Source organism: Ceratosolen solmsi, unplaced genomic scaffold, assembly GCF_000503995.2.
Source record: "Ceratosolen solmsi marchali unplaced genomic scaffold, CerSol_1.0 scaffold6, whole genome shotgun sequence".
In the NCBI taxonomy this organism is placed as follows: Eukaryota; Metazoa; Arthropoda; class Insecta; order Hymenoptera; family Agaonidae; genus Ceratosolen; species Ceratosolen solmsi.
The window spans coordinates 5073932-5218110 of record NW_011948414.1 but is presented as its reverse complement, the minus strand read 5'-3'; the positions used below and the strand labels follow the sequence as shown (position 1 = coordinate 5218110).

General features: G+C 22.5%; 2 protein-coding genes and 1 long non-coding RNA gene across 8 annotated transcripts; all 3 read left to right on the top strand.

The window, feature by feature from the left end:
• The first annotated feature begins 42510 nt into the window (after positions 1-42510).
• Positions 42511-94324, top strand: LOC105367883 (sodium-coupled monocarboxylate transporter 1). Of its 5 annotated transcripts, none has more exons than XM_011506718.1 (6): positions 42511-42776; positions 83834-84221; positions 91427-91601; positions 91721-91875; positions 92023-92163; positions 92783-94324. In XM_011506718.1, the coding sequence occupies exons 1-6, from the start codon at positions 42737-42739 to the stop codon at positions 93885-93887; spliced, it is 2004 nt and encodes a 667-aa protein (XP_011505020.1). In that variant the 5' UTR covers positions 42511-42736; the 3' UTR covers positions 93888-94324. The 5 variants fall into 5 exon arrangements, with proteins under 5 accessions (XP_011505020.1, XP_011505021.1, XP_011505023.1 ...); XM_011506719.1 differs by having other exon boundaries at positions 42722-42786; XM_011506721.1 differs by lacking the exon at positions 42511-42776 and adding an exon at positions 70076-70225.
• LOC105367882 (uncharacterized) lies at positions 80436-80673 on the top strand. Its single transcript, XR_913080.1, has 2 exons — positions 80436-80531; positions 80625-80673. It is a non-coding gene; the product is annotated as an uncharacterized LOC105367882 (long non-coding RNA).
• Positions 94325-105961: 11637 nt separating the features above from the next.
• Dip-B (Dipeptidase B) lies at positions 105962-141702 on the top strand. 2 transcript variants are annotated; one of them, XM_011506715.1, is made up of 9 exons: positions 105962-106167; positions 109161-109538; positions 120757-121038; positions 122105-122213; positions 130860-131007; positions 135900-136252; positions 137073-137351; positions 138149-138391; positions 141440-141702. In XM_011506715.1, the coding sequence occupies exons 2-9, from the start codon at positions 109273-109275 to the stop codon at positions 141599-141601; spliced, it is 1842 nt and encodes a 613-aa protein (XP_011505017.1). In that variant the 5' UTR covers positions 105962-106167; positions 109161-109272; the 3' UTR covers positions 141602-141702. The 2 variants fall into 2 exon arrangements, with proteins under 2 accessions (XP_011505017.1, XP_011505018.1); XM_011506716.1 differs by lacking the exon at positions 109161-109538 and having other exon boundaries at positions 105966-106167.
• The last annotated feature ends 2477 nt before the right edge of the window (positions 141703-144179 follow it).

Sequence of the window (144179 nt, the reverse complement as noted above, 5' to 3'; positions counted from 1 at the left end):
AATGTGTAATGTTTACATATATATATATATATATATATATATATATATATATATATTTAATTAGAAAAATGTATCTGGAATTATACAATCATAAATTCGAAAATTATTTATGAATATGTATTTCTTTTGCGTATAAGATTAAGAAGTCATTACATTACTGCAGAAGAATGGAAATTTGGTATGAGCTGTCTTCGTAAATTCATTTCTACTTTCTTATCAAAATTAAATGCAATGTAAGTGCAAAACGAATATAATTATAATTCTAATACAATTGAATTTTTGTGCATGTGCAATAAGATTTTGTATGATTTCTCGTATTTACTTGCCTCGACTTGCATAATCGTCAATTATAACTCATTGTAGTATTTATATATATATATATATATATATATATCTATTGTAATATTAGGAATTTCACCCTTCATAGAAATTAAATATAATGTTTTGTACTCTCATTAAATATATTTAATGAAAAAAAAAAAATTATCAAAATCTTTTCTGAGATATAATACATATCATATTTTTCAATTGATAATAATAATAATGATGTATTCTGACATAATAAATAATATGGAAAAAAAGATTCGCAAAAATTTTTTTTTTTTATGACCGAATAGTTAAAAGTTTCAAATATAATATTATATGACTTTCAAATATATTTGATTGATAAAATAAAAATATTATGGCAGTTCTGTCCATAAACATCTATTATTATCTATATTACTCGCACTTGTAATATTATTAAATTTAAATGACAATTTAAAATAATTTTCATTAAATGTTGCTTCTAGTTTAATATTTATACAAGTGTCGGATAAATCTATGAATTTAATTATTACTTTAATTATTAATTATTTTTATTAACAAATGAAATGCTATTAATAATAACATTATAAAATTTTATTAATAATTATTGAATTAAATGAATACTCATCATTGTTTTTAATTTAATATTTTAATTTAATGTAATTATTCATATTGGATTACTTACATTTATACTTCAAAATTTATACAATAAATTATATGAAAGAAATAGAAAACACAAATTCATAATATATTTGCTCAAATATTAAATATAAGAAGGTAATTATTTTAATAGAAATTCAAATACCTTCTGCCTTATACTTGTGCAATATACTCGACCCCATAAAACTTTAAACATTTATTAATTGAAATATATTTCATTATAATGTAATTGAGATAATTAAGAGATAATTAATAATAAAAATAATTATCGATAGAAAAATAAGAAAATTCAAATAATTTTATATACCTTTAACAGTGGGATTTGTAATTATTTTTGGATTCATGGAATTTCAATAAACTTCATTGAAGCATACGGTAACTTGTTTGCTCGTGCCAGTAATTGTCGATGCAATATTTATGAGATCTTCTTTAAAAAAATCTTGAATGGTCAATAGTTATTCATCATCTCTTATAACAGAATATTTATTGACAATTCGGAGAACTTCTAAAGATTTTTGTAATATATATACGTGCTAATATTTTTTTCAATTATTTTATTAACTTCAATTTTGAAGCGAAACACCAACATGGTAAATTTCTTATTTCTTTACTGCCTTTACTAATTTTAATATTAATTGAGGTTATTAATAAATAAATATATATATATATATATATATATATATATATATAATGTATTATATGTTAATGTTAACAGCAATTACATTTATTTATTTCTTGTACTGAATATTCAAATATTAATTATAATTAATATTATTACAATACTCATTATTCGTGCAAAATTCAAAGAAGAGAAAAAAAAATCTTGAGTATTTGATGAATACTGGCAAGTATAATAAATATGTATTTAAAATTGCATTATATTACTATTACGTAAAATGAATAGATAATCTAATTATAATGCAATTATAAAGTGATTATCGGTAATTGATTCGTCTTTAGAAGAATCCTATAAATATACATATATTTACGTAAAAACTGCAGAATATTTATTGATGGAGGAGAAAGTAACTTGACATTAATACCATAAGTATCATAATTCATTATTTGAGTTACAAACATGACATCCACTTTGTTCAAAGAACGCATGCATTAATTCCAAATCAATGACTAAATTCTTGCTATTTCTCCTTTATGTCTGCAATTTCACTATCTATTCTTACTCTAAAATATTACATAAACATTTGTATGTAAATTAATTTTTTTATTACATTTATACATTATTAATTATAATTTGATTAGATTAATTAAACATGTATTGTCAAATGTTCAAGATTGATAATAGCCTGCGTACGCTTATAGAACTTACTTAAAAAATAATGTAGTTGAGCACTTTTGCAAATTACAAATTACAAAGTTAAATTTTAAGATGAAAAATTTAGACATAATACATTGCTATAGCTGTTTAATAATATTCACTTTTAGTATATATGTATCTATAATAAAAATAATTATTAAATATTATGAAATGCGTGACGAAATTTTTCCATATTAATATTATAAGTTAATAAATAGAAGAGATAATGTAAAATTCAACTTGATATGTACATATCTACAAAGTTTTAGCAATTATATATTTTCGTATATAATTCATAAAATATTCTCATATAAAACAAAATATTTAGAAATATATTTTTCACATAGATAATTAATGAAATTGTATTTATTTTTTCACTTAAATTATAAAATATTTCTCTATAAAATTATTTTTCACTTATTAAAAATAGTATTATCTGAAATAATTTTATCACCTATCGAAGTAAGTAAATGTTTTAATGGATTAATAAACGTTTTAATTTTTCAAAAAAAAATATATATTTTAAATTCGTTTATTAATTTTCCATTAATGTCACAAATAATAACATATTCACCTTTTCTATATTAAAATTATAATTATATTGCTTTCGTTTTTATAGTTAACAAAAAGTTTTATTTATAAAAACGTAAAATAAAAATGTGTTCAATAATATGTTTTAACAAACTTTTAACTGATAAGCAATTTTGAAATATATAAAGGAAAACTTTTTCATACAGTATATAATGTTAATTTTAATTAAATAGAATATATAAACATAATAAATACTATTGTAACAGATATAATGCTTAATAATGAATATTAATTAAACAGATGAATAATCTTATATTTCAAAATAATATTAACCAATAGAGAGATTGAAACAAAATATTTCTTATATTTAAAATAGAAAGAGAACAACAAATAGCGTCATATGTTAGATTTTATAAGTCCTTAAACAGAGATGAAAATATTAGTCAATATCCTATACGGTACGATTAGATCGATTGTACTTAAACAGTTCCAATAATTGCCTATCAAATAAGTAATCCTACTGATTGTAAATCCTACATAATTCCTAAATTTATTATAAAAAATAAAAGATATATTCGTTTGCTTTGAAAGCATTGACTTTAAATTTATATGGTTCTGTACTATGTTGCTTTTTACTATGTCATTCGATAGTTTTTAAAGGATTATACACGATTAAAGAAAACATTCTTTCGAATCTATCGTGTTAGATTTATTGTTCTACTTTTTTGGTAAAAATGATACAAAAATTTACGAAAAGTGCAAGTTTAATTCATCTTATTATTGCACTGGTCTTCGATTAAAATATATTAAGATGAAAATGCCGACTACGCAAATGAAATATAAATTATTTAATTTTTATTATAGACATAAATTATTACTTATTCTATAATTTATTTTTAACCCTTAATTTTAATAAAACATAAGAATACATTGAAGCGAAATATGTTATTTAATATTATAAGTGTAGTCTAGAAATTTTTGTATTTGCCACAATAAATTTATATGATTTACGTATAAAAGTATCAGATTTATGAAATAGTATTAAATTATGCATATCCATTTTTTTTTACTTTACCGTAGATATAAATTTACTAAAATACATAGCAATTTTGACAATTATATAACTGTAATAGTGTATGTATTTTACATTTAATTTGTGTACGCATGTTAGTTCTAACTTACAATAGTAAGAAGACAAAAATATAATACAACATATAATAATTTCAAGGTGTGCCTGTTTTTATAATTCATTAAAAAAAAATAAAATAAAGCATGAATATCATTATTTAACTTATGAAATACTTATGAAATATTAAGCAATTAAAGTATAAAATTCAATTAAAATATTTATTTTAATTATTTATAATTGATATTATAATTAATAAACTATAATTATAATTTACAATACATCATCGAGAATAATGTATAATATAATTATGTATGTAAAATTACAAAAATTTGACAAATTAATTTTCCTCGATAATAATATACCTTTATTTAGATTACAAAATGAATTTCGGTGTATTATAATTATAATTAGACGAGTAAAGTAAAATTAATCGTATTCTATAATGCATGTTGATGCATTTATAAACCGAAAATTAACACACAGTTCCTTTTAATTGTATGGACGATAATTTATTGACTTGTAGTATAATTGTGATTTGGAATAATAATTAGAATTTTTAATACCGTTCTTAATTTATATTTACACACATTATTTAAATGAATGCGAATAATTGATTTCTTATAGTGATCTAATGAAATATTAATTAATAAATATTTGTATTATGTAGGTTAGGTAAATTTTTGGAATTTTACATACATAATTATATTTATAAAGAAGTTTATAATAAACATTAAAATCTTCCATATTGCAAATTCCAATAGCAAAGTAAATACTATATTCAATATGCAGATTTTAATGAATAAATTGTTTGAAACAAACAACAGATATTAGATTTGGTAAAGAATATATTGATTTTTATGAAAATACCTCGGAAGATATTTCATTTCTACATTTGAACAGGAGCGGAACTATTCATTTGGTATTCTCAAATTATGAATCATTAATATTGTGTGCATAAATTATTGTAATCATTACCAATGACAAATATGTATAATTTATTGCAATCAGACGTGTAAGAATTTAGATTTTTACTTCAAAACTATTAATTTACATTGGCTTCGAATAATACATATAAAATACTCGTGTCCACTTGATACCAAAAAGTAATTTAAACTATTAAATATTTATATTATTTATTCGATTTCTTCAATTATAAATACGAATCATATGAAATTTTATTAAATTACTCAATTATTAATGCCGTATAATAAGATATTTTTAATTAAATTAAAAATTCGTTACATTAAAATTTCCTTAAAATAAAAGTTTCAGCAGATTCAAAGGCTATAAAAAATTCTTTCATGTTAAATAGCCTAATAATCAGATAAAAAATTAAAGAACTTTTAATGAAATGTCTAAAGTTGTTGTTAAGAAAAAGAAAAATGTTAAGAAAAGTATTATATGAAATAATAATACATATTGCTTAAAACATATATTTTGTGCGTCAATTCTTTATATTCTCGCTTACACTGCTTTTAATAAATAGATAAATATATATATATATATATATATATATATATAATTTTACATATTAATGAGGACATACTTATTTAGTAATTATATATTTATTACTAGGGCTTTCAATAAAATAAAAGAGTCAGCTTGTTAAGCTCATATCTTCGTATTGTAATATAACTTGGAAGATGCCCGAAATCTTTGAAGCACAAAGCTCTGGTTACTAGCAGGACAGTTTGAATCAGCCGTAACTGAAAGTTAAAGTCTGATGGAAAATGGATGAGAGGTCAGAGAAGAATAGCTGGTAATCAAGGATTTGTCAAAAGTGTTGACTACCGTGAGAATTAAACTAAACTTACCTAAGAGTTGCCAAACTAATAAGTATTGGAGCAACCGCCTGTAGTGACAAGCGGTTTCATACTATTCCGACCATAACAAGTTGGCTTTCTAGATTCGCTTTGTAGCTTCACTTCCTTCTTATTCCATTTTCGTTGTATGTCCGTTAAAATGGCTCGTATATTGTTTACTTTCTTAAGTAATTCGTGAGTTATTTAGTTAAAATTTGTTCAGTGTGTTACGGAATCTTACTCGCTACATTATTAAGATATTCATTGCTGTATCTTCTTCTATTTTACTTGTTGTTTAATATCTTTTAACGCAACACTAAATTCCTTCAACTATAAGGTATTTCTTATTTTCTTAGTGTTGAAATATGATATATTAACGGTTATAGAGTATTTTATGTACGTGAAAATATTCTTTAATCATGTAACTGAGAACTGTATTTTGTGAGAAAATGTAGTTTACTAGGAATCACACAGTTTATTGAAAAAATTATACGAGTACGAAAAATATTACCGCAGCTTAAGTTAGGTAATAAAATTTTCATTTAGTTTAATATATAGTTCAATGTTTAATGTATACTTCCAATAAAATATATGCTTATTTTACATAAAAGAAAAATTATATTTTCTAAAGTAAACCACTTATAATTGAAATTAAAACTGGTTAAAAATATTAATAAAATTACTAGTTATTACTTTTACAATAAAATAAACATAATAACAAAATAACTAAAATTCCTATGTTAAGTTTTTCTTGTATAATATGTGTGTTCAATATACAACAGCACATGTCGATTGTAATGCTACTCAATAATTATTATAGTACTAAAGGTTTTCTAGAAGGACTGTAAGCCTTTAAATAAACTGCAAAATATTATTTTATAAAAATCTACTTCCGTATACATACAAATATACCTTCACTTACGTGAATGTAAATAAATTTGATATTCAATGGTTTAAAATATGTCAAATTAAAAGAATTATTTTTCTAACGCGATAACGGTTTATTATATGTTATGTTAATTTATTAATTATTTGACGATGATTTCTTAAAACGTATTCAAATCAAATGTAAAAATTAAAAAAAATAATTTTGATTGAATCAATATTAAAAATAAGTCTTAAGTACAAAACATATTATTGTAATGTATAAAACAAAAATTTTAATAAAACATATTTTACTCCAAAAGTAAAAAATCTTCTGGTACTGAAAAAATATAAAGCTAAATTAGGAAAATAATTTGCATGCAGAATTCAAGAATAACATGAATAAAATATATATTTTAAGAGGAAATTTAAGTAATTTTGGAATTTAATTGGAAACAACAAATGCTTGAATAGTTTTTTTTTTTTATAATAAATATTATATATTACGTATATTTATATATTATCAAAAAAGTGCAGGAATTATTTATGGTTCATTTAAATAAAGCAAAATTTATTAATATGTATTATAATGAAAATTGCAAATGTTAACAAAATTAACCAAGAGCTAAGGACATTTCAAACTTTACTAAACTAAGTTTTTTTTTAATATATAATAGAATTCATTACACCATTTATTAGAACATAAATTCAATGAATGCTTATAGTTGTGTAGTGAAGCAGGGAAATTTAAAGGACCATTTTGATTTAAATAACTAAAAGTATTTTTATAATTGTTTTAATAACATATGAATTAAACATTCGAAAATAATTTAAAACAAAAATATATTTCCTTATAAAAATTTAAATCTACTTTAATAAAGACTTTTTTCAAATAATAATATGGATAATATTATTCAAATTTATATCGATTGAAATATAAAAACATATATTAGTATATACCACGTTTACAGTCACTCAGACTTGGTTAAAAAATGTGATGAATAAAAGTTATTTTGTTAGATTTTAATCCTGAAGTATTTGAAATTAAAGGAAAGTTTTATTGTAAAATAAAATGTATACCATTATACACAAAAACCTTTCCGTATAAGATCAGATTTTTGTATTCAAAAGAAAAATTGAATATTTTATAAAAATCAATATTATAATATCAACGTGAAAATCGTAATATTATGAAAAATACGTTAAAAATAAAGAAAATCATATATAGTTTAAAATAGTATTTTAATGTATTGTATAATGTAATCGTTAAATTTCATAAGAATTATATATGATCAATATATATAATGAAATATAATATTAATTGAAAATTACATCAAGAAATATACGATTTTGTAGAGATAATAAGTGCTTTATAAATAAAAATTTGATATAATAAAAACAGCAAAACTTTTTATATAACCTTTTTATACAAAAATGATTCTAAATATATAACTCATAATATTAAAAATTTTTTTTAGACGCACTCCCATCTGCTTGTATTTATTGTTACAACTTTAACAGTGTTTAATAAACAAACAAAAAAAAAATATATATATATATATGTATACTCTGATATTGAACTTCTTATATAATTGAAATTTATATAAAGCAAATTCTATATAATTTATATAGAAAATTAACATTCTATAATAAATATATTTAGAGGTATTGTGTACTGATCGTACTTTTAATATGAATAAGCTTTAAATAAATAAAATTCCACATCAATATAATGAACATTTAATATATCACAGTTAAATATATTTAAAAACTAAAATACTACTTATAATTATAAATATAATTTATGAACTTGCATAACGTGGATTAAAACAGGATTTATTTTATTCTTATACACTAAGATATATTAAAATATACTTGAAATTAATGTTTACTGAAATAAATCAATCATAAGTATATCGTGTTTATGTCAATTTATACATATTAAGAGACATTACGGTAAATTTAAACATAAGATAAATTTTCCATAAATATTGAAATGACATATTATTCATATTAATTAGAGATAGAATTAAAAAGAGGGGTCAAAAGTTTAAGCCCATTAATAAAAATTATTTATATCCGATAAAAATATTGGATATCGATGAGATTAAATTTACTGTAGGTTAACAATAAAAGATTATACGATTAAAATGTTGGATACATAAGTTATCTTTAATTGCATGTGAGACTACGATAAATATGTATCACAAATTATAACGTATTTATAGTTTGAAAATAGAATTAAATTTAAATTCATCCTAAATTTGTTCATATATAGTATAATACTTAAATATAAATATTATTCTACATTATAAAGATATAGTTATAAGAATTGCAATATTGAATTTTAGTATACAAGTCCTAAGAGCATTGATAAAGATATTTTTATAATTTCAACTTATAATTTATAACAAGATTTATATAATTAAACAATCACCGACATTTGATTTAAAAATTTATATTTATTTCAGAAAAATGTTTTTTGTCCAATTTAGGATTCATTCTAAGTGTCACGTGTCTGAATCATTAATTGCAATTAACATTAAGCAATTATTATTACTTCCATTTATCAATGTTTATTTTGAGTGCAATTACATTTTTATTAAGCATGTGTTAAAAGATGAGAACTTTAAATCAAATGAAAGGAATTTTTGTGCATACTAAGCTTTATATAAACATTATTAAAATTCTACCTTTTTTAATTATGAAACCTTGTATACTTTGTATATATATATATATATATATATATATATATATTGCCCTTTAAAAATTATACAATCTAAGATTTCAATACAAATTGTAAAATCGATAAACATATAAGGATATATTAGATATTTTATTTAACATTCTCTATAAAATTGAAAATAGGATTTAAATATTTTATGTATTATAAAATAACTATTATATTATATTATTTCTAATAATTTCTATTTAGATAATTTCAATAATTTATAATTCTTTATCACTATTGTTCTATTAAACAATTCTATAGTAATTATTTACCATCATTATGACAGTATACATTACCTATGAATCATCTTCGTGAATCTAATATAATAATTTACAATTACGAAATATCTCTTGATAAGGTATTCACAGCCATCTTCAAACTTGACTAGACTTCATGTTTACGTAATAAGTAATTCAAATGATACAATAAAATGGTGTAATAAATTAATTTCAATAATGATAAAAGATTAAAGATAAATATATTTTGCGATTGAGTAATTATGTAATTTCGTATATATTTGAAGAATATAATGACTATTTAATGGATTAAAATAATATTCTGAATATATTTAAGCAGTATTATATTATTTTAGACATTTTTTCAACTGCTGCATGCAGTTCTGGTAATTAATGTATTAGTATGGTAATATAGAAGAGTTGAAATATTCATTTATTATCAATATAAAATATCATTAACTAAAAATAAAGATTTCATCATTTGTTTTTATAAATGGTTAACATGCGATTGAAATAATATTAGATCCACACAAGATGAATAATTTATCTTAAAAATAAGAAATTTTATATAAAAATTTATAAATTATTTGAAAGAAATGAAATTACAGAATTTATAAAAAATTTATAGAAAAAATTATAAAAACGAGCTAAAAAACAAATAATTCACTAAAAACGATTATTATTATACTATTGCATTACAATTGGAATAGAGTTTGGAAATTATTATTTACAGATATGTAAAGATCAAAAACAATATTTTTCTTACCTGCAAAAATATTTATTAAAATAATAATTATTAATTTTTTAAATTATAATTTATTAAAAAAATATAGTGAATAATTTTAACTGTTTTAGCCACTGTTGGATATACTGATTAAAAATTAAAAAAAAAAACCTTACAAATTTTAGACATTTTTTCTTCTTTTGCACTGAATTATTATTGACTTTGTAGATAATACGAACTATTCATTAGCAATAATTAATAAGTTATATAATTTTGTAGTAAAATTTTTAGACATTCAATAATTATTTAAGTACTAAATTTGTAAAGATGTATTTCTAAAGCCACATTATATACGTTTACGTGAAATATTTATTTAATAGTCTTGAATAATTGTATTTATACATATTAAATTATATATTTCAAATCTATTCCGCAAAATTTAAATATTGTTATTCGCATTTAAAAATATTATCTTGTTTATTTAGGTAATAAAAACAGTCAATACACCACTAGGTAAATAAGAAATGAGAGGATTTAACGTATTTCGTAAAAGAAAAATAAACATTGAGTTGCTAATTGATTAATGTAATTTGTTAGTTTAAGCTTAACTATTTCAGAAATGTAATATTAAAGGAGCATTATTGACAATATTTAGTTTTCTTTGCGTCCTTATCAAATGTTTCTATAGCCACATATTATTTGCTATAAAATTAATCAGGTCTTTCTCAGAGCTTAAAGTAGAGTATATATTATCAACATGATTCATTCTAAATCATGTGACATTCCATTGAAGAATGGCAAAAATATTGAGATATATATATATATATATATATATATATATATATATATATATACATACATATACTAAATAATAATATATATATTCAACAAAAACGTAAGCACTATACGTAAATGGTAATATATGTATATGTACATTTATATGCATATACACTATTGTTATTGCCATTTTTCAATGGAATGTCACATGATTTAGGATGAATCACGTTGATAATATTTACTGAACATTAAGCTTTGAAACATATGTGATTAATTTTATAGCAAAAGACATGTGGCTATAGAAACATTTGATAAGTGTGCAAAGAAAAAATACATATATGTGTGCGTATGTGTGTGTATGCATATATACTTTAATAAATTTAATACAGACATATACCCATGATATATATATGTATATATATTATATCTAATAGAAATAGGAAACGAGATTAATCTAACTAATTCTAAGTTTGTTAATGATAATTATTTTTGTGCGATAATATTTATTATTATTGTAAAGAAAAGAATTTCTTTCATGGCTAATAATTTCATTATTTTATTGATAAATTATCCAAATTTAATAAAACAATCTTCATAAAATTAAATTGAAAACTGTTTGCACTGAAATTTATGAAGTTATTCATAGTATAAATATTATCAAAATATAAAACAAAGCAAAATGCTCTTAATCATTTTATTGGTTTTCTTTATCAATCTATTTGTATAAATTTAATATCTTTTATAAAATATTTATGATCATCTTTATTCATCTATAAAAAAAAATATATATATATATATATATATATATATATATATATTATACATTTTCATAAATAATAGCTATCTTTTACAAATAATTAGATTTTTAAATTTCAAAATATTCTTGTATTTACTATTCTTGTATAACTAAACATATATATATATATATATATATATATATATATATTATTTTTCTAAATGTTTACATGGTTATAAAACTTATAATTTATTACAAAAGAGAGCATTGTAAATTTATAATTATATTTTTACGGAATAATTATTTAAACCTATAAAAAAAAAATAGCGATATAAAAATTATTAACATTAGCTTTAATTGTATAATTCAATTTTCATTGTAATGACTTATACAAGATTTATAAAATCAAAAATAAATATCGATGAAATAAATTTTAATAAAAATTTAAAAAGAAAAATATTAGTTGTAACTTTACATGAGAAAACTTAAGAAAACAATAATTTTGTAACATTGTTCTATACGTAATGTTAAATTTCTTATTAATAAATATATCATTATATATCAATATTTCAATATTCAGACATGAAAGTTTTTCTACTTATTGTTTTTAATTTTCTTTATATTTAAGACGATAGATAACGTACATAATATTTTACATTAATTAGTTTTATCGCTCCTATGTAATTAAATTTGTAAAACACACGCGCGCACGTACTTTCGCACATATATAAATTTATACAATGAATACTAAATAATCTTGATAATAATGATATGAATTTTATATATTATAAAATATATAATGAAAATCAAACAATGATTACTTAAGGATTATATTTTATTTATAAACATACATTACTTATCATTCTTGTAGTATAATGAAATGATTATAAATGAACTAAATTTTCTTTAGTAATCAAAGCTATAAAATTCTGATTATTTATTTATGAACTTTAAGTTAAATATTTTCCCATGACTCCTTTCAATAATTAGAAAAATACAAAAATCAAGTCATTTATATTTATTAATGATTATTCAACATTTATTTATATATTGTTTTATTTCATTCATATAAATGTAATCAATTCATTACATACAAGCATACAATCTGTTTATATAATTTTAGTGAACTATTAATATATTAGATCTAAATTATGTTATATTAACAATTGAGTTTAATAGTTTTATTAATTTATTGTACTCATTACATTTTTTGCGGAATAGAATTTTTATGAAAAATTTGAATCCTAATAATTGTTAAATAATACTTGGACTAACTTTCACATTAATTGTTCCGAAGTTCGTATTATAGTAGCTTGACATAAAATTCTAATTATTTCGAATTGAAAAGTTTCCGAATTAGGAAATAACTACAATGATCTTAAGATTTTATCCCTCCAAACCCTTGATTTAGTTAAATGCCTTATATATCTTTCAAGAATTTAAATTAGTATTAGATCCACCGAACAAAATTAATTTAATTTGAGGCTTTTAAACAACATTTAAAGAAAAATATAATAATTATTGAGTAACCCAAGCAGTAATATTAGCAAAATAACATAGTAATTATAGAATAACAAAGTAATGTTGAAATTTTATTTTTGAGATATATATTGTTGAGATAAAATTACCACCACATCGAACGTTAATAATAGTATGTATTATAGTATACATTTGAATGCGCATAAGAATTAAAATTAATATTTCGACTTATATATAAATTTTTTAATAATCCTTCAGGCAATATCTTGTATACGGACTGAGTACGAAGATGTTATAAATAAAAGAATGTATTTTTCATTAGTAATTTACCATAAATGTATATATAAAATTTATCAATGTATTAAATAAAAATTTAATATATTTACAAGACATTTATAATCAATATCAATTAGAATCATAATAAGAGTGTGTACGTATTTATATCTATATTCTACTATAAATTTTATATTATATCTTTTGTTACGATAAATATACCACTATAACAATATTTGCAACAATGCGATTTCTAATAATATATATTTGTATTAATTATTTCTAACTTTAATTCAAGTTAAGTTCTTTTATATATAAAGTTATAAATTACAATATACTTCGAATTATAATATTTTGCCAAAAATTTAATAAAAACTGCGATATTAATATTAATCATTAAATACTTATCATGAAATAGTTTATAACTTGGTGCTATATGTTAATAAACCTACATATGTTAATAAACTTAATATATTCAAAAACTTTACGAAAACGTCTCTATATAAAATAAGATTTTATTATATTATTCATAACCTAAATTAATTTTATATTTAGATTTTACATATCTAATGCTTCTCAAAATTCGTAAATGAATAGAAATAAAAATAATAAATTACTTTTCACTTGCCACTTTTTCTTATCTAATATATATTTAATATATATTTTCATACACCCATTCAATTAATAAATTAAAAATTCATATGAAACAATAAAATAGAATTGGATTTGTGTTGTTTCCGTGGTACAGCTAACCTTTTCCGAAGGGTAGGAGAAATTCTGCCGAGATTTTAATTCTAAGTTGCAACAAGTCATAGCGTATTGTACGAAACTACCACAAGTAACAATAAAAGTACTGCAATTAATTTATAAAGGAGTCCTCTGTATTAGCATGAACTGTAGGGTTTGAATGTAAAAGCCTAATTGACCAGTCCAGTTAACAGTCATCTTATTCAAAACTCTTTGTTTATTCATTAACACTGTATATAGTCTATAATAATTTAGAACAAACTTATAAATATAGTCTTTTTAAAAAGTTAATTATTTAATTGTAGAATTGTAATTTCACCTTATAGGAACGAGAACACGTAATAAAATTAATTAAAAATATTTTACAATATAAAATGTGTGTACGTGTGGGTGTGCGTGTGTGTACGGGAGGGGGGAGGGGGTGTATGAATTAAAAAAATATAAAAATTTAATTTAAATGGTTTGAACACAATAAATGCTATGAATATTCAAATATTATATATAAGAATTTTTACAACTGCTTTTAGATTACTTATTAGAAAATAATATCAATATTTTTAATAAAAGATAAGCAAAATTTAAATAAAGTCCGTCGACGTAAAGGAATAAATGGATTAGAAGACCAAATATTAACCAATACATTTTAAATAAATTTAAGCAATATTATGGAAAATAATTGCTTCAACTGATTATGACATTGAATTCATAAAATACTATAACTTATGTTAAGAACTATAATCATATGTTTGATATTTAATTTGAATCATCAATTTCAAAATATATTTTCGCTATTAAATTATTATATTAGTTAGATATTAGATCAAAATAGGTCAAATTATTATTATTTATTTTTTCAAAAAAACTACTTACCAATCCATTTCACCAAAGCAACAGAGCTAATATTCAACAAAGGATTTAAGAAATCCAATATTTGGAGAATAAATTTATCTGAGAAGCTTATCATATCATACATCAAGTGAATTTTAATTTATTTTTATCGATATATTTCAACTGATAGAAATTTTTTAAATACTATACATTTTCAATAACTCAATAATCCAGAATAAAGTATTATTTTGTATAACTATATTAGAATGTAATGTTTAGTAAATATGTAAAAAGTATAAAAACAATGAAAATAATTAGATATATGTTTAATAGATAATGCATATAATGCACATAATGTTTAATAGATAAATTTTTATATATATAATTTGAAGTATTTTTGAAATTTTTATATATAATTTGAAATATTTTTGAAATTTTTATACAAAAAACTGTATTTTTAAATTCCAAATTAAATTGGAATTATATTTTTATATTAGTGTGAAGAATACACATCATTTTTCTTTAAGAAATACTATTTTTGAAAAAAAAACAATATTAAAATTGCATAAAATAATTAATATTGCAAATTTTTAAATATATGTCTAAATGTATATAAATTTACAATATTACTGAATTGAAAGAAATTATTTTGAAAGAAATTTAAATCACATAAATTTTTCTTTTCTAAACATATATGAAAATGTTTTGACGCATGCGCATGTATAAAGATTTTCTGAATATATTTAAAAATTTTTTTAGTATTTTATTATAAACTTTAATCTCGGAGTGTTTTTTATGTTTTCAGAAAATTTTTAATTAGTTTTAAGGAATTATATAGAAATTTAACTATTTAAAAATTATTTTGTTATTAGTAAATAAAATAAAAGATATATATATATATATATATATATATCATTATATATATATATATACATATATATTATATATATATATATATATATATATATATATAATACTTATTAATTTAATTGATTAGTTTCATTGGATGCTAATATCAACAATATTTCAAATATAAAAAGTACTCAAATCTAATAAACTCAATTTCATATAAAATTTATTTTAAAATAAGACATATATTAATCTAAAGATTTTGATGTTAGTTCAAATTTATACTAATATACTTACAGAAAATACAGATTTTTGGACGATAGGTTAACTTGCATGATATCACTTAAAAGTGATTGAATTTTGACTATTTTAATTTATTCTTTCTATATATTCTTGTTAAAAATAATTAATATGCTTAATAAAAAAATTTAAATTATTAATGTTGAAAATAAGTAATAAGAATTTTATACTAATGATGGTTTAGCTTTTTCAATCATTTAATTTATTAAATTATCCGACTTGTATAAAAAAATGGACTGTTTATCCAATAGTTATTCGATACATATTTTTTTTACCAAGACTTCAACTGGTAAAAATAAAAATAAAAAAATATATAAATATTTTAGAAGGAAAATTTTACTATTATCAAATTGTATTAAATTTTTAATTTTAGGAAATAGTATATTTTTGATAATTTGGTAATTATAATTTAAAAGATTTAGACAATTTAGAATAAAATTAAAATTAATTAAATTCAGTCATATTTTTATACTAGGAAAGAGCAAAAAATTATACAAAATTTTTTTAATTAATATTCCTAGATTTTAATCATAAACTCACCATTACACATTCTTTTTACTAATATTCCTTAAACTATAATTCATTGATTTTAATTTCAATAGATATAATTACATATAAGCACTGACAGAAAAAAAGTATATACAATGATTTATATTTGAATATTTTTTAAGGACCTTCTATTTTTATAGTAATTATCTGCATAAATTTGATCACTACCGACAACATTTCAATGACATAAGTCTTGGAAATAAATGATTGTTACTTTCCTTCGTATTTTTTATAAAAGAAGTTATTACAAAACAGATTATTAAAGCATAAATACATCAAAGTAATTAACAAAATTAAAAGAAATTTAATTTTAGTATTAGAAAAAATAATAATTTAGAAAAAGAATTTCTAAATAAATTTTTATATTATTTTCTGTGGTAATGATTTTGTGACAATAAACAAGCTTAAAACCTTATATTTAACTACATAATATAAAAATATTAAAAATTGTAGCAAGAATTTTAAAATACAATTAAATTATTCATATTTCTCAAAATTTAATTTAGAACTGATAAAAAAGGAAATTATATACTACACTTCTAGTATATAATATTATTAATATTAATAAATGAATAAATATATTAATTCAACAATATGAAGTCGATCCATGTATATTATTTAATTGTCTTTTGGTATACGAAACATGTATACATTACGAGAATATTGTATGCATATGTTTCATTTTTTAATAAAATAGACAATTATCTACTATTTCAATATTTTAATTATTTTACTAACAACTAGTAATGTATATTTATGGTAATTACGCGAATTACAATTTGATTTCAGGAACCATGCGTTTTTATATCTAAAAGTTTCAGTTAACTATAATTGTATTATTTATTTATTCAGTTAAATAGAATATTTAGCTTTTAAAATATAATAAAAGTGTTTTGATAAAATATATAAAATATAGATTTTATATATTAACCAATTCAAAATTTAAATAATAATGTTACTTTATCAATATATTTTTAAATATTTATATATGTACTAAGATATGTATATATATATATATGTATTAATATATATAATTAGTGCGCTCTTAGAATACTTTTTAATTGTATAAACATATTTGTATTTTGTTTTTTTTTATTTCCTGAACCATAGTCGATACGAGGAATTATACATCATACGACAAGCTATTGGGATTTGAATAATAATATAAATTATATGAGTTTTATTTATAAATTAAGCTTATTGTGTTTGATTTTCTTGTTTATTTTATTAAAAACTAAAAAAAAAAAGTTATATTATAGATTCGTACAACTGCTTATTTTTCAAAAATTCCGGGAAATATAAGAAATTATAGAGTATAATAAAATTATTTTAACTCGGGAAATATAAGAAATTATAGAGTATAATAAAATTATTTTATTAAGTAAAAAATTTTGGTTTCTATATCGTACAAAATTATTTTTATTAACGTTATTAGAAACACATATAGATCAAATGTTATTACAGTGTAAATTTTAATCGTTTAAAACACAGTAAACAAAATATAATGTAATGTAAGTAATTATAATGATAAATTTTTTATTATTAAATAAATAATTATAATGATAAACTTCATTTAATATTTGATAGCGATAAACAAAGAGTTTCGGTTTCTCAATTTAATATTAAATTCTAATGAATATTCTAAATAAAAGAATTATTAAAATACTCATTTAACTTAAATCATTGTTCTTGAATAACGAAACTTTATGGTATATATCAATGATACTAACGTATTTAGGTATAGATTTTACCATAACTATTAATTATATATTATTGATATGGAATATAAATAATCAATTAGTTACATAAGTTACATATTTCTATAGTACATAAAATATATAAAATGCATAAAATTATTTATCTAGACATATTAGGGAGGAATGTTTAAAATCTATAAGCATAGTTTTTCTGAAAAATGTTTTATTTTATTATTTAAAAATATGTGTGAATAAATAAATATGTTGAAAGAAGGAATAAATGTGGTAAAAGAATTTAAATCCAATTCGATAAATTGAGCAGGTAACTACTGAATCACCAGTCGATAATTGAAGAATCAATTTCCACGCAAAGACTTTTAAAAGGAATTATTAGTTTCAGCTGAGAACGGAATTTTTAAACGGAATTCACAGTAAAATTTGCATTAAGTATTTGGCTCGTGCGAAAGCAGTTGTAATTATTTCAGACCGGAAAAATCATCATACAGCGAAAAATATCGACCTTGTGCCACAACAAATACATCAGCGTATTCATGAGTGAATGCATACGCATATATATATATATATATATATATATATATATATATATATATATATATGTATGTATATATGTATATATATGTAGACTGCCTTCATCTTTGTTTAGATTTGTTTTTAAATAAATCAACTAAGCATTAAGTCACTACCCAGTAACGTGTATTCTGTTCGTGAGAATAGATGCGATTTCTCGTCCTACATGAGCTATCCTTTTACTTGAAGCGATTTCTCCTTTTTTCGCGAAGTTTTAAAAGGAAGATTATCAGATATTTCACTTCTTACTTAGCTTCTTGTTCTATATTAAAGATATATGGATATCTAATGACTAACGAAAAAAGAAGATTAAAATAGAATTACAACAAGAAAGAACATTCTACACTGATTTCTACAAATAACTGGTGAGAATTAATTTAAATAGCTATAGAGTCAAGATAAATAAATGTACTTAACATGTATTTCATATTTATTTTTTGTGTAAATACTTATTGGTTTTCATTAGAAAAAAAAACTTTTTTTTAAAAAGAATCGTAAAATACTTGAGAGAGAAATGAAAGATTGTTTATCCATTTTTTTTATTATGACATATAGATGTTTAACATTAAAACATTTTCATAATTATTTTATTACTTGTATTAGAATTAATAAAATATACTAAAACATTTATTCATAAATATAATAATTTAAAGATCTTTTTTAAGTAACTTTGTGAATTTATGCACGTAAATTTTCTTTTGTCTAACAATATTGGAATTTTTTTTAATGAAACAAATTTGTATTCATCGTATAATTATTTATGACAAGCTTATTGGTTAGATATTGATGATCCCGGACTTCAAAAATTCCCTAAAAACTAATATTAAATAAGAAATACTTATTATATATTTATTATAATATATATTATATATATATATATATATATATATTATATATATACTTATTATATATTATATACTTATTATAAATTAGTTTATTGTAGGGAATTATATTTCATTATTTCTATTATATATAATTATAAATTTTTCAAACAAATAGATGAAAAAAATTTTTAAAAATAATTTAATTGTATGAGGCGGATTAGAATGATTTCAAAAATTTTTTATTAATATCTAGATTATCTAATATATTCATATGTTCCTATATTTCTAATAAATTAAACGAATAAATGAATAAAATATGCTTAATTAATAAACAGACAATTCATTAAACTATAACATTCAATTTTTATTGAATTAAAAAAAAAAAGTAATTTAAGATATATTAAATATGTGAAATATGAATATAATTAAGTAGATATTAAATTTTTATAATTCTGTATTTTGTCTTTTTAGAACTAAAAAGTAATATACACTAAATAAACTTCTATAAGCCAAAATATAATACATGAAATAATTAATATCATATTTATTACATTTTTACAATCTGATATAATATTTTTTAACTCGCATAATTGATTAATAATATTTTTAAATAAAATATAAAAAAATGTTTTTAATTTATTACAATTGCATTTAATAATATTCTGTATGATCCAATTTTTTAAATTTTTATTATCTTTTATATTCTCTCCATTAAACGTAAAAATATTTGACATATTTTAGCTATAAATAATATATAATGGTTTAATTTTTATAAAGAGTTTTTTATAAAATTATTTTAAATACAAATAAGTTTTGACTTTTATAAAATAATAATTACTTGTATATCGTACAAGTATCATTTTTTCAAATGATGACACTTGTATTTTCACATTAAAAGAATGTTTAAATTAAGAAAATACATTACGTTCTAATATTTTTACCGAAATAATCGAAATATCTTTTTTTTACGTAAGAAATTATTCGTAAAAGAGGTTTTCATTCAATCGTACATTGTTAGTTTGTTTATGTTGTCGTCCCCATATTATCTTATTTATTAGTCAAGAGCAGAACAATAATGAATAGAGAAACATCAAATTATTTGTTAATCGAGGCGTATTACAGAGAGTGATAAACAAAGAGAATGAACGAAAGAAAGAGAAAGAGAGTGTGTGTGAGAGAGAGAGAGAGAGAGACAGACAGACAGACACAGAGTGAGAGAGAGAGGATAAAATAGAACGTTTATTAACTAGACGAACGGTGAATTCTATTTATAATCTTGGAAGAAACTTGGCCGTCAAAGAGCTTAGTGGAAACGTTGAAGACACGAATATATATAAACATTAATAAAAATATAGATTGCGTTATAAATATTTAAACATGAACTAAAATATTTATCTATATCAATACAACTACTTTTCTATATAATTGATTAATGTATGCATATGAAAATGTGTATATGTATATATAGAAAAAATTTAGGATATAAATCGATAGATTGATTAATTTTATTTATGATATTAAAATTAAGTTATAGTCAAAATAAATCATTGTTATTAAATAAGTTATTGTTTATTTAAATACATTGATATAAATTATATGGAGTTTTCATAAATCAAATTGTATTTCATGCTTTAGTAATATCAATCTAAGGAGTCAAATTTACGATATAATCATGACAATTTCTACCTGCATATTCATATTCACGATAAGTAAAGGATTCAATTTATGATAATTTAATTTTTTCATTACTGTGAGAACTAACATTTCTATGATTATTTGTAAAAAAGATCTAAATATGTATTATTTGTATAAGTATATTCTATTGCTCGTTGTTTTCCTACAATATTTCGATTGCATTTAAAAGAACTTTTTATTTAAAATAATTAAAAGAATAATTTATATTTATGAATTTGTAAAAAACAACAACAAAATGGTTATGCTTTATATAGTACAAAATCTTAATGAATATAATTTCAATGTATCTATAAAATATTTATATTTCTATAAAAAATTTCAAGTAGAAAAATTTTTCATAATATTATTACTCTCTGAATTTTTATTTTAAGCATTTTTCATTGTATCTCATAATAGATGCAGTATATATAAGTTTCGCGTTTATCTTAAAATTATAAATTTAAAACTATTGTACTATTTTAATTTTATTTAAAATTTGAAACTTAATCAAGAAAAATATGAAAGATTGATATTTTACAATACATGAATATGACATATATATATATATACATGTACGAGTGCTTTAAAAAATAAGTACGCGATTGAACGAAAAAATCGCAAGCGATTTTTCTTGGTCACAAATGCGGAAAAGAAACGAGCGAGCGAGCCAGAGAGAGAGAGAGAGAGAGAGAAAGTGGAAGTAAATTGTACTATTTACAGAGTTTATGACCATGCGAGAGTTAGAGACAACATGATGTGCGACTGCTTATTGCAATGCGCATGCTCTAGGTCGCTGGCTGAACAAGTCAAATGGGAAATTTTTTCAGAGGGACAAAGTAAGACCGAAAAGTATGGGGACATGCGCTTCACTCACGTCATATGATTACACGAGACTAAGAAAGACAATGTGAGATATTGCAAGGCAAGTTGTGCTCTTATACCATATGGGATTGAGCATGAACGCACGACGTAACGAGACATGCTTTACTCTCGCTATGTTATGACGTAAGAGTAAGAGAGACAAGACCGCGCAAATATCTTGACGCAGCTCATGTATTCTTGTTTGCTACGTAAGCAACGAAAGAGGGAGAGAGAAAGAGAGAGAGAGAGAGAGAGAAACTACAGAAGGAGAATGCAAAAACTAAATATAGTGTGCAGAGTAGACTCGCTGTATCTCATCTATTAAGAGAAACGAATAAGAAAGAGAGAGAGAGAGAGAGAGAGAGAGAGAGAGAGAGAGAAACAATTAAAAAAAAACTGATGCACGCGTTAGCTAGCATAGTAAGCAAGTTTCTAGTAATACTCAGAAAGAAGTAAAATATCCGTTACCAATGAGTAACATGCGATAACTTTAGAACATAAAATCAAGAAACCAATAACAGAGGAAGTTTGAAGAATGAAATGGAGATCTGTTAGAAGCCTAATAGTTTTGCAGTAATTAATACAGTAGAAAAAAACGGTAGTACTGGGTAATGAGGATCGCCGGACTATAAAGAATTATTAAATACCTTCGTCAAAATGAATTAAGCTCATCTTTTTCCCAACTCCGTTATCAAAAAATAGATCTAGTTCGATGAGATAAAAGGGTTCGCTGAGATCCTCTTGCAATTGCATTTACGTTTATTACGAATGTGAAATGAAGTGGGCAAAAATTCTGAACAAATATACTTCGACCATTACAATTTATAGATAAGTCTGCTACATAAATGTAAAATTCAAATTAATAAAAATAAAAATTCATAAAAATGAAAAATATTCTTTTAGTATTAAATAGTATTAAATTGAACATATTCATGTAATAAAACTAATTTACCAGATGGAAAAAATTTTATTCTTATCACTATTTTTATTGCATATTTTGCCTTTATGTAACGAAGATATTTACTTAAATATATTTGAAGGTTAATGATGAGTAAAACTTTCTAGCTTTATAAATATACAAAAATTGTAATACGATATTATTACTCATTTTGTATTTTCGCAAATAAAATTGACGATCAAGATAATATAAAATAATTAATTCTATTTAAAATCTGAATTAATCATAAAAGATAATATTGATCAAATGTATAAAATATGTATCTCATAGACAAATTTTTTTTGGTAGACAATAATTAATAAATTTAAATTTAATATTGGAAATTGCACTGTATAATTTTATTTTATAAATATTTTTGCACACAAATAACAACTCATTAGAATTCAGAATTTCTCGATAAAAAAGAAAAATTTGGAAATAATAAAGCTGGATACAATAAAATCTTTTTTACTCGTTTATTGCTTTCACTCTTTCTATTCTTCGAATTTGATTTCATATATTTTTATTAAAAAGTGAATACTATCGATAATACAGTTTGGATTATTTTAAGACAAAAACAATGACTAGAATTTTTTATTTAATAATGTATCAACATCGTCATATAGTTAATTCTAGCAATTATCTTTGATTAATGATGAGTAGAACATTTTATACAATTTTACTAGCAAATTCTAAAATTAATATTTTATAAATCTATAAAATAATTAATACAAGTAACCATACATACTAATTGAAAATAAAAATTATTTTAAATATTATTCTTTCGTTTCTTATGATGTATTAAAAGTATCTATAACTCAATCATTAATAAGTTCTAACTAACAAAAAATAAACTTCGATCGAATTAAAATAAGACCTTTTTCATTGTTGTTCATTTTTTTATTCTGTTTTAAACCATTTTATGTTCAATCATATCATATTCAATAAAATTTAAGCATCGTTGATAATCATCTTAATTTATAAATAAATTACGTATATTTTCTGTTTAAAATCTAGACATAAATAATTTTTTCAGCAATGAGAATACAGGAGAATATAAGAAATTTTTAAAAAACATTTACAATTGTTTTTCAAAATGTTATACTAGTGCGTTAAAATAAATACAAAAAAAAATTATGTATATAAAGAAACTATTATTTTAAAAAATCAAAAATCCTAAACAATTTTGTAAAACATTAACTTTGATAAGTTTTTTTTTCAAAGACATCATCAACATTCTCTAATGGAAATTTATGGAAATCTTTAGTTAAATAAATTAATTATCCTATTGTTAATTCTATTATTTTAATTGACTTAGTGATAGAATTTTTTAGAAACGAAAGTAAAATTAATGTAAAGATCGAACTTACCGTACCTTTTAAATTTAAGAAAAGAGGAGAAGCTTACGATAAATAGTTAAATAGTATTGTGATTAAGTATACACTCGATTAGCTAATGTTTATAAGAAAGAATAAATATGACAATAATTAATCTGTTGCGTAGAATATTAGCATTGCGTTATTGATAATGACAAACTTACTGTGAATGATAATTTAAAATAAGATACAGACATTAAGTGTTTTACAATCAATTTTTATAAAAACAAACAATTAAAATACATAAAATACTAAAAATAAAATAATTTAGAATTGAATTTTAATTAATATAGATAAATTATAGAATAGATGAGATGCCGATTAATAAAATATAATATTACGTGAATATACAAGAATTATAATAATAAAATAAAATATTTTTATAGATACTGAATATTTCAACCAAATATGAATCCAGAATATTTTTAATGATTTTCTGAGACCGATAAATAATATAACAAAAAATTATATTTTAATTTGCAAAAATGGACAATAATTATTATTCCTTATTTATGTCTATCAAATTTAATAAACACTCTTACTTATAGTATTGCAAATCATTGTTAGTAGCACTTCGTTTATTATTCGTTTTAAAAAACTTTTATTTAAAACGAACTTACAAAATATTGATAATAAATTTTATGTATACAATTCTAAATATTATTCCTATTATATTTTTAAATATTAATTTAAAAAAAAAGAAAATGTTAACTCAATGATCTGAAATATTAATTTGAAATATTAATAATATGAAATATTTTTATTTGTGAAAAATACATTAAAAAATGTTTTCGTTTAAGATTCATTAAAATCAATAGTTAATTTCGGTCGATTGGTATAAAATAATTTTGATTATTTATTTGAAAAAAAAAAAAAAAAAAAAATTATAAAATCTAAAAGAATATCTTCATATTTTACACAAAAGAACATTGTTATCAACCCATAATAATCCTCTTCGTAGTTGGGTGTATATCTTTTTTGATGACTCGTGTAGAAGTTTCAGCATTTTAATTGTATCCTTTAATTTGTAATGGAAAATTTGTCGCATTTGCCAAGAATAAAAAAATTAATACGTTGTATAGAGGCTTTAATGATAAATATCTTCTTTAATGTACACGTAAGATTACAATACAATACAATCATAAAATCTGCTATTCCCTTAAATTATGAAATACTCTGAAGGTCCACGCTGAGCTAACTAAATTCTTTATCTCATCACCTTAACTACTGATAAGACTGAATTGATGAATGAGATTCATGATTATAGTAACCGATTTGAACGGATCTGTTTATTTAAAGAATTTTTTTAAATATCTATTATTCCTGTGCGTGGGTAATATAAAACTTTGATGTATATTAATCTCACCTTAAGAATTCTCTCGTATTCATCGCCAATGTGCGGAGCATATAATAGGAACACTAAGCTCAAATTGCGCAACATGATTGGAATAGAGAACTTTTTCCAAGAATCCTTAAAAGAGGAATACTTGGAGCAGTTGGAAACCTCAGGAAAAGTCTATGGTCGTCGATAAAGGACGACACAATGACAACACAGATAGAGAAGACTCGAACGTCCCCTTCGGCAGTTGCCGGGAGGATGCCCTTGCAACACAATGCTACTTTTTTCCGAGGATGAAAAAAAAAACCGTGAACGTAGTTACAAATGAAACTGCGCCATCCGTATTTTAAAGAATAATCTATAATGACCGTAGATGGTGCGATGGTTTGCATTAAGAAGAAGTTTTCTTTTTACTATCAAAATACAAAATGGCAATTTTTAATGGCATAATTAATCAAGAGAAGGTACAAAAATTTTGAAAATAATTTATTAACTACTTATAAGCTAATCTTTTCATTTAGAGTTAAGCAGGAGTAGAGTAATGAAAAAATTGCATCAAATCCAATAATTTGTCTACGAAGAACAGCCTTCCATTAATAATTTATTCCTATTTGAATTAATTTGGATATATTAAATATTGAAAATTTCATTACTCTAGAAAACTGCATATTTTAAAAAAGAGCAATTATTATCTATTTACATACATTTCTTATGAAATTATTATTACTATTCATAAGAAATGACATAAGAAGCACAAACTCCACTAAGTGCAAAAAATTATAATATTTACGCACACTCGAAACAACGTCACACACGAAATTAAATACAGAACTACTTAATTTTTATATATTGTTACTATAAAGTAAACTCATCGAGAATAATACACGATTTCAGAAATTTTAAATTTGTAATTGAGCATACACGTATTAAGCACAAGATAATGTAAATGACAATAGAAGGATAAAATTTCATAATCATATAAGGAACTTTGCAAACTTTGTTGTTCATGCCCTGTCTTTTAGAGATTATGTTCTCTAACTAACTAAAGATCATAACAAGAGAAGTCTGACTAGTGTAATAGAGTAAAAAGTATGTTCATCAGCAAATTTAATACAGATTATTACACAAGTATAGTAAATTATTATACAAAAAGTAAATTATTGTCACAAATAATAAATTAAATTGTTACCGAATAAATTTCTAAAAGGAGAAACGTTTTTTAATTAAATTAGATATGAAGGGAATACGCGTGAAAAAACATTTATGGAATATACAACTTACATTGTTAATGTATATATTATAAATATATAGTGTGGTAGGGAGCATTTTCATTTGCATATATTTTTAAAAAAGCATGACGGTTTGTTTCGGCTCGTGAGTCATGTTTGATAATAATCATCAATAATTTATAATGTGAATGAGTAAGTAGTACGAGAACAAATCTTAAATCGAAAAAATATAAACATTTTTTTTCCGTAATATGACAGAATGCATAAAAATAATGCTTATGTTATATTCTATTGTGCACGTATTGAATAATTTCACTGTACGCGCTGCGGTCTCCCAGTAATTTTCGCCTACAATAATCTTAATACTTAACCATTTTAATGTTCATCCTAATATAATATAAATGAAAAATTAAAAAAAAAAATTGATTTATATATAGCGTGCCTCCTACTCATTAAAATTCTATGAAGTAGCATTTGAGAAACTTCACGATTTGTTAAAAAAAAAATTCAATTGCATTAATTAGATTGATTTTGATTTGAAATTTAGTAAAGCCTCATACAAGTCGATGAATCAATTGATATTAATATCCAGGGCTTATAAATTGAATTTGGGCTTTTCGGATTATTTTATTTCAATTTAAAACCACATGATAAACATATACATTTGCTTATATTAAAATTATCTTTATTTATTACAATCCCAAGTTGTATTCTCTTTTTCAAATTTTTCAAATTTTATTTATATACTACTACTATCACGAATACCGTATATTTTAGTGGATATCTGAAAAGCAAGTCTTACGCTGACAGAAAAGACGTGAGTAGGATTAACAAGAAACTTATTTCCTTATGCGAAGAAAAAGTAAGGCTTTGGAGTAGCTTGTAATGAGTAGCTTTACCTTGTAACAAATATATAAGAATTTCTTTTCTTTTAAAATTGTTCAAGAAACTCGCTAAATGCAATTTACATGAATTATTTTAAGTGAATATTTTAAGGCAAATTGATATATTAATACAATTATTCTGTTTGAAAAGGTTACGGTCTTTCTTACAGATAACGATGAAAAAAAAATATTATTATTTACATAGAATAATTTCTATTAATCTTACTAGATTAGAGATATTTACTTTTATATGAATATAAATTTTTATAATATAGAAAGATTAGAAGTGTGTGTGTGTGTGTGTGTGTGTGTGTGTGTGTGTGTGTGTTTTTTAAATACATTCGAATCGTTTTATGAAAATTTAAAGAAAATACAAAATGAATAATATTCACTATTTGTTTTCTAATCTACATGTGGATAAATTCTAATTTTATCACTACAATAATTACTATCAACATATTAAAAGATGAATTTAACCATAGTCGTTATTAAAGCAATAAAGAAACACAAATAGGCTTATTCTAACAGAAAAATAGTTTACATGATGAAATAAAAATTTTTCTTTATACTAATAAATAGTTAATTAAAAATATTACTCACTACTACACGAAGTCTTAATAAATTTAACATTATGATCGAAATATTATTCATATTATTTTTATTTATCAATATTTCATTATAATGAATTTGAAAAATTATTTCAATAATTAACTACCTTATTACATTAATATTTCATTTATATCATATTTTAATTAATTAGAATATATTTTATTAATTAAATTATTTCTATTATACATTTTTAATGATTTTTTAAAAATGAAATTATATTTAACACACAATATAATGTAATATAATGTATTTCAATTATATTAATTATTAGCTTTATTATTTTGATAATAAAAAACTACCTCGGTCCATTTAGCTTCAAAGTTATTTAACCTTGATAAATAAAAATATAATAAAAATGAAATTCATAATTGATATTCATCATTTTGAAACAACAAAAAAATGTTAACCGTATACTTGTAATTTTAAATGCCTTAGTGTATTTGCAATAATACGATATTTGATCAGATTTATTTGAGTAAATCTTTATTCCAATTTAAATCTATATTCAGTTCAAATATTAAAAACAACAAGTAATTATTTAAAATATAATAATAATTAAAATAATATTTAAAGCTTTGGCTTTTATATGATAGTCTATTTCATTGTTATAATTACAAATAAACTGCAAAGATCATCATTGTGTAATAATTTTATAGTTGTATAATTAAATTAAAAGTATAAAACACTTGGAATGCAATTTATTTCAAATTAAATTATAATTAATCCCAATATTTATTTAATTAATATTAGGATCTTGGAAATTGATTATGTACTCAATGTAAAAACAATATTTTCTCTATACTCATTCTCAATTTACTTTTCCTTGTTTCACTTATCTCAAAGTTAATTTAATATTATGTTTTATCTTCATCTTTATTTGTGTAAATCTCATTTCGTTCATTTCTTCCAAAAATTTCTTTCAATTTTGATTACGGCTACATTGACAATACTTTTTAATCTACATTTTGAAAATAAAATACTTTGCAAATATAATTCTTTGCCTATATATAAAAATTCATCAAACCGTTGATTTAGTAACAAAATAATAAAGCGTTAAAAATAAAAACTCCAAACGTCTTTTTGTTCGCTTCATTTCTTTGTTTTTAAATCTAACTAGCTGGGTTGAGATTGACAAAGAAAAATTTAATGATTTATATATGATGCAATCATTGAAGGAAATTAAATCTGTAAATCAGCATTTTGATAAAATATTCATAAATCACAAATGGTTACGACGATATCGTTGCAATGTTATATTTATAAATGCAAATAGTTTTATTACACGAACTAAAATTTTTTACTATTTTCAATGTCGCTATGAGATTATATATTTAAATTAAAGTTTTCGGATAAATATATATGGTAATTTTTACTTTCTAGAAAATTTGTTAATCAATGAAATATATTTTTATATTTATAAAGGAATAACTTGGCTAACATTAATATGTAAGCCTATAATGCTTTAAATTTATTCTAGCATATTATAAGAATGAACATTAGGTAAAAATATATCTTTGTATATACGTTCTTATGATATAATTTAATTATTAAATTTATGTAACAACAACCATCGGCTAATTCCTATAACTACACTTTTTTAAATTTAATACTGCTAATTGTAAGTTACACAATATTTTTACACATAGGTCGTGTTCATGTATTTTTTATTTATTATTATTTAATTTCGTAAATTATTTAACTTGCTGTTATAAAATTAGAATTTCATGAAAACTAAATATTTATGTAATATAAAACTATCTCGTACAGTTACAATTTTTTATTTAAAATTTTTTTCTATTTTGTCATTTTTGTTTCTATGAGGTATAAAATCAATGCAATCGTTGTTCAATACAATATTATTTATTATCGTAAAATTGTCATTAAATGTTTTGATGCGAACATTTCAGATTAAATTACACTCATCGTCAATCACTCGTTATATATTTATTTTTTGCATAGTGCTTATCTTAGGTGATTTCCTTACACGAAAAAGATTTTAATACTAAAAGTACAACAGTGATATTATTTTATAATAAATGTAGATCATTACTGTACATAGGTACTTGATTTATATGAATAAGGAAATTTTTTCATACTTTATATGGATAATAAGTTATTGCAAGATTGAACATAACATAATTGCCAAATATAATAAAACCATTAAAAACGTATACTCTTTTTAAATAGTCATGGTTGACATAAGGTACATTAAGTTCATAATACATTATGATTATTATTTACATCTATTCAAAATAATATCATTGAATTTTTGTATTTTAACTTTAAATTATATTTGCCGTATTTTCATTTATTCAATTAAATTGTATGATAAACAGTTATTTACTAATATGTCAGACTTTTAGGCGATAAATTATCTTCTATTATAATTTATAAATGCTTACTAATTAAATTACAGATACATTAATCTTTAACAATAAGATACTGAAATACATAAAGAATATATAATAAAAAAAAGTTTTATATTATTTTCTACTTTAAAGTATTTATCGCGATGGAGCATTAAAAACAATGCTTTTTTGCAAAGTGAAAGAAAATTTTATTACATTTCGAATAGTATTTCATTATATGAAACATAAATTTTCGAATTTAAAAAAATAATTCTCAATTATATTTATTACTACGTTCAATTACCACTCCATCAATCATAAAGACCCACCTCTCCATCATAATAATTACTTTTGTAAAATCAATTATTTATATAAAATTTAGTATATACTATTGTAGTACAATGTTAATGTGTACTGAATATCTTATCAAAGTAGTTTTTTCAACCGTTATAATAATTGTAGATCATAATGTTTTCACCTCGTATAAGAATTGACCTAGTTTTAGAATCTTTCCTTATTGATTTTTCCATTTTCTTTGTTTATTTAAAACCATAAATAATACGTGGGTGAAAATAAAATAATTTTGTTAATGATGAAATTGATAATATATTAACATTTTCACGTTAATACTACTAAGCAAATATTATTACCAATATATTATCTAAAAACTGATTGTTTTTTTGTTTATTGTGAACTTTTAAATTGGTTTTATTTCTATTAATGAAAAATATATAAAATAGTATTAAAAAATAAAGAACTAAGAATAGCTTCCTGTTCTATGTATTAATATTCATTTTAGAAATGTAATTTAACAAGCGAAATTTAAAGTAGACTATTTTATCAAACAATCGTTGATAAAGTATGACATTATTCTACTTGGAGATTTTCATTTTAAAATAGATTTTATATAAATAATAATTTATAAAGAACTTGTATATTATTAGTCCATTAGGGTATAATTCTGTAGTAATCTAATTTAGAGATATTATTCAATTTTTAATTTTTAATATTAACTTTTTTTTTTAATAACAAAATTAATAAATTAAAACATATTACATTATTAGAAGCATTATAATAAATTATCGGTAACTAGTAATTAGCATTAAAAGTAATAAATATACTGCAGATACTCTGATATCTAATACAAGGAAATGTTTGTTTCATTATTAATGTTTAAACTAAATTAAAGCAACAGTAATTTACATTTTAATATTTTTATACTACTTTATGAAATATAATTGAATTCAAATTTTTTTAACATTGTACCAATTTTAACCTGTTATCTATGATTCATCTGAATATCAGACAAATAATAATAATTCAATTATTTTGTAGGACTAGAACAGATTTTTTATAATTTAACTAACTATATGCTATATTTACGGTCAATGTTAATCTTTGAACTCTAAACTTTCAATTTAATAATGCAATAGCCGAAAATAAGAAGAAAAATTCTCTCCACTACACATAGTTCGAACTTGAGTTACCTGAATTCAAACGTCGACTACGGTAGATTATCATGCTAAACGTACGATTTCTTGCTGAGAAATCGTCTTTTCTTACTCTCTATAGTGGACATGCCGATTCAGCTTCTCCACTGTAGACCGACAATGATATTTTAGTTATAAATGGCATCGTTTGCACATTACATATTCCCAATTGCGCTGCCTCTGTTACAAATTTCTGCTTTAATACGATAGATAGTTGTGAAAAAAGAGCCAAAGTGATAATATAATATATATCATTTTTTAAATTAAATGTTTAAAATGAAACCATGTTATAATATAATTTCTTACTCATATTTTTCTATAACAGGGAAAACTAAGTATATATCAAGATATAAGAACTTAACAAAAATTTATTTTAACGTAACATAATAATCTAAATTTGTATAACCAACCATTAACAAGTAATATCTCGCTGCGTAAGCGGTAATTTTCCACTTCAGATTTGTCTCCTTACATCCAAAAACAAGTCATTAAGTCTTATACAATGTATACATAAAGTATGTTTTTTAAATAAGAATTTTACAAACGTTATATATCTTTACACGAGATAAAGATTAAAATCACGACTGGAAAATCGTAAATAAATAGTATTTATCTTATGTCAAGTTTATGAAACTTAAAATTATTGTTACTATTAATTATTATGCGCAGAAAAAATTATGAGTATTATCGATAGAATTTAATTTATAGAATTTTATAGTCAAAATACAAAATTTATTTTTAAACAATGAAAACTTATATCTTGTACACCTTTGTTGCATATATATATATATATATATATATATATATATATATATATATATATATATATATATATATATATATAAATACATATATTGAAATGTACATTATATCATGTAATGCAATTAATAAAATCTATTTTATATACATCAAATATAAAAACTATATATTATAAAAACATTCAAAAAATATAATAACAGGTCAATTCAAAATTATTAAAGATAAAATTATTGCTATTACAAATTATTAATAAACGTTTAAAAATTAAATTCTTATAATTATGAATTCATCTATAATTAATTTCTATAAAATAATTTGATTTATTTATACTCTAAAAAAATTATAAATTATATACTACATTGAAATTAAATTATATAAAATAAGAATTATTTTATTTTATTAAAATTATTTTTTATTAATTATTCTTTATCTATTTACAATAATTATAATTTATTTCAAATTAAAACATTCATAAATATTGTTATATTGTAATTCACGAGGAAAATGTTCATAATATAAATAAACTAGATTGTTATTTATACTTTAAATATAAATTGTTTTTTAATTAATAAATTATACATCGAAGTTAATATATTAGTTAATGAAATTTTATATATAATTATATGCAATTATAATAGATTAATAATAATCTTGTAATATTATATCAATTTCAGATGGTAACAATTTGTATCAATAAGGTCTGAAGGATTAAATCTGAAATCATTCTAATGCACAATATATAAATTTAGCATGCTTAATATCAAACTTAAACCATTTAAATTTGTAATTTAAAAATTTAGTGTAATTTATATAACTCTTTAATAATATAATCTACACGATGATATTCACAACTATCCCTTAATTTTTTATAATCTCTTTAGATTATTTAAATTTTAGTTTTGTATCATTTAATTTCATCATATATCTTCCTTTAGTTAAAGTTCTTTTATGTATAAGACTCTCATTTTTCATTTTTATAAATGTTTCTTTTTAATGTCTTATTTAAAGTCTCACGAGCTACAAAATGTACATAAAATACTCTTGATTAAAAAGTATATTTAACTAAAATAACCACATTTAATGAAACACAAGGCAAACACTTTAATCTTTAATTAAGCAATTCATTATACGCCAAAGACAAACAAAAAATTATTCTTTCCCAATGAAAAAAAAAAAAAATAATAATAAAATTTTCAATTAAAAGAATTTATAAGCAAAACAGAAATTTTTTTATGTAATGAATGATTATTTACTGGTATTATTCGACTTCTTATTTATTCATTTTTTTCTAATTTTCCCATTAGATTTTTGTTTTGTATAAGATTGTATCTACATACCTTGTATTCCGCATTTTGGAAAATGGAAATGGTCTGAAATAAAATAAATATTTCGAACATTAATTATTAAATATATGTACAATTTCTAAAAAGAAAAAATGTTTGCTTATTGTGAAATAATTATTTACTTTCTTATTCAAAAAATACTTTTTTACACAGTAAATTTATTATGATAGCTAAACAAATTTAAAAAATATATTTATACATTTTGTATTAAATAAACTATAATATTAATATAACTATAATTAATAACTTTTATGTACGAATAAAAATGTAAAATGTTGAAAATCATTTATTTATTTAGTTTTTCTATTTTTTTTTTTTTTTTTTTTTTTTTTTTTTTTTACTAAAGCATTCTTATATAAATTAAGATTAACAAGTATTATTCTCTTACAGTATTATATTATGTATAATATGCATAAGTAAAATATTGCAACAGCAATGATTTTAATCTCTCAAATTCCAAATGATACCTTATAATTTTCATGTAATGCATTAAATTTATATTGAGATATCTTTATTATATTAAAAGATAATTTTAATTATTTACATTAAGCTTGCTAATAATGAACATAAAACAAAAAGAAAAATATTATTTACGGTAGTTTAAAATTGTTCACAAATTTCCAAACTAATTATTTAATAACTTAAGTGTTCTTTGATGTACTGATGAACAAAATGTTGTATGTATATATTTTTTATATGTATTTTTAAGTGTAATGTATACAATATATTCGTATATATGTAAGTATAAATAATCGACATTGTGTAAGATATGTATAAATTACTTCCTACATTCTTATTATAATATACTAAATATTAATAATTTAAGTGTGGGTTAAATTATTAAAAACCTTAAGTATGTATGAAAATCTTAAAACCTATTTCAAAATGTAATCATATTCTAAGATATCTTGAAAAAAATTTGAATAAGCGTTATGTTACCATTCATATATATAATAATTGTAATACTTATATAAAATATTGTCGATGACAATATAATCCCTCTGTATTTTGTAACTATTTTGCTTGTTGTGCAATGATTATTTTATTAGCGTTAAAATATTCTTAAAATAATTATTTTTCCAAAGTGAAGAAAAATAATTAAAGTTTAAAAATTACTAATTTAATTATAGAAAGTTAATACTATAAACATAAAATACGCTAAATTTTTTGTAAATTTTAATATTTAATAATAATTTACATCACTTTATTTTTAAAGCATTTTCTTTTAATCGAGTAGCTTCGTTAAACTTTAGCAAAATATGTAAGAATGATCTTTCCAGATAAGATATACGTAATTACATAAAACGTTATGAAATTGGTAATAAATAAACTAATTTAATTTCTGTATTAAAGTAAACGTAGAAAGCGCATGCTTTTCTGTTGCCTTAAGATCCATTATTAAAATTGTAATAAGCTTCATCAATGACGTAACTTTCTCGTAGGAAGATACAATCTGATGAAGAAGAACAATGTCAATATAATACTGTATATAACTTCAACTTGCTAACCCATGCAAGAATTTTAACATCAAAAGAAGATTATTACAAAACTTTAACAGTTCTAATCAATAATGTAACGAGCTTTAAGACATAATCATATATCAGCTATAAATTTTCCAATAATTGCAAGCCTGAAAAAATTTACAACAAAAAAATTGTGAAGTTTTTTCCCAACATAATTTATTAGACAATCATGAATTTATTATTGTAATTAAAAATTAATGAAACTAATTAGGAACAATTAAAAAAAATAGCCAACAAAAATAATGAACATTCTAATAGCTGGAATAAATTCAGTAAAATATATTAATATTGAAATATTTAGTTTTTTCATTCATTCTTACTGTATAAATTATAAATAGTATGAATCATAACAAATATAAACTACATCGCTTAATAAGAAGGGCTATATAGTTCATCAATTTAATAGATAATAATTTCTTTAATATTAATTCTGAAATATATAATATTAAAAGTATAATAATTTTTATAAATTAATTTTTTTTAATTGATTAAATAACTTTAATGATTAATTTCTATAAAATTGGCAATAATATCCTATTTATAATATATATTACTCAACTTAAAAATGAAATAATAATATTTTACATTTAAATTATACTTTTACACTATTAAAGCAAATGATATTTAACATTTCAACAATAACGTTTGTATATTAAGAATCAAAAATTTAATACAAACAACGTTATACACTACTTCCACTGTTAACGATAATAATTAAATTGCAGTAAATATTAGAGCTAATAAAATATTAAAAATTAATGATCAATTTATGACATGTCCATGAAATCATATAAATAGTCTCATGACAAATAGCGTCAAGGATCAATAGAATGCGTACCACGACGCTATATCATGTAATGAAACTCTTTAATAAAAGAACAAATAACGAAAGATATTTGAAAGATGTAAAAAATGTAATGAAAATTAGGAAGGCGTAATAATATAATGTACATAAATTTTATTTCTATTATCATTGTACTATTTTAATACGATTACTTTTTAACTAAATATTATCAATTATCAATATTGTACATTATCTTTAAAAAAAAATTCAGTATCTAGAGTGTTGCAAATTGTATAGTCTGTTATGTATTCTATAATCTAGCAAAACTTTGCTTGCATTCTTCGTTAAAGTACTTCAGGTGTACTAGACAAACCTAGAAAAATTCAATAAATATTCATTTAATAAAAAATTTAATTTCAATTGTAGTTTCCAACCAAATAACCAAAATATATAGGTGTTTCTATTGAAACTCATCCATTTATATTAAACAAAATATTTTACAACATATTTACAAATATCATTGAGTTAGTTATTGACCTCTTTTCAAAAAAGTACTGGTTGCAATTTTAAAACTTTAACACTTATGTTATTGATAAAAACTATTTTACAGTCCATAATCGTTATATATATATATTTACAGATAAAATAAAATAATATAGTATTATATATTTACTTTTTATCTTTATTTTTAAATAAAGAATTCATAAAATTTGAATTTTTAAAGATTTAAAAATGTTAAAAATTAACAAAGTTTGTTCATCTTTATTACAAAACTAAGAAAACTAATTATATATAGAAGATACAGTATATATTGTTTCAGTATAGAATTTCAAAATAAATCTAATAAAGAAACTTTCTTGTAATAAAACTCATTCTTACGTCATTACAAAGGACAATCAAACGTTGTTGAGTTTACATAAATGCAGAAAATTATATTCGAATATTCGTAAAATGCACAATAATTGAAATATTAACATTTTCTTTCGGTGTTTCAGCTACCCACCTAATTAATTGTATGCAAAAAATGAATTTTTCAATTCTTAACAAAATATAAAATTTAATCACAAAAAAATTCTTATGGTACTTAATAAATATATTTATATACCTAATTCAATTATTATATAAAAATATAATACTATATAATGTATATAGCATTATGTAACTATTTCAATTTGTATTTTAATATGTATAGAAATATGAAATTTTTAATCGACGAACAAAAATTTAAACAAATACATAAAAACAACAACATAAAAACAAATAATCTTATTTCTAAAAATTGACTACTTATATTATTATCATTTTAATTCATCAACAGTAAATAAACTATAATTTTCCATTATTTTAAAAATATTTTTAATTGACTTTCCAATGATATACAGTTTTGAAATACATATATCAGATTAATATTTCAATAAATTTTTCATTTTTAAAATAAATGTTTTCAAATTTAGTACTTTTTGTTTAATATCATATTAAAAGTTCAAACTATTAATATAGTATCTATATACAAGCAATACGCTTGTCTCGTGTCGTAATCATAAATAAATTGTTATAATAAATATAAATTAATTATCTAAATAGTTTTTAAGTAATAGTTTTAAAGAATTAAATAATATATAAATCATTAATTAATTATTTCCCAAATTCATTTGAAGTATTTAACTAAACTATATTTATATTAATAAGTAAAAATATATTTTGCGTCGATATGAAATATTGTTAATAAGAAAGTATAATTATTAAATAACTTCAGTACACTTTTGCATTTTACATGCCTTTTCCAATTCGCAATTTGAATTTACTTTGATTTTATAAATGCTTGTTATGTTCTAACTTGAAATTATTTTAATCTTAAAAGAATATATAAAAAAAATAATTTAATTTCAGCAAAATAATATATATTGAAAGTCAAATTTATAATTTTCTTAAGTAAAATCAACACGTTTTATATTAATTATAATATTTTATATTAATTATTTATTATTGATCTAAGATACTCAATATTATAATGTTATTGTTAAATTTTATATATTTCCATTCTATTCGATATGCTTTCATAAAAATGTTTTATTTAAAATTGTTTAAGTGTTGAAATTTTAATTATACTCTAATTCGATAATTTAAACTCCGAATATGATGGAAAGAGGCTATAATAGAAAAAATTTTATTTTATTGAAAACATTGTAGTATCGAAGAAATCAATTTTAGAACTATAAACCTAATCGATCAATTTTACAGAAATCTGGACAGATATTTATCTTTACATAATTTATTTCTGAAACAAACTCATGTTTAATGAAAAATTAAAACAAAAATTCTTAATGATAATTCAATATTTATTATTTTTATCATATGGATAATAATGTATTATATTTCCATAACCTCTTATATATAATATAATATAATATAATAAAATATAATATAATAAAATATAATATATTTAAAAAAAAACCTTTTCAGACAGGTAAAACAGCACTGAATTGTTTCAATTATATTGATTGCCATATTTAAATAGTTTTTCGACTTTTATTGAATAAATTTCTTGATTGAATAAAGTAAAATGTAAATTGTTATTAATAAGAATAAACCGTTATTGATTGTTACGAATTACTCGTAATAAATTAAAATTAAATTCAAATTTTTATTTTGTTATTTACAGTGAAAATATGACTTTAGAGAAATAGTAACTCAAATATTATATTTAATCAAAGACTATAATAAAAATATAATAAATTTTATTGTTGTCATTAAATTTAAAAATATTATCTAAAACTTTTAAAAAACAGTATTTTTCATGTATTTACGTCAATAGTGTATGATTATGATTATATTGGATAGTTTTCAGATAAGATAACAATATCTCAAATAAGTAAAAATACATTAGACTTTCAGACACATTAACAGGACTATTAATTTGTATTCTTTAAATTCATTTTAAAATATTGATTTCAATGATATAAATGTTTTCAACTAAAAAAAATAAATTATTACATAAAGGATGAATATGATTAAAAATATTGTTTATGTTTAATTTATTTCAATTTAAAGAATGCAGATAATGAAAAAGTATTATTAATCGAAATAATATTTATGTAATTTTATTTTTATTTAATTTATATATATATATATATATATATAAATATATTCCTATGTGTATATATATATATATTATATAGAACTTTTTGCTTACTGACAAATTTATAAAAGACTATATGGTATTTATTGTATTTTGTTTGTGTTTTTTTTTTTTTTTAATGAAATAAACAAAAATATTGATAAAAATAAATTTTAATACGGTAAACAAGAAATTTACTAATCTGAAATGAGAAAATAGCAAGCAATACGAAGGTTATGCACGTGCACATAAGGCTCTCTGACACGATCGAGCTTATATACGCATAACCTAGGCCTAGCTTACCTAAAGGCATTAACGGAATTATGATTTGATATCACTGCACCAATTGTTTGTACGTGTGAGTGTGCACAGTCACATACTCTCAAGCATACGATAACATAATCCTTGAAATAGCGTACAGCTTACATCTATGAATCGCATACTTACTAGTTGACGACTACAGAAAGTCGAGAAATACTTTACTTCTGTAGTAGAGTATTCTTAGCCAGTGTCATCCTCACAGATAAATTTGTATTTTTTAGATAAAACTTGCAATATACAATCAGAAAATACTGTCGGAACAAATATATTGAAGATAAAATACTATTCTATTTAGCTTATTACACAAGACTGCCAGCATTGATCTGTAATGAATAAAAATATATAAATTCACTGTTTGAAATAATATTAAAATTCTTTCAAATAGATAGATATATAAAACTTGTATATAAATAGATATTCAAAATCTTGAAATATCAACAGCTACAAACGAAATAGTTAACGATTAAGCAAATAACGAATACGCATGGATAATAACTTCTCTGCTTGTCATAAAAATCAATAAATCAACATCATTAAAGCAGGAATTATCGTTACAATTTTTAATAAATTATATGCTTGTTTAAAAAGCTTTAATTTATGAATATATGAATTTCAATTATTATTCATAATGAAAGATAATGTGCACATAGGCATATATTTATTTACAATAAGTAGTCGAGAAAGAAAAATAATGTTATATGACATATAAAAGTATTTCAATTAAAAGTATTTAAACTACAAATTCTGAGAGAATAATGTTCTGCTGATTCTTTTATATAAATTCTTTTCAGTTTGTAAAGGGCTTGAAATGATTAGATTAAAAAGTCCACTTTTTTCACCATCTAATGGACGTACTAAAGAATTAAAAATCATAAATATGTTCTAATAGCGTCAGTGAAGAACATGCGTAAGTAACTCATAAGAACCATTTATAACTTATTATGAATTAAATCAAGATAATATATCATTTTATCTTTTCACCTTTCTTTAAATACGTCATTAAATCCATACAAGAGAATAGTAAATGGTATAACTTACGTCAAATTTTAAGCAGCTGACATAAACATAATGGACTTTATATAAGTAGTAGTAAATAACATATTAAAGTTCGAATAAACTTAATTTATAATAATATTAAGATTCATGAATAATTATGTTATAAATTAATAATAACATATGTAAGGTTATATATTTATTTTCTAATGACTTCATAACACTTTTATCATTTGTGAAAAATGAACGATTATATTACTAATAACGAATTAGAAAAATAACATTTATTATTTTATTTATGTGAATAAAAAATAAACAGTTATAGTCCTATTTAACCAACATTTTTTTGATAGAAAAATAAAGACTATAATTATAGAAGTTAATATGAATTTGATCTTAAAATAAATCAGATTTTGAGAAATAACAAAGTTTTTTATTTTGACAATATAATGTACGCTCTAGTTTATAATAATAACTAAATAATTTATTCATAATATTAAAATTACGCACCTCGCGAAACATGCATTTATAACGAAATAAATATATTTATAATTGCTCAAAATAATAATTTATAAAAGATCTACAATTGTTTGTAACAATTAACATAGTTTCTTTTATTTACAAAATTTTATTAGGATTAAACTGATAGTTAAATGGGCCGATTATATAATTAGATAATAAGATATATGAAAATCGATGATTTAATTATTAATGAAAATCAAATAAAAAATTATTCATAAATTATAAATGTATTATACTATTCATCATAAACGGTAATAATTTGTCAAATTATGTTACGTTAACGTTAATATCACTACAACATTTCATACAATTAATTCAAAGGCATATTCACACGTATAGATAGATTTCCAAATCCCTTTGTACACTCTAACAATATATTCATTAAGATTGCTAGTGGACATATACATTGAATTGACGTAAGCAATAGCTTTACAAATCACGAAGTCAATAAGCCTTCTATCAATTTACTATAATATCACCTAACGCAAAATCTTGATTGACTTGATTCCGTGCCTGGTAATGTCTCTCATAGCACATGCATACATAAATATATTTATGTAATACACTTGATACAGCAAATATCGAACGGTCATTGATTATCAGGACTTAAGAAGTGCCTAGTAGCCGATGATCATAAAGCCAGTAACTTTTTGAACGTCGCAGTGTTCAGCCACTTCAATCATGTACAAGCATATCCGCAACGCAAATCGTCCTATTTTTCGTGAGTATGTGTACGTACTTATCATATGACAAACATATTTTAACATGAGAATTTATATAAAAAATTGCAATAAACTATAAACGTGCAGGTACATCATTATAGGCATATTAAGACAAATGGATACGTATGTAATTGATTATTGTGTATTTTAATAATACTTAAATACTTTGTAAATATAATATAATATAAATAGTATAATTTTTAAATTGAAAAATATGATTCAATGACTATAATCTTTATAGACTCCATAATGAAATCTAATCAATTCTTGCTTAAAAGAATTTTCGATATTTAATCACTTATTTATATAAAATCGAAATAAATTTATTTACAAATCTATAAAATATAATTGAAATTAAACTCTATTCGTGAACTCTTTTCACGAGACCTTAGTTTAATAGTAAAAGTTGATTATTATAGGAAATTAAGTAATAGAAAGATAACAAGAATTTCATACACATTTTAAGAATAACAAATTACCTATTTAAAAGAAACATTGTATAGAAAATTATAATGTAATTAAAAATGAAATATGTAAATATATAAATAAATATGTAATATTAAATTTTCAGCGAATTAATTTAATATTTTATGACAATTTATACAATAAGTAAAATTATAAATAAATATTCTATAATAATTCATTCATTAAATCAAAGCTAACGAATGATAATTATATTCATCAATAGATATATGACAGTTAAACACTTATAATGTTATTGATAAAAATAATTATTTTACAGATCGATTACTTAATTTTTTTCTTTCAATCTAAAAACTCATAAATAATAATTTTTCATTTTAATATATTTACATATCTGACGAAATGTTAAGATTCTTAATTATTTATAAAAAATAATAATTTATAATGATAAAATAGTAATGAAATATAATAATCATAAGCTATCGAAATTTTATCAGAAAAGATTTTTGTTTGAACGATTATTGATTGATTTTGATCGAATTCTAAATTCCGAGAAAAAAATTGTAGTACAATCCAATTATGCTGAAGTATATTTAAAGTGAACTTGAAAAATTAATTAAATTCTCTTAAAACATTTTTGAATAATATTATTTTTTAATAGTACTATTTTTACAAAATGCATAATAAATTAATAACCAGGCATTAATTTTCTTCCTTTGAATTGTTTACACACATAAATGCGTATAATAAATTTTAATCGATTTATTTATTTTCAAATACGTAATATTTTCAATACATATCTTTTATAGTTAAATCGAGTATTTCTAATTCATATAACAAAAGCCGAAGCATAAACTTAAAGTTAGTTTTTCGGAACGAAAACAGGAAATTATAAAATGCATAGAAATAAAAACGATTTAATTAATATATATATATATATATATATATATATAAAATATTAATTTGTAAAAAAGATTAAAAATTTAAAATATATATATTCTTTAGACATACTATTCATTCTCTTTATTTTTAATTAATTAATATACGCTCCTTTACTTAAAATGGTTTCATTGTCTTTTAAGTGAAAAGTTACAAACTTTAACCTACATACAAATTTTCACTTATTTTACCGCAATTATAGTGAACTTAATAAGATAATTTTTAAATCTTAATAAGTGCTTCATTTATTATTAAATTTATTTAATTATTTTAAGTTATTTTATTATCAATTAATCAATTAATATTTATTAAAATCCTGGATTTCACAAAACAATGAATTTGCTGACATACATTGTCCGGTCATTGAAATTTATTCAAATTTATCATATTTATTTATAATATTTAAAAGTATATATAAAAAATGATGAAGTAAAATAGTTTGAAAATTATAGAAATTATAGAAATTATTGGTTTTGATCGGTCTTCATACTGCTTACTCAACTACATTGAGTGCTTTGCTCAAGCTTTTAAAATTTTGACATTAACATTAATAAACTTCTATTGATAGATAAAGCATCCTGAGCTGATACATAAATTACCATATTCGGCATTACCATCACTGAAAATTATTAGAACGTGTAATTGTAGTCACTGTTCCAAGATTTGTCATACATTGCACTTCTGTAATTCAATGGACATATATTTGATATTACTATACATTTACTCATAACTTAACATTAATCTCATAATACAAAATATTAATTTAATTATGCACATTAGTAGGTATCTTTAATAACTAAACTCTTGACTATTGACCATAATCCTAACAGTCATCATCAGCAGCACTGTTTTCACGACCACTTTATTTATCCTTAATAGGTGTATTTAAGTTAAGTATTATTTACAAATATTTAATTGGTGCGCTAATCTAAACATTCGTATTTCTTATCTACATTTGTTATCTCCACAAATAGAAACGTGAGGCGTCACTCATTCAAGAAAAGGTATAATTCATCTTATAATCAATTATCCTTAGATATTTCTGTACATTTTTAAAGAATTATAATAAATACCATTAGTATATCTGATTAAAAAAATATGTTCATAAACTTGTATAAAACATATAGGAAATCTATCTTTGCAATTACCCTTCGATATTTTCGCATATTTTTTTAATAATTATAATAAATACCATTAGGATATCTGATTAAAAAAACACGTTCATAAACTTGTATAATACATAGAGGAAATCTATTGTTCCATCAAACAGTCAAGTATCTAATTATAAACTTTTATTTTCATAAGCTGTTGAAATGAAAAACAACCTATAAACTGATAAAAAATTAAAAAACAATTTCTTTATGTTAAATATTTATCTATCTATATTATATAATGACGAAACTATTATTAATCATTAATCTTATTAACTATAATAATTATGATATTTGGAAATTGATTTTATTTTCTCATTATACCTATACGATTTGCAGTATTTTCATTGCTATTTCTTTATACGAATGACGTTCGTAATGTTTCACATACGTAGAGACAAGCAAAATGATAATCCGTTAATCCATCAGCCCATAAAGTGTAATATTCTGATATTCAAAAGTAGATAAAATAGTTCACGCAAAAACTAGCAATGATTAAAAAGTATTTCATTGTTTATATTTTTTTGTAAAATTAATTAGGATCTTTTATATTTTTATTGTTCAATAAATATATGTATTTATCATGGATATCATGTTATTTTACGCCGTAATGTTCAACATTTATTTTACATTTAATATTAGTTATGCATATGAGTTTAATTCAATTATTAATTCTTTAAATAGTACATTTAATAGTTCGTTTAATAGTATTCGCGAAGCCGAAATTAAGTTGAATTTAGATATATTCCGATTGGTCAATATAAATAGCTAGTATTTGACCATTTTCCATTGATTTTTTCGAATTATTGTTTATAATTCATTACAACTTCCTGAATTATCGTCAAATTAATTGTCTTTGCGATTCCATTTCCGATACTAACTTTATGGTCAACAAAAAAGGCTTTATCATACTTTTATTTTTTTGGTATTCATCTGCATTATGTATTAAAAGCTTACGTATATTTGTTGAAGATACACAATCACACTTTTCCATTTATATGTTGATTGTCTCTGTGAACTTAGTACATTTATTAGTTTTCATTCATAATAAATATAGTAAATGAAATAAATTATAACGTTACGCATTATTTTTAGTTATGTAAATGTCTTAATATTATCTAGTATGAAATTAATATTTGTTTAGCTTCAGTAATGACTAGTTGAACACTACATAATGTGAATTATTAATTACCTCTGAACCCGTACTATTAACAAACTTTTCATGTTTTATTTACAATTCTATATTTTAATGTATGTACATTAGCTCTGGATATATAATAAAAAAAAAAAAAAAAAGAAAAAAAGAAACGTTAAAAGCAACATTTTCTTATTAGAAATGCATAACTATTTAAAGCTAAATATCAATTACCTATTCTTTTATGCGTAAATTATGATATAATAATATATAATCAATAAAACCACTAGTTTCCCTCAACAATAGTCTTTTAGACAGTAAGATTTAATTTGATAAGCGTAGATTTTTCGATTATAATGAAATAGCAAAGTAGTACTTTCTCTATATATTTATTACAAGCTCTCGGTTATCGACTTATGTCTCATATACATAAAAGATACTCATTTATATTTATCATCCCAGTATTATTTAAATAAATCCGTATATGTTAAATTAAATGTATAATTACAATACAATGATTTTATATTTGAGAAATACAACGAAGGATAATTAATTAATATGAACCTAATACGTTTTGATCTATGATGAAATATCATTCGTATGGTTTTTGAAAAAAAATAAACTTAATTTAATACTTATACCATAAAAATTTACATCATCATATCATACATGTCATTTTCTTTTAATATATTGCTTTACTATCAATCTCCATGCACAATTATCAATAGTACTCTTAATGGTTTTATGATCGATATAAGCCTATTAAGTTTATCCAATTAAGCTTAAAATTCATTTTCTCCCACAACTTAGTTAAATAATATTTATTTTTGTAACATATTTTGTAGCATATATTTTGTAAAATAACTTCCTTATACAATGACTGAGATTTTTCAGAAAATACATAATTTATAAAGACGTTATGATTATTATAATATATATATATATATATATATATATATATATATATATATAAAAATCTTTGTTCTATATAAGTTTAATTTGTTAAAACTTTGTTATCTATAATATAGTTTTTTAAAAGCATATGGTTACTTTTTATATGTGCGTATGTATATATATATATTTTTTTTTCTTTTTTCGAAACAAACTAATATTTTTATTTATCTTTGAAATATTCTGATTCGATTCTGAATCTTAATTCGTTCATCTTTACAAAAATATCTAAAAAATATCAATAAATGGAAAAATAATTAAAAATGTATTTTAAAATAACTGTTTGACGAATAAAATCTTTTAAGCGTCTAGATTTTTACCGGGTAATCAGGAAAACAAAAAATAAAATCTATTTGATATTTATCAATAATTTTATGTTAGTTGTAATTATGAATGCAAACTATTTTATAATTTAAACAATCAAAGCTTCCTTAGCTTCCCATCGTAAATTAATTGAATCCATAAAAATCAATAACTTTTATAAACCAACATTTAAAAGTAATTGACATTTAGTCCTCTCATTTGAATTTTATTATTTTCGTTTTTATTATTTATTACATAATTGACAATTACATCTTCTAATTTTCAACTACTATTGTATATCTATACTCACTGATTACTACAAATTTGTTTATAATGATTGACATTTAGATTATAAGAATACTTTTATACCTGATACTAAGTAACAACTCTTTTGTAGATAACTGCAATTGAAAAATATTGATGTACGTTTTTTTTTTTAATTTCACTTCCTATTTTATCTCCCTGTTCAAATGAATATATACTCATACCTTTAATACATCGACTTATTATATCTTCACAAATCTATCATTTTTTTTTTTTTTTTTTTTTTTTTTTTTTTTTAATCATAAATAAATCATCAAATTTATAAAAGATAATTATCTATAGCATATCGTTAGCCTTATTACAAGTACGCTCGTCAATATGAATTTTCAACAAATAACTAAGAACTTAGATGAGCAAAACCCAGAAGTTAATAGCCATCCCTCGGCGTGATTGTTGTCACGCAATTCAGATTGACCTCGCTGAAGGCAATTCGTTTGCTTATATGTACGCGGAACGATGTGATATTTCATCATTGATTGAAGTGGCTTGAATGAATGTCTAGTTAACGATAATTATTATTTATATACAATGTCAATTAGAAAAAGCAGGGTGGGATTGAAACTGTTAATTGAAGAAATATTTAATAGAATGGATTATTACAGCGTGACATTTAATCAAATATTTTTACTACAAATTTCATATTATTTGAATAATAAATCTCGTGCAATGGCAATTTTAAATATCCGTTTAAATTTATTTAGTAAAATATTGATTTCCACAACAACGAATTCTTCAAAATTTGAAGTTCGTATCTATCGTATTTCCATATAAACTATTTCAGTATAATTTCTACATATATATTAAGCCTTTAAATCTTCGATATACGATTTCCATATATCTTCAGAGTTTTGTATTACCTAAATAATTCCAATAAGCATTTCCTAATACTTGCAGTATTTCCATAAATCATTGCATAAACTTTAATTGAAATATAAATATGTATTTCGTATTATAAATATATTATCGACAAATTTTATTTACGAAATAATATTAATAGATATATATTGCATAATATCTGATTGTAATCATAATTACTACACATTTCAATCAACTACTCTAGGAATAATGTAATCTATAATAAATATATCTCTTTCAAATTCATTCTTTTAAAAGTGATCGCATACATGGACCTAAGCAAAGATTTACTTTATTGTTATTTTGTACCTAATTACTGTTAATACGTGCTCAAATCAATAAATAACAAGGTTAACTTTAACACACATGAGAGAATCATGAAATAATTGAAATACAGTGTAAATTTAAATACTGTAGAAACTTGTTTTTCTTGTGCGTACTATCTGTACAATTCGTCTTTGTAGTCAACTTTGATTTTCGTTCACGTTTATTATTTACATACGCCTCTTCATTATTTTCTACCCTGATTTGTAAATTTTAAAGAAACTGACGAAAATTGCACTCTGCCTTGTTTCTCATTGATAACTAAACTTGACCTTGTATGATCAGGAAATACATTCGAGTTCGTTTCCCTTTATTTATTGACACCGCTGCACTGATGATCTTACATCTAATCACAACTTGTATTCGACAAAGCTTTGGATCCGTATTTTGATTGATTCTTGTTATCTTGTGGTTGATATTTCATACAAATTTTTATTGATATCAAAACAGTGATTCTTATAGTTCACTCTATATATTTTTTCGATAGGTTATATATTTAGCAAAATCAGATTATAATAATTAACAAAAATTGTTTGAATTCTTTACATATTGATAAATTTCTTGTAAATGCTTCGATCTAATGATGATTTAAAAAATCTTTTTTCGTAGACAAGATATATAAATTAGAGCGGATAAAAATTATCATTTTGTAGTCAATACTTATTTTCTAAAAGCTATTTTAATAAATAATTTCAAATATTTATAAAACAATTGGCATTAATTAAAATTGCTATGAATTAAATCTGATCATTTTATAAAATGAATTCTCAATCAATTCTCATAATTAAAGTAATATACACTCTTCGTAGCATACAGTTACAAAATTTTTCATGAGAAATATCGTGAAAAATATCACATATATCATATATTTTTCCTAAAACTCGAATGATCCTTAATCTATTTAAACAAAATGTGACAGGTTCGATATAACATCGTTTATCATAAGTTTACTAAATCATTTTAATAAATCGTTTTAATAAAAAATTTTTTAAATCAAGATTTCTTTTAAACAATCGTCCATTTTTATGTCATTCGCGCTCACAATTATTTATTGCACGAAAAGGAATTTTTATATTACATCTTTTTCACAATATATTTTACTTCAGTTGTATAATTACATTTTAACGCGTATAAATAATCCATTTTAAAACTAACTTTACCAGCAAAATCTCAATAATTTAACAAATTTTTATGCATATTTTTACTGTCCAAACTAAGTTCCTGAATTCGTTGAGCATTTTTTATCAAGTTTATCCGAATATGCCATACTGGTTAGATAATTTAGAAAAGATCTACCGTAAGCCACAAGTTCGCACATCTTGCATGTTTATGACCCTATATGTTGGTACTGGGCCCCGCCCTAGTCAATGCCATATGTACTTCGCAAGTACTCTCCAATGTTATGGCTACGCACACGCACAGTTCACCTTGCTTTTGTAACATTCTACTTACTAATTGAATCTAAAACCAAATTTAAACTGAATCATAAAATTGCTTAATTTATTTAAACCTACTTTGGTAGCGATTTTTAGTTAATAAAATTAATTTATTAACAGTCAATAATTTCGTGAAATTCATTCATGAAATTATAAGATCGTCTCAATTGTTAATAATTAGCAATGACCTCGGTATATTCGCTAAATTAAGGAAATTATCGTATATTAATCTCTAGCATAGAGGTTGGTATGTCTAATAGCTAAATAATCGTTCAGTTTCTTTTTGTAAATCTTTTCATATTTATGTTTTTCTATTTTTCATGAAGTTCGATAAATTCAACTCGTAATAATAATTTCGAACTTAAACTTTTCTCAAATATGAATTCATAATAATAAATTTGTACAGATAATAAACACGCGCGCGTTTACATACATCTGAATTATACAAATTCGAGATGTCTGATAAGGTACTTAGCAAAGTTCTAATCAAAATTTTAAATATATTTTAATAGCATCAATCTTTATCAGATATACTCCAGTATATATGTCTATTTCTTTTAAATACCATGAGTATATAGTTTACATGGTGTAAAAATTTAAGGGACCAAAAATGAAATAGTCATATAAGCGAGTAATCAACTTACATAAGAATTACTATTTCACTTGCCAATGTATACTACATTTAACACTATTAAGTAATAATTATTATATATACATTATAAAAATGATAATTAACTAATTAATTATCAGAGGGTTAATAGATAATGATTAAATAAAACTTATTCGTATACTAAATATCTGAATTATTAGTAATTACAATATGAAAATATCTTCGTTCATTATTACCATAATAATTAAATTTTATTTTGTATTACTTTATTGAAAATAAGGATCTAAATTAATTCCATGCAATTTAAACAATATTTTTCATGCGACATTAACGAATTAATAGTATATAAAATAACTTCTCGCACTATTTATTTATAAATAAAATATAAAAAATGTTTGCAAAACATTTATAATATCATTTTGAAGAACATATATCTGTGTTCGACTAACTAAATATTAAGAAATAAATCTTTTCTTTTAAAACATTTTAAACGTCTAAAAAATTTGAGTATTTGAGTTTAAAGAACATTAGGTCAACAGAGATCATAATATTATTATATTTATAATAATAACATTATAAATGATAATACACATTTTATCACTATTATTTAACTATAAAATAATGCATTAACTGACATATATTCATAATTCTAATAAACGTATTCATTTTACTATAAATTTTTCAACTTAAAACATTTTTATCTTCATCCGTGAATGAATTTATTTATAACATGATAATTAAAAATTAATTATTAATGCTATTTCAAATCTATCAGTTTTTTCGTCTGCTATTTTATCCTGGAAATACTATTATAAACATTTATCTTATATATCAATAGATTCAAGTAATTAAAGCAAATAAGATTTAATGTATTTTTAAATTACTGATACAATTTTAAACATGTGCATATAATCTGACAGACATACCACTACCCCCAACAATTTTCATACAAGTGAGTGAGCCAAACATGCATTTCTACATGCAGACATCCCATCGTGTATAATTTTCATTTCAGAACTCCAAAGCAAATTTGTATTATAACAAAAAGAAATGTATTTAAATACTGTATTAAATTTTGATAAATGCCAATGTATATTAATTTTAATTAGACAAAGATTTATTTATTTAATATTATGGTAGAGGAGTAATAAAAATTAGATTAAAAACTTACTAAAAAGTTTTAATTTTAATTATTATTCTATTTACGAAATTTATTATTAATATTTTAAATAAATCAATTCGATTAATCATTAATATTTATATCATAATCAAAGAGAAAATTAACATTAACCATCGGTTATGAATCGGTATTTGAAAAAATTAGTGTAACTATTATTTATTATAAATCTTAATTTAAAAAGAATTTTATATTTTGTAATTGGTCATTTCGTTACTTAAATACCAGTGCATTAAAGATCGCAAACATGTAAATGCACTCGTAATTAAAAGGTTTAGAACAGCAATTTACACACACACACACATATATATATATATATATATATATAGGTGCTAACTAAGCTGTACCATCAATAGTATCTATATATGTGACGATTCAACGCCATCGTTGGATGCAAGCGTACTTAATTACAATCAAGGACAAAGTAATCTTCGCGAGGATCCTCGGCTACGTAAGAGCTAGAAATGAAACTATGCATCTCTAACTTTAATTGTCCCATAAAATTGGCAATATATATATATATATCTATATATATATGGATAAATGGGATAATAAATTAATAAAAATAAAAGTGCCTTCGCTTAATGAACATAACTACAAAATTGAGGAAGAACAAAAAAAAAATAACAGAATGTAAATATATTGGCAAGTAAAGAAAAAACTATAAAAATAGTATATTTATTTATATAAAAGTAATTCAATACACATAGGCCATTAATTTATTATTTATTGTTAGATCAAAATATAATTAGGGTATTTGAAATTTGCAAATATAAAATGAAATTAAAAAACTTAATTTATAAAGATATTAATTTTTCAAAATGAAAATTAATGTTATTTCAAATTAAAATAACATATTATTATGAGTTTCTATTTAACAAAATTATATCGTTGTATTATTTGTCACATTCAAAGTGAAAATTTGTTAATTAAGAATCGCAACCTCTACAATTATCTGCTTTGCGTATTTACTATGTAATTTAGAAATTCCTTTATAGTTTATTCAGTAGACTATTTAAATACAATATCATGAAATTAAAATATTTCACTTAAATTCGTTATACTATATTAGAGTATAGTTTTCTTTACTTAAAATAATAAAACTATTGTTGAAAATTAATATTATACTATGATTGGTATTTTATATATTTCATTATTCACAAAATCAAAAAACAATCTGCACAAAATTAATTTTAGAAAATATACATGCATATATTTCATAAAACATCAAATTATATTTCTAGATTAAATAATACATGTAAATATTATTTTAACAATTTTATATGAGCTCAAGAAATCATCATTATAAACTTTTCATCAAGATATTTATTACTAATAATGTTTATATTAAGGTTTAAATTATTATTAGTAAAAACTTTACTATCACAAAAATATTTAACGAAATCTTATTAGTTTATTAGGAAATTCATAACATAAAGTGTGAATATATTTTTATATATATGAATAATTTAAATAAAAAATTCGATCTGATCCTATTTACAGATATGTATATTTCATTCTCTCTTTCTCTCTTTCTCTCTCTCTCTCTCTCTCTCTCTCTCTCTCTCTCTCTCTCTCTCTCTCTCTCTCTCTCAATATATATATATATATATATATTATTATTATTAATAGCATTTCGTATAAAAAAATTTCTTTACATTAATTTTTTTTAATATTTATTGACCCCATCTATAAACTAATAAATGAAATTCATACAAATAAAAATTATAAGAATAATGCAATGGATATTTAATAAATAATTTAAAAATAAATAGAATAAAAAATTTAAATAATTATTATATTATGATTAAAATCGAACGAAACCTTTATAAATATTTTAAAAATAAATTAGACGAAATTGTTAAAATACTTTCTCAATATTATCTCTTTCCATTGGTTTAAAACTATGAGCATAATTTAATAAATGAACTGCTTGAATTACTTGAATTTAAAATAATTTATTATTAGAATATTACATAAAATATCACACATAGATTTATTTTTGAAGAAACGTTTCTTTAATAAGAGAGTCTTTTATCGGTGTTTATTTAAGTTTTTGTAAACTATATAATTTCACTTTTTTTAATCAATTATAATAGGGAAAAATTTAATGACTTTATTGTATCGATGTACTTTCATACGAAAAGAATTTTTCTAATTCATATTAAATTTCACAATAATACTTTAATTATTCCTTTTAAAAAGAAATTTAATTGTGATCCGTTCTTTACATTGACTATAATAGTTTACGTTCGACCGTTATTTATAATTATAAAGAAATGTATTAATGTATGTTTACACACACGCGTATATTTATTTTCATTAGTGTCAACAATATTGTCAGTGAATAAAGTTTATATAAAAAAAACTTTGTTAAATTATTATAAATAGCTACTTGTAATAAAACTATTTTTTATATCATATATGTATTTATGCAAATGTATTTGACGCCAATACTTATTTAATAATAGTATCTGTAAAATGAAAATTCTTTATGAATATTAAATCAATTACTGATATACATAATTTATTTTTAATTCTGAAGTCTATGTATTAAATTTATTATTTATAATAATATCACTTGTAAATACTGCTTATAATTAAATTTATTATGATTAAACAAATGTATCAATTCGTTAATTTAATATTAAAATCAGCGTGATAAATAGTAAATCAGTAAATGATTAAATTTAATTACATACCTATAGAGTCATATTTTATTAACCTGGTATTTTCAATAAGAAGTCGACTAGGTTAAATAAAATTAACATTCAATTATTAGAGTTACTTTACTTGCATAATGATATGTACAAATTATATTAATTACTTTTACAGCAAAAATGAATTAGACGTAAGAAAATCTAATAAAAAATGTTGATAGGGAATAAATCCTGATGAATTTATATCTATTATTATTTACAGTTCAAAATTATATATTCAATTATAAATTCAAGATATTATAAAATTTTTTTTAATAATAATTTATTATTGTAAATTAATATATTATTCCAAATAGTATTATTTAACTTTTTAGAAGGTAATAAATTCTGACAACGAACTAAAATTATTTAAATAAAAAATAATATACATAGATTTTAAATATTAATATTATTTTCAATATCAATAATAAATGTTATAAATTTATTTATATTTAAATTTAAATTATATATTTTAATGTGAAAAATTATTCTTAATGAATAATATGTTTTTGTTCTAATGGTAAGAACATGAAATTATTATATTTTATTGTATTTTTATTTAAAATTATTTAAATAAAAAATAATATACATAGATTTTAAATATTAATATTATTTTCAATATCAATAATAAATGTTATAAATTTATTTATATTTAAATTTAAATTATATATTTTAATGTGAAAAATTATTCTTAATGAATAATATGTTTTTGTTCTAATGGTAAGAACATGAAATTATTATATTTTATTGTATTTCAAGAGTCATATTTTTTACAAAACATCGTAATATCGTAAATTTGCCATAACATACATAAAGATCTTCATAAAATTTCCTTATAATTTAATAAATTAAATTAACTTTTCAAATGTATTTTAATCGTTGAATTGTAATATTTATAGTTTTATTTTGATATATTTCAACTCTGCCACTCTTTAAGCGTGTTAAGATAATGTATTTTATATTTAAACTTGAAATAAATAATAGGCTTTTTTTTTGTTTTCATATAAAACTAAAAATTCATCAATCACCCACAAAATGAAAAGCACACACGACGAATGACATTAATAGATGGAGTTTGTGGAATTGAATAACTAAGTCGGGTTTTGAATCTGTTTCTCATACTTGTCGACTTATATTCGCAAATAAACCCTTGACCTTTCCTCGCTTACTCAAAGCTTATTATAAAAACTTCGGAAAATTTCCCCCCTCTTTCTTTCTCTTTTATAGCTGCACAAGCTGGTACATAGCACAACTCACAACGGGCATCAGAACAGGTCCTTCATTGGATTCGCGCGGACACATGCTCGCGTTTTACTTGTATTATATTATCCGATAACATTCAGTATCCGTCGGTCATTTTTACTCGAATGAATACCAGCAATTAACAAAAAGAAAAAAGATATTCGTTTTCGTGCTCTTTGCTAATAATGTGCCTCTTCGCGACGTCCAGTTAGTCTATGCACTTCACTACAAGTCGATGTGTGTATTTATCTCCATTGTCTGCATATGTAAGAGCGAGTGAATCGTCTTACGGCACGTGTAAGACATGTAGATATTTTCTAATAAGTGTTAATTTGCAGCAGTTCAATAAATTATATGCAATAGAATTTATATGAATATACTACGCTATTATAAGAGTCATATTTAAACTATAGAAATATTTATTTACTGCATACAATCCGTGAAGCAGCACATATACTCCTGCAAAAATATTAAAGGTATACAAATTTTTTATATAATTTAAATACAAATATTTATGAAAAGTTTTTCATCGAAAAAAATTACAATTTTGGTATAAATATAATTATCTGTGACGTAAATTGATAAAATTATTATTCTTTTGCTAGTTATATATATATATATATATATATATATATATATATATGCTAGTCACAAAATTTGGCAAACAATGGGGTTTCTGTACATTCAATTGTAACTTTAGTTCAAGTTGACATTTCCGTACATGTATTATATTATTATAATTACACACGCATTCACATATGTATGTAAATGTACTTATGGATAAATTATATAATACAGCATTGAAAAATAATGCTGAAAACGACTAATGAATTTAATAGTACAATATAGTAAAAAAGATTACCTACTAATAATATTGATGTGATATGTAAATTTTCCGTTATTATTATTTTTATTTTTATATTGTTTATAAATAATGAGATATAACAGGTATTTTTACATCTTACGTAATTTATTATTGAAATTATAAAAAAATTCAAGTATTTATATATTTTATTTCATATAAATATTTAATTCCAATATTATTATCGTAATTTATGAATAATACTTTACAACTTATAAATTGAAAATATTTATATTTATAATATTGAAAATTGGCTTGATTACCTGTTTATTATTAAAGTTTATAATATCAGCAAACTTTCATAGTTATTAAAAAAAAAAAAAAAAAAGCATTATAAGTGTGTATTATATGCATTATAAGCATTATAAGTTAAAAAATTAACTTTAGAAATAGAATATAATATGTGCCTTAAAAACATGATAAAAATATTAAATTTTTCACGAAGTCAAGCATATTTTTATTTTTTAGTAGGTCGTTGTAATTACTACTAAAATTTATTATATTTAGCCTCATAACAGGAGAAAAAAAATTCCAAATATAAAAACGTTATTAAATATAAATTTTTTTTTCTATAACGAATGAAAAAGAAAGACACACCACAATAAAATGAATTAAAATAATATTACAGCTTTAATTAAAATTTGTTTACGTTGATTAAATATACGATTTGATAAAATAAATATTTTATAAGACATAGACCTTTTAGGATTTAATTATAGCTTGCCGGCTATAGAAGCTAAAAATTCAATTTGTTACATTTAATACAAATTGTTGAATCCATTAAAACTACGAGAAAAAGTAACTTATGTCAACCTTGCCTTCTGAATGAATTACTTCCCCGTTCATTAGAAGCAAGTAGTTTTAAATAAAAATAATTATATTCTACAAATATAGTTGTAAACATTTTAAATGAAGCAGTATTCTTTATTGGGTTCAGCTTTTAGATATTTTTATATTGGTTTTTATATTTTAGATACAAGATTTTTATATTGGTTATCACTTAACAAAATAAAATCTTTTATTTTTGAGTATAAATAATTAGATAATTCGATGTATTATTAAAAAAAAAAAAAAATTAATTGTCATTGTACCTACAAATATTTCAATTTTGGAAAAATATTTATCAATAATAAGTATAAAGAATAATTACAATATGAATTATGAGGATTTCATTTCTTTAACATTGTTAATAATTATTTCCAAACTAACAAAACATAAGTTATTATTATTTCAATATTGTTGAATAAAATTATAATACAATTATGAAAAATATTCTAGTTTATTACCGTAGTAGTATTTTACAATTTTAAATTAATTTTTTTATTCCAATTATTGTTTATAAGTAATTACTTTTTTTCACAAGTACTATTAATAAATATATTTATCTTCCAATTAATGATACAAGAAAAAATAATAAAAAAAAATATATAAGCCTCCGTACATAACAATCAATTATCAAATTAGATTGAGGAGAACAGATAATCAAATGGAATATAAATTTTATTTTATCTATAAAAGTTCATTACAAAGGTATTTTAACTGTTAAGTATAATAAAATAACGAAAAAATAAAAATACTTAATGTAGTTGGGTATAAATCTCATATTATTGAATATTAATCAAATATAATAAAAACAATGATCGATCAATTATCAAAGTTACATTCATATATAAATAAATAGTTATTTAAATGGCATTCGCAATAACTTTTTATGTCAATTTACATATGTATAAAAACTCATTACTAAAATAATTATGGAAAAAGAATCCGTGAATGTGTTTCCAATAGAAATAAATAGGAATAAAGATATTTATTTATTAAATATGACATATTGAATAAATTAATAAACTTGATGCAATGTGAAGAAATAGATATCAATACTATTCTATGATAAAAATTACATTTACATTTGTTATAAATAAATAAAATAAATTTAGGAAAATAAACTGCATTACATAATTTGTTTAGCAATAGATAAATATTAAATAAATATTGACGTTTTACAGTTTTGTGAAATATATGATTTTGTAAGCTTTAAAATTCTGTTCCTGTTTTCATGAATATTGATGTTTATTTGTTATAAAAAAAATTTGAAAAAATTTCAAGTTCTCATTCATTCTTCAATTTATTTTACATGTTAAACTTTTCAATTTATGTCAAATATCTTATATTCGATTTTTCAAAATTGCAAAATAAAACATTAACGTGGAAATTGTACGAAGTCCATTATACATACTTACGTATATTCATAATATTACCATTAACATAAAATTCTGATATTTTACAAGATTAATGGTATATTGATTCTTAATCGTACTCAGATCACTTATGCAATTTCGAAAAATGTGCTAGCTGTAGTGGCTACATTCAAGGACTTTTATCTTAGCAACGTTGAAAGTTTATTTTCACTGTACAATAAAAATGCGTATACAAAACTTAATTTATGAATTGATCACATTTATTATTAATCGATCACTTTGAATAAACGTGATAATATGTATTACGATACTAATCGCACAATCGATAAACTTTTATAATACTTTATTACTGATTTCCATAAACTTTTTTATTTCCAAAATGTCAAATATAAGGTGAAAAATTTGCTTGCTTGATTTGAATTGAAATTTGAAAATAATAAACAATTCATTAACATAAAATTCAATATATCAATTTCAATTTAAACTTTAGATAAGAATTTAATGTAATTATAGATCTGTTATTTTAAAATATATAATTATAATACAAAATCGTATCTAAAATGTCGGAGCATAGCTGATATTAATAAAATTCAATATTGTAATATCTCTTAATGATTTTAGGTTATGCATAATATTTTTTACGAATATTCATTTAAGACAGCATGTAGCTATCTATATATCTGGCATTACAACATAAATATTTTACTTTGTACTTTCATTTTATTAAAATCCTTTAATAAATATTCTATCAATTTATAATATTACGGATCATAACATATGATTACTTTTTACTTTCATAATAAGTAATATATTATATTGTGCTCGTATGATGTCTTATATAACGTTTTTTTTTTGCTTTGCTAAACTTCATGATTTAATATTGCAATTTTAATTTTTTATTTGTCTAGACGTTACATTTCGCAATATCATTAAATAATTGTAAGAAATTATCAACATAAAGATTTTTCACTCTTAAATCACTAATACATAACTTTTAATGGAATTTTTTGTATTAATCAGTAATTTAATAGACTTAATAAGAGTAGATTTGAAATAAAATACTTATACATTTATCGATAAATATAAATATAAGTAAGAGAATAATAAAGGTAAATTTTTACAATCACAATAACAAATTGAATGGATTTAGGTTGTTTTAAATCGTTTTAAAATTGTTTTGGGAAGTTCGAAATTCAGCAATCTAAGCGAGAGTACAATTCGTTTTTTTTTTCGGTTTTTTTTTTTTGTTTTAGACTTATTTGAAATACATATATTAATGCGAAAACACATGTTAAAATTCGAATTCAACGTAGATGTGCAATTGAATTTCAAGGTAATGCTTGGCCTGTATAGTGCTTGGTAAAGCTTTTTGAGTATATTACCTCGATCGATCGCGCAGTTTGAAATTTTTGGTAAATTTGTAGTTGCCGTTTCCGCTGGCACATTTTCTTGGCATACTATCGAAAATTTTCTTAATCCCACTGTATTCCTGAGATTTATTTGTTCTCCATTATTTCTTACAGTATATGAAAAAGAATTGAGTGTCGTTAAAAAGATTTTTTAATATATATATTTTATAATATTTATTTAAAAAATATTATGTTTCTGAAATAATTGTTCGAATATAATTGATTTACATTATGCCTAAATAATTTCTTAGTCTGTAACTTATTTATCTATAATGTTTTAGATAAAATATTTTTAAGTTTTGCTACTTCCGTTTTTCATTGATAAAAGTGACAGATAATTACATAAAATTGCATGTAGAATAATTATGATAATAATAATAATTATTAGGATGTTATTTTATCTATTATATATTTTTAACATTCATATTAAATATTTCTACAGTTAATGGCTAAATTGTACATACTAATATGAACTTTAAAAGTAAATGAATATTAACGATAATTTATCAAAACATTTTACATAGATATCCATAATTATTAAGCTACATATAATAAATTAAAATAAACAAATTACTTATGAATCAGTAAATAGTTAATTATAATTAACAAATTCAAAATTTGAAAATTAATAACTTTTATAATGTAAATTAAAATTGAACGCATTATTAAAATTATTCTGTTTGTGCATGTAAATAAATTTTAAATAGGCAATAATTAATTCATATTATGAATTTGGAAGCAATTCTTAATTTTAAAATCTCATCAATATATATATATATATATATATATATATATGAAGTGATTGGTAATACAGAATATTTTATTTATACAAATTATGAACTGTATACTATATTCCTACACGAGTAATATTATTTAATCAATATAATATAATGAAAATTTTATTAGGTACCTGTCTTAAGAATTTTTCTATGATGAAACTCAAGCCATTTAAGGTAAATAAATGTTTATAATCATGATATTATAAAAAGAGAAAGACGTTTTTAAAACTTTGTAAAAATAAAATTTTTTTAAATCCAAGTTTATTCATCATTTACTTTTATACAGGGATTTTAAAATATACTAACCTTATAATCATATTAGAAAATATTATATATAATGAAATTTCAGATAGCATTAATTGGTTATCATTTCAAAAAATAACAAATATATAATTCAATGTATTAACTAACAACTCATCTATCTGTAATTTTATTTGAAAAAAAAAATATATATATATATATATATATATATATATATATATATATATATACATTTATATTTACATTGGATACATATAGCGAAGATACTGAAAAAGTAAGGCTAATTGATACTATCGATGTATTTATTCAATTTACTTTATACTTTAAATTAAATTTAAAAAATAATGGATTTTCTTTCAAAATTGTGTTGGTTAGTTATTGGTTTATCATTTATAAATTATAAACAATGTAGAGTCGTTAATAGCAAATATAACAGGCAAAAAAATAGTACCATACAATTTCGTAGCATATAATTTTGCATTAGTAGATAGTTAAACCAATGACTTGGATACATCGCATCCATAAATGTGTAAATCATTGACTAATAAAAATGAAAGCTATGTATATTCGAAGATAAAAACAGGGCCTGCAATGATTGAGTGACCAGCAAACAATTGTATAGGCCTATTAATCTGAGATATTAGATATTCGTGAACATTCTCCAAGTTAAAAATATCAATCACATGGACCTATAAATCATTAAATTCACTATGTATTAAAAGTAGATTATACTGTATTAATACTAGAATATATTGTATATAAAATTGAAAGATATTAAATACCAAAAATATTAAAAATAAATTGTATTGTTTATTTAATTATTATAGATTTGGATAAAGTTACGATTATTTAAGCCTGAAACGCAAACTAATTCGAATTGATATATATCTTTTTCCTATTAATTTCATTTTCAATATTAAATTACTCGTATACACCATACCAAATCAGTTTGTCAAATTGACTCTCGCAAGATAATATTAATGTCGTTGATATTAAAAGTTAAAACCTCACACACCGCTCTCGACTTATACAAAAATAAATGTATAACAATCAAGTAGAGAGAACAAAGAAAACAGAAAGAAAGAAACAAAGTAGGGATGTCATGACCCAGCAAGTGGCGCACAAAAGAAGATAGGAACGAGTCTCTTAAATTATCTGGCGTTCGTACGATCGCTATCTCTCGCTCCCACACAACACAGCGCAGCTGATGTACCGAACGTGACTCACGCGTGATCGTGCGTCTAAACACGTGACGAGTTCAAACGATGAATGACACGCTAGACATTACAACCTGGCGTTGCTTACTTTATCACAGGATCACATAAAAATCACACCTGAAGGTAAATTGTTCCACACACCCCGAAAATCGATCGGCGTTCGGCAACACATTTACACCGACATATTTAAACGTGTTTATATGTTAATGTAACATTCTCGCGCTATATTTTTGTGATAAACATTGCTACAATAGCATTATTAAATTTAAGTAATATTGATTTACATTAGGTTTTCTTCTTCAAAATTCCTTCTCATTCGCATGGATTATATATTTTTATAAAATAAATTCATAATTCATTTAGTCTAATATAATTGTATTAAATAATTATTAGAGCATATAATGGTAATAAAAATGATTTGTGAATTTTATAAAGGTTCACCTACATTGCAAAAGTCACATCATTCGACCGAAAGTCTTCAAATGCGATATTAACCTTTTACTCTTTACATTTATGATTTACTCTTTTCCCAAAGATAGTTTAAATTGTGTAAATTTCATAAATCTTCCATTTTATTGTAAATTCAAAAAGACGCATATAACATTTGTGCATTTATTATAATATGTAGTATATGTATTTATATACTTGACATTTAATCAATATATTATAATCATAATATAATCATAATATAATAAAAATATATTATAATTATCAGGTTTATCACTATTATTTTCTTTAATATTTTACATTTTGAAAGAATTTTCAATGTTAAATTTCTTGTTATATGAAAGTATCGGAAGCGTAAAGTCATTAAGTGAAGAAGTTATTTAACTGAATATAAAGTAGTATATAAATTATTAATATACGGAAACAATGATTTTTTTTAAAGAAGCTGTTCGTTGTAAAAGACATCTATTATCGGAATTACGTAATAGATCTATGCACGTGACATTTAAGACTCAATGTTAATTATTACAACACGACTTGGCAGACGTAATGAATCATGCCCATAAAGAATTTTAGTCATGTGTCTTTTCATATTCTAAATTTTATGACCAATTACACAAATACATGAAAATTGTTTTGGATAAAAGTATAAATTTAATGCATCTCTTGTTGTAATTACCTATCTTTTTGTTATTTATTCCTTTCCTTTTACGATATTAATGTTTTTTTTTTTTGGGTGCACACGCTTTATTAATGATAAAATTATATACAATTTTGTATTTACTATATTTATATATGTGACTTTATGAAATCAAATAAATTATACAATAATTACTGGAAATAACTGTATATATTAATAACTGCAATTTAAATAGGATTATAAACTAAAATACGTTTTTTCAATGAATATTTTTATACTTATTTATCAAGATATGGTTAATGCTCAACATTATCATAAATAATTATACATTATATATTCATTATACATAGGATCATTAATTCATAATTAATTATAATCGATTAATTTAATAACATTAAATCGTAAACCATTAAATATATATATATATAATATACAGTATTTCTCATGTATATATATATATATATATGCATGTAATTTAAATCTCACTTTATTTTCTTTTCAACATAATATACTTACTGCTGAATAACGCCAGCACTTAGTAAGATTGGAGAGCGCTAGAAACAGCTGAATCTTACATTAGCTATGCTAAGTCCTAGAGTATACACCAGTTTTTTTTGTAGATCAACTGCCTTGATATATCAATCTTGCATCGATAGATTATGAAAATAAAATAAGCATCGTAACTAATGTTATTAAAAGCTTTCAATATTAATTTTTTTTTGTTCATAAATAGAAAAAAAACTATAATAAATTATTAGTAAGAAACTATGAATTTTTAAATTAAATTAGATTAACTAAGATTAATAATAATTATTTATAGATTAGCTAATATTGAACATGCAGCATGTCTAATACTTAAATACATTCTTTAAAATTTATTTCATTATTCTCGAATACATAATAATATATATAAGTATCATTACTCAATAAACAAATATCCTTATGTTAGTTGAAATGTAACTGAAATTTAGTAGGAATATATATATATATATATATATATTGAAATTTATAATGATTACATATTCTAAATTGAAATAAAAATATATATTTTAGAATTACTACATTAACTGATCAAAAATTTTTGGGGCAGAGTGACATCACTTATTTTCTTAATAAATGTGAGACTAATTGATGTACTAAAATTGTATAATCATAGGCTGAATAACTTATTACTAGTATGCAAAACATTTTAATTATTTTTCGTAAAAGTAAATTTGGAAAAAATTAAAAATATTGGCGCGTATATTTTTCCATCTAAAGACATAGAAAATTGAAAAAATAATTTGTATTATAAATAATTTCATTTAAAAAACGAAACATATTACAATATTCAATTTAATGAAATTTGAATTTACATATTGAATATACTTATGTCTATAATTTAATTATATATGTAAAATAATAAAAATAATATAAAAATTAAAGGCTTCACTACCTATAAATGCTAATAAATACGTAACTTCAAAAATGATACTATAAATATAGTAAAATGAATTTAAATTTAATTATGAAATTATTCAACTATAAAGCTATTTTATTTTTTCAAATTAATTAAACCTAATAGAAATTGAAATGTATATAATATTTAAGTTTTATAAAGGAAATATAAATTAAGAATAAAACATCCTCTTATTATACTCTAATTTTAATAATGTTTAAATCATGAATTAGAATGAAATTGTAATATACAAAATAATTATGTAAAGAAAAATTAAAATAGAGATATATAGCTGAGTAATATAAATAAGTACTTTTTTTAATTAAACGTATTAGACAAGAATATCCTAAGTAGAAAATAATATACATGTTATAGATATTCTGTACAAAATATAATTAATACACCAAAACAAAAAAAAAAAAAAAAAAAAAAAAAAAAAAAGTAAAACATTATGCATAAAAAAATATTTACAACATTTATATCGATTTGAATAAAAATATTTAAAATTAACTATAGTTGTAATAATGTTCTTCAATACTTATTAGTTTTATATAATAATAAATTCAATATTTATCATTTATCTAAAATGACATTTCCACACAATGCATGAAGAATATATATATATAAGTGAATCTTCTTTTGCGTATTACTGAAAATCAATTTGGTTTGAAACGAATCGTGAGCTGTATTTTTAATACTATGAACAATATAAATGTGGAAACTAACATGGAATAATTTAATAGGATACAAGTGTATACAAATAATGTAATAATGTTAAAACAGACCGCTAGAATAGCCAGTAATGACTATTATAGTTCAATTCAGCTTCACACACTAAAATACGAAGAACCTTTTTCTATTATCTTTTCATAAAATACTTCGGAAAAATATTCAATTTATACAATATCAAAATTGCATTCACTTATTAATCGTCTCGAAATAAATTTTTCTTGAATGCGTATGCCGTCCCGTAGCATAATTTAATATATTCAATCTCGCAATTATTATGCGTAAATGAAAGGCTCAATAGGAATAAATATAAATATAAAGTAACAATATCATAATTTTGAGAAAACAAAAATGCTAATCTATATATTATAAATAAATTTTGAATTTGTATATTAAATATATAAATTGAATGAATAATAATATAAAATATAAAACTATCTTTCCTCAAATTATTCTCAAAGATTTACAAAACAAAATAAAATAATTATTCCGTTATATATATATATATATATATATATATATATATATAAAATATTAGCTTGATTAATTAAAAAAAATTTTCGTTTCTTTAACATTATAAAATTATTGATATTATACTTGAATGCAACTAAAATTAAAAGTCAAAATCATTATTAGTTAATAGAATTCAATAAAAAAATTTCCAAGATTAGCTAACGACGTTCACCAAGCCATAACCAGTTAAGGTGCAAAAATCACGTAGCTCTATACAAGAACGACTACTTATCGACAGAGCTTCGCACCAGTGATTTACAACAACAATCTAAGAGTTTCGTCTTTCCTTTTTGCTAGCTTGCACATCCCCATAATTCTCTCTGCCCTATTTAGTTTCTTCATCGATCAGTTACAGTATCTCTTTCCTTTCTCATTCTACCCTCGACTTTCTTGACGAAAGTAACACGTTGCTTCCTTTTTTTTCTTGCTTTCTTCTTTTCCCTTTCTTCCACTTAAATTCCTTGCCTCAAAGATACCGATGACGTGCCTAATTGAGGATAATAGCATTTATGGATTGCCATTGTTACGAATGTTCTTTCAATTCAACTTTTTGTACTGATAAAACAGTTAAGAAGCCTATATTTTTTACACTATATTTATAGATAAAGAGTTTAAGGTGACGGTTTATCAAATGATAAACGAAGATTATATTTTCATAACTAATTGCAAATTTTACTATAAAAAGTTGTTTCCTTTTTCTTTTTTTTTTCTTTCTTTTTTTCTTTTTGATATTTGAAAGAATCTAAATAATACAAATACATTTATTTCGATCTGCTCGGCAGATTATGTTTAAGTTATCCATTTGTCTCTGCCACTGTAAGCTTATGGAAATGTTTTTCAGTTGTTTTCCTAAGAACGCATATTCGCACGCGTACACAAACATGTACATCTATTAGTTATCTATCGATTATTATTATAATACATTGCCCTAACTATAAAAATACTATACCCGCTTTCGATACATCAGTTAATATGCATTATTCATTCCATTAATATATTTCAATATATTAATACGAGTGTTTATAAATGTCGAGGGATATTGTAATGTGAGGAATAATCGCGATAGGAATTATTGATTCTATTAAAAGTTATATGCACTTTGCCACTGATCAAAGTACGAGGTGAATAAATAAAGGTGAATAAATAATAAATAAGTAATTCTTATTTTGTACATTTATTCTTATATACGAACTGTAACCATTTATCATCAATTGTAATAAATTATTAGCCACCTAGTGATTTAGTTTCTTATATTACTAATTATCTTTGTTATTTATTTCACTCGTACTGTATTTTTATTTATTTAAGAATTTAATTAAACTTGTATAATTTATTATCCCATAGTAAGATAAAAATACTTCACATTAATATTTAAATCTTGTTATTTAGCTTAGATTTATATTTGTATATAAAATGTATAATGAATTTTAAAACGTATATTTGTTAACCAAATATGTGTGTCTGCGCGCGCGCGCGTTTGTGTTGTGTGTGTGTGTGTTGTGTGTGTGTGTGTGTGTGTGTGTGTGTTGTGTGTGTGCGTGTGTGCTGTGTGCTGTGTTGTGTGTGTGTGTGCGTGTGTGTGTGTGTGTGGAATTAAATTTTCCAAATAATATTCCAATTTTAAAAGTTAAATTATTCGAAAAAATAAATGCGAAAAAATAATTTTGAGTCGATTAAAATGCTATATACATGATTTTTAAAAATAATAACATGAATAAAGCAAACCTCGTTCTCTTGGTATTTCAATTTTTGTTGAAAGGAAAGCATGTCGTATATACATAAATATAAACGCGAAATTCGGGTACAAATATGAAAACGAGAAAAAAGAGGGGCAACAAAAAAAGAGAAAACAAAACAAAAACATTATATGAGAAATGAAGAAAGACAGAAGGAGAACAATAGATAAACTCTAGCGGCGTTTAATATGAAGAAGAAAAAGACCAAAGTAGGAAAGGAAAGTTAACTACTCTGTCGTGTACCACCACCTGATTGGCTGCCTACTTTAACGTACCATTTCTTTTCTGTCCTCTTTCTGTATATAGACATCTTTCTCTTGATGTCATCTTTTTTTTTATAAGCAAAAAAGTACTGGCAGCCACCCCTTTGTCTATTGTTCGATGAAGCTGACAATGAATCAGCGGAAGAGGTGATAGAAAATGCACAAAATAGAAGCTTAACTACATATACATATACTATGCTTCTATAACGATTTAAAAAAGGTAGAATACAGTAACTTTTAACGCATCAACTATATGAATATCAAACAATTTTGTAATAATTAATTTTCAACATTAACTGATAATACATGTTGAATAAAATTTTCAATTTTAGTATTATATAGTAATTAAACAGATTGATAATGAATTTAGTTTGAAATAAATTATCGCGCATTTATTATAGATTGTATGTCATCAGGGCTATGATTTACTTCATTTTATTAATTATTGAAGTATGTCGATAATGTACTCTTCAAATTTATTTGTAATTACATTAATATTTATTAAACAAAAGAAATACTTATGTACATTTATTATTTATTTAAAACCACAGATAATTAAAGTAGTTAAAACATTAAATGAAAAATTGATTATATCCTTTCCATCGGAATAAAAAAAAAAGTTGTTTAAATTGTAAAAAGTTTATTCGAAAATTAATTTAATTGTTTTTATATTTATATATGAATCACTTATGAATTACAAATAAAAAATTTTATGAAATTTTGCTAATATTACATATAGCAACTAATATTTTTAAATAAAACATTTTAAGAAAGTAGCATACGTGTAAAACTTTATTTATACTCTAATTGCAAACTGTTTAATTCAACAAATCATTACATGAAAGAATTTATTTAACTCAAATATTGTGCAGTCCTGTCTATACATTTTTATACTTTTGACATGTACAACTTACTTTAAAAACAAAATACTAAATTAAATTTCAAATAATATTTAATTTTTCAATAAATTAATTTTCCTTTTTTATAAAGATTATCAACTTATTATAAAATATTCAGTTCGACAAACAGCTTTCCCCGCGCATAAACGTGCCAACAGTCACGTGTACTTAAGCTCAAGAATATTCCCTCACGACCCACCAGTTGTGATTCTTTTTATAATCCACGTAAACAAGTTTATTATCACATAAACCAAACATGTCACTCATGCATTTATTCTAGCGAATTCCTATCCTTGATGTTTTCACATGATTCGAAATTATTCATTTCTATACTAATATGTCCACGTAAAATTTACGTATACATGAGTTAAGTGGTGTTTCAATATTTAAGTATGCAAGTATCAGGATTGGCAACCAAAGTATTTATTCTCCAGAAAAGCCGACCATTCATTACCGTGATCTGCTGAGCTTCGAGACAAATTTTTAAAGTATGACAATGTCGAATTACATTTAAATTAATCATATAATAATACGAATAATTTCATTACTGCTTTTAACAAGCAAGAAATGATTATTTCCAACATAAAGTGGTTTTTTAAGTGTTAATAGAGTAACATATAAAGTCCATAAGTTATTAAATAGCAATATTTTATAGTTTTTGGTAAGAAATTTTATTTTACGTATTCTCAGATTAATAGACGGAATTTCTCTTTATGTAATTGATATTTAATAAATATAATTAAATTCGACACGTGTTGTGATATTCTAATTCTTAAGTCTTGAGAATATGTTTTAATATACGAATTTTATGAAAAATTAGTAAATCTTAAAACTTTGCAATTAAAAAAATAATTTAATCTTTTTAATTGAAATTCTATTCTTCAAATGACATTACTTATAGATTAAAATCAGTAGATAGTAAAGTCTTTTGTCTTTTAATATGTGAATAAAATTATAATTATTATTATATACAATAAAATATTGAATTATTGTAAATAGATAGCAATGCTTATTAAAATGTGACAATGAAAATGCTATCCTTTGAAACCATTCTATATAGTAATAGTTTTCTTTACAAAAGATGTAGAAAGAAATCAGATAGCGCTAGTTATGAAAAATTACGACCATTTTAGAAATCTAAAATATTATTATGTATTTTCTACGCTCTCGATTTAATTTTAAAAATATATTTCTTGAGTTATTAACCTTATATGGTGAATATTATCCTGATTAAATAATTATTGTAAATTTCAAATGTATGGATATAACAAACATTAAATAAATAATAAACAAATTTTTAAATAAAGATCCTATACTCTGAGATGCTAAAAATAAATTATTTAAAATTTTACAGTCCTAATATAATATATTATTGATAATACAAATGTAACTTGTGTGCAATCGGTTAAATACACTCTTATTTTGCAATGAAGCTGATCACATACAGTAACTTTAGATTAAATGCATGTAAATATTAGCAATCAATGTTTGTAAAAAATGTTACATTTTTATAAAAAAAAACTTGCAATTGAAACAAAACCACAGCTATTCATATTTGACGACTTTAGTACTTTTCTATAATCATCATTATTATTTATTTTTAATTCCATAAATCTTTCTGTAATTTAACAAAAAAAAATATATATATATATATATATATATATATATAAACTTAATAAATAGTATAATTATCTATATTTCGTATATTCTATATAATCTAAAACTTTATACAATATATATTTGACAAAAAATTTGAATAAAAATATTTAAATTTTAAATAAACTGATTGGGCACAATTGATCATTGTTAAACTAATTAAAAGATGACTTAAATTATATACTATTTCTTGAAAATAAACTGTTTATAAAGCTGAGTAAAGTATAATAATTTAATAAAAATATTATTCATAATATAATATCTTTTGATAATTTTAGTAAATGTATGTAAAATTTTATTCTTTCAATATTTTTAGTTAAAGAATTTATTAGTACTAAGCTGTAAATAGCTGATCATTATTATAAATTGACGTAATTAAAATTTTAATATTGATCAAACATACATTTCTATGAAAAGAATTTAAAAATAAAAACTGCAATTATAATTAAAGCTTTTTATTATTTATTATAAATAGATACTTACTTAATATAAATAAAATATTTATTCTAACAAAAATTATAATACATATAAAGATAAGTTGTCTAACAATATATATTCGAATATTGTACGAAATTAGATTATATATTTATATATTTTTTCATCTATTTACATGTCTACTTTTATATATAGTAAACATTCTCTTTATTCTTGCACGTTTTACAAAATTATTTTTTTTTTTTATAAATTTTATAAGAGACTTGAACAATTAATAATAAATAGGTTTAATATAAAAAATTTAGTTCTAATTAATAAGAAATTCACTAAAGTTAAATTTAATATACTAATTGAATATGAAATAAAATGTTATTATTGTATATATGGTAGATAAATAGATGGGGTAACCGATATATTTAAGCATATTTTGTAAAAACTTTATTACTAAATCATATTTCTAACCATTTCGCTTGTATTTTTTTTTTTTTTTTTTTTTTTTTTTTTTTTGTTGTTTGTACTCGCTATTACGAATTAATTTAATATTGCTATAGACAAACTGAATATTGTACAGGTCGTTTCTAAAGCTATTCATTTTAATACAAATATGTGCTTTACAAAATTGAATGCACCGAGTATAACAATCTGAAATACAAAATGTAATAGAATGATCTTATCAAGTTTGATATAATATAATAATTAATTCAATGTAAATATAAAATTTCATAAAAATATAATAATATCCTAAATTACAAATACAATCTACGAAGCTTATTTATAGAATTTTTTACACTGATAAAAGATTATTAAATTTCAGATTTATTCGATTTTTAATGTAAAAATGTGTACACCTGATACCTATTTTATACTTATAGAGAAACGAGTACTATACTTTTTTTTATTCCTTCATTTACTTAATTTTTTAATTAAAAAAATTTTTTTTCTAATCTTGTGCCTAAAAAAAGAATATAACGTAATACGCAAGTGTATTCTTACGTATTTAATGAAATATACAATTAATATGTTACATTTTAAATATGTGTGTTTTCTTTGTTTTTCTTTAACAATAAACGGAAGTAATTTAAAATTAAATTATAAAGCTATTTCGATAGTTATTGTAACGGTATGACGTCATACTTTTGCTTTTTTTAATTTTTCAACTAATTAAACGAGTGGACATTTCCTTTGATTTGATCATTTTCGTGAGCTATTAACTTTGTGAAAATAAAGTGCCTACTATATTATGAATATAATTATAGATTCTGTATAAAAAGCGCGTAAAAACTATTTATATTATATGATAAGAAATTTATTTTATCGTACCGACTCGATGATTGAAATTGATGTAAATTATAGTTACAAAATTTTAAATCAATTATATAATTAAGTTATTAGTGAATTAATTTGCAATATAAATTCATAATTATATATAATATATAAAATTTGGCAGGGATTCCATTTGTAAATTATGTAATGTATAATTTGAATTTCCTACTTCTTTTATTTTAATATGTTTATAGAAGCATAAATTATTGAGAATATTGGCATTTTTGTTATATCCTTATTATTAAAATATTTTATAGACAAAAACGTATTTTATAATGATGATTCAATATTTAACTTTTGTATTTAAAAATACATACTATATAGAATGAAATAATTTTTCGATATATTTGCATTTAGATATACGTAAATAAATAACTTATAATAAATGAAAATTTATATAATAAATTGAAACTAATTTTATTACAAATTATAAATTTAGTTTGAAAATAAATTTCAAAATATTTGCTTATATATTAATATTATATTGAAGCATCAACCGTTAACTTTTTAATATAATGAATATTAAAATTTTAAACTATTTATAGACTAAAAATATTAAACTCAAATGATTTTAATATAATATGTATTTTAACATAACGAATATATGTTTGTTTGATTCTCTCAATACATGTATTTATATTATCATCTCAGTGCTGCAATACAATCAAATCATCACGTGTTTGATCTTGTGACATTCCTCATTTCGCTTTGCGTTAAATAATGCAAAGACATTGTGACTTCTATTATATCGTAATTCTGTGCTCTGATTTCATGCATGAATTGAAGCCAATCGAAAGCTTTTCGTTTCTCTTTAAGCTAATGTAATATTGTTTGCATTTTTTACGATTTCCTCATATTCAATTTAAATTGAGTCACGGGCTTTTTATTATTAAATTTTTATTATTTTATTAGCGAATGAAGCTTGTTTTACTAAATTAACCCCATTGTATTAAACAATGAAATGTGATGGTAAATACGGATAATCGAAAATTTCATATGAAAAACATCTTATTGTAGAGAAATAAAAAGAAAAAAGATCGTATAGACTTTTATGATTAGTAAATTAACAAAGTTTTCAATGTCCACAGAGGAATTTTGAAAAATGAACACTTAAGTGAACATTTTACATAGATAATGCATATTGCTAATTAATTATATCTAATTCTAAATTATTATAAATTAATTACTTTTATAATAATAATAATAATAATAATAATAATAATAATAATAATAATAATAATAATAATAATAATAGTAATAGTAATAATAGTAATGACGAGATACGTAGTTCTAGTTATAACATCGGTAATCAATATCAAAATCCAATGAAGAAACATATTTTTAATGTGAGATTGAATCTTAAACTAATATGTATCTTAAGAAATACTAAAATTAGAAACTACAATATTACAAATTATTACAAGACTCTTAACGTATTAACTTATTTTTAAAATAATTACGCTAAGCATTTTTAAAATGTTAAAATGTTTTCTAATTAATACTTATTATTAAATAAATTTAAGCTTACTCAATTGAACAATAATATTCAAATTAAAAATATCTGATTGTATAAGTATTAAATTATTATTTATTCAATTTTCTAATTTTCCTATAGAAATACATCTATGTGATCTCGAGTTACTGATATTAAATGTATTTGATTATTATAGTTTATTAAATATATTTGTAATAATGAGATACTATTAGAAATTTTTTAATCGACTTATTATTATTATCGACGATTATTTTATCGATAAATTTTTCATATTATAAATAATATAATACTATAATTTTTTAAATATACAAAAGTATATTAAGAAAATATTGAAATACTTGAATAAAATAATGTATCGATACGCAAGGATATATTTAAAAACAGTAGAAAAAATTTTCTCTTAAAATTAATTATACTTGATTAATTTTATTATTAATATATTTTTTTTATTGTACAATATTATTTTTATATATATTATTTAAACATTTTTATTTATTGAAACAATAATATTTCAATAATGTTTATAAATAACTAATGTATAACTAATATTTTTTATATATACCTATATACATTGATAAAACGTAGCTTATTCGATCGTACGTAAACATAAATTAGTAGAAATTATTATTTCACATTAAAAGGTGTGGAAAAATCCTTAATTTTATCACTCATTTTGAAAAGCATCTACGTGCTGTTTTGTACGCATGTTACTCAAAAACTCAATGGAAAATTCCAACAATCCCATCAGTATAAACACACGTAATATATAACACTCGTTATATACTTTTTCCCCTTCTTCTTTTTCTATACCTAGGAATGTACGTGTGGGTTCACACGTCCACACGTATATCAATATATATTTCCATATACACAATTGTATTTATATATATATATATATATATACTAATATTTCTACACATTTCCTACATACTTATGCTTATTAATATACGTATATATGTGTGTGTATATATGTATCATTGTATACACGCATATATACATACTTATATACGTACGTATATATATATATATATATATATATATATATTTATATTTATATTTATTTGTGTGTATATATATATATATTTAAGCGCGCGTCCGCGCGCGCGTGTGATGTGTGATTACCGAAAAACATCTATCATAAGTTTGCTCAGCGTACACAAACAGGTCTGGCGCAGTTTGATACGTGATGCGATGTATTTTTAAGAACCGGCATAAGAAGGTCAGCATTTTCAAAAATATGACATTTCATTTTCATGATCTGAATACACTTTGAAGTAATATTTAAATGATATAAATTTGCCGCATTATATATAAGTATAAAGAAAAATATATCATCAGAAAATTGCACATAAAAAACTTCGTTTTAAATATTTTTTAATGAACATTTTATTTATTTAATATTAAATTCTTATAAGTAATTGAATAAATTTATGTAAGAAAAACATCATATAAATCAAAGTTTATTTTATATTTTAGAAAATAATGAAAAGGGTAATAAAAATAATTAAATTATATATATTTATATATCTCTAAAAATACCGCATATATATATTTATAAGAAAAGGTTTGAATATGTAAAAATTTCTTAATAGGATTAATTTTTTCACTTATATGAATGTTATTGTCAATAAAATTAAAAAATATTTTGCATTGAAATAATGTTTTATTGAAAATTGAATAATTATACGCAGTTCTGGTTTTTATTTAAAATCCGGTTTATAATTTAATAATCAACTTCAAAACATAAATTTAATTTCATTAATAACAATAGTTTTTTAAGATATTTAGAAAACAATACATTAGACATAATTTTTGTATATATAAATTGTTTATCGAAGTTAAGAATTTATTTTTCATAAATATATCAATTTTATTTTCTATTAATATTGTTCCTAACGTACGAAAATATAAAAAATAAATTTCATTATTTAAAAACTTTTAGAGGCTTGAATTCGTATTTCGATAAAGATAAATATCAATAAAAAGAAACTAATGGTAGATTTTAAAATTACAGATAAAAAAATTTCACTTTATATTGACATTGTATATGTGACATTAATATATTTATTTAGTATTGAATATTTACATAAACAAACGAATTGAAATCATTAGTAATTGTTATGTAGTATTAAACATCTTACTATCTTCTGTATATGTATCGCGTTTATGAATAAAAAATTAATTTTTCTGCAGTATATTCATCTAAACAATGTAAAAAATTTAATTTAAAACCTACACATTCAATTTATCTTTTACAATAACATTTTTTAAATATTTTAAAAAGAAGAACTTTTTTTCATCGCCTCATTCACATATAGACACTTGTGGACGCACCCAACACATATCAATAATAATACAAATATAATAATAAATCATGTTAGAAAATATCACAATATTTATGACATAAATTTGTTTGTAAACTAATATTGATTATCGGTTGAAAATATTAGTGGTAGTTTAAAATTTATTTTACTTATCGAAATTTTCATTTGTAACTATTTATATAATTTAATCAATAACAGATATAATAGATATAATTATAGTAGTTATATGGAAAATAAAATTACTTTTAATATTTATACATAAAATTAATATTTATGTACATAAGATATAAATATATATTCATATGCATTTTTCATATTTTAATGACTTAATTTTTAATCAATAGCTATTTTTTCATTAATAAGGTATTTTTTAGATTAACTTTTAATATTATAAATTAATCTTATATATATATATATATATATTTATTTATTTATTTAATTATTTATTTATATTTATTGTACACATTAAAAGTACATGTTAAGTTTCAATATATGAATCAATTTCATATTTTGACAAATTGTTTTAACAATAAATTAATAATTTAATTGTATGAAGAGCCACATAATCATTTATATGCCTATAATAAACGTCATTTTTATTAAATGTAAATATTTAATTTTCAATATATTTTTTTTAATTCAATCCCTAATAACTTTATATGGTACATATTAAAAAAAAAGAAAGTATAATTTGCTTAATTTTGTGAAATAAATTATTCAAATTTTAATTGTGTTTTTGATATCTATTTAATAGATGAAAATTAATATTTTTAATTTTGTTTCAAATTTTATTCTAAGATTTCTTATAAATTCATGAACAGGTTTATCAATGCATTTTACAAAAGATGAGTTGTCGATATATATTAGATCTTATTAGATTTTATTATGAACAAATACAATAGCGTAAATTATATTTATTCATTAGACTTGTAACTTGTTACCCAATTTTTAATTTATGCTTTTATATGTCTCCCTCTTCCTCTAGTTTTTTCTATGACTATATTTCTTCTTATACATGATACATGCGTAACTAACTTAATACACATAACTGAATAGTAGCTCAATGATTACCTTGATTTTCTTTCACAATTTTACAATTAACCAATAAAAATAAACGTTACAACTTATGTTAAAACATAAATGTTTACATTATATTAATAGCATAAGATTAATTTCTGTACTTTTTATAAAGTATTTTTTAAAGTACTGATCTTATATTGCAATTAAAATATTGGATAAAAATTTATAGAAACTTTAAGACTTAGAAAGTTAGTGATATTTACAATGGTGCTTAATTTACTTAATTTAACGATACTAATAATATACGATAGAAGAGTAAACCTTGAAAGATTAAAAAATGTTAACCTCATAAAATTATAATTTAATTTTGCATTAAATAAATGACTATTATGAAATTTTTCTAAAAACAAAAGCCTTTATAATTCAGCTTCATTCATTAATAAAGTATAGAATTAATACAATATAAAAACTTCTGTAGAAAATTATTAAAATATAATGTTAACAAAAACTGGGGCACATAAATAAAAAAGATTTTCAGAAGAAAAGTATCAGCGTCCAATATTTGAAATTAATATTGTCAATGAAACAAATTCGTTATCAATTTCGAAATGTCAAACATACGATATTATGCAATTATTGTTTTGAATTATATTAAATTATTATAAAAAGTATTAATATTGTCTAATAAAAAATTGAAGAAAAATATTAAAATAATGTGTATAGCAAGAAAATAAATTAATGTAACTGTGTTATGAATTTCAATTATACGTGAGATACTTAATTTTTGCCAAATAATGATTTATTCGAATATAAATATTATATCTGCTGTATTATATTTTAATTAAATTTTATGTTTAAATGATATATATTCAAAAATTATTCACATAATTTCAAAAAATAATAAATTTTTTTAATCAATCGATACAATTTTTAAATAAAAAGTTTACATTTTTAATAAAACAAAATTTTATTAAAATAAAACATGTAATTTTATTTCTCCTTCATTTGTAAAATATTAATTACAGATTCACTAGGATAGCCGTATATTGAAGTGCATGAATATATATTTTTAAGCAAAAAATAACAAATATCCTTAATACTCTAGACATACAATTAGTACGTATATAAATTACAGTCTAATGCTTTAAAATAATTTTAATCAGCTAAGAAAAAAAAAATTCTGTTCAACTTCAAAGTTGCTTCCACTCACTTTTCCTCCTATCCTGAATGGAATACACAAGTCAGACAAGAAGAAAAATAACATAAACTAACGACAAATGCAGATGATGCCTTTGGGATTCGAGAGATCTGTTGAGAATACGAAAGAGATAAAGATAAAACATTAAATGATACGAATTCGCGAACATAAAGGTAAAATAGAGTAAAGAAAAACTAGTGATTCGATAATAATTTGCAATCCTTTTATTTTAGCCATTAATTAATTAATTTCAAAATACACATTAAGGCATACGTAAGTTTTCTCTTTTAATCAGAAACAATAATTTTATTAATTATAATTAGTGCAAATGTACAGATTTTAATCAATAAATAAATTCTATTTGCTGAATATTGTAAGGCAGGATTACATTTATCAGTGAAGTTGATATATCTAGAAAATATATTTATCGTTTAAAATATTTAATTTTTCATAGTATTAAATAAGGACATATAGTTTTACCTATAAAATGAAAAGATTGCATTTGCAATGTGCCTACGTATGTATGAAAATGAATCATTTCCACTCTATTTTCGATGATTTTCTTGAAAATATTGTTAACAAAGGGAAGTTGAAAAGAAAGGCGATACTGATAATTGTGCAAAACGTGTTAAACGATTTTCAAACGATCCCTAAGGAAAGACAACATTGAAACGTGAGAAGTCTTTTTTCGTTTCCTCTCTTTCTTCAGTCATGGCCGTCCTTTTCGCTGTCTCTCTTTTTCCTCTCTCTCTCTCTCTCTCTCTCTCTCTCTCTCTCTCTCTCATTCTACCTATCAGTCTATTTAAGTATTTCTCTTTCTCTCATTCGTTCATTACTCACTCAAACTCTATCTCTCTCTCTCTCTCTCTCTCTCTCTATCTATCTATCTATCTATCTTACACACGCGCACACGCACACACGCACACGCACACGCACACGCACACGCACTCTCTCTCTCTCTCTCTCTCTGTCTTCATTGGTATCTATCTATCTATCGCTCTTATTCTATCTTTGTCTTTCTACCACTACCACTACCCTTCGGTTCGGTGTTCGCACGTCTCCGATACGTTCGTTAGCATAATAACGCCAGAGCAGCTTCGCCGCGAAGTTAGTCAGTTGTCGGCACTTGGTTCCGATCGGTCTCTCGTTGTCTCGTAGTCTTATTCTCGTTTACCGCGGGGTTATTATACTCGCGGCCCAGTGGTAAATACGCTTAAGAAAAGAAGGGATCATTCAAGAAGATCTAAAGCCGGTATTATTTTATATTAAAACTCACTAACATTCTTCTTTACTATTTTCCAAGAGTTTTACGAAACAAACTTCCTGTTTGCTGAACCAGTGAAGTGAGTTGTATTTTTAGATTTTATTTTTCTAAGAGTTACACTGACTTTTTACATTAGCTTGTACATTGAGAATAAATTTTATATTTTTAATAGGTGATGCTTTTACTGTATTCAACCGAACCGTTTATCGAGTTTATTCAAGTAAAAATTAAATATATTGAAAGAAGTACGGAATTTCACTCAAAGACTCGAAAAAAACAGGAATTACAAATTACTAAATTATACCAATAAAAATAAAACCAAATTATCTTTTTTATGAATTTACTCATCAATTTACTATTTTCTGTAAAAATGCAGAAAAACGTTTAATTAAACCGGAAATATAATTAAATACTTATGCTGCAATTTTAAGGAAACTATTTTGGTACGACTTTCGTGTTTCGATAATTCTTGTAATTAAGAACATTACAAAGTTATTTTCATTGCTGCTTATGCTTTCCTTTCAGATATGTCTTAAAAGAGTAACAAAACAAACAATTTTCTAATGGATTATAAAAATAGATTTTAAAGAAATCATTTCTCACTGAAAATATGAAAGTGCATTTTAAAATGTCCATTAATAGAAACAAATAAATTTTTTTTAATTCTGACTATTGGTTATTAAATCCCCTCACAAAGTCGTTCAAAAGTATAAAAAATAAAAAACAAAAAAAAACAAAAAAAAAAACAAAAAAAAAACAAAAAAAAACAAAAAAAAACAAAAAAAAAAGATAAAAAAAACAACGAAGTTATGGATGAAAAATAAAGAAATTATAAAGATTATTTCTCGGATAAATTTCTATCACTTAGTGAGCGATTTTTCGCGTTACTTAAAGTGAAATTCGATCTTTTACTATTTAACAATATGTCTAATCATTTTTATACATCTATTAAATTGTATTACTTTTAAATTCCCGCAAAATTAATGTAAAATTAAGTAATTAAAAATTAGAAAGTAATAAAAGAAAAATGATAAAAGTATTGCAAACAGGAAGTTATTATAATTAATGGAAAATTTTATATTTTAATATTTCAGACATAGTAGTAATTTATTACGAATATTATACTTTATATATAGTATTGTCAGTGGTAAAAATTAAGATTAAAGAGTACATTGAGTAACGCTTTGATGAAAACTCTATTTTATATATTTTCTGTTTTAAAATTACGATTAAAGAGTACGTTGACATCGTAAACATATATGTATAATGACGACACGAGCATCTTACCCATAAAGTGATGATAAATTGATTATGAACTTTTACATAATTACGGAAAATAAAAGTAATTTTTTAATAAAACTTAATACAAAAATCTACAAAACTATCAATAATATTAGTACATAATTGGATTCTTATTAAAGAGTTTCTGGAAAGATCCATATGGAGTATACACACAAATTGACAATTCCTTACTATTAAAGAGATTGATTAATGTTACTACAAAATGTCAATCGACTTTTATAATATAAATATGGTAATGCATAAGTTTCAACTTTTTATCATTCTTATTAATCATACGTTCTCTAATATAATTTTAATTTTATTAAATAATCCTGATTGGCAAAAAACAAAATTTTATAAATATATTCGTGATGGTAAAAATTATAATTAAATAAACGTATAATTATTTATTTCAATTTCTTAAAATATACATATACATACATATATATATACATATATATATATATATATATATATATATTAGAAGATAATATCTGTACACATTATATGTTTAATACTATAGGAATAGACTTGAAAATATGTTTATAATCATGTTAATAGTGAATACTTTACAAAGAAATCGGTAATTTATTGAAAAAAAAATTATCAATATTATTCGTAAAATGTATTCGATTTATTAATTTATTATAAATTATTATAAAACTAATATTTTTACAGTATATTTAATGATTTTATTCCTAGTGTCAGTATAATATAACGAATTCATTATCATTATATAATGAATATTATCAATAAAATATATCAATATGTAAATATATGAAGTTGAATATTTGAATTAATTATATTTATTAATTATAATGAATTACACGTTTTTAAAAAAATTTATTTTTCACGTTATTTCTAGTAAAATGTGTACGATCACAGATACTAATGTAAAAATATTTATATTTTCAATAGCTTAATATTAATTTAAAAATGAAATATTTCAACGTATTATTTTTTGCAAAATAAACGTGAGGAAACTTATGAAATTTTTATAATTTTTGTATTTTTGTTATAAATCTATTTATTAATTGTTTTTATTAAACTCGAAGAAATTTTTAAATTATCGAATGATAAAAATAATATCCATAATTGTTCATTATAGTTTTTGTATATGAAATAATAATAATATTAATGATATTATTAGTAAAATTAATATTAATATTATTAACTGCAAATTTATTTAATTTATTTCTAAGTATAGTTTATAATAAAAATTGACAGTTACTGAGAGTATATTTAAATTATAATATAAAATTACCTTTACATAAAACTTACTGTATCATTTTGATTTATTTTCTACTAACATTTTTAATAAATATTCCAAAAACTTGATCAACTTCGATAAACTAGAGGTCAGACGTTCTCTTTGTTTATAAACATTGCACAATTTCAATTATGTAAGCATCCACTTGATAAGATTGATTTCGTCAAAATGAATGTACTTGATGTAAATTCTATATACCATCATTAAAAGAAACATTACTTTGGAAATTTAAAAAATGTTAAACAATGTTGTCATATACTCGTAGAGCGTACTTTTATTGTCTTTATATTCCCATATCATTAGAATAAGCCATACAACCATATATTCGAGTAAACATAGAATAAATTTTTTAAATTGATAAATTATACAAAACTTTTGTTCTTTTTTAATATCCTATCCAATATATATTTGGCAGTTGAATTTATATTTACTTAATTAAGAACGTTAATTAGATAAAAATCGTGTGGTAGAATGATGTATTATAAACTACAGCTGTAAGGGCTATCATTGGAAGTTTTTGAAATGCATAAGAATATCAAAATTGACAATCACACTCTCTAAAATAAACTCTAAAATAATTATGACGTCATACAATTACCGCGGGATCCTTTGAAAAGCGATAGTACTATGACATGACGAAGGACGCCAGGCTGCCTTTCATAAATTGAACTTATTTTACGGAATAACAGATACAAGAGTTAGAAACGAGATTGAATCCTAGAAAAAGACATTTCCTGCACTAATGCGCGCGCGCGCGCGCGTGTGTATGTTTATATATGTATATATATATATATATATATATATATATATTGCTCTTGCTCTGTTTACAGCCAAAGAAGTTTCGTCCTACCTGAATACAGCGATGGAGTCCTCATCGTTGGTGGTCGACTACCTTGTCTTCATCGCCTTTATTGCCGTTTCTTTCGTTATCCCATTGTGGGGCAAGTTTCGCGCACGTAAAAAGACGGAAACCAAGGCCGACTATGTGTTCGCTACGGGATCGAGTGTCTCGATGGGCGCCATGATGCTGTCGATAGCCCGAGGTACCCTGGGAGTTCGTTCTTTCCTTGGATATCCGTCGGAACTCTACTATCGCGGAAGCGCCATGTGGGAGACGTTGTACGGTATGCTGCTTGCCTACCCGATAGTGTGCTTCGTCTTCGTACCGGTTTACTACAGCCTAGGGATCACATCCGTTTATCAGTACTTGGACATGAGGTGAGCTTCATGGTTGCTTTTTAGCTTTGTCCTGAATAAAGAGACAAAAAGGAACATGTGAGGAGGAGATAGGAATAGGGAGAGAGAGATAGAGATAGAGAGAGAGAGAGAGAGAGAGAGAGAGATAGAGAGAGAGAGAGAGAGATAGAAAGAGAGAGACGGAAAGTAAAAACAAACAAATGTAAGGTATTTAGATAAATTTTAAAACGTTACGGTGCATATCGGAGCACAAGCGATAAAGGACAGATAACGAAAAAGGCATATTTTGGCTATTAAAACGTTTCATAGAAAAAAACAATGTACGGTTTGGTACAGCTTAACTGTAAATAAAAAAATTAATTTAAATAAATTTCATATCAATGTTCTACTACGATAAATAATGATAAAAGTACTAGTTCCTAGTTAATATATTTTTCCTCCGATTATACTATTATATCATTTGCGTATAATAATCCGAATAAATAAATATATGAAATAATATATTTCAATTAAGTACATTTGTGTTAAAGATATAAAAATAAAAAAATACTAGAAAATACCCAGAAATTAATATTTTATATTATTATTAGGCTTATCGAATATTTTAAATCTTGTATAACCAACAACTTATTTTATTATTCTTCTACCGAACAATCCTTGAAAATTTACATTTAAATATTGTTTACACCTGTATTTTTTAAATTACGTTTATCAAAATTTATGCTTAAATATAACCAAAAATTTTTATAATGCTCAGCATTAAGTGTAAGAAAAAAATTTGTTCATTACATCTATTTGTATTCGTATCAACATAATATTAAATTATAAATAGCCATCCTATTCTTTTAGTTAATTGGATCTAATTATTTATAAACACCAATCTTTCAATATTATTTTAAACTATCTTATTAAAAATAGTAATTTCAAATAATTTAGTAATTTGAATTAATTTGAAAAACATTAATACGTATAAATTTCAGTATTTTTCAATAAATATTTAAACAATAAGTATACAATTATTATATGAAATACTCAATATTTCATAATATATAGTAACATATAGTATACAGTGAATGCTTATAAATTTATATTGAGTTTTATTGTAAAAAGTAGAATTGTTATATAAAATAATAGTAAATTAATCATGATAATTAATAAATTAACTTAATATTCGATTGCCAGCAGGGTATAATCAGATTTCATAATTGCGAAAGAGTTGCTAATAAAGTGTCAGTAGTTTGAATACATTAAATACTTGGTATAATATAAACCGTATTCAACTATCGAATTACTTATCAAAATAATATCAAAATAAGATAAACTAATGTGTATAAAAAGTCTAAAAAAAACTATATATAAATATTCAAAAGAATTTTCGTTCGAGTAAATATATACAAAAGTATAAAATCGTTTCAAAACGGATGTATAAAATTTGTAACTAAAGTATAAAGTAACATAGTATATTCTAAATATTAAAATAAAAATGTTTAAATTAATATGAAATATAGTGGTAAAATATTTTTTTTAATTATTACCATAAGTCAATATGATATTTTTATACAAAATTTTTATTACAAACAATTCATAAAATCAAATTATGAGTAGCCGTAATCGTAGTAGTAGTAATAATAATAATAGTAATAGTAACATTAATAGTAGTAGTAACATTAGTAGAAGTACTAGCAGTGCTAATAGCAGTAGCAGTAGCAGTAGCAATAACAGCAATATATTCTAAAAATAAACATAAAATTCTTTAAATTAATAAGAAAAATAGTAACAGAATATTTTAAAAAATTATTAGCCATAAATTAATATGATATTATGATCCAATTAAAAATAACGGTTATAATAGTAGTAGTATAAACAGCAGTAGTAGTAGTAGTATTAATAGTAGCAGTAGTAGTAGTAGTAGTGTAGCGGTTAAAGTATTAGTAGTAGTAGTAGTAGTAGTAGTAGTAGTAGTAGTAGTAGTAGTAGTAGTAGTAGTAGTAGTAGTAGTAGTAGTAGTAGTAGTAGTAGTAGTAGTAGTAGTAGTAGTAGTAGTAGTAGTAGTAGTAGTAGTAGTAGTAGTAGTAGTAGTAGTAGTAGTAGTAGTAGTAGTAGTAGTAGTAGTAGTAGTAGTAGTAGTAGTAGTAGTAGTAGTAGTAGTAGTAGTAGTAGTAGTAGTAGTAGTAGTAGTAGTAGTAGTAGTAGTAGTAGTAGTAGTAGTAGTAGTAGTAGTAGTAGTAGTAGTAGTAGTAGTAGTAGTAGTAGTAGTAGTAGTAGTAGTAGTAGTAGTAGTAGTAGTAGTAGTAGTAGTAGTAGTAGTAGTAGTAGTAGTAGTAGTAGTAGTAGTAGTAGTAGTAGTAGTAGTAGTAGTAGTAGTAGTAGTAGTAGTAGTAGTAGTAGTAGTAGTAGTAGTAGTAGTAGTAGTAGTAGTAGTAGTAGTAGTAGTAGTAGTAGTAGTAGTAGTAGTAGTAGTAGTAGTAGTAGTAGTAGTAGTAGTAGTAGTAGTAGTAGTAGTAGTAGTAGTAGTAGTAGTAGTAGTAGCAGTAGTAGTAGTAGTAGTGTAGCAGATCTAGCTTCTTGTACCGATATGTTTAATTATTACAAGAAAAATGTATTAAATATCACGATGAATATTAAAAGACATTGCCTCTATTCATAATAAAAAAATTTGCAGACTGAATTATTTGCATGGGATATTTAATTTTTAACAAATCTATGTATTTATACATGTCGGTTAAAAACTGTTCTGCCCAAAAACTACTTCTAAGTCTATTTAAGTATTAAAATCTTTAATTACAAATTGTATTAATATAAGTTTAAAGAGAATATATGAGTTTAAATATGTTTTTATTCTTATTTTTCCATATTTTAACATTTCAACGATGGATATTAAATTATTTATCTATTAGCAATTCTTTATTTAATGATTATAATTCTTTACATTTTCGAAAAACAAGTGTATATCCAATAACTGTATTATAAAATTTTAACTATTAAAAAATTATAAATTTCATTCGATAATAATTATAAATTTAAATTGTTTATATTAAAACAATAAAAATTGGCAACCGTTACTCACCTTTTATGCAGTATCAATTTTTTAAAAATTTTTTATACTTTTTGTGCAAAATTTATTATATAATTTCTAATCTTAAGATTAGTGATAGATTCATTCTATTATTTAATAAATTTTTATCTTATTACCGTAAAATTTCATACGAGTAATTCAAATATGATTGATCGTAATATTTTATTTAAGCACATTATTAAATTTATATTATATAAAATGATTAAAATAAGATATTACTAAAAAATATATAATTAGATTATTAATTTATTAAACTTTTCTATATTTATAAATAAATATAAAATAATATAGTTTACTACTTTTATTTTATAATACACGAAGACAAAATTTTATAATAAAAGAATTTGGTTATTTTTTATTTTATCTTGACCATTTTAGATAGATTTTACCTATATTCGACATTTTTCTCTAATTTAATTTTTTCTTATATTATTTTTTCGTTTGACCTTTTTTTTTCGTCTTAATACTTTTATAACCTGTTTCTCGCGAGAATTTTTGCTCGGAATTCCGTCACGCTTTCTAGGCCTTCTTTATCTCACTATGCACAGACGTCATGATAAAAGTTATAAATCCTCATTATCAACGTTCATGCAAAAATTAGCATTTGTTAGTACCTTGTAATATGTCCAAATTGGTATTTTCGGAAAAAAGTATGAAAATTATTTTATAGAATTTTCATGTTATATATACAACGTATCCAGTACATATAAGAAAAGTTTGATTAACGATAATTTTAAAGCACTTGATTAAATAATGATTTGGAAATTTATAAATATTTAATTTAAATTATTCTTGAAAAAAAAAAAAAACATAAGAACTCCACATATTTTAAAACATTTTTAAAATTATCAAAAGGAAAATATCTAATATAGATTAAATAATTTATTTAAAAAATTTATGTTTCAATAACTATTATTTAAAATATGGAATAAATGTATCTGTCAATAAATAGTTTAAAAGTAATTTTTCTTATCTCATTAATACACTAATCTAATAGAAAGTAAATTTCTTTTTTAATATTTCCTCAATATTTTCAAATATTAAAATCAATACGTTCATTTAAAAAATAACACAATATTACTATAAACATTAAATGTTTTATTTATTTATATGATTATGTTTTTCTATATCAAGTCTTTTTATATAATGTTTACATTGTTTCTTATATGAAAATATTCGGCCTTCGAACATTATTTATAATATTTAATAAATTGCTCATGTACTTCGAAATTCGAAACAAGACATTTAAAAACTATAATGATACTTATTTTGACAAAGTATATGGCTATAATGTACGGTATATCATATTGTAATTACAACACAATAATAAGAATATTAATAAAAACATGTTTTAATAATGATTTCTTAAAAATATATCTCTATGTAGAAATAATATAGAAGCTATAAGAAACAGTCTCTGGAAAATTGGAAAATATATGCCTATTAAATTTAATAATACAATAATGTATCGATATAAGGTTATGTTAAAAATTCTTTTACCTTTTTTTAAATAAAGTCAATCAATTTATAAGTATCACTTTATAATTAGTCTTTTTATAAATATCAGTTTCAGTAATCAGTATGTTTCCTATTGAAAGCATTTTGTAAAAATGTCCTATTCTTTAAAATAAAGTAGTACGTAGAGCATATTCGCATATGTAGAGCCTTGTTAATATTTTATTACTTAATACTATGTAAATATATTGTTTCCGTAATTAAATAAATAAATAAATATAATTTAAAACGATTCAGATCAAATATTAAATAATAGTGTAAGAATTATAAATTTAAATTATTGCGTAAAATCATAATGGAAATTTTTTCCATTACAAGACTTAGAATAATTATCAATAATCTAAATTCAATTTAAATAGTGAAATACATAATTACGTCATTTAAAGTAATTACTTAATTGTATATTTGTATTTAAGAGAGTACCGTATTATGATCATGACACCTCAATTACAAAAATTATATTTTCTGACTTCGATTTTATCATTCTCTTTTAATATTAAATAAAACAATTATCAATTATAAATATGAATAAAATTTGTCAAGTTCAGTTCATGTTCAAATTTGTATTTATTTCTGATTATACATTTTTATTTTGTTTCATTTGATATAATGTACTTGTAAATCTTAACATATATTAATATACGGTAAATTTAGTATTTATAAGCTTCATATATAATATTTACAGCAAATGAAAATATATTTTACCTATTCTTTTAAATAGAATAAGCATCAAAACATTCTGTTTTTGTGTATGCCATGTTATAATCCAACAACATACATAGCAAATATGTTATCTTTTATATATGTATATGAAATTGTAAAATAATTATTCAATGAACAAAAACAGAGTTGAAAGGAAATTGAGAAATCGGCAAATATTTTTCATTTGTGGTCTTCAAGGAAAAAATTTATAGTATTACATTGTAAAAATTATTGCAATATATTAATTGTATTTACAAACGTATTTTTTTAAATTTAAAAACGTAAGATTTTTAAACAAATTTTCTTACCGAAGTTAAATTATATTTTAACATATCTAAATTTATCAAAATTTAATTCTGATTTTAAAAAAATATAATGAATTGTTTATTATTTTTTAATTTTGTACTTGAAAAATTATTAAAACATATATATCTATAAATATGTATAGCATTAAATTATTATACATAATGTTATAAGAATTTCAACTAACATTTTCGTTCATAGATAACAGAAAATTCAATGAAAAATTTATATTCGGTTTTTTTTTTATACTTACTGTGTTATTCATATTACGATTTGATTATGGTGTTTTCTTTAAATAATTTTATATTTATTATAGGTGTTTTAATGTTTCAATTTTAAATCAAAATAACTATGTAATTTATATAGTCCTATATAGTGTATACATTTGCAACTAATACTATATTTTAAGCTTATAAAAATAAATATTTATATTAAATTTGAACAGACAATTTTAAATATTAAGAAAAAAATACTTTAACATGGACAGTATAAATACATCCATCTAATTTTTTTATACTATTGACTTTTATTCAAAGGAATTCAAGAAATATAGTTACAGTATTTGATAAGTTCTATTTGTTATCCTAAACGAAGGGTTTCATATATAATAATTCAGATTATAAATTTAGAATGCTACGACTTATTAATTTAAATTATGTATTTTTATGTTTATCTATTTTGTGAATAATTTTATCATATGTAGCCATGTGTAGCATAGAGACAGACAAAAATTGAATTTTTTGAAATTTTATTCGTAATCATAATTAACATACAAAAATAATTTGAAATTAACTTACGTATACTACTGTACTGAATCATTTGCTTAACACAATATTTTCATTCTATAAAATTGAAATTCTAATTAAATTATGTTTGATATAAAGTTGGTAATATAAAATCCTAAATATTTAATCCACTGTTCTATACTATATATTTGACTTTTCAGAAATACAATAAAATTTTTTTTAAAGATTTCAAAGAATTTTGAAAATTCGATTGGCTTCTCTTTTTTTTTTTTTTTTTTTTTATAATATTATGAAATACGCAATAATAATAATAAGTGTTGCATTAATTTAATGAATATATGTCAAATACGTCATAATAATAATAATTTAAATTCAAATTAAGTTAATTCTGACAAAATTCAAATTTAAAATAAAAATATATTTTATTTAAAATAAAGTTATGTTAATATAATAACATTTGTAAAATTTACCGACAGTATAAATAATTGTTGTTTTAATATAAAAAGAAATTTCTTTATTAAATTTTGTTAAAAATAAACATATTTTATACTGATATTTACTCGAATATGATATTTTGCAACGAACATAAGGTTTGGCGAATTTTCGTACAATTTCAAGAAAAGTTTATAACATTTTCGTTTCAAATATTTTGAATAATAAAAATATATATTCATTATTTTATTGTTATCCTCTTGATAAAGATTTTTGCGATATTAGGAAAAAAGTGAAACTTTGTACGTGTTACATTGTATGAATTTATTTTTATAATAACGGAATTTTTGATATGTGCTATTAAGGAATAAATCTTTACCATACAAACTATAAATAATAATTATGGATAGTCTCAAACATTTATAAAGTGTCTGTGTTTTAAACATTTTTAGGTTCAAATCGAAATTAGTTCGTTGCCTCGCCAGTTTTTCATACGTCATCAGAAGTCTTTTGAATGTCTCTGTAACAGTGTTTACGCCTTGCGTCGCTTTAAAAACTGTAATTGGTCTTCCTTACTGGGCGAGTATATGTGGAATTACTGCGATATCAATTGTTTTTACATTAATGGTAATTTAATGTTTAAAACGTATTTTCCTATCAATTTTCTATCTTCTGAAAATTCTAATAAACAAGCTGATAATGTATGTCATACAAATTTTTGTTATTTAATTTATGTTTTTATAAAGGGAGGATTGAAAGCTGCAATACTATCTGACGTTATTCAAGGTCTGACGATGATTGGAGTTTCAATAGTAATTATAATTCATGGGACCGTAGATGCTGGAGGATTCAATACAGTTGTAAATGTTACTAGTCAACGTGGTCGCCTTGACTTTTTTAAGTATGCATAACATTATTGATAATTTTTGTCATGTTTTATAATATATTTTGATAAAAAAATTTTTTTTTTTTTTTTTTTTTTTTTTTTCATATATATATTAACATCTTTTTAGTAATAAGAGTCTTGATACAAAAATTTTTTTTACAGTTTTGACATGGATCCGACTATTCGAGTTAATACCGTATCAGCAATTTTAGGTCAGCTTTTCATGAGTCTCTCTATCTTTGGTTGCCAGCAAAACTTTGTCCAGCGTTATTGCAGCATGAGCAGTCGTAGTAAAGTTGTTAAGTATGTATTAATCCCTATAAATTACGATAAAAACTTTTTTATTTCTAAAAGATATGACTTATATTTGAAAAGCGTAAAAATAGAAATGCAACTTATAATACACTTTTGAAAAAAATAAACATATATTTGTTAACATTTATGGCAATTATTACATATATGAGCATAAAAAATAATATAAATATCATTAGCTAATGGTTATTAAAATGTATATATTGATAATTAATTAATTTATTTATTAATGTTATAACATGAAAATGATCGTTATAGAATTCTATTTTTAGTACTAATTTTCATAATTAAATGGTTTCAAATATAAACATCTAATTATTTAATAATACTCAAAAGTTAACAAATTCTTTTATGACGAATTATTATTATTCGTATATTTTAAATTATTATAAATTATTATAAATTTTGAACATATATGTTTTAAAAATAATATAAAAAATGATTTTGTATTATCTGTTGAAATCTATATATATATATATATATATATATATGTGTGTATGTATTGAATTAATTATCGATTATAAATATAATAAATATAAAGTGAATTTTTGTCATTATAATGCTACCAAGTTACAATATCTAATTAGTTTTATTGATTTGTGTTGTATAGAACAATGATGGCCAACATCCCAGTAATTACCGTACTTTTTTCACTTTCCTGGGTTGTCGGCATGGTAATTTTCGCCAATTATGCCGACTGTGATCCAATGAGTTTAGGCTATACGTCTAAATTCGATGAGATAGTGCCATTCTACGTGGAGGATAAGTTCGTCTATCTGCCAGGTTTGTTGGGTTTGGTAATGGCAACACTTTTCAACAGCTCCTTGACTATTACCGTTTCTATTCTCAACTCCTTGGCTACCGTCACTTTTGAAGATTTTCTCGGACAAATTCCAGCTTTAAAAAATCTTAAGGATACACAGCAACTTAAAATAATCAAGTCTTTATCTGTCTTTTACGGTATTTTTATTATTGGTGTTAGTTTCCTTGTTGGAATGTTATCGGGTGTGATCGAATCATCAATGCTTATGACTTCCGCCACTTCTGGACCACTTCTCGGAGTGTTCGTATTAGCTATGTTGGTACCATGTGCAAATTGGAAGGGAGCATCAGCAGGGATGATTTTCAGTCATGTGACGACTCTCTGGTTAACTTTCGGTCGCCTTAGTTTAGATATTCCGACCGAGTCTTTGCCACTTTCAACGGATGGTTGTCAAAATGACACTTTTTCGTCGCTCTTGGTAAAATCGAAAGATGGAATGCCAGTATTGTGGTCTAGTGCTACCAAAAACGATTTATTTGATGAGGAAACTCCAGAAAGTATTCTAGATAATATTTACGGAATTACTTATATGTATTATGCATTAATAGGGAGTATGTCGACCATCATTGTTGGAATCATCGTCAGTTTATTAACTGCCGATTCAAAAGAAGATACATATGAAGAACATTTATTACATCCATATATCTTAAAATTATCGAAGATGATGCCTGGTAAACAAAGATTGTATGCCACGAGTTCACACTATAGTGAAAACAATAATACAGCGAATGGAACTGGACACACAAGTTTCAGTGATGATTCGATAAAGTCAGAAAGAAAGAAGGTAGAGCATACTGTACAGCTGGATAATACTTACATAGATAAACTGGATGCCCTTAAAAAAGTCACACTGGAGGTGACAAATGAAGTACAAAAAGGTACAAAGCTTTAAAGGGTTTAAAATCTAATGTACTTCTATGATTCGAGACTGACAATCCAGCGAAATATTAAATAAAAAATTATGGTGCTCTTTTGATCCTTTATTTGATGACTGTGTGAGTAAAAGTGTCTTTTTGTACGTGAATGATATTAAAGCGTTTTTTCTTTTTCTATTTTTAGTCATTGATAGTGTTTATGATAACCAGTATTTGTTGATCGATGAGTTAATTCAGGGTATAATATGATGAATACATGAATATATAATCGGTTGCTTAGCTGATAATCTGAAGAAGATATGACCTAGTTGTCTTATAAAATTTTTAAAAGACTGTTGTTAGAAGGATCCAATTAAGAGACGATATATTTAATACTCGATCAACAAACGATCCATTTTTCATCAGTTTCTTTAATATAAAATTATACATTGATTTATTAAAGCGAAATGTGTTCATGTTCATCTTCCTATATATTTCAAATTAAAAATAGTAGCATTAGTGCGTAAACAAATTTTTAATTGACTAAGTTATTATGTTCTAAGAATATTATATTCTTAATAAGAATTTTATATTCTTAGAATATTTAAAGCCTACACTCATCTATCTATACATTTAAATGAAGCAATAAAAGATTTTTCACTTTTGGGTAATGTTACAATAGAAGAAATTATATATATATATATATAAGAGCGACATTAAAAGAGAATTTTAAATATAATTATTGAGCGAGAATTAGCAAATTGTAAATCTATTACATTATTCATTTAAACAATTAGTAATAATAATTAATAAAAATTGACTATCTTAAATATTTATATGACATAGTTAATAACTTTATATATAAAATCTAATTTTCAATTGCTTATTTTATTCTTCAGATAGTAATCATTTATTATATCATATTGTTAAATACTCAAAACTTCAAATTACTTTACACGTTTAAAAATAACTGAGATTATACTTTTAATTTTATAATAAACATCTTTTTCGTACAATAATATTTTCTTACCCCACTGAGATATTACAATATTTCCACAGGCATTAGTCTGAAATAATTGTTGAATATGAATTTGAAGTTGAAGTGATTTGTAACAGTTAAAATCAATATTCAATTTAATAATTTTAAACAAGGTTTCATAATAATTAAATAATTTTCATAAATGCATTATTTTAAATACAAATTTCGATCGATATCTTAGAAGATTTATTAAAATTAAAAATCAAATTTTTGTATAAACAAGTAAATTACATAGAAAACATTTAAATTAATGTAAATTAAATTTAAATGCTTTTGCCATTGACTCGTTAGCTTACAAGTTATTCATGCCAGTCTGAACTGGTCAAAACAATAGATATACTTAAATGAGATCTACTTAAACTGTTTTTTTTTCTCTTTTAATTTATTTATATTAACGTGTACACTCACTGTTCCATTCTGTGAAAGAAATAGTAATTGGAATCGGTAAAAAATAAATATTAGATTTCAGAGAATTTAGATATAAATTACTCTAACAAATACGAACATGCATATTTCATTAATAACCACTCAAAAATGTACTCTATTTATTTATGTATTGCAATTTTGCTTCATTCTCACTCTTTGATTTTGTAAATTATCTTTCTTCTCGCTTTTAAGTTTTCTACACTGAATAACGTATTGTTATTGTTACTGTAGAAACTGAAACATAAAAGATAATAGGCTTATGTATCTTTATATGACCTTCTTATGTACGTACCAATTTATGCTTAAACGAAGCAACTGAAAAAGAAACAGATAAAAAAACGATTGGACAAAGAAGAAGTTAAAAAGGGTAGATAAATTCGCGAATGACATCAGATAGATAAGTAAATATCATCGTTATCTTTCGTGTATGAATATGCGACCACTTTGTCCATACACAAGTCAAATTGCGAATAGGAGAAGAGTCATACTTACGCAAGGGTATTTGTATGTATACGTTGCTTGAAGAAATTGTCAAATCCCCTTTCTATCTTTCAGACTGCCTGCCTTTCATTAACCTTTCGACACTTTTTCTGATTGCATAAGAAACGATTGTATCCTTTCTTTTTTTTTATTAATTTAAAGTTTTAAAGATAATAACTAGATGTAACGGTCTGTAATTTTTAGGCATGTTTAAATTTGTATTTATAAATAATTTTAAGTAAATTTTAAGGAAGGTTTTGACTCAATTTTTTCAACTCATATTATATACATTTTATAAATGCCTACGTATTCATACACTTTCATGAAATAATATACGGACATTCGATAAAAAATTAAATTACATATTTCATTAATGAACAATAGTTTTCGAATTTCGATTTTTTTGAACACTAAAAAAATTAAAAAACGACACTATGTATTTAACAATATTATTTAATTTATACCGAATATTCTTTATATCTTATATTTCATTTAATTAATGCTCATGTGCATTATAAATTCTAACAATAGTTTCATACAAATTTTTACTCTATAAATAATAAAAATGTTAATACTTTTAATGAAGATATCTTTTGTACTAAATTAACTAGTATGTCTTCTCAGTAGCGTAATTATACTGTTTTATATATTTATATATAAATAAAGCAACAAAAATTATTTAATATTTGAATCCGCAATATTTTATATTCAATAATGAATGAAATATAATAGCATAGAAGTACTTATAAAGGATTTCTTTATATATTTATTTACGAAATATTAAATATTTATTTATGTTAATTATTAATTACACGTACATTTGTACATTTTATATAATTTTTTTAAGTAATATTTTCATGTTTGGATAAATATTTCAATAAATTAATTTAATCGAATAAATTATAGTTATATATTAGAGAATTATATTTCTAGAAAATAAAGTTCAATATTTTATAGAAATATAAAAATTCTTATAATCCTGTTTCTATAAAATTTTCATTCAAAAAACTTATAGAATGATATATTAAAAGTTATAGATTATAAAAATATTGTTATAACTTAAACCATCTTTTGTCTTCCTATAAATAGCACAAATAGTTTTCAGGCGTTTTTTATCCACATTAAAAATTTAGGGGCAAAATGTGCAACATTTTTTAAGTTCTATTTAATGAAAATATATTTACTTGTATTCAATTATAATCGATTATAAGTGAATAGGTAAACTTGTAAGCAAAATGAAAGCAAAACATCTTGGACATTATAATTTGAGCACAATTTATTTATAGATTTTGCAACGATTTGATCATAATATATCTTAATACAAATTGCTGAAAATGTATCTTACAGATAAACATATGTACTGTTAGTAATATATATATCTATATATATATATATATATATATATATATATATATATTAGTATTGAAAAGTGATATATACAGACGTACATATTTTTTAACTATTGTATTATGCGCTATTTTTATAGGATTAAGACATAAAAAAGTAAAATACAAGTAATTACTTGCAAATATGTTGATAAGCATACGTTAATATTGTTGATATGTAATTATTAATTAGTAAGTAGAGAGAAAGAAAGAGAGAGAGAGAGAGAGAGAGAGAGAGAGAAAGCGATTAAATGTGTTACTTTGAATGATAATCGGCCAAATGCCTCGGACGGTTGCTGTGAGTACAAGTTTGTAACGGACGATCTAGTGTTATCGATCTGTTAGATCGAACAGTAATGTGCGAATATTTTGTTTAAAACAAATGCAACAAAATATGCATGTACGATGTACATGGTTACATTAAAATAGAATTTTTTTATTAATATATTAATGCTGTTTTTTATTTTTTATTTATTTAAACACAATTATGTAAATTAATTACCCATAATATGGTTGATTGATTATAAATAAATATTTGTTCACCGATGCTTAACTAGGTACTAACTAATAATCCTACATGCACAATAATAATTTATTTATTACCTATGAACAACCTTTATCACTTATAAATAGTACGATAATATTATAATACATTTGTAAAAATATATTTACCATACCATTATATGAATTCATTTTACATATCTCAAAATTTTAATGCTAACGTAAAATTTACATATTCAGATAATTTATCTCCATTATATTAGAAACTCTAAACCATTTTAATCATTTTTAAAACAAAAATATATCAATTAAGATTAATTATTTTTTATTAAATTTATTTCCAAAAATTACTCAATATAGCAAAATTTAATTTTCTAAATTAAAATAATCCAAATGTAATATCAATATACGTAGAATTTTTTATTTTATGTTATACAATATAAAGACGAGAATTATATTTATATTCAAAGAATACTTTATAAAAAAATTCTCAAATTAAAATTATTTTTCAATATTGATTTACTAATTTTTATTTTTCAAATATTAACATTGAACTTGAGATACTTTTTTAACATAGATTATTTAAGTATTGCATAAATTTAATCATTGCAGCTTTCATCAGATGACACATATACAATTTTAGAAATAATAAAAAAAAAATTATAAGTATTCTTTCATGTTCATTTTATATCAATTTTCTTTCGAAAAAATTAATTATATATTCTTTCATATAGAAATAGAAAAGTCTTGTATATATTGAAATTGGATTAGAAATATTAGAATAATGTTTTGTTAAGAAAATTTTAAAGTCATAGATACTTGGATTCCACATATATAACTAAAAGAATTAATTTGATTTTAAACCCTAATTTCTACTTTATGGATTTTTCACTACAAATAAAATGTCTATTACATAATTAAAATCTAAATTACATAATTTTATTCTTATCTAAGCCTTAATAATTGATATATGCTACAATTACAATATATTATCAAGTTTATGTAATCTAATTTGAATTATTCTATCAGCATTATAACTTTAAATCCCGTCTTATTAAATTAAAAGTTATTTCACTTTTAATTTGATTAATTTATGAATAAAATTTTTTAACGGGTTGAAATTATTTTCTATTGTATATTATTTTTAGGAAACTTAAATAGTACAAATAAAAATCTATTCATGTCATTTAGTATCTTATCATTTTCAAAAACTTTCTAAAATGATATGAATATAAAAAGTGAATAATCAAATAATCTTCAATAATAACTATCTTTAATATGAATGTTATCAAAATTTATCTTTATAAGCGTAACGTTTTTTCTAACAATTATTTGACGCTTACATTTTGATTACAAAATTATAAAATATTTGCTTGTCAACCTAACAGCACAATATTTTCTAAATAAAATTAATAAATTAATTTTATTAAATGTTTGAGCACATTTTCTTCATTACATTTCTTTTAATTTTTAGTATATAGTATCTTCCATTAAAATTAGTCAAACTAGGAGCTATATAAAACTTTTAAGAAAACTTTTGTTTCAATTATAAAACTGTTTTATAATATATCCAAATTCATAGTATAATTTTCATGCAATAAAATAAGATATACATAAATAGAAATATGTACAAATATTCGATAAGAAATTATTTTATTGTAAATAAATTGAGCATGACTTGTAAATAAGAAAATATTGGACAACATTAAGTATTCTAGAAAAAAAATCTAAATTAATTTAAAATTCGTCAAAATTATTTTTCCAATATAATTATTGTTAATAACTATACAAATTAAGTTAAATTAATATAATTTATTACAGAATTATGTGCATTATCGTGCATTACAATCAATAGTCAGACATGTCACTATTATGTAATTTTAACAATGACCCAAAATATTTTAGAAAATTTATCATTTTTTAAACTTCAATAAATTAGTTTGTAATTGTACATAAAAATGAAAATGAAAATAATGTATTAACATTTACAGACAATAGTGAACATTCAAATTAGGAATATATTTTTTGTACGAGTAATCATATTTTTCTTTATTTCTTTTCTTTAATGTGATTTACAATTTTATTATTATAGCTTTTAGTTCAAACTGTTTTTTATCCACAAAACTTTTGTATTAGTAGTCATTTCATTGAACTTACAAAAAGTTCTTCAAGTTTTTATAGTAATAATAAAAGTTTTGAAAAAATTTTATATCAATTTTAATAATTTAAATGATATTAAAAAGTATATCTTAAAATATTGCTCAGTGAGTGATTGTTAAATTATTATTTATACTGTTCTATTTATAATAAATGCAGTAATTATTAATCTAGAAGTATATAATAAATGCTGGTGTATTATATATATATATATATATATATATATATATATATATATATATATGGTGCTAAGTATGTGTTAGTTTTGAGAACTGCACCTTATCATTTTTTAAACATACGAGTAATCGAATTCGTTTCAATTAAATTTAACAATATTGTGAAAATATTTAATTTTATCTCGTATATACATAACAAATGCCATGAAATATCATGAATAACTAAAATTCATATAATACTTTTTAACATACTTTAAAGCTTGGATTGCAATATCAATTTAGGTAGTTTCAAAGAAATACTTTCTTGAATGGTTTTCTCAATTCATAAAATGTAGCATGATCAAATTGTAGAAAATATTAAACGTGCATTAAATCTATAAAAGACAGCACTTTAAAATGAAATTCATCAATAAATTAAATTTAGTATTTAAAAAATAATTTTTTCCCATAAAATTTTGAATAAAATTTATACAGTTGAATATATTTTTTTATTCGATATAATAAATAAGAATATAAGAATATATCAAATTATTAAAAATTATCGTGTTGATTAAATATTAACATTGTAAAAGTTAGTTTAATCAAATTTAAATGTAAATTTATGTAATTTTCAATTATTAATTGATTTAAACATGGTCAAATTTCTTACTATTATTTATTGAACTAATATTTTTATGTATAACTTTCATTTTAGTTACATATTTAAGTAACTATTAAACGAATGTAGCTTTTATTTGTTTTACTAATCCTTTCATTCCTCAAGTTTTGTTTCCAATACATATAATCATATTAATTTACGCGTTAACTCAATGTTTTTTATATTCTTTATACGCAAATATAAATTACTTTCCATGTTTTCAGGAGTTTTCATTTGGTATCTTTATCTCAGTATTTATTATTTTTTAAAGTTTTAATTGTAAAATAATCATTGAATTTATAATAGTTTTTAATTTTATGTTGATGAATATTTTCTAAATCCGATACTTTTGTATTTGCTTACTCAATTTGAAATGTCCTTCTAATATATCAATAATCATTAATTCGGAGATAAACAATGCGACTTTCAAATATAAACAACACTGTAACTACAATGTCATAATATTAAATGAGCAAGATTGATAAATAACAGTTAGAATATTATACTTGTACTATTAGAAGTATGAAAAATTGCAATTAATAATGATTCAGATTTCATTCTACTAAAATAAAACAATGATACAGTCGTTTTCTACTCAAAAATATTCATAAAATATTATTTAAAAAAAAAAAAAACAAAAACGAACAACAAACAAACAAACTGTAACAAATGTTTATATTTTCATAAGATCGAATAAATTTACTAAAATTAAGGATAACTATTTATAATTTAGTATAATTTTTATATTATAGTTTTTTGCTTATCAAATAAAATTTCAATATTTCTTGAAATAATGAAGCAATTAAAGCACTTTCTATTTTAATATTATTTAGTATTAATCTCATTTTATTTAAAATTTATAATTTGAAAACTATTTAGTCGATACTTTTTAATGATGCTTAGTCACATTAATTTTACAATAACAATTTTTAAAGCTAATATTTGAATATTATTGATGTATTCAGTTCAGCTACTTATATTTCTATTCTTAACATATTTATATATTTAGACTTTGTTAAATCAATCTTATTTTAAAATTATAAAACCTATTACATTTAAATTTTCTATAATAATATACCAATAATAAGAAAATGATTCTATTTTTTTGTATTTATTTATTACAGATGATAACTGAATAACTTTTAATCTTATTTACTATGAATTATATAATAAAGCTAAACTAATTTGTTGTTTCCAATTTAATTACAGCTGGATTAATTAAATTCTAGTAACTGTTGATCACAAAATATAAATTTGTAGACATTGAAGTATCAGAATGAAAAAGAGGATTGTGTTTATAAATTAATTATTAAAATCTATAAAATTATATTTTTATTTTCATATCCCAAATTATTATCATATTTAATAATATATTATACTTTTTAATGTAAGAGAATCAGTTTATCAGACTTATGATCTTCTGTTTAATTTATTTTTCCTTAAATTTTAAACAATAAACACTTTTACTTGTTATATTAATCAGTGTCATTATCAATGACATTAATTTAAACTCAATGTCATTATTTACTTTACCGTATATTTAAAGGCAAAGTAAATATAAGAAGTATAATGAACAAAGTCCATTATTGCATGAATAAGTGTATATCAGGTAGACATAATATGGACTATTAAATAAATAAGCTTATTAATTTCGTTTTCACGTAACAAATATAATTTAAGTAGCGAAAGATGAATTTTGCATGTTTCCTATTTAATTTCGATAAAGACACAAATACATCCAAAATGCTTAATAATATTTATACTTATTATTGATATTATTCATCTTTCGTATGATAATCGTTAATAATTTGTTAAAGCAAACGAAATATTGTTATTCATATTTTTTGACACTTTAAAGTAATGAAGTGGAATATAAAATTTTCCAATTCTTACATAAATCAAACTTTACAAAAAACATATACTTTTTACTATGTATATATATACAATAATTACCTATTTTTTTTCCTTTTTTTTTTTTTTTTTTTAATTACCTATGCAAATAAATAATACACTTGATATGTTATTTTATTATATATTATTATATTTATACTTTCGTGTAACGTTCGTCGGCTTAAATAATAACGTTACTCCTCTACGATTCATCCCACATTCGTAATTTATTCGACTAAACGACCGCTTTATCGAACATTTCGTCAGTTTAACAACTGTTCTAATTTTTTGTTTATTTCATATCCAAAATTACCTTTTTTATCATTCACATGGCTATCTTATACCACCAACTGAACGCCCATTAATTATTTACACGACGTTGGTTCCCCATCCCCTAACCAATATATTACCAAAATATACTCATACTCGCATCTATGTAACCTTTAATTTCATGCCAAAAACACAACGACCTGCAACACTATTCCGGTCGTGATACGATAGCACTAACAGCAACTGGTGATTACTTACTACCAGCCGACTTCAACTAAATACTCTGGCTAACGAATACCACGGCAGAAGTGTAGGAAAGTGATAAATACGTGTAAGCGAGGTAAATTAGAGTGCGAAAGCCGGTTTGGCTCTCCGACGTGATTACGTGTCTATGTTCTTTGTAAATGGCCAATCGCTAGTTCATGATTAACATAATATAATACTTCAACATTTTGCCGTTGATTTTGGATTGCTGGTAAGTTTTTGATAATTTGCAATAGTCTTATTGTAGCAATGGAGAGTATTGATATCAAATTTTTCTTCGGGTTAAGATCATTGTACCTAACCTTGAAACCATATCGACGCCATTAATAATTATTTACTCTTTTCCTTTTCATCTATTTACGTGCTTGGACCTTTTCATTTAATTTTTATTCATTTGCAGGTTAAGTGTAGATTTTCAGTGTTAACAAAAGATTAATTGTATATAATAATAATAATATAATTGAATATGTTTCATCAAATTACACGTCATGCTTGCGACTACATTATTAGGAATTCAATAGGATAATTAATGTAAAGTATATTAGAAGTTTTGACAATAACTATTCTTAAATTGTTCGAATACTTGTAGCAACATTTCCTTTCTTAAATAAATAAAATATTATTATTGAAGTTTATGAAGTTAATATTTAACAATACAATTAGTATATTAGAATTAGTATATTTTTATCATTATTAATACTCATTATAGTGATTATATATTGACTAATATTATATAATATTGACAATATTGTTAAAAAAAATTCATTTATACAATGATGAGTTTTTGAATTACTCTAGTAAAAGATGAAGCGAGCAATTTATTTTAAATTAATTGGCATTGAAAAATTATTGTAAGAATTCAGTCGGTTATAATCTAGCAATCTACCATCATATCAAAATTCATAACAATATATATATATATATATATATATATATTTATTTATAATAAAAATTCTATAATAATGTTATTGATTGCTTAGTAGTATGTGCACAAATAGAGACTAAAATTTTTAATAGCGCTGAAGGTCCTTATAGAATGATTTCATAAAATGGTAATACCGATATTCTCATAAGATTAACTTCATTTTTTTTTTTAAATTTACTTTAATAATTGTTGAATTAAATATTTGACAAAAATTCTTTTACATTCAATGTATTTAATAATTTTTATTTTACTCACAATTTTAATTTCTATACAATAAGTTTTTGAATAATAAAAATGACAATTATTATACTTATACAGAGGTATAGTATAAGTATAGTTAACGAAGTGAAATTTCAGCAAATAATATTTGTATAAATAAAATAAATAGTATATAAAAAAAGAAGAGGTTTCCTTAAAAAATGCTTTTGCCGTGTGATTAAACTACATTATAATTTATTTTTATTTAAGTATAAATATCTTGCTGTGTTTAATAAATAAAATGAGCATCTTTAAAACTTATTAGATTAATATTATAAAATCAAATCTTTTAAAAAATAACATGCAGTTTATTAATCCTTGATTAAATGTTTTAAAAATTTACTCTTTTTGACTATTATAAATAATGTTAAATTATTCAATCTACCATTTTTAAAAGTATATATTTTAAAAGTATAATTTTATTTCTAATTAATTTATTAGAAACATATTGAGATTTATTGAGATAATACTTTATCTCTTAAATGAAGTATAGTTTCAAAGGAATTCAGTACTTTAAATGCTTAAATTTTCATTTTTCCTCTAAAATAAAAAAATCTAAATATATAAATTTATATATTATTTATTGAAAAATTCATATGATAAAAACATCAATTTTAAAGTTTCTTACTGTAAATTTATTTGCTCTATTATCAAATTTTTATAAACAATTTATGAAGTTAACTTCAAACATTACATTGCTTTCACAAGTCAATGATCTTTAATAAACGTTGTTTCACAAATGTACTCAAGTTTTAGAAGAGTAATTAATATTTACATTACACGATTTATCACCATTATTTTTCTTAATTTATGAAAATCATTTTTTAATCGTATAAATTTTACTTTTTAACGTAATTGAAAATAATAAATTACTGTAACAAATTTTTTAAATAAATTTTGATTCTTAATTTGTTGAATTCATTAAATTGACTTCTTTTTATTTTTCATGCTATCATATATATATATATATTAATAACAAGAATTTTTATTTTAATTTGTACTATATAGAAATGAATTTGCGTAAGTTTAGTTACATAAGTATAATTCTTAATAAAAAGCTAATTATTAATTTATAAACTATATTTTATTAATGTTAGATACTAAATTTGTTTATAAAGGTTTGATCAAAATTGATAAATATAGTATGTGAAATTAATATATTTGTATTTTACTTCACTTATCTCTTAATTTCAAAGTTCTTATATAAAACTTTGTTTATCTTAAATCAATAAAATATAAGATGAGATATATAAAAACAGAAATGTACGTATCGGTTGTATCTATTTGGATCTTGCAGGCAATATTTTTTTATTTGAGCGATACTAATTTTGTAATAAATATTTATGAAATATACAAGCGTACGGTAAGATTGACTTGTAATTGGAAAAATAAAAATCTGCTGATATTAAACATTATATTAATAATTAATAAAATTTTAGGAAAGCTTAAATATAATTTTAATTAGAACAAATACATATATTTTTTTCAATCAAATAATTGATTTATTCAAACATCTTTGCTCATTTGTCTTAAAAAATAGATCTCTTATAGTATTAAATTGCCTTCTCGCTAGTCCTATTATTTTCCAAGTTGGCGTAGGCTTTAGTATATATTTTCTATTCCGAACTCTTCCTTGTCCTAAGAATTCTCCCTAAGACACTCGAATTATACAATTTCAATCCTTTCTCGTTGTCTATTAGTTACGAGTTGTCATTCATTTCTTTGCATTCAAGGTTATAACCTATAACGACTTGGGAACTCAAGCTTCACTAATTCCGAAAGATCGGATATCCAGTCTTAGCCCTTGCAAAGCCTCAGGGCACGGATTTGGGTTAATTCTCACGAGACACCTCAAGCAGATATAAACCTATTCTCTCAAGAAGCCTCCTTAACCCAACCATGGATACAAGGTTTGCCGATCTTTTTAGTTTGAGCTTTTTTTTTTTTTTTATCATAATTTATAGATAAAGTATATAATTCTTTAAAAATGAAATTAATAACTTTTAGTTTATTTGTACGAATTTTTCGAAAGAGTTAATGTTTTTTATAGACTAAAATATTTAAATGTACATTAAGCTGTAATTTAATTTCTAAAAAAAATTATTAACAAAATATATTTTTATATTAGTAGTAGTTATTTATTATGTTTTTAATCAGATTCAAGTGATGCTTTTAAGATAAATGGCTATTTTCATTTAGAAGTTAAGAGTATTATTTATCCAAAATATTCTTAATTTTCATAATTATATTATTATAGGTAGTATTTAATCTGTTACTATAATTTTCATAATATACTTTAAAACAATAGATTATTAGTATTTTAATAATCATGCTATATTATAAAAAAATTAGTTAATTACAATACAATTTATATTTGCAGATAAGATATGACTGATATTAATAGCTGTGTATTATCAGCATTTATCAGTTATAATATCTTTACTAATGAATATTTTCGCATTTTACCAATTTAAAAGAAAATACTTACTTGTACGTTTCGTAATATGCTAGTTTTTCTTTTCCAAAGGCTTGACAATAGTTATAATTGAATAAAATTTAAATGTATTAAAATCGCATTAAATAATTTGTGAATTACATTTTAACTATAATAAATTGTTTAATAACTATTTCAGTTAATTTTTGATATTTTAATAAATATATCTAAATATACAAAATTATTATTAAATAAATAAAAAAAAAAATTTAATTTAATTCTTTGAATTTTATGCAAAGAAAAACAAACAAAAATATTTATCGTATTTTTAATAAATCCATATATTTTATTTCTCTTGTTACTTTCATAATACTTAATTAATACTAGATTTTCTAATAAATATCCAATTAACCAAATATCTATTGTTCAATTTATGTATGCAAATAAAGATTTTAAATATTCGAAATTCTAGTTAAAATAATTTATCCAAAAATTTAAATCAGTTGTTTAATATGCTAATGTTCTACCTCAGCAATATTTCTTTTAATATTCAACAAACAATTCTTTTAATACGACAAATAAATATAACACATTTATTATAATGTATATGTAATGAATAATAGGATTAATTCATTTTTCGCAGGCTACTTATTTTTGTAATCATGTTTTTTATAAAAACATGTATCAACAGTACTTCACCACTATCAAATTTATTATAGTGTATTGTTATACAGTATATAGTTATATAGTCAAACATTATAATATTTAACTATAATATTTATTATAGTTATAATAAAAAGTGAAAAGTTTTCAATTATATTAAAATTATTATAGAAATTTATTATATGTATTATATTAGGGTTAAGATCATTAAGAACCAGCACCAGAATTCTTTTATTCCAGATTATATTTATAAATTAATGAGATATTAATTATCTTATTATAATTAAAAAGTAATCTAATGAGATGTTTGAAACAGGATAAGTTGTTGTTTTAATGTCGGTTATTTTCTAATGACACTTGCCTTTTTTCATGTAAATATCCCATATTAAATAAACGGAAAAAAACGTAGTTTTTCCTAATATAAATTAGAAATGGTTTTTTCCATCATCCTTTTGATATAGTAAGTTGACCTAAATGAACAGTAATATGATAATTATTTCCGAAACCACTGTATTGGGCTGAAAAGATACTTAATGTTTCTTTATTGTATGTTAAAATTAAGCAAATATAATTATGAATCAGGAAAAAACTAGTAGAAGTAGAGAACAGGTAGAGACTGTCGGCTGTACTTATGTATTAATAATATTTTACGCTGATATAATGACTACTATAATTATAATGATAACTATAATGAATACTAGAATTTTATTTATTTTATGTCAATTATGCTATTACATTATATTAGTTTATCGTACGTTTTTTATTAGTATTTCATTTATTTCATAAAAAATTAATTAGAATTGTTGATTATATTATTATTAAAGTAAAAGATACATTTTACATGATTTTAGCGAAATTTAAACAAATTAATTTTCGTATAAAATTTATAGCATCATAACTATTGTCTTATAAGCTAAGTAAAATCTGACTTTCACTGAATCATGCTTATATACCGATAATATAGAAAAGATGATTACACACTGAAGCATTTAATTTAATTAATCCATAATTAATATAAAAATGATAAAAAAAAAAAATAATTTTAAAAATTGCCCAGTATGCGTCAAAGCTGATAAATACATAAGTATCATTGACGTCAATGGCACGTAATTTTATATTTGCAGAAATAGATTACTGACATCGATAATAAATAAAAACAGATTTACCATTTTATACTGTACAAATGGTATGTTAATGTAAGCCTAAAAAATGGCCATGAATTTCTCAATAAAAAATATTTTATTTTATTATAAGGTCATTATTAATAATAGATAAATTCTAAAACTATCTTATGTTTTCTATTAATTTGAAAAAGCATTAATATATAATTAATAAAAAGTATATTAATAAAAATCATAAGAACTCTATATGAATTTAATATATATATATATGTATAATTAAATTAGAAAACTTATGACAAATGTATTGAATGTAGCGTAAAAAGATATGGTAAAACATTAATATTTCTCGATTTTTTCTAGCATAGACTTATATTTTTATGGTGCTTGTAACGACGTTTTCCTAAATAGTACCATAGTTCTGTTTTTATTTTTTCATATTATCTAGTCTATTTTATGGGTGGAAGAATCATATTTAAAATTACCATTTTTTAGTATTAATTTTTCGTTACTTTTACCATACAAATATCGGACGTTACATGTATTCATTCTCTATCACTCTATTTTGTAAAAAAAATGCTTTAATGATAAATGTGTTATTTTTTCCTATTTCTCTCTAATTCTTTTCCTTCAAAAGTAATAAAATTTTAAAAAACTAGAGGGAAAAAACTTTTTTTTACCATTTCAGCCTCTCATAACACTTTTGAAAAACAAAACAAAAAAAATTAAGAATAATTATTCTATGAGGCACACTTGATCGGTATAACGCACGTACGTTACGATTAAAAACGTGTCTTAAGATGTCTGGGATTGCTATGATGATATCTGCATTGGCCAAATTGGAAGCGAGATGCTGCTTTGCACGGAAAGGACGCCTAAGTGTTGAGAAATGGCAACAGCAATACACGAGTGGCAAATGCATAGGGAAAAGAGAGCTGCACTTTAGTAACTTCCAGTCTCTTCGGCCTTCTCAAGTGGCTAACGCTAACGTTAATGCTGTTGCGCTTTACAGGCAGACAATTACAAATGGAGACGGACAACAGCAGCTGGCAAATCACTACTCAACGTACTGTATGCATTCATATATGTGCTTTTTGCTTACTTGTCGCATTGGGAAAGTTGGATGATTTATTAATGATTTGAAATATATGTTGTTTTACTTATACAGCAGAATATGAATTCATTTATTAAATCATTGAAGTATGATTTTTATATGTCAATGATTTTTTTTCTTCTTTTTTTTTCTTTTTTTTAAAATTTTTCTCTAATCGAGATTTTCTCCATATTTTTCATTGGTTTTAACTTATTAATGTAAATATACAAGCTTTCATGTAAATCTATTAATTGGTAAATTTTCAACGTTACTTAGTAATGACTTATTAATTTAATGGAAATTTTGTTCATGTTATTAGCTATTCATGTACAAAATTAAAAAATAGTGAAGCCTTGAATCTGATAAATAACGAAAATGTGGAAGTATTATGACGCGATTTGATGAATTTTACGATTGCAATTTAATGTGAGTCATTACATGCCCGAGACGGAAATGACTTACGTCGTAACTTCTATTAACGGATGATAAGTAACGTTTTCTTTTAATTGTTTTTACCAACGGAAAAATCGTAAATCTCGTAGCCATTAATAGATAGTTAATGTCTTTGTCTTTTTTAAGACATATTCTTTAAGTTAAGTTTAGACATTCGATCGTTCATTTTATGATTTTATCTTTTTTTTTTTTTTTTACTAATGTATAATAGTAAATTCATGACGCATTAATGATAACGTGGTAGTAAAAAAAATTACTATTATCGCGTGAATGGTTCCATGTTGAAACGTTGAAACATTCCTTGCCAGAAACCATGTAACATTATTTAAGTATGCGTTGCTCTGGTATTTACCTTGTATCTAAATGTGATACATTTGCCGTATATCATAAATTTTATTGATTTCATCGTTAATAAATTGATTATATATATTTTTTTTTTTCAATAAATAGCTTTACATAAATGCGACATTTCCGTACATAACTAATTATTTTTATATTAATGTACACTTTCTAGTTGATGTATATTATAAACCTAAAACGTAGTTATATAGTTTAAGGAATTCATAAATTTAAAATAATAAAGAAATTATTAAACCATAAAGTTATGTTAAAAAGGAGCACAAATTATGTAAGCAAAAGTAACTAATAGAGATATAACAAAACAGATCAATAATTTTGTCTATTTTCGTTACGCATACTTAATAAAAATGAGACATCTTAGTTAATTAGCTACGCTGAATATATTGAATATAAAACAGATTTAACTTAATTTCATAATTGTTTATTATAAAACCATTTTGTATTTCTTACTTTATTTAAGAACTAAATCAATTTTTAATATATATAAAATTTACATTATATTTTTTCCTTACAATTTTCAATATTAGCATATTTTATAAATTTCTGAGATATATCTAATAATTTTTATTAATTATTCATTTTGAGTATGTCTAAAGTAATTTCTTGTTCGAATGTTTCGAATAAGAACACAAATAGAATGTAATAATACCTCATGGAAATAACGTATTAACATAATATCTTATTTATATTATAAGTAAATGTTAATATGTAATAATGACAGATAAAAAATGTTAGTACATTTTATATATCATGAAGTGATTATATAATGTTGCTAAGCAATGCAAATATATTCAACGATCATTTTAATTTATTCAGACTAAAGATACAATGTAAAGTAATATAGAAATTTATTTATAATCAATACATAGTGTGGGTCTCTAAATGTTAGTTTACCTTTCAAATTTACATTAAATATATGTTATGAGTATGCGGATTTTATATCGAACCATTAAATTGTTCTTAAAAAAAAAAAAATAGTCCTTAAATTACGACTTTAGTTAATTAAAATATACGTTCAAAAGAATTAATAATTGTAATTATACTTTTGAAAAGTTTTTTAATCTATTGAGCAGCAAGTTTTTATATATTAATAAATTTTAAATCAAAATAAAAATTAGGTAATAATAATATATATATTTCATAAACATTTATTATTCTATACCATTTTTAATTTCTTTAGATTAAGTCAACTCAATCTCTATAATTCAATGTTCTAATTCCTAATGTAGTTTATTTAAAAGCTTTTTTTTTCAAATTAAATTTTTTTTTAATTAATTTACTTTTTCCTTATTTTTCATCGAAACACTTTTTTTGGTCTGAACGATGAGTTCTAAGGGTTGTAAATCATTGATGTATAAAATGTGTGCTGTGAAAAAACCATTATAATAAGCACGTTTCAATTACGTGCTGATGTATGTTGTTCCATTCTATAGCGAGTCATATCCACCACTTATATTGTATCTGTTTTATTATAATATTTCATAAAATTTCTTAAAATGCGCATATGCTTTACTTATTTCTGTAGAGATTTAGATGTAATGGTAAGATACGGCATATCTTTATATCCATAGTTTTATCAAAACAAGAAACATACTATTATATTAAAACTATTTTTATTATTAATATTATTTTTCTTTCAATCTTATAGATAAAACCATAGAGTTATGCTTACAGTTTTCCCACTTTTTATCACTACAGTTTACACTTTTTACGACAGATTTTACAGTTTTTATACTTTTGCTATTATGCATTTAGATATAGAAATTTTATCTACAAACAATAATTGTATGATCTGTTACTTGGCAATTTTATATGTTTTATAGATATTACAGAAGTTATAATTACTGAGTAGAGGTTCATTCGAAGAATCTTATACATGTGAATCTTCTTGCTTATATAAAAAGTTTCTACTATCATATTTCTTATATTCTCAACTGAAGCAATTGATTAATTAATCATTGCATTTTAATTACTAATTTATTACACCTTCTATAATCATTGTGTCATTCCCTAATATTTGTTTTTCATAGCCAGAATACATTAGATTATACAATCGATGCTTTGTAATTATTTTTATAAATATTTCTAAAAAGTAATGGAAACTTGTAATCAGCATTAATAAAAATCAACATTAATGATGAAAGTTAATAGTTATCAACAATTAAAAAAAAAATGGTGTATTTATATATAGAACTTTTGTATTCTCATTAATTATATAGTATTTATTTATATAGTAATTAATTACAATTAATCATTGTAAATAAATATAGGCTAAATTTAGTATTTACGTTAATAATTTTTTTTATACGCATTCCATAAATTATTTTTCGTAATCCAGCCAAGACTGTGTATTCTTCAGTATTTGTCATATTGTCAATAAAATCAATTCTAATAGTAGAAAAATTTTATTATCCAAATAATACATAAAACGTAAAAATTACGGGAATTATAAGTTATTAATATATTACAGTACTCGAGGACAGTAGAAGCAGTATTTTATAAATTTGATATTAATAATTTTATGTAAATGAAATTAAAAAGAAAAACAAAACAATTAATAAAATCAATAATTGAATTTATAATTTCATGATATTATTTGAAAATTATAATACATTCTATCATTTTTATTTCAAAACTAGTTATTATAATTAATGTACGTAAAAGTACACTAAATTTATTAAAAATTATACGAAAACTTATCTTCGTATGTTGTTGATTTTTATGACATAAAGTACTTATTACAAATACGAAAGACTCCCTGATTTATATATTTCTATCACATTTAGAAAACTTATCTAAAATTGTTTTAAGTCGATTTTTTACTTCATAATTTCAACTTTAAATATTTATCTTTAAAAAGGTCTTTTTTGACAAAAATTCAATGTAAAACTGAATATCAAATTTACATGCTCTTAAGATAATTTTATAAGAAAAACGAATGCTCTCATTTTTAAGGGCTACTAAAAATTTTTTGAAAATCGGAACCATCAACATTTTTTATGATTTTTAGCCACTAATACGAAATCAGTGATAGCTTGTTCATTTTAATTATATTTTTTATATTAATATATATTTAAGAAATAATTCTAAAATGCATAAATTATATAATGTAAATGTAGATTGGCAGATAAGTTATATATCATTAATAGTTACATTTGGATTGAAAAAATATTTAGATTGAATATATTTTCTAATTCTTAATACAATGGATATTTGTATTTTTAAATCTAGTAAGAGAAGTAATAAAATAACTAATTCAGGCAACTTTTTTGATTGATTTAAATAGCTTTATACTATTTAATATTGCATTATAATATAAATTTTATTTAAAATTTTATTATGTATACAAATCCTTAAATAACTGTTAACGAAATTATCATTTTTTAAAATCTTCGAAAATGAAATTTGTATAAAGGAGATTGCAATTGACATTAACATTAACATTTTAGTAATAATTAAGATTTTGTTAATTTCTAAAAAATTTTTTCTTACAATAATTTTATTTTATTTTATTTATAACTATTTATCTTTTTACTAATACCAGGCAACTTCCGAAGAGTATTTCATCCTTGATTTTATGTTGTTTTAGAAGCTTTTGTCTACCACAATTCTCTTAGTGGATTTACTTGTCCTCTTCATTAAATTGTTCTTCATGTTAATTTGATTTTCATCAAAAAATCGTATATAGGGTGGACTTATTATTTTTTGTTTAAAATTATTATATAATATATTACATTTGTTCTTTTACCGGTAGTTTTTTTTTTTTTTTTTTGAGAAAAATTGCAATAAATAAATAAATAAAGTACTCGAAATGAAATTTTCGGCAAACGATACATTTAAAAAAAAATTTTTTTATGTCCGTATGACTGTGTGATTAAAAGTTATCATAGGTCATAGATGCTATAAAGTATATGAAACATTCAAAAAAACTTAATGTGAAACAATTGTCAGGTAGAATTATTATACATTTGATTAAAAATTTATTAATGTTATATTAATAAGTTTCATTTGTCAAATAATTCTACAAAATGGATTTGAAATTATTTATAATCAATGTGATTAGTCAGAAAATTGTTATTATATAACACTAATAATAATAATAATTATTATTATTATTGTTGTCAATTTAAATGATATCTAACTACTAGACAATGAAAATTATATTATTTCAAAACATGAAGTATTTATGGACGTCTTGTCTTCGGTTTAGTTATCATTTTGTATTGTTATCCAAACGATTTAAAAAGCTATTAAAGAGATACATTATGATAATATACATAGAGCAACAGAGGAGGGAAGAGCACACACACATATATATATATATATATATATATATATATATATTCAGAAAAGAATGATCGATATGGGATTACTGTGAGTGTTTTGCCTCTTTATAGAACGCTGTCCGCTAATTAACCTAATATGATGAGCATTGAAACAGAATAAGGTATTGCAAGATCCACAACTAAAGAAATAAAATACGACTGCTGTATACCATATAATGAAGAAATATATGAGCGCAAATACTTGATTGGAATAATTGAAATATTTTAAAATTTTACATAATATTTGATCTACGAACGATATTAACAATGAATTTTTTAAGAAAATTATTAATTTTAACTTTATATAAAGGAAATTATATAAACAATTATTTATCAGTTGTGAAATACCATGAGAACTGCTTAAAATGTCATAATTGTAAAAATCAGTCCATAAACAATCGCAATAAGAGTATTGAAATACACGGATTTTTTTCGTTAAAATTTTTTAATACTCTTTTACATATTTATAAATATATAAAGCGAAGAATGAAATTTTCACTCTATATTTAAGAGGCTACAGAAAATGCTATAATGTAACGACGCTTCACCAAAATTATACCAAGATTATTTAGAATATATAGTGTAAAGATTTTTCAAGATACAAGGGAAATTTATAATAATTACTAATATTACAATTAACATGTTCGTAATAATTATGCGTCATTATTTATAATACCAAATTAATATGAAATTAAACTTCCAAACATTGAAAATAATAGTGTCTTCGCTTAACGTACGATAATGATATATTAATGACAGATGAAAGGATATTATAGTTAATGCATTATATATCTCAAATAATAGTATTTATAAAATATATGCGTGCGTAAGTAATTAATAAATTTTGTAATTTTTGTAACAAAAATGAAATTTTTATTGAATATTTTTTTATTAGCTAAATATTATTAAATTTTATAAGATAATTTACAATATTAGTACTTATTAACATAGAGTAAAGCCCTTTTATTTTAATTATAGTTATTATTCAATTATAATGATTATATTGCGTATTACTTAATTATCTAATGATTAAATAGCATAATTAATAATTAATGCAATTGACTTCAGATATTTATCGAAGCTAAGTCGTTGTTTACTCTTTTCCATGAAAAAAAAAATTAATTCTTGAATCCGTTTTTGTTACCATGAAATATGTTTAGTTTAGATCTAATCCTGTATAAAAAGCAAAAATTTTAGAAATAAACTTATGTAATTAAAGAGTTATAATTGTAGGTATGATTTAATAAGCCGCAGAATTTAGTAGGACCGAAAGTCCGATGAATTATAAGTGGTTGCTCAGCTAATCATTGTTGACAAAATAAAATTATAAAATTATATAAGATTATGGCTACAACGATAATCCAAAGCCAAATATAAATTCATTTCATAATTAGTATAATAGAAATGAATAATTCTAGCCATTAATTTAGTAATACTTTTAAATAGAATAAGAAATCATAAATAGAAAATGCTTCAAATGCAATCTAACAATATGTAATATTAATATTCGTATTTATCTTTGAAGAAATTACACAAAATATATGGACATAATCCTTATAATATATTTATAAACTATTATTAAATGCTTTAAATAAGTATATTTATTAATCATAAATCTTTGCCGAGGAGAGGATTCTTAAGAATACACTAGTTTCTATATTTATTAGCAAACTTATATTTTGGATAAATAATAGCCCATGATTTATATTGCATACAAATTCCGTGTATACGCAGATCGTAACGCGATTTAAACAAACTGCAATGCATTCTAGTACTTTCGTGTATAAAATAGCCATTCAAACCAAGTTGTGTTCAAGTATTCATACAAGCATACACGTACTTCATAAATTTCAATTGTTGCTTATCGAGGATCAGATGGACGCTCGAGAGTCAGGTTATACGTTATTTCGATAGTATAGTAGACTACTGTGAAAGTCAGAGTCCACTGTATTCATGCGAATGATTTAAAACTAGATCCTTCATCAGTTGATCGCACAATACTAATATTTAGCAATTTAGTCCAAAATAATAGCACATTCGTGCAGAAGAACTGAATTTGAATGTAGGAAATCGTAATACAATTTTCTTGACTTGAATACGTTGCGATACAACGAATGAAAATTAAATTTATAAAACTTTTAATTAATATAATATTATATACATTATCCATACTTCATTTTGAAGCATCTAAGAATTATTTTTATTATACTTATTTAAGTTTGGACTTTTGTATTTGATTAGAATTATGAATATCAAAACTTTGCAGAATTGATGGTTTTTTCACTTATTCATCAAACATTGATTTTCTGTAACGGAAAATTATGGATTTTAAAATTAAAAAATACTTGGTTAAATACAATATAGTAAAACCATGGATAAAAAGGATCCAGAACATTTTATTTGTTATAAGCTTATCAGTAAATGGATAATAGAAAAATGAAGAAAGAAAAATGGATATTTCAAGTGCCATGTGCATGTTATTATTTAAAAGATTTGCAAATATAATTGCATCTTTTAAATTGTATTAAAATTCTTGAAAATGTAAAAATACTTGATTATATATATATATATATATATATATATATATATATTGATTGCATAAGTTAAAAATATAGTTATATATTAAAAAGTTAATTAGTTAAATATATTTGTAATAGCTCTCATTATTGACAATATTTTTTATATTACTATAACAAATATCATTCTTTACAATGATTTTCAATTTTATATTATGCACTATAAAATTAAAATAATAAATACTTTTCCCTCTAATACTTACTTCAAATAAATATTTCAATTTTTAGTTAATATTCATTTTAATTTGAAATAATAAGATATTGATCAATCTATTAATATTTTAAAGGAACCATTAATAAAAAATTTATTAATGAATACTAATATGAATTAAAAAATTATATAAACTACTCTATTTGCATTTTAAAAATACAGTAACATCTCATTTACATATTTTAGTGTGATATCAAGTTTCATATTTATATTATTTGCAACATAAAAAAAAAATTTATTCTATGGCGATTAATCAGTTTATGTAAGCGATAAATAACTTTACAAGAACATATTAGTTTTTGTTATTATTTAAATAGATAATATTAAAGAAGTTTTCTTGTAGATATGACAAATACTTCATTATAAATAAAAACAGTATTTATTTTATTAGAATTACACATACATGTTACAGTATAATATGCATATGGTAATTTATAATTGTTATAAATATAATACAATAGTTATTTCTGTATAACAATTAAAAATGAATTGTTTTAAATGAATTATAATTTACGTTGTCACATTTACCTAATATTAATGCTAAAGGAGATTTAAGTTTATTAATGTGTACTATGTAATTACGTGAATTGTTAGTATCAATTTATGTATTAATTCATTTTTGACAGAATATAAATCCAGTATATTTTTCGCTTAAAATTCAAAAGTATTAAAACGTTTTTTTTGAGTAATTATACGATATATATAGAAACATTTACCATTATTTAAATCGAATTATTATACTTTTCACTGCATATTTATATTCAACTGAATTAATATGTATGCAAGTACTTCACTTTATAAAAAGATATAATTTAATGTTGATATTATATTTGCATATGTATACGCTAATCTTAATTGTAATTGTATGCTTTTATTCTTTTTGATTAATTTTAATAATCTTTAATTAATTACTATATAAATATGTCTCCAACCTCAATTTTAAATACCCAAATATTAACAATATTACGCTCCCTTAAAATAATATTTTTTATTGTTACGTTTGTTTTATATTTTAATTTTTGTGTGTGTGTGTGTGTGTGTGTGTGTGTGTGCATATATAGTTTAAATGTAAAGGCGTAAACGGAAACGGTAGCTATATTACACCATCGCTCATTTAAAAGACTGTAAATGCAGATACATTAGTTTCATGTTATGCGAATTCGTTGTAATACGAGTGTATGATGAAAACAGCAGCAGTAAAATAGAACTCGTGCAATGGTGTACATTGTGTGCAGTATTGATCCTTTCGTATGCATAAAGTAGGCAAATACATGTGTATACGTCCTGGTTCTTATATACTTGGATAACTTTACATACCTACACGTGCAAGTAAAGTATGCACACGAAGTGATGAGTTTAAAGAACTGTGAATAAAAATTAGAGAAATTTAAATAAATTAATATATAAAATACTTTATCATCTTTAGTTCATTATTCTATTCAATGGTTTTTGTTATTATGCTAATATAAAAGTCTTAAAGATATCTTATAATTTCTCAGATATCTTAAAATTATAAAATTAATAATTTTTATAAATAATTGTAAGTAAATAAGTATAACAAATTAAAAATTTATCGGAAATAATAGAGTTGATAATTTAAATCTAAATAATTTTTAAATGATTTAAAAAAAAAAACATTTTTAAGTTAAATACATTCCACTTATTGGAAAATATGGATTTAAAAAAATATATATTTTAGTATAATGAAATGATTTTAAAAATAAAACATTACCATCTTCTTTAATCCTTTGCATATTTATCTCTATTGTTTTTTAAGATTTCATTTTAAAATCTAAAGGTTTTAATTGTATGAAATGTTTAAAAATATTTTAAAAAAAAAAAACCAATTTTAGTAATACGTTTTAAAATAAGTTAAATATTTTTTTTTAATACGTATTATTTATTTTCTCAAAAATTAAATTAAAATCATCAGAACTCTATATGAAATTCAATTAATTATCTCTACCTAATAGATGTAAAATATAAATATATCGTAACTAATTTAATATAATATATAGTTTTTAAATATATCAAATAGTCATTAATTGATATTTACTATATATTTTAGTTTTTATGAAACGAACAGATAATTTTCTCTAATTTGAAGATTATCCAGCCAAAGTTTAATAATCTTCACGTTGCAATTGTAAGAGAGAAGTTTTTCTTTACAAAATCAGTCAATGATTATTAGAAACGTTAATTTGAACATTTTGGTTAATTTTTTTTTTTTTTACTCATTAATTTTAAGTAATCCAAAAGAGAGAAATATGTTATTAATTAATACCAAAAATTATTGTAAAATATCTTCCTTAGTATTCCAAAGGAAATTAAAATATATTATATCGTCTAACATTTAAAATTAAGAGTTGGATATAGAACAATGATAAATTAAATTTAATAAGGAATAAATTAAAAAAAAAAAAAAAAATAAAATATTTTGTTCTAATAAATATTACTCCAATTAATAATAATTTTAGTAATTATTCAAATCAAGATTTTCCACTTTAATGAGTTTATGGAATATAATATTTTTTATTGAAAGGTGATAAATTATTACCAATTAGTTATAATAAAATAAATATTTTTATAATGTAAGATGATGGAATATGCTAATGAATATGTTAGAGAAATATGAATGAGTACACTTTTTCGAAGCTAAAAATTTGAAATTCTAAATCTTTGTGTTCCTCAAATAATGGTTTGTTTACCTTTAAATAAAAGAAAAATTTCCTAAGTATTTCTAATTGGCCTTCGAAAATTATGAAAACAGATCATAATAAAAGCTGTAACAAAACTATAACTGTTTGATTTTAACTTTTATGCTCCTTGAATTTTCGACTGTTAAAAGACATTTTATTTAAATTTTTGCATAACATCATTTTGACATACGATGGCATATAAAACTTTGTACTTTGATATTTACTTTATTCATTCACGTTTTATTTATTACGATATTCAAATAAAATAAAAAATAACACAGTATTGTTGCAAGTATACTGTAATGATTAAAATTTTCTTGTGTATATACTCTTGTGTTTGATACTTCATTTTTCTCCTACAGTTTCTTGAATTTGCAAATATCTTACTTTCGACTTTTGCTCGAATCACTAATTTATAACTTTCCATAGGAAAATATCTAGGATTATGAGAAACATAACTAAGTAATGGTGAATTATATAATGCAGGAAATACTTTAGGGACACATAAAAAAATGTGATTTAAATATAGGGAGAAAAAAAAATGAACCGATAAATCTTTGATTGCAGATACATACCAAGTCGATTGCAAATCGAACCTAATATTTGTAGCCCAAATTACGATGGGGTCATCCTCATCTCAGGTACACCGCCAGGAACTCAAGAGCCAGAGCCCTTTAAATCCCTCCTCTTCAGTAGCAGTCAACTCGACTGTGCTTTATTCGAGCACACAACCGTGTTGCCAATAAATTTACCGGCAAAACGGCTGATCTACAGTCCAACGGGTCCTATTGACTGCGACTACGACGATGTTAGGGTCTTCAACCTTGCAGCAGTCAGGGGAATTAAACGGTAATCTTCGTTGCATAATCTCTATCTAACACTTTTTAGAGATGTAATTAGTTATATAATAACTCTATGCTAAAGTTTTTAAGTTAATTATAATATAACTCTCAATTGAAATAAATATAACTTTTCAATGGTATAAAATTAATGCATTAAAAGAAGAGAAATATAATATTTAATTTTATATTTAAGCTAATTAAATCCCATTGGATTTCCAATACTTTTGAATTAAGTCAATTACGAATAAATCAATACAAATTAAATAATATTATAGTATTTTCAAAAGCTTAAATGAATTTACTTCCATATATAGTGTCAGATGATGTTCTAATACAAATTTCGATTGGCATTGGTGTATCCTTTGTGATGTTATTTTTGACGATTGAAAACATTTTCTAAAGATTTATTTTATTATGAATGATTTTATTTCAACACAGAGAATAATAATTTTGTACTGATTAACACCTCATTATTATTTGTTTTAAAATTGTAATATTATACTTTAATAAATAATTTTATCATATTTATAATAATTATATATTTATTTATTATAAAATTTTAGTTTCAAAATTTTAAAATAATCGTTCAAGTCGACTCTGCTTATTATAATGATGCATTTAAAAGCACAATACACAAGCATTGAAATACATTCAATTCATTCATTTATAATACATAGTTTAAATAATACGTTATTCATCCCTCTAATATTTCATACAATAAATAAAATTAATAGCATGGAATGTACTAATATAACAAAATCTTGTCAAATACAAAATATTTTTAAATCATAATGTACACCATTGGTTCGTTCACTTTTAATGCACATCGCTGTGAAATTTTACAATTATTATAATGAATTTTGTAGTGGAATATCGGTAATAGGGATTCATAATAGACACGTATGAACAATAATTGTTAACCGAAGCGATATGTTGCATATCCAAATTTTTAATATTTTATCATTTATCATTTTTGCAAATTGACAACGTGGCTCATTAGACTTTAACATTATTTTTGTAATTCGTGTCAGATGTAATGTACGAAATGAAAGAATACAATCGCTTGTTCACAGGGCCTTAGAAGCTGGCGTTCGCCGTCCTTTGTTAGTTCTATTACCAGATGATCGCTTTGAAAATGTGGAATTGGTCACGTTGCTGGGAGCTCTTGAAGCTCTCTATGTGGTGAGTAAAATCCCTTTGCAAAACCTTATTGCAATTTCAATGGCAATTTTCAATTAACCATCAAACTAGACTGATTCTTAGGAACCACCTGCTTAAATAAATACTATCGACATTTACATTAACATTGAAATAAAAATTGTAAAAAGCTTGTAATATATTAATTCTTTTTCTATAAGACTGATGGTAAGCCGATTGTTTATCTTAGAAGATATACTGCATTAGAAGATAGTGATTGAAATCTATAAAAGAAAATAATTATTTTGTGAATAAAAATATTTTTTTGTTCTGCTGGTTACAAAAACATTCAGTAATAATACCATATAATTTAATTAAAAATTTATAGATACTACTACTTATTGTATATAAACAAACAATTATAATAACATGCACTATAAGAAGGAATTTTGCATGTGTATCTAAGGTTTTAAAATCTAATTCAAAATTTATTCTTATTCTTCTACATTTTCTTGTCTTTCTTAGTTCTTTAACATTTGTCTAATTATGCATCTCCTTTAATATTAGTTTACCTTAACCAATAAATATAACATTGATATTATATTTCAAAGTACATTTATAAATATAAATTATAGAATATTGACCTGAATTTAAATTTAATGAATTTTGACTGTACAATTTATAATTAACATATTTGATAACATATCAAATCATTATTTTATATTAATTATATATCCATACGAAAATTAATACTGAATAATTAAGTATATTGATTAAAAAAGCAGACTTTTATAATTCTGTTTCTTTTATGATTTAATTTACTCATTCCTAATTTTTTAACTAACTGATTAGATTGTGAATCATAATTAATGAAGCAGAACGATTTAAAACTTTAACAAAAAGGTCTCTAATTTTTTATTTTAATATTAGTTGAAACAAATATATTATGTATTTCTGCATTTTTAATTATCTTAGCACGTATTGAAAAGTAATAGTAAGTATTTTATGCTAAAGTTTTTCATAATAATGAATCATGGCATAACTATTTGAGTCTATTGTACTTGAATTTAACACGATTAATTCAAATTATGTGCTTAAAATTTAAATTATTTATAATAAAATAATACAAATAATACTTAATTTTGTTGGGAAGAAACAAATTTCAGAAAAAAATGCCAAATTTTTATTTCATAATTAATTATTACGATATTGTAATATTATAAAACAAAAAAATATTAATATTTTTTAATTTTATATAAAAATTGTTTAGTACATTTAATAAAAACTATTTAAAAACTATTAAGAAAAGTTTATGTTTAATAAGAATGTATTAATTGCTTTTAAAGGTGATTTTCAATTAAGTGGCGTTAATATATCACATTTCTTTCCTATTATCATATAACAATATGGAATACAGCATGAAAAAATAATTAAAATAAAGTTAAAAGCATAACTTTTACACTTTGCAATTAAGAAAATTATTTTTACAAAAATTTATAACAACAATCTAATACTATTCTGTTGCGTTTTAAATTATGTATGAAAATTTTTTTGTATATACAAAATAGTTTTGCGTAAAATTCAACAATTTTCTATAAATAATATCATTGTTAATTCTTTATTTAAGTCATAAAAATAAAATTTCTTTAAAGTTGTCCTTTACATATACATTAAAAATTAGTTAATAAAATCTATTTACCGATAGTTTTTAAATAAAAATATTTATTATTTGCAGTCTTAGGTTAATTAAACAATAAATTCGTTTCTGTGTTAAACTACTGAGTACTATTAATTAGATTTTGAAATTATGTTAATATATTTGTGATTTTTTATAAGTAAGTTGAAGTAAAATAATGACAATAATAATGATTTCATCGATTCTCCAAATCAATTTTTGGTTTGGACCCTTTGGACGGTTCCTTTTTATTCTACAAATGTTTCATTAGCTAAATTATTGTCATCATCCGAAGCCTTATTTTAATTAGTTAATTTTGTAATTGTTAGTGAAATATTTTTATCTTTTATATGCATAATATTTCATAAGCTTAACAGTATCGCAACTTAACCTTACAAGTTGAAGGTAAGAATTTGTGCTTTGTTTGTACGGCGCTTACACAGCATATGTTTGCTCCAGTTTTGTAACGTTAACTAAAATGTCAGTACGTTCACAAGAACTTAACAATGATGTGGTCGCTATCATGGCTCTTAAGCAACTAATATGCTGTTAACATGCGTGTAGATATACTAATATAGGGATTGGGCCGATAGTGTAGTACAATATACTATCGAAGGGACATACCATGCGTTCTTGCAAATTCTAGGAGAGTCTGACTGACCTAATTAACAAAATACCTGAGACTCGAAATATTCATGGTTTGTTTTTTACGAACAGTGGTGGAACAAGTTGCATTAACCCTTCCAAATACCAAACGTCTTTGGAATATCTGAACCAACTCGCGTTCTCCAATGTTCTTAGGCTTCTTATTGTATGTGGATATTGAAGCAAAGGCTGTACCAACATGAATATTATCGAATTTTGAACTTCATAATAAATTTCGACAGCTTCAACATAGTGTCGTACTTTTAAACTTTGCCAAAGATTAAAATAAATCATTTTCTCATTCTAAGAATAAAAAATTAAGCAAATTCGGATACTTTATTTAACGATGTAAAATAATTTTATCTTATTTTAATATTATAATGTTAAAAGGGTAATTTTTAATGTTTAAGGATAAAACTTTTTACAAAATACAGCTTTTTTCTTTTTTCTTTTTCCTGAAATACAGCTCACTACGCATTTAATATTTAACAGATCAAATATAAGTCATATAAATTTTAAGTTTACTATTAGAGACAGAATTAATCAGCAATGTGCAAACACTGCTAGTATTTCATTTTTATTAAATACCATTGTATAGATAATTATAAAAGCAATATTATTTAACAATTTTTATTTTTCAAGAACTTTCCAAGTTAAAAAAGATTATAAAATTTATAAATAATATATTAAAATGCCAATTATTTTTATTAAATTTCCTAACGACAATATTATAATATTAATAATGTAATTTTATAAATTAATATTAAAAAGTTTCTTTCTCATTGGAGAAATATAACTTCTTAGAATAATCATCAAATATAAAAGATTTTACGAGTGCAAGAAAATAATATATTATTTATTAAAAGACATCTATCTATAAAACTATTTCGGCATCTCAATATGCTGTATCTGCTTGAATTGAGAAATGTATTCGCGAAAAAATAAATCTATTATTTATGAATGTTTGACAAACTATTTGCTTATTTTATATAAAGCATATAACTATATTATATTGGATATATTGAATTATGTAATTTGAATATTTATTATATATATATGGAAACAGTTGCAAATTTATTAAGTTATGAAAAATAAATAATAGTAAGATTATCTTATTGTTCCACATTTTCCTGTTTTTTTTTTTTTTTTTTTTTTTTTTTTTTTTTTAATAATTTTTATAATTTCAATAAAAATGTGTTTTACTTTTTAAAAGATATACTATCAATTTGTTAAAAAAAAACATTTAAAAAAATTAGGAATAAATTTATGTTTTCATATCATTTTTAATATGTTTTTATAATTATATATTTATCTATCTAGTAATCTTTATTCATTTTTATAAAAATATATAAATATGTTATTTTTAGTTTATTTATTATTTTATTCATACATCCGCACTTGTTAGGCAATACTTGCCTATCATAAAGAAATAGTATTAACTAACATTTCAAATTCTTTATTGTGTAAAATGTTTAGATTAAAATACTACATGCATATGTGGTATGATAATATTAATTTTTTAAGAAGATGAGAAAGTTACATACTTATACTTATACTTCACAAATTTTAATCAATAGAAGAAAATTTTTTTAATTTTTGCCATAATTATTCAACAAATGATATGAAATTACTGACAATAATTATACTTATTAGTCATTGTTTGCTTAAATATTATTAATGCATTAAAATAAAATGATAGTTTTACTTTATTTAATAACGATACAACATAATTATAATGTTAACATATATAATAATAATGTTGCTTTAAAATAATATGTCGATAAATGTTAATTCAGTAAACAGTGATAAATTTTCAGTTTAAATAATTCATATAAATACATTGTTTTGTTAAAAATAATTATTAAATAAGATATCACTTATTAATTAAATTTGAAGTTTCATTGTTAATTTTTTTTTTTTTTTTTTGTAAATTCATAGTCTAATTTTTATGTTTAAATTTATTATCGATTGGAATTTCTTATTGATTGACTTTATAAACTGGCCAATATTGAGCAATTAAAATTTACCAAGATAATATACACAGTGAAAATTAAACATAAAAAATGTATTACAAATAAAAATTCTATATTAAGGTGAAATAAATATTTATTAAAATCGTCATTTTTCAAAGTTATTAATGCATGCTAAATTTTTATTTATTAATCTACACTAAATAAATAAGTAAATATATAACAAAAATTCAAATGCAATATTTTATTACTAAAAATATAGTTATTAATAAATTAATAAATATAATAATATTTATATAACTTGAAAATTAAGACATTAAGTATAATAAAATATAATAGAGCGTCTAGTTGTGTTTTTTTGCTTATTGTAATTACAAAAAAAGTTAGAAAAACATAAGATTTTGTTGATTGCTTATTTTTAATTAAGAACATCTTTAAATATTTTATTAAAACTGAATTACAATGTATGTGATTAGTTTGTTAATTTCTAAAATGTAAGCATTGATGCTACTGCATTTATTAAATGTTTTTTATATTTAAATTACTATTAAATAATTTAGAATAAATGAAAAAATTAGTGAAATAATTGTAATTATAAAAAAATGGTATGAATATAATATAGTATACCTTTTAAAATGGAATTATTAATAATCTTTATTAAGATATTTGCCTGTTGATTAAATTACAATGATTATGAGATGTCAATTTAAACATTCTAATGTTAATCATTATTATGAGTAATCAGGAAAAAAACACGTTTAATTGTTGCTACTATATCTTATAACTAAATGTTCGAGATAAAATTGTGTACAGATAAAATTAAAGTACACTTTTCAACTTGAAAATTTTTAAACATCATTAGTTTAAAAATATGCTCTTGTACTTATAGTCTTTCGATTGCATATACGAATGCATGCGTGCATGTGTAAATAGGGTATTAATTATGTGAATTCTAAATTTAATTTCTAAATTGAATTCATTTAATATTTACAGATAGCTAGAGAATAATTTCCTAATTCGAACGAATTCGTTATATTTTCTTTTATTTTACCTAATTCCAAATAATGTACGAAATAATAATTTAGTTAGAATTATGAGTTTTGTATAGTATTATTTATCTATAATTGATTTTATTATAAAAACATATTTGTATATAATATCTTTATTCTTATTAGAAGGTAATTAAATAAAAAAATATATTTTAACATGCAAAAAAATATGCATAGTAATATCTTTTAATTATATATTGAAATTTATATACAAAAAACTATAAAAATATTATACTATTGATAGCATAAATCAGGTTTTACGTTTTATGCAAATATATTTTTTAAATAATACTATTCCACAAATTGTCTTTATTTGGTTTTTAAACAGGAATCTTAGAAATATTTTCATTCCCAAATATTAGATCAATCTTACTAGATTAATGATTTTTAATATTTACGTATACTTTATATTTGCTTATATAAAATATAATATGAAAACTATTTTTTGTTGTTTTATGAGAATAATAAACTAATCCGCATTTTCTATTTTTGAGTGAAATTCTATGATTACATGATTTTTGTATTAAATTTTCTCTATTATTTATTTATTTTGTATTACGTATAATATACTGTTCTCATTTTATATTTTTGACTTAAATAAGCTTTGAATTATATAATTTTATGATTATTGGTGAATTATATGATTATTGTATTATATTTTCTCTCTTATTTACTTATTTTCTATTACGAGTGATGTACTGTTCTCATTTTATATTTTCGAGTCAAAAAAGCTTTGAAAATATAAGTAATATTCACATCAATTTAAGAATTGAAGCACACACCAAGTCTTCAAAATTTCACTTTTTCTTGTAATATCTAAAAGATAAAATAAAGATACTTAAGGGCTACTTGTCGGTAAAAACCATTGAAATACGATGAACGTTAAATATATGTATTAAGATGATACCAACTTACAGAAAAATTTAACTATAAGCTTAAACATAATTTATTGAACTTATTCAAGGTTTCAATTGCATTTCCAATTGTTTCTTGAATTTGTTTGAAATTCAGTTTTAGAAGCTTTATTTTGCATTCGTAATAGATTTATTTGTATCTTAAGATCCTGCATAATATATTGTTCATCATAAAACATTTCTAATTAATACCGTAGATACTTTTTACCAACTTACTTATGCATATCTACACTTTTGCCCGTAACTAAAAAGGCCATATGAACTTTTTTCAGTTTGAACTTCTTCCATATTAAGTGCCATAAAATTAAAAAATAAAAAAAAAAACAGGCTACTATGAATACAATATTGTTTAATTTTCCGTTGAGTAGCAATCAAGTTATTGTTGCGATCACCAGACCCGATACCGTGTAGAAATGATATATTTTCATAAGATTATATTAAAAGTAATGAAATGCAAAATTTTAAATAATTTTTGATACCGCACTCACGAAGAAATTGATACAATTTCTTTTCAGTTTCATAAAACTACAACAATAAATAAAATAGCATGAAATAAAAAAAAAAAAAAACCTTAAATAACTTGAGCGACTGTGTAACGAAATTGCCTTTTACACTTTCGATCTTATGCGTAGTTTCCCAACCTTTTGACCTAGATAACTGTAGATCGTATCACGATTCTTTCGAAGTATAATATTATTCAATAAAATAAACAAATAACTTAAATCGTTACAAAAAATTACAATAAAATAATATAAATATGACTTTGACTATTAGCGTTTATTAGATGCGTATATGATTCGATAGAATGCCATTGATATAAGAATTTTCTTGCGATTTATCATAAGTTTAATGGTTTGCAAAAGAAAAGAAATCGAAACCTTAGATGGTTGGGAACTACGCGATGGTTATCAGGTACTATCCGAGTTCGTCAACGAAGCGGAAAACGGATACCGTCGAAATCTAGATGGTTCGGAACGACGTAACAATTATTGTCCGTCCTCTATCGGAGTTCAGGAACAGAACGGAAAACGGAGACCATCGAAATTCAGACGATTCGGAACGGTAGGACGATTATCGGCTGCTAAAGGAGTATTGGAAACGGAATAAAGAACGGATGTTATCCTCCGCGATGATTACGTGCACTTCCATTTTCTACTATTTCAAAAACATCTATAGAATGCGATTCCTTCCTTACAGCACTTAAAGCCGCTTATTAAGCGGCAAATGAAGCACAAATTAAATATTTGCTGTTAAATTATTGGCTCGATTGAATCGCTATCTTTCCTCACTAATCGAATGAATTTTGCAACTTGTCATCAGAAAGTATAATTGCTAGCTTAGCCTTTATTATTATGTAAAATCTGTTTCTTATATTTATAGCTTTTACGAGCCCTTGATAATGTAAGACTAAGACTGGCTTCATGAAATATGTTAATAAAATTTAATTTTAAATTTCTAATTTCATTTTTATCTATTTATGCGTAAAGATTTAATGGAATTGATATTTTTTCAGAATGTTACATCATTAGAATATTAATTATATGTAAATGGGAATATAAAAGTAAAGCTATTAAATATTGCACGTATAGCGTATATTATTAAAATTTTAGAATAATAAAGCGAATGAAATTTTGCATTTTTTTATAATGTAATTATAAATTTGTTTATTAATTTTAATGTTAAAATTTTTTTTTTTAGTGCTTCAAGAATATTTTAGTAAAAATTGTCTTCAAACATACATTATCATTATAGAACAATTTATATATATGCGTATATATATATATATATATATATATATATATATATTTTTTTTTTTTTTTTTTTTTTTTTTTTTTAAATAAAATACCATAAAAAATGGCTATTGTATATGTATATATTATATATTGGGGCAGATGCGTTCGTGAATGTGATCAGTTTTTACCTTGCTAAGTACCAAAAATAAAATATTGTAAAATGTACATTTATTTCAGTAAATTTTAGTATTACATATTCATTTTATTACTTTCTCGTTCGCAAACATAATATATATATATATATATTCATTTATCTTTCCATGCTATATAAGAAATTAAATTAATACGTATCTCAAATCATTTTATTGTGAGCTATCTACATAGCTATATTTATGTTTTTCCATCTCTATTAAAGCTACATTTTAAAAACGAAAATATTTTAATGTTTAACAATTGTGCAATAACAATAGATACAATATAAATTATCTCATTTATTCTTTGAATTTATATATTTAAATCGATGAGAAAGTAGAGAATATTTTAAAATACCAAACTATTGAATTTCTCATTTGTCTTCCCAACTTAACTTCAATAAAAAGCAATAAAAGTTTAAACAAGCGAAAACCACCAGACACCCAAGTTTAATTCGGATGTATTTGTCCCTGTTTTAAATTAACTCCATTCTAATGCTTTTCCATGTTGTAGCCCCTGGAGGTTCGCGAAATCAGTCCCGACCTTTCTTACAAGGCCACAACATTAGGTATATGGAGTCCGATTTGCAGCAAGAAACTTCAGGGAGTGGTAAAGCTCGCTACTTCTCTCGAAAGCGGCAGATTCGTTGCCCGCGACATCGGTGAGTTTATGCTTTCAGTAAATATCACCATACACACTCATATAGTTTAAGTAACGTGGGCATTTTAGAGTATTTCAGACATCTTTTAAACCTCCATAGCACAATTGAAAATGAAGGAGAAGTGTATAAGAGGGACAAAATTATTATCTTAAAAATGAGCAGGCTTTTATGTTAATGTTGAGAAAGCAGATGCTGTAAAAGATATTATCAAGTATCTTACAATATAAATTCTTGAATATTTTTAATTCGTGTCATGCTTGGGGAAGAAAACAATTTTTTTCCATTATATCATCGTTAACATTTAAATAACGAGGTATTAAACTTGAATGTCGGCATTTTTAACTTCTAGTTAAATATAACTTTTTGTTAAAAATAACATGCATAAAATATCTAATTTTTATCGAGCAACACACATATTTAAAGTATAAAATTAAAATATCAATAATACGGTATAGGATGATTGTTATTTTGAAAATGAAATTTTTAATATTTTATCGTTTGTATATTTCTTATTAGATATTTATTGAATAATAACAAGTCTTTTATTCGTACATTCACAAAATTTTACAAAAAATAATTAACTATTAATTAATGTAGTCTTTACATTGGTACTGTTTTTAATTGGTCAATAATGTTTGTCTTACTTTATATTGATACAATGGTTTTAAATATTATATTTTTAAATAATATTTCAGAATTTTTATTCTGTAATTATCGTATTAATTGAAAGGAATGAAAAATTATCACCGCATTAACAAAAATATAGTGCGAAAGAAAAAAAGTGTATATTAAGTGTATATTAAAGCGTCTGCGACTAAAATATTATAAATTTATTCGTGTGTGTAATAAATTAACAACAATGGAGATTCGCTACCAAGTTTAATTGAATTTATACTTTTGTTTGCTGTACAATGTAAACTTTAATTTGATAGTACTAACGCATCAGGTTTAATGTCAAATATTGTTAGTGCAAATCATAACATGGCATTACGAAAATTAAAAATAAAGCAACGACAGTAATGTTATAAAATTATGTCAAATCCAATAGAAATATAATGTAATCTTTGAGGATATTAAAGTAAATCTACCAGTAATATAATAAGGTAAGGACGAAAGTTATCAAAGTTTGAATTTACTAAACTTAACAAAAGATTTAATTAATTTGTATACAAATTATTTAAGAAATGTACATATTGGTGGTTTTTAGAAACTTAAGTAAATAAAAATAATGGTCATTTAAAATAGTTAAAATTTTAAATTTTAATTCATCATTTTAAAATTTCATAAAAACATAAGTGAAGGAAATCTTCTATTATATTTACATAATTTTATTTTTTGTTTTCAAATATCTTTCAATCTTATTATCATGTTATCATTACCTTTGTATACAAGATTGATAATTAACGTTAATATCAAAATTAAAATACTGAATTTCAAAACTGCATTTCAATAGTCATGCCATTTTATTGTACAAGAAGGAAAAACTGTAATATATTTAATTATTTACATATTTATGAATAAATAAAGAATAGAAAGGTAAAAAGTTTACATGGAAGAGTATTTACAGAGTCAGATGGAATAAATGAGAGAGGACAAAAGAAACTAATATAACAAAGAAGAAAAACGAAAATAAAAATTAATAATTTTAATATGTATGAAAAATGAAATAAAATTTTATTAACTAAATGGAAAAAGAAAAGAAATCAACTGCTATTGCTGCAAAATGAATACCGATCTTCCTAGAAAGTTTCAGTTTTTCATTTACACTTTTTTATTTTTTATAGTGCATATACAACACGCACAAGCTTTCTTACCTTATCTAACAAGAGTTATAAGTAGTCTTGAGTTTAGCAATACTACGATTACTGAATACATTGCTCTGACATTATCAGAGATGCATGTATAAACCAAAGTTTCCCCCGTGAACTTTTGAATTGGCAAAAAGACAGTTAAAAATACCATAATACGCTTAGTTTCTTTTAAAAAGTACTTATTAAATATATTTAATAAATATGCGTTGATTTTTTCTTTTTCACGAAAGCATTCTTAAAGTTTTTGTTTTCTAGTTTCGAAAATATAAACTTCCAATAAAAATTATTCTTTTATAAAAATACGTTTGCACTAATGTGAAAAGGAAAAAGTTGAAATACTGAATAATTAAACTCAAAATTTTTTAATTTTAAATTACTTTTAATAAAATTTTAAATTGAATTAAACTACAATCGAAGTCTGAAATAATCAGCTGCAGTTAGAAAGGTAAAAGAAAATTAATATATGCAAATATGAATAATTATATATAATTTTAATAAGACGAAGGCTTAAATAAATGATGTAATCCATAAATATAATAATTATTTATTGGAATATCATTTAAGACGCAAATTGAAAGAACTCAGGTACAATTTCTGATTGAATAAAGTCTTTTTTTTTTTTTTTTTTTTTTTTTTTTTTTTTTTTTAGTATTCATCTTTAAAAAGTCATGACTTTATAAAGACAAAACTAGAAAACAAAAGTATAAAAAATATTGTAAATGCCATAAAATTTTTACTAACAAAGTTGTAAGTAGATTACTTCAGTCTAAATATTGTCACGAAAGGTCATATAACCTGTAGAGTGCTATCTCCTAGATATTTGACGAAAGATATAAAGGTAGAAGAGAAGCTCAAAGATAGAAAAGGAGTTTTGTTCAAAAGAAAAGAAATGAAAATGTAGAAAGTAAAATGTAAGTACTTCAAAATTATGCTGAAAAGGATATAGCGTAAAATATTTAACAGGATATAGTAGGTACGACGATATTTTTCTAAAATAATTAATTTGTTATTATAATAATTTTTATTTAATATACTGAATAATATAGTAATTGTTCGAAGTCTAACTCATTTTTAAAATCATTTAATGTAGATATGGAGCAAATATATAAAAAATAAATGCTAAATATTTATATATTGATAATAAAAAAATCTATAAATGGAAATGATGAAAAACATTTTAATTAAAATTGGCCTTAAATATTTAGATGGAATTAATAAATAGAGATAAAAAATAGGTTATAAGAAATAAAAGAAATTATAATGATAATACTATATAGAAAGTAAAGCGTGACTTAGAAAGTAAAGTCTAGAATGACAAATATTTATATTCAACGAGAGATTGGGGGAGGGGAGAAAGAGCCAGAGAGAGAGAGAGAGAGAGAGAGAGAGAGAGAGAGAGAGTATGTAATCTATGCTAGGCAACAGAAGGGTGTATAAATTAATAAGAATAAAATATGCAATATATGAACGTATATAAAGTATGGTATGAAATGACAAGCCTTATTGTCAAAAAACGGATCGCGTTAATTAATTCACTCAGTATATGAAATAATGTTGCTACATAATATATCCATATGCCATTATTACTGCAATTGTTCAATTTCGATTAAAAAGTCGATCTTACATTTTATGCACATGTACTTAGTGATTATGTATATTGAAACATTTGCTGATGAATAATTCAACAATTTGTATTCCCTAAATAATTAGTTTGGAATAAGTTTGGAGTAGACTCTTTTTTTTTTTTTTTTTTTTTTTACCAACAGTACCACTTTACATATTGCTTTAGATAATAAATTACTGCTTATAATAAGAAAGTGTTTTAATGCGAATAAATAATAAATCTGTTGACATATATGAATCAGCTATTAGAATCTGGATACTTTTATTTTATGTAACTACTAGTTTAGTTTTCAAGTAGCAAATTAAACTATATACTATAAAGTTTATGCTAATGCTATAATTATATATTCCTAATTTTTTAAGTAATTTTATAAGTGTAGATTAAGGTACTGATTGGAAAACTGAAACACTTTGGAAGTTCGTCAAGATAATATAATAGAACACTATTTTTCCGAGCATAATTCTAGTTACATAAATTTATAGTTACTTTTTTCTTTTTTCTTTAAATTAGATTTTATCGAATTATATTCCTCAGCATACATTAAACAGAATAAGAATAATAATTTCTCTTACACGAACCAATATTTTACATGCATAGAAATATACTATAAGAATTTGTAAATGTATAAAAAAAAAAAAAGAGTTTATTTTATAATAATTATTTTATAATTATTTTGATTCCTGGTGAGTCTTGAAAAATGAAACTATTGTTGGACAGCTTCGAAATTTTATAAAAATATCAATGACAATGAATGTATATTATATACAAGACAATGATTGTTAATTATAAAATAATTATCTATACATATAAATATTAAATGAAAATTAAATAAAACAAAAAAATAATTTTAAAAAATATCGTGAATTATTTCATATACGTTTTAAATTCGAAATCGTGATACTTAAATTTACAATAATGTATGTGCGATCTTCGAAGGATCGAAGCAGGTTCCTGAAGGTTCCTATACATATTATAAATTGTGTACTAAGAGTACTTGCTAATTGCATATGCATTGTTATATCGTATGAACATTATATAGATATGTATACATAATTCAAAGTATATGGAATTATGTGCACTTCAATATAAAATCGACCAAAAATAATATATTTTAATTATTTTAACGAAGCAAACTTTTTCTATATGCAAATTTTCGAAACTTGACTTACTGTGTGTCAGCGGTTGATTAAACCAATTCGGATTTAAGTAAATTATTTTTCTTTTCTTCTTTTGTTTAATTAATTAATTTTCTGAATTAATTTATTATGAGAAGACGTCATTTCAGTCATAAACTTTTATACAACTTATTGATTGATATTTTTATAAACATTAACGATCATATATAATTTTCAATATATATATATATATATATATATATATATATATATATATGCTTAATATTTATTAGAATAAAAATTTTATAGTGTTTACTTAATTAGCACATTGATTTTTTATAGGCGGATCGGATCCAGAACGAATGGCACCAGTGCGTATTGAAGAATACATTCGCAATGTATTCATTGGTTCAAACATTGATATACAGGTCATCTCCGATCCAAAAATTCTGCAATACGAGTATCCACTCTTCTCAGCTGTAAATCGTGCGTCCGCTGACATTCCACGTTTCGCTGGTCGAATTATCTTCCTTACATACGAACCGAAAGATCCTACCTGCGTCCTCGAAACAGTTATGCTAGTCGGCAAGGGTGTGACCTATGACACCGGTGGTGCTGATATTAAAACTAACCATGCTATGGTCGGTATGAGCCGGGATAAATGTGGTGCTGCTGCTTCAATTGGCTTCATGCAGGTATTTGTGGCTATTTTTTTTTACAGACCATTGTATTAAAAGATGCTCTTTTCCGATAAAATTATTTGCAAAAAAAAAATATTCATTCCAAAATCAATATTAAGAAAATTCTTTTGTGAAAAAGTAATTAAGAATTATGTTGAATATAAATGTCGAAATATTTATAGAAATATAAATATATTTTTAAATGTTAAGACTAATTATGAAGAATCAAATATTTTGAGAAAATTTTGTATTGCCAATGAAAGAATGTTTGGATAAGTGCAATGAGCAGCTGATAAAATATTTTTATTCTTATATACTCAAGCACACACACACACACACACACACACACACACACACACACATATATATATATATATATATATATATATTATAATTTTATTGCGAATGTATAAAATAATGTTAAGTAAAATTTTACGTTTATTAAATAGAAACAATTGTTAAAATTTTATCCGTTATTCAATTACTATAAAAAAAATTAAAAAAATTACATATAAAAATGATATGATATCAATCCAAAAGAGATCATTGAAACATTTTGTTAACATAATGTATGTTTAAAATTAATAGATACTACATGGATATTAAATATTAGTTCAATTTTGGTGCGCGCGCGCGCGCGTGTGTGTGTGTGCGTGTGTGTTTGCCCGGTTTGTTACTTATTATAAAACTCATTGTATAATTAATTAACTTGGATAATTTTTCTTTGAAATAAATATCAGATCTATCAATCCAATGCAAATTATTTACACATTTTTATCAAATAATGAAATACCAATACTTTTCATTGCATAAATCTTATGACGTTACGTTGCAGACTGTAAATCTTCTACAACCACCAACTGTCAAGGTTGTGGCGGCAATTGGGGTCGTGCGTAACAACTGCGGTGAAAAAGCCTACGTCGCTGACGAGGTAATTACTGGACGATCTGGTGCCAGAATACGTGTAAACAACACCGATGCCGAAGGCCGGATGGTTATGGCTGACATTCTTTATCATATAAAAGAGATGGCCATGTGTTCGGTGAATCCTCATATTTTTACCATTGCCACGCTTACCGGACATGCGCAAATGAGCGCCGGAAAAGGATTTTCGGTAATATAGCATGTCTTGTTTACCCATCTTGTTTACCTACATTTAATAACAAAATTAAAAGTAAATTTTTCAACTATGATAATCTAATACAAAATTATAACCATGTAACAAGTTAGTACTTTAATTCGCGTATTAGCATATAAATGCTGCAATTCGATTCACGTATATACTACAATTTTAAGTAATTTAAAGTTGCCAATAAAAGTTTACTTCCCGTCTGAATGTATAGTAACTTACTTAATAAGTGTAACTAATTAGATTTTATGTCTAATGGAACATATTTATAATTTTAAATAAATTACTCGGTATTTGAAAATTGAGATAGTAACTGAAATGTCGTGTTCCAACAATTTTTAACGTATAGCAAATAATTAGTGAAGAATAAACTTTTGAAGAGCAATGAATAAGCATTAAGAAATATGTAATAATGAATATGTATGTTACAAAAGTATGAATTTGATTGATTGGAAATATATTATTCGGATGTAGAAATAAAACTCTACATTAATAAATGAGTAATGAACAGTATTAAAGAAGTTCTAATACGTATAATTAAGATTTCAAATTTGTCCCAAAAATTATTATATTTATTTAAATAAAATTTTTTCATTTTCAATTGATATAAAAAATGGCGGGGATGAATAAAAATTGTGATATTTGTTATTAAATTTTTTAAAGTTATTGAAAAATATTTTTAACATTAATAAAATGTTAATTATTTCATTTAGCTCAATGTATATTTTATAAAAATAAAGGATTCGCGAAGCAAAATAATTGTTTAAATTTATGGATTTCAGATTGTGATAGACAATTCTGTTGCAAGATCGGAATCTAATGCTTATAAACTACAAGCTTGTGGGGAGGTAATGGGCGATATGTTTGAAGTTTCAATATTGCGTAGAGAAGATTTTGCTTCGCATAAAGGTAAAGCCGAAGGCGATGATGTACTACAATCATCTGGAAAAAAATCGAGTGTTGGATCAGAAAGAGGGCATCAAGGCCCCGCTGCTTTTCTTATGATGTCATCTGGACTTAAAAAGGTACTTTTCATTTTTCAAGATAGTATTACTTATTTTAAATATTTTAAATATTCTTTGATACCTTTATACGTATATATTGTTATAAACTATAATTAAGACTATTAAATATTAATATATCAGTTCAATTTAGAACTAAATAAGCGCACTTGGGTAATTACAAAAATATATAAGTAGTAACCCGATTTATAAAATATTCAAAGTATAAAATTTTAAATATCTTTTAAGTAAGTAATGAGGTAATAAAAATAAACAACAAAATAAAAAGCAAACAATAAGAAATAGCTCCAGTGAACTGAAAATTGAAAAACTAATAGTAATTTATCTTACCATTTAAGTCAATTTAAAAATATAAGAAAATATTATTAATTTGATAATTTTTGTATAAAAAGTTTTTTTTTTTTTTAAAAAAATTATAATCATAAAATTATAGTTACAAAAATCAGATAATAAAATTAATATAATTTAATTATTAATTATATTTAAAAGATATCATCCTCATACAAATTCTAAGATATTTTAAAAAACAAATATAAATAAAAATGATAAAAGTAATATTGTATAATTGTGAATAAAAGAAGAGAAAATAAATAAAATAATAAGAAAAAGCTTTAATAACAAGGGAGACTTCTAAACAAATTATAACAAAATTAATTTATATATCTATAACTGATTTTTTTATTTAAAACACCTCATACACGTCATGTATTGTTTCGTTATATGAGAAAAATATAAAAGGTTATCAAAAGTTTATTTTATTTAGTCTTATAATAATTTTAGTTAATTATACCATAAATTACTGTTTAACTATAATTAATTTTATTAACTGTTTTAACTGTTTTATTATAATTAAACTTATTGGAAACATTTCTCGTTTAGTTAATTTGAATCTTTATTAAAAATGTTAAATCATGAATGTAGATCGGATACTATGATTTAAGCATCCTCATTCAGCGTAATTCTATGATTTTGTAAAATATTTGAAATTCTTGCTAAAATTCTTTTAATGCCTGATCCGGACATGAATTATTTGAACTTTAATAAATTCTTATTAAATATTATAAGCAGCTTTTATGCGTATTAGATTACATCAACTATTACATTAAGCTATAAAATCTAAAAAAACATTTTATTTTTTTACTATGTACATTAAAATATTGTAATTATTTATAAAAATGTACTTGTTCTATTATTAAATATTTTTTTAAATCTTAATAAATATAGGTAGTATACACACTACAGTTCAAAAAAAAAAAATTTTATATTTAAATGAGTAACTTATCGTTCACCAAGATACTGTGCGCTAAGATTGAAAGAAATCTTTATATATTAGAAAATGCGAGTGTTATAGCATTTTACAATGTACCTACTTGAAATAATTAATTAATTTATTGCTTAGAGAAAGAGGGATGTGTAAATTTAATCAATTATATTAACTTCTTTTTAGTTGTTAAAAATTGTCACTAATAATGTACCCAATATTTTGCTTTAATTGTTTTAATGTTTTAATGCGTTTTATTTGAATTTTTTATTAGACAAATAAAAAAAATTTCCTTAAACAATTAAATTTAATTATTATAGTACTATCTATATTTATAGAAAAAATCATTTCTTCATCTTAAAAAGTACTCTATTCACACCTTTGCACATCGTGCCAACCATTACTTCCCAATTTCCATCTCGTGACGAATTTTCGCGTCGTGCACATGTTTGTATTTGTAGACGTACAAGATTTCATCTTTGTTTCTCTCTCATCCGTATCAGAACGACAAGTGCACACTTTCTGCTCATATATGAGACGTTGCACGACGTGACGACACGACAGCCGTCCCTACCATATGGGATGTAGTCGAGTCGTACAATCGTCGACATCTGGTACTGGTCTCCCACCCCCCACGTCCCTACCACTACCAGTCGGTTTCCCTGTCCGTCCATCCCTGCATCCTTCCATTCATCCTTCTCTCGTACTCTCTCTCTCTCTCTCTATCTATTATTACCCATTCTCCCATTCCCTTTTGTCCGCTCTCTCACTCATGTGTCAGTTTTCAAATCAAATGATTCATTAAATTCTGAAAATTGACCGACAAAAAGTATCTTTTAATTATCATTTTACAAATGAATTATTTCACCTGTAAAAATTGTTTTAATATTATCGTATCTCATCTATAATATTAAATATTAAATGAATAAATAATTCGATCATAATAATCATATAAATACCAGACAATGTACAATTTTTCATTGCTATTCAAATTTAATTTTTAACACCTACAGTTTATTATATTATAATTATAATCTTTTCTTTTGATTTGCTACAATAAAATCTTGATATAAAAAATTCATAAAATATAATGTTAAACGTTAATTTAAAATAATGATTGCTTATTTACAGAATTTTGTTTATAAGTATGTTTTACATGTGCATAAAATGTAAGGAATTTAATAAACATTCATTGCGTTTTGTAAAATGACGTTTTATGAATCTATTGAGTTATAGACTGAAAAGCTTACGAATATTATAAAAATATTATAACAATAATATTTAATAATTAGAGATTTAAAATTGTCAAATAAATAACAGAATATATGTACAAAATATATTATTTTTGTATTAAATTATATTCATGCCAAGAATGAGTGGAATGAAAATACAAATAACATTAAAATAAAATGTAAATAACAATTGCATTTAATAATTTCAATAGGTTAACTATAACTAATTAAAACTTAATTCTTATGAAAACTAGTAGTACTATCGTTCTATTTGTTTATAATTTTTTTTCTTTCCTTTTCGTTTACAACTCTTAAATTAAATGTCTTTCAAAATAACCAATACACTTACTGTATTTGATACTCTTCGAAATTTAAGTCAAGTAATATACTGTAAATGTTCCATTCGACATTGAAAAATACAAAAAGAATCAAGTATAATCTATGAAGCCTAAGGAAACCAAGAATCCAGCACAAATTCCTTCCATCATCATTTCCTGATCCCGTCATTACCTGATCGATGATTCAACTAAATTGACTAAAATTAATCAACTTTTGCAGTCTGGTAAGGAAAGCGAGAAGCCTCTTAAATACAGTCATCTTGACATCGCAGCCAGTGCAGGAGATCTACCAGATATAGCAACGGGAGCACCAATCCTCGCGCTCGCTAAAAGGTTTTTAAATAAGGAATTTGAAGACAACCTCGCCAAAAACAGCAGTTAAAGCAGAGATATTATATTGCTCACATTGTTCTTTAAAAACAATTTGGTTTTTTCGTATTAATATTTTTGCGCATTCAAAGAATGTTTCTTATACTAACTAGCGAATACGATTTCTTTTTTTTTCGAATACGATTTTTTTTTTTTTTTTTTTTTTTTTTTTCATATACAATATGTTAAGGGATCAAAAATTCTTCTATAATGTACACTATGTGTTTATGTTACTTGAATAATTATTTATATAAGAATTGCATTTTATGTATAATAAATTCAAAATAAGTTTTTAAAAATAAAAAAATACTAATCTGGTTCAATATATGCCCTATCTTTTGATAATATAAGAAAAATGGATATTTCATTTAATTAATAAGAAACTCTTTTATAATTTTATTTTAATTCAACTGCCACGCGACATTAATAAATATATATTGTAAAAGAAATATGTTTCCAATACATCATAATTCCTTGAAAACCAATTCCATCATTATTATATACAATTTGTTAAAAAAAAAAAAAAAAAAAAAAAAAAAAAAAAAAAAAAAACCACCCTACTAGAAGATATTTTAATTCAATTTAATTACCACCTAATTATTATAAGTATGTGATTAAAATCAATAGATATGGCATACCCACATACTATTACAGAAACAAAATATAATTGCAATAAATTCCTCGGATGATTCTAGTTGTTTATGGCCCATTATAGCTTTGACTGACACCTCGTTGAATATAGACGAGAGTAACGCTTTTTAACAGTCTGGCTCGTGTCGCGCCTACCTCTACCTTATTATCGCAGCCCATCAACAAATATCCTAATTTCTAATATTCACAGTAAGGAAAAAGTTACGCTTTTTGCGTGACTCGCCCTCGAAAACCATAACCGAGGTATCTCATTTTTACGTAACCATTTCGCCGCTTTTGATGATTGCTTTCCTTAAATGCAGCCTTCAACTTCTCGTTTGCTTCGAGTTCTTTCCTGAGAGCTCGTTAAAACTACGGTAATAGAGATTGGCTTTTTATGATCGTTGCAGATACCGTTTCTTATACAACAAAGCGCCAATTTCCCCAACGGACCGACCTCCCTGGTCTTGAAAATATCAGGCAGAAGCAAAAATTATTACCGAAAAAATTTACCTCTTTCTTAAAGTCTGTCTTTGTCCATAAATCTGAATTATCTTGCGATCGTTTACTTGCCGCTCTAGCAATTGATTTTAGCCTCTCCATCTTTCATATAAGAGTTGATAAGTAGTTGATAAGTAGCATCCGACATAATTCCGACGCGATGACATGGTTGAAATAAACGAATTTATAAATTATTTATATCATAAGCAGTCGATAAAATAAAATTTACACAAACAATCTCCCCAATCAGTCGCATCAAGCATAAATAGTCACGAATAATTGACATTCGAAAATCGAAATTTATAATTTTACGCTTACTATGACATTTAAAATCAAATAGCTAATACTTCATTTGAAATTCTAATATCCTTATTTTGTGTATGAAATCTAATCTGTTCGCAATTTGAAATTTGTAATTAAAAAATTTAATTTAATCCTTATCTGATTTTATCGAAGCACATTAATTTATCGCTCGTGTATTGTATAATTAATAATATTAAACACAATGTATTATGTAATACATAATACATAAGTATTTTATATTATTATAATTAAATAATTTAATAATTGAAATAATTTAAATGATAATAATTGTAAAATTTCTCTTTCGAAAACTTCTATAACTGAAATACATATAGAACAATGTTTCTAATAATGTGTCAATTCAACTATTAAATTACAAATGAAACAACAACAATAATATAAATAAAATATAATCATAATAATTAGGGAAATTAATTATCATCTCTAATTATATTGTATAATCTTACTATTATGATTGTTTATGTGAAATAAAATTGTTACGAAATAGTTAATTAATTTAAATGCCCTTTCCCATCTCTCCCTTCGCCCATCCAAAACCTTCAATTATTTTGTTGGTCTAACAATCACTCTCTTACGAAGTTTTCCATTATCAAAATTTAATAACTGTATATAAAAACATCCGGTCACTCGAAATTTAAAAATTAATGCTTGCATATTTAATTTGTTTCAGCATGGTATTACAAGCGACAACCCCCTTAAATACACACATATTGATATGTCCGGCCAAATGACACTGGGTGATGGACAGTTTTACACCGGTAATCCACTACTCGCTCTTGCTTATTGTTATCTCGTGCAAGGCAAGTGCCTCACAATCCATCCAAATGCAACGGATGACTGTTCCAATGACTTCCATTGCAAACCGGTCATTTGTTCAAACATAGTTGAAAGTGGTCACCAATATGTCTCCAGGCATGCGAAAGACCGTATTCACCAAAATGAATCCGGCTGTTTTCCTACATGTGACTAAGGCTTACACAACGTCTTAATACATTATAGTCCATGTGAGTGACAAAGGTCTATCGAATCATCCTCCATAATTTGAATATGTCTGTTATCGATAAGAGACGAGAGTTTACCAACGAGATATCCGACTAAATTTATGAAGCAATTCTAAACGAGAAATGAAAAGTTTA

Bases quoted from the DNA above. Each gene is read 5' to 3' on its own strand.
- LOC105367883 (XM_011506718.1), top strand. From the start codon at position 42,737: ATGTACAAGCATATCCGCAACGCAAATCGTCCTATTTTTC. The intron at 42,777-83,833 runs GTGAGTATGTGT...CTCTGTTTACAG, and splicing joins CGCAAATCGTCCTATTTTTC to CCAAAGAAGTTTCGTCCTAC. The intron at 92,164-92,782 runs GTATGTATTAAT...TGTGTTGTATAG, and splicing joins AGTCGTAGTAAAGTTGTTAA to AACAATGATGGCCAACATCC.
- Dip-B (XM_011506715.1), top strand. From the start codon at position 109,273: ATGTCTGGGATTGCTATGATGATATCTGCATTGGCCAAATTGGAAGCG. The intron at 136,253-137,072 runs GTATTTGTGGCT...GTTACGTTGCAG, and splicing joins CTTCAATTGGCTTCATGCAG to ACTGTAAATCTTCTACAACC. The intron at 137,352-138,148 runs GTAATATAGCAT...TATGGATTTCAG, and splicing joins GCGCCGGAAAAGGATTTTCG to ATTGTGATAGACAATTCTGT.